The sequence below is a fragment of the Plecotus auritus genome (genome assembly GCF_963455305.1).
Source record: "Plecotus auritus genome assembly, chromosome: 3".
Lineage (NCBI taxonomy): Eukaryota > Metazoa > Chordata > Mammalia > Chiroptera > Vespertilionidae > Plecotus > Plecotus auritus.
The window spans coordinates 59989431-60133609 of NC_137772.1; the positions used below are offsets into that span (position 1 = coordinate 59989431).

A 144179-nucleotide genomic window follows, 5' to 3' on the forward strand; every position below is an offset into this window, starting at 1 on the left:
CCATACAATTGTCAGCTGATTTCTCAACAGAAACTATGCAGGCCAGACAGGAGTGGCAAGAAATATTCAAAGTGATGAATAGCAAGAACCTACAACCAAGACTACTCTACCCAGCAATGCTATTATTCAGAATGGAAGGTCAGATAAAGAGCTTCACAGACAAGAAAAAGCTAAAGGAGTTCATCACCACGAAACCAGTATTATATGAAATGCTGAAAGGTATTCTTTAAGAAGAGGAAGAAGAAAAAAGTAAAGATAAAAATTATGAACAACAAATACGTATCTATCAACAAGTGAACCTAAAAATCAAGTGAATTAAAAATCTGAGGAACAGAATAAACTGGTGAATATAATAGAATCAGGGGCATAGAAAGGGAGTGGAGTGATAATTCTCAGGGGGAAAGGGGTATGGGGGGTGCAGGAAGAGACTGGACAAAAATCGTACACCTATGGATGAAGACAGTGTGGGGGGAGATAAGGGCAAAGGGTGGGGTGGTAACCGGGTGGACGGGAGCTACGGGGGGAAAAAGGAGAAACAATTATAATAATCTGAACAATAAAGATTTATTAAATTAAAAAAAAAAAAGAATTCAGATATGGCCCAGATGTGGCTTAGTTAATGCTTGAGCGAAGACCTAGGAACCAGAAGGTCATGGTTTGATTCCCGGTCAGGGCATTGCCTGGGTTGTGTGCTCTATTCCCAGTGTGGGGTATACAGGAGGCAGCCAATCAATGTTTCTCTCTCATCATTGATGTTTCTATCTCTCTCCCTCTCCCTTCCTCTCTGAACCCAATAAAAATATATTTTTTAAAAAAGAATTCAGATGTGTAAAGAAACTTAACCAATGTCATGGCTCATCAAAGTGACAAGTCTGGTATTTGAGCCCGACTATTTGATTCCTAATCCAGACTCCAAGTTTCTAAACAATTATATATACCAGAGAATATAGCTTGGAAGAGGGCCTCCCCAACAGTTCTGTGCAAAATAGTAATATTGTAATGATGCTTGAAGCTAATAATTATTGAGGGGTAACCCTGTACTAAGCCCTGTTCTATGTACTTTTTTTAAAAAAATATATTTTATTGATTTTTTTTTTTTTTTTTTTGCAGAGTGGAAGATAGAGGGATAGAGAGTTAGAAACATCGATGAGAGAGAAACATCGATCAGCTGCCTCCTGCACACCTCCCACTGGAGATGTGCCCGCAACCAAGGTACATGCCCTTGACCGGAATCGAACCTGGGACCCCTCAGTCCGCAGGCCGATGCTCTATCCACTGAGCCAAACTGGTCAGGGCTCTATGCACTTTTGTTGCATTGTTTCAGTTCATCATTAACAGCGTCTTCCAGGAAGACACCATTTTATTCCCATTTTACAGATGACAAAAACTAAAGCACAGAGAAGCTAAGTAATTTGCCCAATTTCCCACTAGTAAGGCTAGAGAATACAATACATAAAGATTTATCTTGCCCTAACTGGATTGGCTCAGTGGATAGAAGGGTCCCAGGTTTGAATCCAGTCAAGGACATGCACTTTGGTTGCGGGCACATCCCCAGTAGAGGGTGTGCAGGAGGCAGCTGATTGATGTTTCTCTCTCATCGATGTTTCTAACTCTCTATCCCTCTCCCTTCCTCTCTGTAAAAAAATCAATAAAATATATATTTTTTAAGATGAAAAAAAAAGGGTATTAATTAGAGGAAATAATTTAATATTGCTATTTGCCCTTTCTCTATAATAGAAGTGTCAGAGATGAAAGAAAATTAGTAAAATGTATACGAAAACCTTCCTCCTGTCAGAGTCTGGGGCTCACCATGGGACCCAGAGTCAAGTCCCCGCCCACCCACATGCACCTCAAAATTGCATGAGACCCAGACCCAGCCGCCCTCCCCCCAACCATTGGGCTAGATCCAGACCCAACCAGTACAACCCTTGTCAAGCCCTGCCAGGCAGGGGGCATAGCCTCAGGTCCCCTGGCCCAGTGCCAGGACAGGGGGCGTGGCCTGAGGTCCCCCAGTCAAGACTGGGGCGGGGCCATGCCTTGAGGTCCTCCGTCAAGCCCCGCCAAGTGGGAGACACGGCCTGAGATCCTCTGTCAAGCCCCGCTGGGTGGGGGGCATGGCCTGAGGTCTCCTGTCAAGCCCCGCCAGGTGGGGGGGCGCAGCCTCAGATCCCCTGGCCCAACACTGGGAGGGGGTATGCAGCCTCAGGTCCCCCGTCAAGCCCCACTGGGTGGGGGCACGGCCTGAGTTCCCCCAACCCAGCACTGGGGGTGCACTTTGAGGTCCTCCATCAAGCCCTGCTGGGTGAGGGGCACGGCCTGAAGTCCCCTGTCATGCCCAGCCAGGCAGGGGGGTGCAGCCTCAGGTCCCCTGTCAAGCCCCGCCAGGTGGGGGGGCGCAGCTTCAGGTCCCCTGGCCCAACACTGAGAGGCAGGCGTGGCCTGAAGTCCCCCGGCCTAGTGCTGGGGTGGGGAGAGCAGCCTGAGGTCCCCTAGCCCAGCACCAGGACAGGAAGCGCACCTTGAGGTCACCTGTCAAACCCTGCCAGGTTGGGGGCATGGTCTGAGGTCCCCTGTCAAGCCCTGCCGGGTGGGGGACATGGCCTGAGGTCCCCTGTCTAGACCCACAGGGGAAGGGCAGGGTGTAGCCTCACGTCCCTGCTGATTGCTCGTTAAGGATCTTATGGGAACTTGGCCTCAGCTGTGGGTGCATCCATCTTTGTGACGGAGTGATGGTCAATTTGCATATTACCTCTTTATTATATAGGACTAGAGTCCCAGTGACCAGATTTGTGCACCAGTGGGGTCCCTTAGTCTGGCCTGCACCCTCTTGAAATCCAGGACCCCATGGGGGATGTCAGACTGCCGGTTTTGGCCTGATCCCCGCAGGCGAGGCAAGGATAGGGCCGAAACCGGCAGTCCGACATCCCCCAAGGGATGTAGCAGTGCAAAGCCGCAGGCGACTGGGGAGGAGCCTGAGCCCAGGCAGGGCGCTGTGCCACTCCTGCTCAATCCAGCCCGCTGTGCCTGCCACTGCCGCTGCTCTGTAGTGCTGCTGCGGATGCAGGAGAGGCTCGTGCCACCTCAGCTGCGCTCACCAGCTGTGAGCCCGGTGGCACTCCCGGGAGTGCACTAACCACCAGGGGGGCAGCTCCTGCATTGAACGTCTGCCCCCTGGTGGTCAGTGCACATCATAGCGACTGGTCGACTGGTAGTTCGGTTGACTGGTTGTAACAGTTGCTTAGGCTTTTATATATATAGATTATTGGTATAAATGGAGTGTCCATTTGCCCATCAAACTCTTTTTTACCAGAAGTACCTGATCTTATTAAGGGAAAATGAGTCTGTTCTCTGATCTCAGCTTACACTATTGGCTATTGCTGAAGTATTTCCTTTTGAATTACCTAAGGACTTACTTCATTACAGCAAGCATTACTTTTTTCTTTTAGTTATGTGTCTAGTCTCAAATGACAAAACTATAGTCCCTTTAAGATTCTCCTAATTCTACTTCTAGAGAACTAAAAACCTGGCATTTATTATGTTAAAGGTGATTTGTATTTCTTGTTTTTATATAAAAACCAGAGGCTTGGTGCACAGATTCATGCACCAGTGGGGTCCATCAGCCTGGCCTGTGGGAATCTGGCTCTCCAACATCCCCGGAGGGGTCCCAGATTGTGAGAGGGTGGTTCTCGGGTGACACACCCTGGAATTGGGCTCCCTCCTCTCGGTTCCGGATGTGTCACCCAAGAACCGCTCCTGCGTTGAGCATCTGCCCCCTGGTGGTCAGTGCTCATCATAGCTACCAGCCGGTCGGCTGGTCGTTAGGCTTTTATATATATAGATCCCAAAATTTTAAGCTTTTTCTTAAAAGAAGTACACGTGTGTTCATGTTTTCAATTAATCCTTACATACTGAAAACCTTTCATGACTGTGCATCATATATGAAATAAAAACTAGTTAAAAATTTTTAATATGGCCTCTGTTTGCCCAATTTAACCTAACTTCATACCCCTTGTCACTTTTTGAACTTCTTTAAGATCCCAGTGTGTTCTTCCCTCAGAACATCCCACAAGCTATTATGTTGGCCTGGAATGTTCTTGTCTCTTTCATTTCACGTGGCTAACTTCTACTTATTACTCACTCTTCTTAGTCATTTAAATATCATATCCTTAGAAAAGCCATGCTTGGACCTTTCTAAATTATTACAAAGATTCATATTTTCCTCTATTTTCTTTCATAATACCTGTAATTATACATTTTTCCCTATATGATTATTTGTTAAATGTCCTCCTTGTATATTATGCTATAAATTCCATGGCAGATATTATGTCTTTTTTTGTCTACCACTGTATTCTCAGCAAGTATGTCTGAAACAGAACAGACATTCAGTAAACATTTGTTGAACAATGAATTGGAAAGACTGAATAAAGTGCAGGAGTTGAAAATAGAAGACAAGGGAGTAACTATGAAAGGAGGCCATAGGGGATTAAATTCAGAGCATTAGATAGAAGATAAAGTGTATGTACATTAAAAAATAAAATGAGAGGTGATTACATCATAGCTATAGAAAGTCAAAGGCTTGTTAGAATGTATGTCTTTTTTTTTCTTTTTTAAAATAAATCTTTATTGTTCAGATTATTACAGGTGTTCCTCTTTTTTTTCCCCCATAGCTCCCCTCCACCTGATTCCCCAACCCACCCCATGCCCTTACCCCCCACCACTGTCTTCATCCACAGGTGTAAGATTTTTGTCCAATCTCTTCCTGCACCCCTCACACTCCCTTCCCCCTGAGAATTGTCAGTCCATTCCCTTTCTATGTCCCTGATTCTATTATATTCACCAGTCCATTCTGTTCTTCAGGTTTTTTATTCACTTGATTTTTAGATTCACTTGTTGGTAGGTATGTATTTGATGTCATTTTGTTGTTCATAATTTTTATCTTTACCTTTTTCTTCTTCTTCCTGTTCTTAAAGAATACCCTTCAGCATTTCATGTAATCCTGGCTTGGTGGTGATGAACTCCTTTAGCTTTTTCTTGTCTGTGAAGCTCTTTATCTGACCTTCAACTCTGAATGATAGCTTTGCTGGGTAGAGTAGTCTTGGTTGTAGGTTCTTGCTGTTCATCACTTTGAATATTTCTTGCCACTCCCTTCTGGCCTGCATAGTTTCTGCCGAGAAATCAGCTGACAGTCGTATGGGTGCTCCCTTGTAGGTAACTAACCATTTTTCTCTTGCTGCTTTCAAGATTCTCTCTTTGTCTTTTGCCCTTGGCATTTTAATTATGATGTGTCTTGGTGTGGTCCTCTTTGGATTCCTCTTGTATGGGGTTCTGTGTGCTTCCTGAACTTGTAAGTCTATTTCTTTCACCATGTAGGGAAAGTTTTCTGTCATTATTTCTTCTAATAGGTTTTCAATATTTTGCTCTCTCTCTCTCTTCTTCTGGCACCCCAAAAATTCAGATGTTGGTACGCTTAAAGTTGTCCCAGAGGCTCCTTACACTAGCTTCATATTTTTGGATTCTTTTTTCTTTTTGTTTTTCTGGTTGGGTGTTTTTTGTTTCCTCATATTTTAGATCTTTGGTTTGATTCTTGGGGTACGTTGATCTACAGGTGAGTTTCTGTATATTCTTTATTTCAGACAATGTATGCTTAATTTCTGACTGGTCCTTTTCCATTTTTTTGGCATTCTCATTAAGATCCTTAAAGGTCTCATTAAGTTCCTCAGCGGTTTTTAGAAGATTCTTGAGTAACCTTATAAATGTGGTTCTGAACTCTGTCGTCCAGTAGTTTGCTTTCCTCCATTTCTGTCATTCGTGACATGTTTCTTTGTCTCCGCATTTTGCTGCTTCCTTGTGTTGATGGAGTGGCTTTGTGTGGTAGGTGACCTATAGGGGCCAGTAGCTCAGCCTCCCCAATCACCTGAGGTGGACGCCTTTGGTACACCCCTTTGTGGGCTGAGTGCAAAGTCTTGGTGTAGTTAAGCCTTGTTTGCTGTTGGTACACTGGGAGGAATTGACCTCCAGGCCAATTGGCTGTGAGGACCCGCTGTGTCTATAATGGAAGAACTGCTGTGCTGGAGACATGCTTATGGTGCAGGACTTCTTTTAGTGGGGCTTTGGTGCTCACTGAGTCTGCCTCTTGAATGTGTCACTTATGGATGTGAGGAGTTGAAATCTGGTGTCTCACACTGACCACTAGGTACACTGGCTTCTGGATCTCCAATGGGGTGCAGGTCAGCTACTGTCTGAGGCCACCCAGCAAGCGCTACAGCGAGAACTACAGTTTTCTCCTCTTTGCTTGGGGTTTGGAGGTTTTGGAGCTGTCTGACCTGGGCTGCAAGTTTGCTAGGTTAAGCTGCGATAGGGCAGGCCATTCATATGCTAAAGCCGCTGCTTGGAGCTTGGGTGGGTTTGTAGATTGTGCGGGGCAGGGTCTCAGGGCGTGGCAAACAGCGATGGCTGCCAGTAAGCCAGCTCTGTGTCTCCAACTGTGTCCCTGCGTCCCGTGCCCAAGCACAGTAAACAATTATTCCTGCACGCAGCCCTGCAAGCAAGCCACCCTCACTTTCCGACCCCACGGCAGACAGTACAGCTTCTCCCCGTAGTAGTTTGGGTCCCCCATGTCTCCCCAGAAACTAGAGTTTGGAGTAATCGGGAGCTTGTCTCCCTTCGGGTTGAAAAAAGCAGCGCTCCCAGTCGCCCGTTGCCAGCCCAATTCGCGCGCCTCCGTACCTCAGCTTTTCAGCGCTTGTGCACCTCTCAATGCTGTTTGCTCTTTCCTTCTAGTTGTAGAACTTCCACTCAGCCAGCTTTCCTGTGGTTCTGGGTGATAGACGTTTTGTCTTTTAGTTGTAGTTTTTAAATTGTTGTGTGAGGCAGCAGTTTAGGTGTTTACCTACGCCTCCATCTTGGATCCTCGAATGTATGTCTTGAGAGTATATTAAATTGAGGTGGCTAAGAATGATTTCAAAGAAGTACAGTAATTGATGTGTGGCTGGTTAACTCAGTGGTTAGAGTGCTGGCCCATTGACCTAGGAGTCTTGGGTTCAATTCCTGGTCAAGGGCACGTACCTCAGTTGTGGGTTGCGGCTTTGATCTTGGCCCCAGTTGGGGCGAGTGCATTGATATTTCTCTCTCCCCCTCTACCCTCCCTTCCATTCTCTCTAAAAATGAATGGAAAAAATATCATTGGGTGAGGATTAAAATAATAAGTAATTGAGCCAGAAGGGATGGCTAAATTTTACTATTAACTATAATTTTTTAAATTCATAAAAATAGAAGGAATCATGATTTAACTTGTGCTATAGTGGGGTGCTCTGGGGAGCAGATGTTGAGATAGAATTAGAAGTACAAAAGATTTACTGGGGAGTAACACTGGTGAAAGGAAAAGGGAGAAAGAAGTATTGAGTAGGGGGAGCCATCAGTTTGCAGGTTTGACAAAGCTTCTATCATTCCAGTGTTAATTAGATCCTTATATCATTCCTTGCTCATTCTTGGCTGAGGAAGGATGCGGGGGCGGGGGGAGAAGGGGAAGAGATTGCCCTGAAAATAGGGTAACTTCAGCTTGAAAGCTGAGAGAGCCCAGAAGGAGTTTACAGCTAAAGGCTGTCAGCTAATGACATGCCTTGCAGTTGAGCAATGAGTTCTTTCTTGTAGGTATGTCTGAGCAGTGCACCTTGGTGACTGCCATACATTATAGGAACTTAATCCAAATTAATCTATAAATTTAATGAATGATTTTTTGACAAGCTCAACAAGCTTTTTCTAATTATTTGGATAACGAAAGTTTCACATTTAGCTAAGTCAAGGATTTGCTCTATTATATACTAGAGGCCTAGTGCACAAATTTGTGCACGAGTGGGGTCTGACAATCAGGGCCAATTGGGGCCGTCTCACCCAGTCCTGATCAGGGCCGGCCCGGCAAAGGAGGGATGAGGCGGGGGGAGACTGGCTGCCGGCCCGGGAGGGACCACGGGAGGGCTCCAGGGTATGTCCGGCCCTCTTGCCCAGTCCCAATCGGCCGGACCCCAGCAGCAAGCTAACCTACGGGTCGGAGCGTCTGTCCCCTGGAAGTCAGTGCGTGTCATAGTGACTGGTCAAGCGGTCAACCGATCGGTCGGATACTTAGCATATTACGCTTTTATTATATAGGATTAAGGTAGTCTATAAGATGATGGTATATAAAAACATGGCACTGGTGTAGTCATAGACAGAGACCAATTGAAGAGGTCAGAACTAGAGCCACATATAAATGGAAATATGAAGATATGATAATGGTGACATCCATCAAATACCAATGGGGGACAGAAGTAGAATTATAGAGAAAAATTAGTTTATCACTTGGAGAAAAAGTAAGCTAGATTCCCACCTTACACTATAAATATGAATGTATTCCAAAAAAAAAATAAAGACCTAAATGTGATTCTCTGGAAAGAGCAATAAACTGTAAAACAAAGAGAAGAAAACATAGAGTATCTTTGTGATGCTGAAATGCAAACTGAATTTTTAAACAAGACCCCCAAAGCACCATTGAGAGTAACCCATAAGGTTTGGCTCAGTGGATAGAGCATGAGCCTTCAGACTGATGGGTCCTGGGTTTGGCTTCCATTCTGGTCAAGGGCACATGCCCGGGTTGCGGGCTCAATCCCCAGTAGGGAGTGTGCAGTAGGCAGCCAATCTATGATTCTCCCTCATCATTGATGTTTCTATCTCTCCTCCCTTCCTCTCTGAAATCAATAAAAATATATTTAAAGGAGAGAGAGAGGGGGGGGAGGGAGGGAGGGAGGGAGGGAGGGAGAGAGAGGGAGAGGGAGAGAGAGAGAGAGAGAGAGAGAGAGAGAGAGAGAGAGAGAGAGAGAAACAAGATTGTATCCATCAGCTAGGAGAGATAAATGGAAGAACCTGAGGAATTAAGTACACTCTGAAGAATATTCCTAGGATCAGGGCAGCTAAGTAAACCATAAGGATATATATAGGTTTGTTAGGAGATATATCATTATGACTTACCTACCCAAAATATTTTCTCCTGTGTCTACTTCTCTTCATTTAAAATGAAGTACATATCCTTCAATAAACATTTTTTTTTAGTTCCAGACATTGTACTCAGTGAAGGAAGTACGAAGAGAAATAAGATTGGGTCCTGGTCTCTAAAGAGCTCATAATCTAGATAGGGAGACAGATGAGAAACTAAATAAAATGTTTTAATTCCTATTCTATAGGTAGTAACCAAGTGGCAACTACCTTCATTGCTCAGGTATTTGAGCAATGAAGAAAGTCATTCCAGGCCAAGGGAACAGCACTAACAAAGTCACAGGGCTTCAAAAGAGCATGGTGTGTTGGAAAATGTTAAGTCAGTAACCTAAAATGGGCCATTCTGAAATGTTTGTTACTGAATAGAGAAAGTTACTGAAATAACCTATTGGGGTTATTTCAGTCTTTCCTTAATAGCACAGATTATGTTAACTAATTATCACCCTTGAAGGCAAAATCAAAGAAGATGAAGCACTGAAATGATGAAGGATACATGTTAATGGTTAAGGAAGAGAAGTATGCTAGGCAGCACTGATGACTAACCCTGGAGTGATAACAAACACTGTATCATGGATTTAGAGTAAGAGATTGCAATCAGCTACATTGGTCAGGGAAGAGTTCATGGAAGTGGTAGGGCTTCATTTGATCATTCAAAAAATAGAGAACAGAGAACTGACTGTGCTTGGAGCAGGAGATTCAAAACTATTGTCTACTAAGGAACAGATAATTAGATAATTACAAAAATAAAGTAATGGATGCTATAATAGAAGCTAGCACAGGCTGATATGAGAAAACCTCAGAGAGGCTTTTGCTTTAGAGCAGGGAGGTCAGGGATGGACATCCAAAGGTACTGCACTGACTGATGGATTAGTAGGATTCTGTCAAGTGAAAAGGAGGGAAACACATTTTGCAATGCCTCAGTTTAAAGAGAACACACCTCTTTCAAGGAACATGAAATAGTTCAGGATGGCTGAATCCAAGGCTGGAAGGCACTGAAAGAAGTCTCTAAGGCAAATAGGAAGGGGTTTGATTGTGAAAAGCCTTTTACAGGATGTTAAAGAATTTGGATTTTTATCCTGAAGACAATGTGGAAGTTGATGAAGATTTTAAGCAGGGATGTGACATGATTTAGATTCAAGTTTCACAAAGATGTTAAAGGCAATGATGATGGCCCTGGCCGGTGTGACTCAGTTGGTTTAGCGCTGTTCCATGCACGCATTAAAAGGTCACCGGTTCAGCCTCCCGTATACAGCCCGACCAGATATGGAACCTGAAACCCTTTAGTGTAAGATGACGCTCCAACCAACTGAACCACCTGATGAGGTCACTCCCAATTTTTAATTGTAAACTATCTATAATAATAAAAGTGTAATATGCTAATTAGCCAGACGTCCTTCCGGATGACCTTCTGAATGAAAAGCTGGGGCTGCGAGGGAAGCCAGAAGAGGGAAGCCCGGGTCCCAGGTGCTGGAGGAAAGCCGGTGTCGGCAGCTGTGGGGAGGAAGGCCTACTCTTGCACGAATTTCGTGCATTGGGCCACTAGTAAAAATATAAAATAAAAGATCACCGGGTTCAATTCCCAGTCAGGATACATGCTAGGGTTGGTTCGGGTCCCTGGTCAGGATGCATACAGGAGGCAAATGAACGATGTTTCTCTCTCTCTCTCCCTCTCCCTTTATCTCTCTCTAAAATAAATGAAAACATATATTTTTTAAAAAGGCAATGATGATGAAGGTAATTGAATATGAACTGATATGGGTGCAACCTAAGAGGCAGAGAGATTAAAAGGCTGTTGCTATTGTTTAGAGAAAATAAGAGATTTCAAACCAACACTAGTAGTGGTATTAAGGGAGAAGTATGTGTAAGGGTTGAGCTACCAGAGAAAGAAGTAAAAACATTCCCTGTGGAAATGATGTGAATAAATATTTGGAAAAGTGGAGGATAAGCATATCTGTTTACCAGGAGTACACAGTATTTGACAGTGGAATGATTAGCTTTGGCTGTCTGGAATGAATGGGCAGAGTTACGGAACAGTGATGAGGTTGAAAACATTGGTGGACTCAGCCAATGACAATGCTATTAAACAAATAGGATATTACCTTTTCCCTAGTAACATTAAATTTATAAATTATTTTTATTGCAGTAAAATATACATATAAAATGTATCATTAACTATTTTTGTGTGCAGTTCAACATTAAGTACATTCATATTGTTGTGAACCATCAACATAGCCTATCTCCAGATTTTTTTCATTAACCCAAATTAAACTTTTTACCAATTAAAAAATAACTCCCCAATTCTTCCCCACCCCTTCCAGCCCTAGCAACTACAATTCTTTTTGTCTCTAGGAGTTTGGCTACTCTAGGTGGTACCTCACATTAAGTGGAGTCATACAATATTTGTTCTTTTGTGTTTGGCTTACTTCACTTAGCTAAATTGCTTTACTCAGCACCCTAGTTATTCCGTAGCTGGATTTTAATTTGTATCCTATACTATATGCTGTATTTGAAAACAAATATCTAGCTTTCCTTACTTGATAATTTTTTCCACTTCCTGCTTTAGGACACTTCACTCCAGGAAATTACAAACTTAGCATTCTTAACGACAATTTAGGGTCTGTCATAAATAACTTTTTATTGGTCTACTTACTCTAAGTGTCTGTATTGTGAATTGTTTTGTTTATGGGCACTTGACCTTTTGTAAAATTCCACCTAGCACATTAGCGGTAGTATGCAATAGCAGTAGAACAACTCGGGCAGAAATCAAACTTATTTGACCCCTCAGGAGAAGGGACGTTTATTCGGGATGCTGATATGAAGGCTCTCTCTTTTGAAGCTACGTAATTGGGACGGAATCGCTCTAAATGAAAAGAATTAAAAACACAAACACTTTTCTTATCGTCAGCTAGGGATAAGCCCTAAAGTTTCAGATGGTTGGAAACTATTTGAGAACTGTCAAGGTTTTCTCACCTTTCATTTGAAGCATCCCTAGGTTATTAGTGCTCTGCCAACAAGTCGAGTAATTGTGGACAAGACACTAATCCTCTGGAAGTCTCAGTGGGTTCATTTGACCGGCCTGTGCTTCCCAAACCACAGCACAGCACACAGAGAATGTGACAGTGCAGGGCACAAGTAACCCGGAGACACACAGCGCAGCACGGAGGGAACCCACTGGCGCACACCGGCGGGGAGGACGGAGGGAACCCACTGGCGCACACCGGCGGGGAGGCTCTCAAGGAGCGCTCCAGGCCCCAAGTTAGTTCCAGCTGACGCGCCACGGCCGTTTCAGAAGACGAGCTGGGGCTCCTGCTGTTTCTGAAATCACTGATCTTTTCCTCCTAGTAAAAAAAACAAGATCTTTATTCCCAAGAGGACTAAAGTATAAAAAGGCACAAAAGCCGCAAATACGCAAAAGCTCAAACTACTGCACTCCCTACAGTTTCGCTCTCCGCGAGTCCTACGTGTCTTCCCAGCAGGCTCCGGGTCATCGCGAGACTTTCTTAATTCTCGCGAGAGTTACCGGCAGCCATCTTCTTGGGGGTGCTGCGAGCCGGGAAGACCCCCTGAATCGTTCCCATTGAGCTGCTCTTCGTCTTCGCTTTCTTCATTTTGCCTCTTCTGCGTTTCTGACAAGCAACTGGTCCCGAGGCCGAGAGAAAGCCCGGGTCTAGGCGCGTGTCGCGCTCCCGGTTCCGAAAGATTAGCTGGGGTGGAGGGAAGGGGGAGGGCTCAGGCAAGCCGTTGCTGCCTCAGCCCGGGCCGGGGTCCGGGGAGGGGGAAGCTCCTGGCACCCCGTGGACTCGCGGTCTGCGGCGGTCCCCGCGGAGCTGTTCACCGATCCGGCTCGCGGGAACCTGCCACCGGCGCCTCCCACCGCGACCCACGCGGGCGGCGCGCGGAGGAGGGGGCGGGGGCAGCGGCGGCTGTAGCGGCCGCAACCTGGGCGGGCGGAGGAGAGTGACGGGCCTGGGGGCCGCTGTGGATGGTTTCTAAAATGATCATTGAAAACTTCGAGGCACTGAAGTCCTGGCTCAGCAAGACTCTCGAGCCCATGTGAGTATCCGGGGCTATCTCCTTGCAGGGAGGGAGGTGGGAGATTGGCGGGCACAGATCAATGCAGTTGCCCCAAATGCTTGCGGTGGAGGCCGAAGCGGTGAGCGGAGGTCTCAGGGCTCTTGTGTTTTTCTCCTCAGCTTCTGTCCTCGTTCCCAGGTTCTGCATATCCCGGAGAGCCTTTATCGTATCGCTAAGTTGGTCCTTGAACCGCTGTCTCCTGTTCTTGTCTTCACGTTATAGGTAGATGGATCCCCAACCTACACACATACACACTTTGTGTTTCCTGAAGGTCCCTAAATCGGCTGCTGATGCTTTTTTTTTTTTTAAGTGAATACGAGCATAATTTCCTGCCTATAGACTATCATGCTTATTTAAACGAATTGAATGGTCCTTATTAAAGATTTGGATAGTTCTAGCCTAAGCCACTTACATTTACCTAAATGCTATCCCTGAAAGAAAAGCCACGTCTCCCATGTGCCGGCTGGCTCATCGGCACCTCTTTTAGCTGGTTGAAGATGTAACAGGTGCTGAGATGCTCAGTAAAATTCCCTTTTCCCACCTACACGGTCGTTCGCTTGGAGAGGAGGAAGAAATGCAGTCTACCCATTTGGAATATTTAGCAGTTTTAAGTGGGGTGTTGTAGATGGACTGTGTTTTGGGGGAGGGGTTTCAGAGTGCTGCAATGCTTTGGATTGGAAAAATTAAGGAGTGTTTTAAGGATTTATCTTTGACTACATAAAAAACATATATGACGGGCCAAGTGCTTTATAAAATTGGTTGATATACAATAAACTTAAAATGCATTTGGGGAAAATTCACTTATTCAATAAATTTATTAAGCACCTACTTGGTACTATGGGAAGCGTTGGGGATGGAGCTTTCAAATTCCAAAGTTGACAAGGCATAGTAAGCAAATAAGATAACTTCAGGTAATAATAAGAATAGTGACGGTTGTAACAATAGAGGATCATGTAAAAGACTGAATAGAAGGCTTCTCAGGGGAGGTGACATTTGAGCAACATCTTGGAAGAAGGAACCATCTGTGTGAAAGTCTGAAAAAGAATGTTTCTTGTGGAAGGAACAGCAAGTACAATGGCTCTGTAGCAGAAATGATCATGGTGTGTTCTAGGAAGAGAAAGAAGGTAGTTATGGCTCCAAGGAACCTTGTGGTGGGGGAGAGAATGGAAGGACATGAAGTTGTAGAAATAGGGGCCAAGTCATGTAGCATCTTTGAGGACACGTTCAAGAGCTAGGATTTTATTTAATTATAATGGAATACGTTAGATGATTTAAAGCAAGCAAAGACTGATTTGATTTTGTTTTAACTTAGGCTGCTTTGTAGAGATTAAGGGGGCAAAAATGGAAGCAAGGAGACCATTGGAGGCAGAGATGTAGGTAATTTGCATTAGAGTGATAATGGAGACAGAACTAAATATATTTTATAAGTAGATTAGATAGGACTTGCTGATGGATTTCATGTGGGAGATGTGGGAAAGGAAAGTCAGGATGATGACTAAGAAGTTAGCCTAAGCAACTGGATGGGTGATGGTAGAGAAGGCTGGGAGAAAAAAGGTTGAGGGAAGGAGAGTAAGATGGTTGGTTACATCTAAGAGAGATGTCAAATAGGTAGTTGGGTATATGACTCTCTAGAGCTTAGGCCAGGACTAGAGAAATTTGGAGTCATGTAGATGATATTTAAAGCCATGGAATTGTGGGAGATTTCCTAGAAAAATGGGTAGATAAGCAAGAGAAGAGAGCCCAAGTCTGTGGTAGGAAGAAAATGGGATAAATGTCACTAAAGGAATATATGACAAGAGGCAAGTTGTGAACTTGATGGGATGCTGCAGAATGGGTGAAAAAGATGGCAGCAAATATGTGACCCTTTGATTTGGCAAGGTAGACGTCATTGGTGACCTTAGCAAAAATAGGAGTGGGGTGGTACAGATTGAAACCCTATTTCAGGGATTTGGAAGGAGCATGAGCATCAGTGTTGTATTGTGGTTGAGAGGGAGAACTGTGGAGCTAGAATAGCTGGATTTGAGTTCTGCCTCTGACACTTACCAGCTGTATAAAATTGAGTAAGTTGCTTAACTCAATGCCTCTGTTTCCTCATCTCTGAATTGGAGAAAATAATGAATATGTGTTAAGCAAATCTTTGAATGCTGCCTGGTTTATAATTAACACTGTTTTAGGTGAACAGAAAACTTTAAAAAATGTTAAATGAGTCAAAATAGTATTCTTTTTAAGCCTCCAGTTTTTTTTTTTTTTTTAAATATATTTTATTGGTATTTTACAGAGAGGAAAGGAGAGGGATAGAAAGCTAGAAACATCGATGAGAGAGAAACATCGATCAGCTGCCTCCTGCACACCTCCCACTGGGGATGTGCCCGCAACCAAGGTACATGCCCTTGACCGGAATCAAACCCGGGACCCTTCAGTCCGCAGGCCAACGCTCTATCCACTGAGCCAAACCGGTTTCGGCAAGCCCCCAGTTTTTGAATTACTTAACAACTTTACTGCCATTTCCCTTTTCCCCCCACTAAGCTAAAATTAGTTATAGTTACTTACTGTTTATGCTTATAATTTTTCTTTTTTTTTTAAAATATATTTTTATTGATTTCAGAGAGAAAGGGAGAGGGAGAGATAGAAACATTAATGATGAGAGAATAATTGATAGGCTGCCTCCTGCACGCCCGCTACTGGGGATGTGCCCTTGACGGGAATTGAACCTGGGACCCTTCAGTCCACAGTCCGACGCTCTGTCCACTGAGCCATACCAGCCAAGGCTATAATTTTTCTTTAGTTTTAACAAAGTGTATTCCAGGTATCATGTAGCCTACTCAGATGACTAGCACTGCAGTCGTTACTTTTGGAATAAATAAGGCACTGCAGTAGTAGGAATTGGGATCAGTCCTTCTATAATGTACATTGGTGTGGTAAAATTAAGTCCTTATCCAAGTTTCTGTCCCTTTAATTGTATTTCAGGTGAATTCTTTTAGATGATGAGCTTTAAAGCTCCAATTATTTAAGACCTGTGGTTTCTAACCTTGGTTTTGTGAAACTTTAGAATGGGTTCATGATCTGGAGGGATTTTTTGCTTTACTTTAAAGTTGTATAATTGCTAAATAGCATCTGTTTGAGGGAGGAACATCTGAAGAAGAGCTAAGTGTAAGATGTAACTCAAATTTGTATAGAACTTTTTAGGTACTTGTACTAGTAAGGCATCTCATGGTTTTGGACTTTGGCTCCCATTTTGAATGTATTCATCCAGGAAACTTATTGATTATTTAATCTCCTCTGTGTTAATGTGTTAGATATTGAGGAAAATAGTAGGAAACAAGACGTGAAATGACCATGTTCATATTGTTTACCAGTTAGCAGAGAAGACAAGTGTTGAACAAGTAATTACAAGTGTTGTGAAGTCCAGAATGTTGTCAAAATATATGTCTGGGAGGTCAGGAAAGGGTTTCCTGTCATGATAACATTTGATCTCAGCCTTCAAGAATGAAAGGCAGTTTGCTTAGGTCAAAAGGATGGGAATGGAGATCTATGAGAGCATTCTAGGTTTTAGAGAGCAGTTTGAATGAAGCCCTAAAGTGAAAGAAAATGTGTCTTGGAGGAAATTGGAAAAAGAGCAAGGGGAAGAATACCATTGGATAGCACCAGAAAGAGGAGCCAGATCACATGACTTTGTTGAGTCATGTTAAGGATTTTGGATGTCACTGAAGGATAATAGGAAACCAGTGGCGGGTTTTAAGGCAGGAGAGTTTTCATATTGATATTTAAAACAAAAATAGCCTGGTTGCAGTTTCAGCATGAAATAAAATTCAGTAAATCTCTATTTTTTTGATTATAGTTCTGTAGGTGTATCAGAATTCCAAGTTTTCTTTTTCATTATTGAAAGTGTAGGTGTTAAAATTGACATCTTGAAATACTTAAGATTGATGTTTTGTTCTCTCAAACATTTGCTTAATCATACTTGCTATTAATAAAATAAAATTAGATACTAGTTTTTCCTTTGATAATGTGAAGAAAAGTCTGTTTTTTTATGTTCAAGTTTTCTGTTTTTGTTTTTAAACAAAAAAGGTTTTCTGCTGTTTTATAACATTTTGTGAGTTTACATATCACTAAATGTGGCACTTTTATAAAATCATGAACTTTTTTGCTGAAGAGAAACCTCAAGATCTAATCAAACTCAATTTAATTGAAAGGCAGACATTTAATTATGTACCCAGATTTTGTGAGTTTAGTAGTAAAGAACAGAATGCCTAAATTTGTGCTCCTGCTGCTAATGCTAAGTACTCCTCTGAAGATAGTGTGTTGTGTGGTGAAAAGAAAGGAAGTTTTGCGTCAACATATACCAGTGTTCAAATCTTAGTTTTGCCACTTACTAACTGATTTCCTTATTAGTATAATAGGGAGAATTATACTTGTTTCTTTCTGTAGTTGAAAGGATTGAATGTGGTACATTTTTTTAGAGCCTACTCCTTTCCTCCTTCCTTAAATACTGGTTGATTAAACACAAATAGGTTACATTTCTATTGCTACTGTTACTATTATCACTATCATTGCTACTGCCACTACCACCTAACATTTGTATTCATTGATATGTTTTCTATTACTACCGAGTTCTATGAGGTAAGCATTGTTACCTCCATTTGAGGCCCTGAAGCACAAAGTCAAGATAACTTGCCTAGAGTCAACAGAGTTAGCTATAGCATGTGACTAAATGATTTAAACTAAAGCTTTTAGACCCGAGTCATGTTTTTAATTTACTACTATACTGTACTTTCCTATTAACTGTTTTCTATTTTTTATTATAACATTTTCATAGTGATAGCTGCTATTGTAAGGGAACAAGTTCTGAGACGTCATGGTTATCAGTGCTTTACAGTTTTAAGAAATAAGCCTTTTAGGAATTTTTGTAGTCTTTCCCCCTTCACCCACACTTGTTACGGTACCTTTCTCACCACATTAAAATATATTTTTGTTCCTGTTTTACAGGAAGAACTGAAAGGTGATCATTTTACTCATGAACTTTAACCCTGTTTCCTTCCTTTGATCTTTCCCTTTCTACAGACTCCTTTTGGCATAGAAAATCAATTTTTCATTCTTTAAGGAAGAAAAACTCAGCAACAATAGCAGCAAAAACAAAACAAAAAATAAATCATACTTTTCCTCTAGTCACTTGCATCCTCGATTTCTTTTCTTTTCAGAGGTGAACCATGAGAAATAGTAGTCTTTAATTTTTCACTCATTTGCCTCCAACCATTTATTTCTTGATGCTTTTCAATATAGCTTCTTTCTATTTATATTCAACCAGAATTGCTAACCTCAATGTTACCAATGGTTTATATTGACTAAATGTAAAGATTTTATATAAACTTTATGTTCTTTGACCTGTATTTATAACATTAGAAAATGTTGATGCTGCCGTTTTTTGTTTTTGTTTTGTTTTGTTTTTTTAGCTTTTGAGGTATTGATTCCCTAATACTTTGGTTCTTTTTTTTCTCAAATCAGTTCTAGTCCCTTTAGTTCTTTTCTTGCCTTTTATTTGTATTTTGCAAGTTCTGTTTTCATGACTTTTTTTTTTCTCAACCATTTCTGCTCCTGCTACCTCATTCACATTCATTCCATGGATGGTTTCTATTATAATTTGTGGCAGTTCTTAAAATTTTTTGTGTGTATTGTACATTCTTTGAAAGTTTAATTAAAGAGTTCCTTCTTAGGATGTTGCATATATTTCATATGCATTTACCTTGAATTTCTGAGCTTTTCCAAGAGAGCCTCTACTTTATGCAATTATTTCTCATATTTATGATTGACTTAACCACTGATCACTCTTCAAAGCCTTAAGCTCTTATTTCCAATTTTAGCTGCTTATCTACCTGGTTCTCTTATCTGAACTTCAAACTATATTTCTGAAAATAAACGTTATCTGAATTAAATTATTTTCATTTCATTTTTCCAAATTATTCAGGTGTTGACATAAGGAAGGTCCAAACCTCTAGGTAATTTTTAGTTTTAAAAGAGTTTGAGTCAAGCCAATGACAGTGCCAGGAAGCAAGATCTGAAATGCTCTGAGGATAAGTTTTGCAGTTTCTTTTATACATTAGGAATTAGAGAATGGAAGGAAGATAACATAAAAGTGGGCGAAAGAAAGGTGTGAGGTAGTACAGATTCTATGCTCCCTTGAGGGTGGTTTTACAGGAGCCTGGAAAAGAGGATTAAGGTGTGTTAACCTAGATGCACAAGAATAATGAACAGGGCTTGCTTAAAAACCTTTTACTAATGAAGTTCTATGTTCAGATGTGACTACCCACCATGACCTGCCCAGTTAGGAATTTATGACTAGATAAATCTGTGAATTTACTTTTCATCACTGAACTTGTCCGTTTTATTTTAGAACCCTCCTTTTGTCCACAGTTTCCCCATTTAGTTATCAGTCCAAAGGATGCGTTGATGACCAGCCTTTTGGTCAGATTGTGTAGTTTCACAGTACTAGGAAGGCTCATTCCTAGAGAAGTCTCAGTATCTATGTCGTCTTATTGAAATGGTGAATCCTTGGGGATGGGGCAATACTCTAAGCATGGGATGTGAGTTGAGGCTGAATTTTCTCAAAAGAGAAGGGCAGGTAAATGGAAGGCAGTCAGGTCTTATGGCCTTTGTTGTGAAAAACACCCTGCAGTATTTCTGTCCTGTGTAATAACATGATCTGAATTTTTGCCATCTGTATCATTTTTCTGTATTTTGCATCTAGTATAACATTTACATAAGCCATAAAAAGACTATTAAAATTATCTTCTACATCTTTGGTAATCATGAACAGTTGGAGTATATAGAAAAACCTAAAGGATAACTATAACTATTATTATTATTAATGTTATTAGCAGACAGGTAAAGGCAATCAAACAAAATGGTTTCAGAGTTCAACATCAGTCTGTAGGTATACATGCTTGTTGATAGCTGTCTACCTCTAATGTCAGTGGCTTGCATCTTAGAGGAGTTTTTGATATTCATTGTAGGCAGAGATGAGTGTTAGAGACAGGGGTAGATGTCCATTCATGATTAGGTCCTTGATAAGGTCCCATCCAAAGGTTAGAGAGTCTTTGATGTCGTTTCCAATAAACAAAATCTTCAGGTGGTAGAAAATGACTTTGTGTGTGTGTGTGTGTGTGTGTGTGTGTGTGTGTGTGTTAATCCTAATCTATTGATTTTTAGAAAGAGTGGAAGGGAGAGACAGAGACAGAGAGAGAAACATTGATGTGAGAGAGACACATCAATTGGTTGCCTCCCACATGCGCCCTCGACCAGGGCCAGGGATTGAACCTGCAATCAAGGTATGTGCCCTTTATCAAAATCAAACTTGTGACCCTTTGGTTTGTGGGCTGACACTCTAAGCACTGAGCAAAACTGGCCAGGGCTCGGATAGGTTTTTGATTACAGCACTCCTATGATGCAAATGTTGGTACCCTTGAAATTGGTACCAAGAGGCTCCTTACTCTACCTTCATATTTTTAGATTCTTTTTTCTTGCTGCTGTTCTGATTGGATTTTTTTTACTTCCTTATATTCCAAATTCTTAATTTGGTTCTCCATGTCCTCTATTCTAATGTTAAGCCCCTGTAAATTATTATTTATTTCAGTTAGTATATGTTTCATTTCTGACTGGTCCTTTTTTATGTTGATGTTAGCACTAAGTTCTCATTAAGTTCCTTGAGCATCCTTTGAACCATTGTTTTGAACTCTTTATCTGGTAGTTTTCTTGCATCTTTCATTTATTTCTTTTTCTAGAGATTTTTCCTGTTCTTTCATTTGTGACATGTGTCTTTGTCTCTGCATTTTAGTTGCTTCCCAGCATTTGTTTCTGTGTATTAGGTAGATTTGCTATGTCTCCTGGACTTGGTAGAGTTGCCTTGTGTAGTAGGTGTCCTGTAGGGCCCATTGCTCAGCCTCCCCAGTCACCTGAGCTGGGCATTCCAGGTGTGCCCCTGTAAGAGCTGTGTCCACTGTCCTATTGTAGTTGAGCCTTGATTTATGTTGGTGTCATTGGGAGGGATTAACCCCCAAGTCAGTTGGTTGCTAGGATCAGCTGCAGCTATAACTGAAGAGCAGGAGCCCACCCTATGGAGCAGGGCTTGCTTCAGTGGGGCTTTGGTGCTCAACGAGTCCTCCTCGTAAGTGTGTCACTCATGGAGGTGCTAGTGTTGTGATCCAACGTGATTGAAGTTGACCACCTGGTACACTGGGTCTGAGGCCTCCCGGGAGGTGCAAAGTCAGCCTTTGCCTGTGCCCTGCCTGGGACTACCCAGCATGAGCTACAAGCAATCTGCACATGGCTGCTACTTGTGTTGAGCTTGAAGGTACCCAGGAGAGGCCAACCTGGGAACCAAGGCTGGCTGCTGCTAGTGCCGGGCCTGGGGCCACTTATTGAGAGGTATGGGGTATGCACATACTAGCTGTTGCTTGTTTGAGAGATTGTAGTGTTTTTATCTGCTCTTGGAATCAGGATAATGCTGGCTTCATAAAATGAGCTTGGGAGTGTTCTCTGCTCTTAGGGCTTTTTGGAGAAGTTTAGAATAGGTGTTCTTTGAATGTTTGGTAAAATTCACCTCTGAAGCCATCCAGGTCAGGACTTCTGTTTTTTGGGGGTAGTTTTTTAAAATACTGCTTTAATTATATTAGTTGTAATCTGTCTATTCAGGTTTTCTGATTCTTCCTGATTCAATTCTGGAAGATTGTATGGTTTCTAGGAATTTATTTAATCCAGATTGTCTAATTTGTTGGCATTAGTTGGTTGTAATATTTTTAATCCTCCCCTGAAGATATTTTTCCATTGATTTTTTTTTTTTTTTAGAGAGAGTGGAAGAGAGAGGGAGAGACAGCGAGAAACATCGATGTGAGAGAAACACAGATTGGTTGTCTCCTGCATGTGCCCTGACCAGGGCCCAGGCCGGGAGGAGCCTGCAACCGAAGTACATGCCTTTAACCAGAATCAAACCCAGAACCCTTTGGTCTGCAGGCCAATGCTCTATCCACTGAGCAAAACCAAGTAGGGCTATACTCTGTTTCAATTATTTCTGCTGTGATCTTTATTATTTCCTTTCTTCTATTCACTTTGAGCTTGGTTTTTAGTTCTTTTTCTTGTTTTAAGTATAAAGTTAGATTCTTTGAGTGTTTTGTAGTTGTTTTTTTTTTGAGATAGGCCTGTAATGCTATGAATTTCCCTCTTAGGACTGCTTTTGCTATGTCCCATAGATTATGGGTTGTTGTGTTCTCATTTCTATTAGTTTCAGGGTATCTTTTCTTTCTTCCTTGATCTCATTGTTAACTCTTTCAGTGTTTACTAACATTTATTTACTTCCATGTCTTGTGTGTTTTTCAGTTTTTTTTCTTGTGATTGATTTTTAGTTTCATACCATTATAGTCAGAGAAGATGTATGCTTGATATGATTTCATTCTTGTTTCTGTTGAGAAATCAGCTGTTGGTCTTATGGTAGTTCCCTTGTAGGTAACTGTCTCTTGCTGCTTTTACGATTCTCTATCTTTAACTTGTGCCATTTTAATTATGGTATTGGCCTCTTTGAGTTCTTCTTTGGGGCTTTCTATGGTTTCTGAACTTGTGTAACTTTTTCCTTCACTAGGTTAGGGAAGTTTTCAGTCATTATTTCTTCAAATGGGTGGTTGATCCCTTGTTCTTGCTCTTCCCCTATGTTGAGGATGTTGTTACGCTTTATGTTGTCCCAAAGGTCCCTTAAACTATCCTCACTTATTTAAATAATTTTTAATTTTTGTTGCTCTGATTAGGTGTTTTCTGCTACCATTTCTTCTAAATTGCTGATATGATTTTCTTCTTCATCCAACCTACTGTGTATTCCTTCTAGTCTATTCTTCATTTCAGATGTTGTATTCTTGATTTCTGAATGGTTCTTTTTTATTATTCCCATGTGTAGGTTTTTTTGTTTTTGTTTTTTCATTCTGTTGTTCTAAGTTCCTTGAGCATCCTTATAACCATATTTTTGAATTTTGTATCTCATAAATTGCTTGCTTTCATTTCATTTCTTTTTCTAGAGATTTTTTTCTCTTTTTTCATTAGGCATGTTTCTTTGTCTTCCCATTTTGGCTGCCTCTTAGTGTTTTATTCTATACTAGTGGCCCGGTGCACGAAATTTGTGCACATTAAAAGGGAATTAATTAGAGGAAATATTTTAATATTGCTATTGCCCTTTCTCTATAATAGAAGTGTCAGAGATGAAAGAAAATTAGTGAAATGTATATGAAAATCTCTCTCCTGTCAGAGTCTGGGGTGCGCCATGGGACCTAGGGTCAAGTCCCCGCCCACCACCCGCACGCGCTTCCAAAACGCAGGAGACCCAGACCCGGCTGGCCCCACCCCCATTGGGCCTCACCCCTGACAGCCCCACCCGCGTCAAGCCCCTCCAGGTGGGGGGGTGCAGCCTCAGGTCCCCTGGCCCGGTGCCGGGGCAGTGGGCACGGCCTGAGGTCCCCGTCAAGCCCCGCCAGTGGGGGCCATGGCCTGAGGTCCCCTGTCAAGCCCCGTGGGGCGGGGGGCGTGGCCTGAGGCCCCTCGCCCCAGCCAGGCGCCATGCAGCCTCAGGTCCCTGCTGTTCCGTTGTGATGTTACTGTGTCCCGACTAATTTGCATATTCCTCTATTATAGCGATAGATATTAGATGGATCTGCTGTGACTCCCAGTTTTGGTAGCGTGTCCTTATGTAGTAGGTGTACTACAGGATGCAGTGGCACAGTCTCTGATTACCTGAATTAGGTGCTCTCCCCCTTTCATATATTTTTTTTTTAATATATTTTATTGATTTTTTACAGAGAGGAAGGGAGAGGGATAGAGAGCTAGAAACATCGATGAGAGAGAAACATCGATCAGCTGCCTCCTGCACACTCCCCACTGGGGATATGCCTGCAACCAAGGTACATGCCCTTGACCGGAATCGAACCCGGGACCCTTCAGTCCGCAGGCCGACGCTCTATCCACTGAGCCAAACTGGTTTCGGCCTTTCATATTTTTGATGTCACAAAATACTGTGATTTTGTTACTAAGTTGTAGTAGCTGTAGCTGTTTTGTTTTGTTTTGTTAATCCTCACCTGAGGATATCTTTCCATTTACTTATTTATTTATGTATTTATTTAATAAATCTTTATTGTTCATATTATTACAATTGTTCCTCTTTTTTCCACCATACCTCCCCTCCACCCGGTTCCCACCCCACCCTCTGCCCTTACCCCCCACCCCACTGTCCTCATCAATAGGTGTATGATTTTTGTCCAGTCGCTTCCCACACCCCCACACCCCTTTCTCCCTGAGAATTGTCCCTTTCTATGCCCCTGATTCTATTATATTCACCAGTTTATTCTGTTTATCAGATTTTTTTATTCACTTGATTTTTAGATTCACTTGTTGATATGTATTTGTTGTTCATAATTTTTATCTTTACCTTTTTCTTCTTCTTCTTCTTAAAGAATACTTTTCAGCATTTCATATAATACTGGTTTGGTGGTGATGAACTCCTTTAGTTTTTTCTTATCTGTGAAGCTCTTTATCTGCCCTTCACTTCTGAATGATAGCTTTGCTGGGTAGAGTAGTCTTGGTTGTAGGTTCTTGCTATTCATCACTTTGAATATTTCTTGCCACTCCCTTCTGGCCTGCATAGTTTCTGTTGAGAAATCAGCTGCCATTCGTATGGGTGCTCCCTTGTAGGTAACTAACTGTTTTTCTCTTGCTGCTTTTAATATTCTCTCTTTGTCTTTTGCTCTTGGCATTTTAATTATGATGTGTCTTGGTGTGGTCCTCTTTGGATTCCTTTTGTTTGGGGTTCTGTGCGCTTCCTGGACTTGTAAGTCTTTCTTTCACCAGGTGGGCGAAGTTTTCGGTCATTATTTCTTCCAATAGGTTTTCAGTATCTTGCTCTCTCTCTTCTTCTGGCACCCCATAATTTGGATGTTGGTATGCCTAAAGTTGTCCCAGAGGCTTCTTACACTATCTTCATATTTTTGGATTCTTTTTTCTTTTTGCTTTTCCAGTTGATTGTTTTTTGCTTCTTTGTATTTCAGATCTTTGACTTGATTCTTGCGATCCTCTAGTCTGCTGTTAGATCTCTGTATAATATTTTTTATTTCAGTCAGTGCATGCTTAATTTCTAGTTGGTCCTTTTTCATATCCTCGAGGGTCTCGCTAAATTTATCGGCCTTTTCTAGAAAATTCTTGAAAAACCTTATAACCGTGGTTTCGAACTCTATATTCAGTCGTTTGCTTTCCTCCATTTCTTTCATTTGTGACCTGTTTCTTTGTCTCCACATTTTGGCTGCTTCCCTGTGTTGATAGAGTGGCTTTGTGTGGGCTAGGTGTCCTATAGGGCCCAGTGGCTCAGCCTCCCAGTTACCTGAGGTGGACACTCTTGGTGCACACCTTTGTGGGCTGTGTGCACAGTCTTGTTGTAGTTAAGCCTTGATTGTTGTTGGTATCACTGGGAGGAATTGACCTCCAGGCCAATTCGCTGTGAGGATCAGCTGTGTCTACACTGGGAAAACTTCTGTGTTGGAGACACCCTTATGAGACAAGACTTGCAAAAGCCTCTGTGCTCAGCTTGGATGGGGCGGAGTCTCAGTGTGGAGCAGACAGCATTGGTTTCCCGTCAGCCCTGCCCTAATAGGTCCCTGGGTCTCAGTGTCCCGTGGTAATCGCTGCAAGCACCTCTGAGAGAAAGCCACCCTCGAGTTCCACCCGCTGCCAGACAGTCCAGTTTCTCCCCGAATGAGTCTGGGTCCCCAGAGTCTCGCCCGGAACTGGAGTTCAGCGCATTTGGGAGCTTTTGTCTCCCGCTTGAGAAAGCCAGCCGCGCACTCAGTTGCCAGTCCTCTCCGCGCGCGCGCGTGTCTGTACCTCTGTCTTCTGCAGCTTCTCGGTGTCTCAGTGTGCTTTTCTCTTTCCTTCTAGTTGTAGAATTTCCACTCAGCCATCCTTCCTGTGGTTCTGGATGATGTCCGTTTTGTCTTTTAGTTGTAGTTTTGAAATTGTGGGAGGCAGCAGTTTAGGTGTTTACCTGTGCCACCATCTTGGTTTCTCTTTCCATTTATTTTTAGAGAGTGGGAGAGAGGGAGAGACAGAAACTTCTATGTGAGAGAGACACACGGATTGGTTGTCTTCCGCGTGCAACCCCGACCTGGGCCAGGGATAGAGCCTGTACCGAGGTATGTGCCCTTGACTGGAGTCAAACCTGGAACCCTTCAGTCCACAGGCCAATGTTTTTTTTGTGTTTTTTTAAAAATATATTTTATCAATTTTTTTTTTTTTTTTTTTTTTTTTTTTTTTTTTTTTTACAGAGAGGAAGGGAGAGGGAGAGAGTCAGAAACATCGATGAGAGAGAAACATCAATCAGCTGCCTCCTGCACATCCCCTATTGGAGATGTGCCTGCAACCAAGGTACATGCCCTTGACCGGAATCGAACCTGGGACCCTTGAATCCGCAGGCCGATGCTGTATCCATTGAGCCAAACCGGTCAGGGCCACAGGCCAATGTTTTTTATCCACTGAGCCAAACTGGCTAGGGCAGCTGTAACTGTTTTTACTACTCTTTAACCTTTATGTTATAGTTAATAGATTAATATGTTATTTTAAACAATGACCATATTCTTATTCTGTTAATCAGAGTTATGTGTACTGTTGTCTTTTTATTTCAGCTTGAAGATCTTTTATCATTTTTTTGTAAGGCATTTCTAGTGGTGGTGAACTCCCTCAGCTCTTGTTTGTCTACAAAAGCCTTTATTTCTCCTTCAAATCGAAAGGATAACTTTGTGAGATAGCATATTGGAGGATGGAAGTTTTATCTTTCAATAATTTCATTACAGTCACGTGTGCTTAATGATGGAGATAATGTTCTAGAAATGCATCACTAAGATTTTGTCATCATGTGGACATCATAAGAGTACACTTATACAAACCTATATGGTATAGCCTTCTATACAACTTGACTCATGGTATAGCCTTTACTCTTTGGCTACAGCTTGTTACTGTACTGAATACTATAGGCAATTATGACAATGATATTTGTGTGTCTAAACATATCTAAATAAATACAAAAAAGGTACAATAAAAATACACTATAAAAGGTAAAAAATGGTAAACTTTATAGGGCCCTTATCATGAATAGAGCTTGCAGGACTGGAAGTTGCCGTGTGTGAGTGAGTGAGTGGTGAAGTGAATGTGAAGGCCTAGGACAGTGGTCGGCAAACTGCGGCTTGCGAGCCACATGTGGCTCGCGAGCCATGGTTTGCCACTCTGTTGACTAATGAGTTTGCCGACCACTTGCCTAGGATAATACTATACATTACTGTAGACTTCATAAACATTGTACACTTAGCTACATTAAATTCATAAAAAACATTTTTTTCTTTGATATATCTTACCTTACTGTATCTTTTTCACTATATAAACTTCAATTTTTTTTAACTCATTGGCTTCTATCTAATAATACTTAGCATAAAACACAAATACATTGTATAGAACTCTTTATATCTATGTTATTATTATTACTACATTTTAAGCTTTTTGGTTAAAAACTAAGACACGGATACACACATTAGCCCATCCTACACAGGGTTAAGATCATCAGTACCACTGTCTTCCACCTCTACTTATTAACCCACTGAAAGGTCTTCAGGGGAAATAATGATGGTGCTGTCATCTCTATGATAGCATGCCTTTTTCTGGAATACCTCCTGAAGGACTTGCCTGAATTTTGTTGAGGAGGTGTTACTGTTTTCAGAAATGTTTGTGATGGTTTGCTTGCTTTTTGTTGTTATTTTCGATCATAGATTTGCTTGTAAGCAAATAATGTGCCATGAACATTCTTCTCTATTAATGATAACCTTTCACTGTTGGGGTCCCATAAGGAGCTTGTAGAAGTCTGGAAAAACTTAGCTAAACCCTTCACTGAATTTTCTTGAGGGTTCATCTTTTTATTTTTCTGAAGTTTTTCTATTCTCTTGCCTCTTTTTTATGCATTTCTGTTCAATTTCCAATAATTCCTCATTAGTCAGTTCCTCAGGAACCACTTCTAGGAGCTCCTTAATGCCATCCTCATTCACATCCAAGTTAAAGTTGTTTGCCATCTCAACAACAGCCTTGTTGAATTTTGCAAACTTTTTCTTTTTTAACTAGAGGCCCAATGCACGAAATCCATGCAAGGAGCTTGGCCCTCGCAGCCCCTTGCAGCCCTGGCTGGCCCTTGCAGCTCCTCGCAGCCCCAGCTTTGTCCAGACAGTCGTCTGGCTGTTCGGTCTAATTAGCATATTAGCTCTTTATTACATAGGATAATAGAAAGCTTATTTAGAAAGTTACAGAAGTAGAAGTGAGCTATTGAAGAAATGGGCTCAAGAAACAAGTGACAGAGGCAAAAGAAGGAGCCCTTGGAGTTTAACAGAAGAGAGGGATGAGGAAAGGAGCTGGCATGCTTCCAAAAGGGAGAGCTGAATTTTGCAACCTTTGTCCTTTGATGTTATAGCTACAGTGTCACTAGGCAATAGACATTTTTCAGCTCTGTTACAATCTTATGGGACCACCATTGTATATGTAGTCCATCACTGACCAAACATTATTATGGTGGCTGACTGTGTGTCTTTCTACCCTCTCCTGGCCTGTAGAGTTTATGCTTAGAAATCTGCTAATAGCCTAGTTGTAATGCCTTTGTAGGTTTATTATCTTTTTTCCCCTGACTGCCTTTAAAATTCATTTGTATCATTGGCTTTTGACAGTTTTAATATGATGTGCCTTGCAGAAGTTCTTTTTGTGTTGAGATAATAAGGTGTTCTTTTACTTTCGTGGACTTGTATATCCAATGTTTTCCTCGGGTTTGGAAGTTCTCAGTTATTTTTTCTTTTTTTCTCTTCATTATTATTTCATTAAGTATACTCTGCTCCCTTCTCCTGGGATACCTATTCATCTTATGTTGGCTTTTCTAATGGAGTGATACTTCTCATAGGGTTTCTTTGCTTAAAAAAAAATTGTTAGTTCTTTCTCCTCTTTCACCTGAATCCTTTCTATATTTCTATCCTCCAGCTTACTAATTCTCTTTTCCATATGATATGTCCTGTTTCCAGTGCATTCTAATGTATTTTTAAATCTCATTCATTTATTGAATTCTTCAGATCCAGAATTTCTGTTTGTTTCTCAGAATTTCAATCTTTTGTTAAAGTACTTCTTCTGTGCATTACTTTTATTCCTGAGATCGTTGTATTGCCTTTTGGAGTTTTCTTTTAGCTAGTTGAATTTCTTCAAACAGCTAATTTCTTTCTTTTTATTTTTTTTGTAGCAGCTTTTTTTTTTTTTTTTTTTTTTTATCAGTTAGATTGCTGTATTTCATGTCTCTGGGTTTGCTTGCTGGAAAAATATTTTCTTTATGTGAATACTGTATTACCGTGATTCATGGTGTTTGATGAGAAGCACCTTTTGTTTAGTGAACACTTTTCTTGTTTAGGCAAGACCTGTGTAGTTTGATTGTAACAGTTCAACAAGTTGGTGCTTAGGAGCCTTCTTTTTGTTTTCTAGAGAGTGGTGCTTTAAGAAGTTAATGTTCTTTTCTCACTGGAGCTGACTTGCTTCTAAGTTTGGGAGTGGGTACATTAAAAAAAAAAAAAAAGGTAAAGCATGGTGGCAAACCCCAGGGAAGGAGTGTACTTAGCACTTGGGGCTTCTAATGTGCCCACAACTCAGTAGGGGGATCATCAAGTGGAGGGGTCCCAGAGATCCGTGAATGGTTCTCTTGCTTTTAGGGGCAGATAATGGGGAGACAGTTTCCTTCAGTTCTCTTTGTCTGCCTACTTCCCTTTCCCTTCCCCTGTCATTGCAGTCCTCCTTCAGGGAGACCAGCTGTAATGCTCATGGCCATGCAGACCCTCACTCACAGCCTTTACCCTCCACTTCTCTGCCAGAAAGGTTATTGTGGCTCACAACTGTACTGGCCAACACCTTCCCTCCCATCAGTTATGGGATTCCTGCTTGTTTGCAGTCCAGTCCACCCCACTTCCAGGTGCACAGATGATTGGATTTTCGGATATCCTGATATGTTGTGCAGAGGTTTTTTTACTTTTCTTTTTCAGTTATCTATGTCTTACTAGTTGTAAATCAAAGGGAGAGTAAAAGGGAATAACTCATCCTGCTGTGGTGCTGATGTTTGTAATATAGCTTTAAATGCAACAAGTACTTTTAGCCCAATAACTTAGGCCCTTTTGGGGGCATTTTGTAAGGAATTGTCAACGTGACTGTTGTTATATGTTTATATTATTTTCCTTAATGGTATCTTGAGTATTTATTTACCTTTTTAAAAAGTTTAATTGTTTATAACAGGCAGACTGTGAAAAAGATAGATTCAATTTTGAAGACTATTTAATAAACTTTCAGTGACCAGTCTCTGAAGTTTTTCCTGCACTCTGTCAAATGTGTTACACGTTTTGAAGCTTCTGATGACATTAAATAGCCAACATTGGAAGAATAGTTAAGTTCTCTGAGAAATTATGACTTCACTAGAGGCCCGGTGCATGAAATTCGTGCACTTGGTTGAGGGGGAGGTTCCCTCAGCCCGGCCTGCACCTTTTGCAGCCTGGGACCCCTTGGGGGATGTCCGCCTAAGCCGTCAGTCAGACATCCCGCTCGCAATCCGCGTCGCTTGCAGTCAGGGACCATTTGCTCCTTATTGCCCGCTTGCAGTGGAGGAGGGAGAGGCTCCTGCCACTGCCACTGTGCTTGCCACCCGTGAGCCCGGCTTCTGGCTGAGTGGTGCTTCCCCTGTGGGAGCACACTGATCACAGGGGGCAGCTCCTGCATTTAGTATCTGCCCCCTGGTGGTCAGCGCGCATCATAGCGACCGGTCATTCCACCGTTTGGTCGATTTGCATATTAGTGTGTTGTTTTTTTTTTACAGAGAGGAAGGGAGAGGGATAGAGAGTTAGAATCATCGATGAGAGAGAAACATCGATCAGCTGCCTCCTGCACACTCCCTCCTGGGAATGTGCCCGAAACCAAGGTACATGCCCTTGACCGGAATTGAACCTGGGACCCTTCAGGCTGTAGGCCAAACACTCTATCCACTGAGCCAAAACAAGTTAGGGCCATATTAGGGTTTTATTATATAGGATGGGATTATGGTTAGGAAGAGAATTTTGAATCCGGCCAGCTTTTGTTGGTATTACGACGTTAAATAGAGGTTTTATTGTCATGCTGTAGTATTTGGACATTTTGTGGAATAAGTTATGGACAGTGGGGAAGATTATTAAAGCAAGGCAGCAACTTGATCATATCTCTAAGGATGATACTATGGTATGCAGAGGTTTGATTAGATAGCATTTTGGAGACAAGATTAGTGGTTTTTGTTTGTTTATTTTAACCCTAGTTTTTTTTGTGTGTTTTTTTCAAAGGATGCTTTTGTTTTTAATTTTTGTTAATCCTAATGGATATTTTTCCATGTATTTTCAGAGAGAGTGGAAGGGAGAGGGTGAGGGAGAATGAGGGGGACGGAGAAAGAGAAACATCAATGTGAGAGAGACACATCGATTGGTTGCCTCCCACATGCATCCTGACCAGGGCCGGGGGTCAAGCCTGCAACCGAGGCATGTGCTGTTGACTGAAATTAAACCTGGGACCCTTCAGTCTGCTGGCCGATGCTCTATCCACTGAGCCCAACTGGCTAGGTCTTAATCCTAGTTTTAAGAATGAGTTATGTAATGCCTGAATTTGGACATTGTTAGGAAGGTAATATTCTTGGGACATATGTACCAAATATACATGAGGGCCATCTCTCAGTCAGGATATAGGAGGAAAGAACAACTACGAAGAACTTGTTAAAATGCTGGACACATTTTTATTGACTTGTGTTTGTATCTTAGATCTTTGAACTTGAACTCTTATTTTTTTCATAATTGGGTTAGACATAAACTGAGAGCTATTTATTGTAAGTTTTGGTTGATAGGCCCTATGATTTAGTATTCCCTTATACAGTATATTGTGTTAATTAGTAGGTACTTTGTAACACCTTGCGGTTGGGTCTTGGGATGTAGACAGACATGCACCAATAGTAATCGTTTAACAGTGATAGAAATAAGGTGCAGCCGAAACTGGTTTGGCTCAGTGGATAGAGCGTCGGCCTGCGGACTGAAGGGTCCCGGGTTCGATTCCGGTCAAGGGCATGTACCTTGGTTGCGGGCACATCCCCAGTGGGAGGTGTGCAGGAGGCAGCTGATCGATGTTTCTCTCTCATCGATGTTTCTAGCTCTCTATCCCTCTCCCTTCCTCTCTGTAAAATATCAATAAAATATATTAAAAAAAAAAAAAGAAATAAGGTGCAGATCTTAAGGTCTGGCAATTCCTAAAAAGTATATAAAATGTTTCTTCTTTGCAGTATTTAGTTGTTATTTAATTTTCCCAAAGGTTTAAGATTTGCTCATGAGTGTTCAGAAAAGGGAATTCTGTGGCTCTTGGAAAAGACCTAGAGGAAAAATGATTTTTATTATATACTTAATTATTTTAAAGTTTAGTTAACTAAAAGTTCCTGGAAATGAGATGAGGGAAGGGAGTGCAATGATGGTGAAAGCTTACCATTTTATTCTTAAAAATGACCCACTTTTTTAGATCATATGGTTCAGTACCTTTGTTTTAAAAATGAGAAAGCTAAAGCTTAGAGAAATAAAATGCTAACCCAGGATTACATAACTAATTAATGAAGTAAGATAATACTAGACTAGAACTCTGAAAACCCCTGGGTTTTTGAAATTCAGTCCAGTTTTTTTTTGTTTTTTGTTTTTTGTTTTTTTTTTTTACATTAATAGACTTCTTCAAGGAAAGGCTGACAGTTTGCTTTAGAGGACACAACAGATTTGAAAGGGAATAGTACTTAAAATATAGTAACCAGATTTTTTAAAAAATATATATTTTATTGATTTTTTTACAGAGAAGAAGGGAGAGGGATAGAGAGTTAGAAACATTGATGAGAGAGAAACATCGATCAGCTGCCTTCTGCACACCCCCTACTGGGGATGTGCCCGCAACCAAGGTACATGCCCTTGACCGGAATCGAACCTGGGACCCTCCAGTCCACAGGCCGATGCTCTATCCACTGAGCCATACTGGTTAGGGTAGTAACCAGATTTTAACACCTATTGTAAAGGGGGAGTAAGGTTTAGTTATTGTATAAATTTAAAATTTTATTGTATTTCATTCTTTAGTTATTTGTTTTCTAACTAAGTAGAATGTGAATCACATGAGTAACTGAAGGGGTGGCCTTTGGAAGGCAGAGCTCTTTGTCAGAACTCAACTCTTCCTCAATATGAATTGGAATGTAAAACATACACTAAATATGGGGTTTTGTTGTGACTTGCTATATCAGCATTTCATTTGCAGTCTCACTTTTCTTTTAAGAGTTCTGTGGCATGATGCTATAATCACACCTACCTGCTCAGTTTGTCATTTTGGTTACACTCTTAGCACTGAATAACAGAGTTTTATGATCTAACTAGAGGCCCGATGCACGAAAATTGTGCAAGGGGATCGGCCCTCGCAGCCCTGGCTCTCTTGGCCCTTGTAGCCCCAGCTTCGTCCAGAAGGCTGTCCGGACGGTCGTTCTGCTGTTCGGTCTAAATAGCATATTAGCTCTTTATTATATAGGATTATTTGGTCTTTGAGAAGATGAAGATTGATTTTGAATTAGATACTTAATAAATACCTTCTAAATAATTTTTAAATCGGTGGTTCTTAGATATGGTGTAAGGTCTCCTGGGCTTTCCTGAGACCCTGTCATAATTTGTCAAGTGTGTGAATTCCCCACTTTTGTTTATCTGTGTGAGACCAGATTTCTTCAAATATATCAGCCAAAACAGCATTTTACAATATTTGAATGTAAAAGCTGATATTAGAATCGGTCTGTCTTCTTCTAAGCCAGATATTAATGGTATTAGCAAAAAATGTGAAAAATTTGTGGTCTTGTCACTAAAATTTTATTTTGTTGTAAAAATATAATTTTTTAAAATTAAAAAATAGGGTATTTAGTTTCAGGTAAGGTTATTAGTCATGGAGCTATGCCCATCCTTGCCCTGCAATGGGCATGTGGCCGGTGCTGTGGAAGGTGAGTCATTTTCAAGACCAATATGGGGGGGGTGGTGGGGGTGGGGTGGGGAGGGAGAACAGGCCCTTTTCTTGGGCTTTACTATCTGTCAGAATAATATAAGCCTGGAACTGCTCTTGATCAACTTTATTGCCACACAGTGAGGGCCTGTCTGAAAATGAATCAAGGGAAAGCAGAATGCAAAGAAGAGGGGCCTGATGCTATTATTGTTATTATTTTTTGGGAGGCTGTGGTGTGGTAAGGTTTATTTGGGTGGAAATAGAAGGCTGCCCCTAGGTTCCCAATGCCTCATCTCTGTTGGTCCTGCTTTGAAGGAAGTTAGTTCAGCATTGTCTTCATCAGGCCCCCAAATATGGCCAATGTCCAGAAATTTTGCACCATTGGTTCAGTCTGTGTCTCTGTCTGTGTTCCTAGGTGTGCTCAGGTTGGTATTATACCCAGGCCTGCGTTGTCTGCTCAGGGCCCCAGGCAGCTGCTAGGCCCACATGGCTGTGGAGAGGAAGTACGAGAGCAAGTGGGGCAATTGCACGTTACCAGGTGAAAGAGAGAGCAAGTGATGGAGCCCAAGTGCTTTGTTAAGTTTGAGTTATATCATCTTGGACTTGGGAGGGACCAGGTGCTCTTTTAAAAAATATATGTTTTTATTGATTTTTAGAGAGGAAGTGAGAAGAGTAGAGAGATAGAAACATCGACGAGAAAAACATCATTGATTGGCTGCACGCCCCCTACTGGGGCTCAAGCCCGCAACCCAGGCATGTGCCCTGACCGGGGGTTGAACCATTGTGACCTCTTGATTCATGGGTCTGTGCTCAACCATTGAGCCATACCAGCCAGGCCCAGGTGCCCTTTTAAACTAACCAATTAACTTCCCAATTCTCCCCCTAATCAATTTATTTTCTACATCTTCTGGGGTTCTGTGTTCCTTATCCATTCTGATCCTTTTCAAAGGCTAGACAGGCGGGCCTCTATGGTCACCATCTTGGCTTCTACTGTGCATGTCTCAGAGTAGAAGCACCTTTCTCTGCATCATCTTGACTTATACTGCACATGTGCTTACCTCCCCTTTCTTGTTCTCTCTCTTCTCCCAGTAATTTGTGGGGAAAGACTGGTGGTTCCTTGGGGAGTGTGTGAAGCTATAACTTCCTAGTGAAGTAAGCAGGCCTACTAGATTCAGCTCCCTGGTTTATTAGGCTTAACAATATCTGATTCCCTTTGCTCCCTTCCTTTATCAATATCTTGCTACCTGTGCTAATGTGTTTCTCCCCTGAAGAACTTTCGGCTTTATAATCTCACTAGAGGCCCGGTGCACGAAATTCATGCACAGGGCAGGTGGGGTCTCCCTCAGCCCAGCCTGCACCCTCTCCAATCTATGACCCCTCTCACAATCCAGGACTGCTGGCTCCCAACTGCTTGCCTGCCTACCTGCCTGATTGCCCCTAACTGCTTCTGCCTGCCAGCCTGATCACCTCCTAACCACTCCCCTGCCAGCCTGACCGACACCTAACTGCTGCCCTGCCAGCCCGATTGCCCCCAACTGCCTTCCCCTGCTGGCCCAGTCACCCCTAACTGCCCTCCCTTGCCAGCCTGGTTGCCCCTAACTGCCCTCCCCTGCTGGCCTGGTCTCCCCCAACAGCCCTCCCCTGCAGGCCTGGGTCCCCCCAACTGTCCTCCCCTGCCGGCCCAGTCACCCCTAACTGCCCTCCCCTGCTGGCCATCTTGTGGCTGCCATCTTGTGTCCACATGGGGGCAACCATCTTTGACCACATGGGGGTGGCCATCTTGTGTGTTGGAGTGATGGTCAATTGGCATATTACTCTTTTATTAGATAGGACAAGGGTAAATGAATGAAGGTCTCATCTCCTGTAGCTTCTTCTTGCTGTCAAGTGGCATAGTCCTTCCTATGCCCAGGCCAAGAAATTCTTCCTATCTGGCAAAGGAATAAAGGAGTTAAAGGGAAGGGGGAATCTTCTCGCAGGGAAAAGGGATTTTGCAAAGTCCAGGTCAGTCTGGTGCTGTCCTAGGGAGGTGGCATGTGCGATGGTGAATTGATGGTGATGCTGGATAAGCTGGCATTCTTGTATTCTATAGGTGACAAATTTGACAAGAAAGTTAAAAATGAGAATTATAGCAAGTAAAGTTCTGGTGAGAGGCAAAAATAAAGTGATAGAGGGAGGACTAACTTTCAGTGTCCCAGATTAGATTGGAGAGGGGCTTCTGTAGAGTAAGGTATGTCACACCTATCTGAAGCCTCTTGTTTACTTAATTCAAATTAGGCTGAGGGGACCATTCTAAGATTTCTCCCCTGAATATCCTTGGGCTCTTTATGTCTGAGTTACTTGGGCAGAAAAGGAAAAGCAGTTTTAAGTGAAGCCTATAGATCGCTCCATACTTCACCAATTCAACCATCTAGTTCTGACAACAACTCAATCCAGCCAGACTGCTGAATTTCATTTTCGGCGGGGGTGATGCAGATGGGCTTCTAATGTAAGGCCTGTACTGTATAAACAAGCAATCAGGTAAATAAGGTCATAGGTATACAATACACCCTATGAAAACCAAAGGAAAAATCTCCACAAAGGTTAATGAACACAGCAGATCATAAACCAGTTTCTGAGTCTATAAGACTATCAGTTGAGAAGACTTCCAAATGCAAGGCTTTTCCTGGAATGAAAGTAAGCAGTTACAATGTGATAGATCCTCTTTGCAGTTTCAACATTTCTAGTGATGCCATCAGGTGTTCAGGTGGCTAATGTGTTTCATACACAGCCTTTGGAAAAAAGTTTAGTTCTCTAATTCTTAGAGTAAAGATGGTTGGGGGGAAAAAATGAAACATTAGCTTAGAGGGTTGAAGAAAACAAGAATAATTCCGGAACCAGTTCAGTTTATAGGTAAACAAAATTTTGAAGACAATTAACTGCACTAGAGTCAAATATCCACAACTGGGCATTGTGATTTCTATTGAAACATATATATTTTTTAAAATTTATTTTTATTGATTCCAGAGAGGAAGGGAGAGGGAGAGAGAGAGATAGAAACATCAATGATGAGAGAGAATCATTGATTGGCTGCCTCCTGCATGCTCCACACTGGGGATCAAGCTCACAACCTGGGCATGTGCCCTGACCGAGAATCGAGAATCGAACCCTGACCTTCTCCTGGTTCATAGGTTGCTGCTCAACCACTGAGCTATGCCGGCTGCTATTGAAACACATTTTTTCTTCCTAAAGTTTCCCTCACTTTTATTAAAGAGACTGCATTAAGTCTAGTCTTAATTTGGCTTGATTATTTGCGTAAACACAACAAGAATAGCAATTGGTCACACGGCTTTTTAAATCTGCTTTGCTGAAATTTGATAAGAAATGTTCAGACTGAGCTTTAATCAGCCCCTCAGGGTGAAGGAGCCAATCGACAGTTTCCATCAGGCTTTGCCTGCCATACCTATAAGTTTGGGTAAATTCCTCAAATTCTTAAGGTCCTCAAAAATATCTTGAGGTTCCTTTCTTGCCATCTTCTCAGGAAAGCAACCTTTGTTCCTTACCTGGAAAAACCACATGAATAAGCAAGGTACCGGGCTATTTCTTTAATGGATTTTTATTAGCTTCTAAAGTCAATCTTAATTCCTTAAGGCTTTCTGGTGACATCCAGAGTCCAGGCATGTCTCTCAGACATGACATTCCAGTCAAAGTCTTGGTTAATAAAACCACAATTAGAAACTGGTCTTATGGATCCATGCAAAGAAGTGTATTGAGGACCCAACTTCAACTTTGTATTAGACAGTTAAAAAGTAAGCAATTAGCATTTAGATTGGCAAATACATTTTATAGCTTCTAGAAATATAGGCTCCTTTATTGGCAAACACACACTTTTAAGATACATACTTTTCTGAGACAGGTATTATAAAGCAAACTCACTGATCTAGAAAGGAACAGTTGAAATTAAATTGATTTGCTGAAATGACTAAGGTTTTTCTCTCCTTAAGCTTTACCTCCCAGGAATTTGCATTTTAAAAAATGGTGCAGATAAGAGTTCTTAGAGACCAGATATTTGCATCTCAGAGGTACATACTTCGGTTTTATAATGCCAACTATATATGTAAGCCCTTTCCTTGAGGGACTCAGATTTAAATTTCTGCCAGTTGGTGAGTATGTATCCTAAAAGTGGTCTTTTGGGGGCACTGTGGATGGAAGTGGTACATCCTATTTTCTTTGGGGAGAGACATTTTCTTCCTTTAAAAGAGGAAGAAATTGTTTATCCAAGGGGGGTATGAGTGACCTTGGTGCTTCCTAGCCCCATGTCACATGATCAAGGCCCTTGCCTCACCTCTCACCTGAAGAGGAGGAGACCTTCTCGAAGATTTTCAGGTGTGGAGCATTAACAACACTCACAGTGGTGACCAGGCACTGTTGGTTGTGTTTATTTAACTCCACAAGGTGTTTTTGATGGCCTCTGGCCTTAACTAGCCTTACTGGACATCCTCACCCTCAAGGAATCTCTTTATATAAAAACCCTGGGTGTAACACGGTCACGGCAGAAGTTCGACCAACCGGAAGGAAGTCAGTCTCGCAGGGATCACCTTGGCAGTGGCTGCGCCCTCCCCAAGCTGTTCCTGCGAAGGGCGAGGTTTGAGGCAGGAACCAGCCCTTGGAGCATGGAGGCACTGGGTGCGCCCTCCCCGAGCTGTTTCCCTCGAGGCCTGAGAGAAGAACCCACCCTCGGAGCGCCAGGAGCACCCAGCGACATCAGTCCTGGGTTGCCAAGGTGGAGGCCATGGCGTGGTAGAACTCTGGGTCTGGCCCAACAGGGGGCGTGGCAGGCCTTCAAACCAGACCCTGACAGGAGGGAGGAGGGAGCCCCATTCCTCACGGAATCGACAGGTGGCCAGCTTGCTGTCAGGGGCCTGCCAGCTAGGAATCCTATTCACCTGCATATCTATGTGCTGCGCCTGCATGGCCAAGGGTGACCCTGAGTGGGGGTGGTGAAAGGCTTAGAAAAAACAGACAAGAAAATGAAAGCTGGGTCTCGGTGGGACGCTGCTTCTCTGAGAGACAGCGACCGCGTCCACAAGCTGTGTCTTTATTTTATAGCAGATGCCACGAGGCAAAGTAAGGGCATGATCAAGATATTTACAATATTCTCGTCTATATATAAAAGGCTAATATTCAAAGTGTCCCCTTGGGAGTCAACCGAGAGACTGGAAGTTCCATCGCTCACTGTGACGTGCGCTAACCACCAGGAGGCGATGTGGAATATGGGAGCTACCAGTGGTGACAGCGGAGCACTGAGGGAGTAAGGGAAGGAGGAAGTGGGGAGGTGGCGGGGGGAACGCGTGGTGGCTGTGTGCTAGTGGCGAGGGAAGGGGAAGGCCGCTGGCCAGGCCTAGGGACCCTACCATGCACAGATTTCGTGCACTGGGCCTCTAGTGTTTAATAACTTCACTGCCTTGGGCTTACCACTCTGAGAATAGCGGGACCAGCTAGGCAGAGATAGCAGTTGTCCTTTAGGAAGATCATAAATTGTTGGGCACCCGGGGTATGAGAAGGCCAAAAGTTTTGGGAGAGATTAACAAACATTCAGTCAATTTTCAGATTAGTCTAATACAAAATTTCCCATATTTGTGTTTGCATCTGAGGCTTTTTACTTGTATACCTGTGGGAACATTAATGAGGATTGGGATCTGGGAATTTTCAGCTTTGGATGCATGATTTCCCATGTTTACCTGGTACTATGGACATGAATGCAGCATCTGTGCCCACAATCGAACAGGAAGCTCTGGCTGGCAGCTTCTGTACCCAGGCTGTGCAAGCTGCGCTGCATGCTGCATGTGCAAGACTAGCAACTTCCAGCAGGAGCACCACTTACCCATAGTGATGGACCTCAGGTTGCACTGAGGCAGGTCACTGGGCTAGTGGCCTGGTACATCAGCTCAGTGAATGGGTGCATTGCTAGGGTGGAGGCGAAGGGGAGTAAGGGGCCCAGGGTGTGGGGCTGCTGAGAACTACAGAACAGTCTGTGTGGGAATGGAGTGACAGGTGAGGCTGCGAGGTGCTCGCTTTCAGTAGTCTGCTGGGCTACTAGTGGAGCCCTAAGCCCAGAGGGGGCTAACGATTGCGACTGCTGAAAGGGAAATTCCCAAACCGTGTTCTGAGCTGCTGGGGTGTCGAGACGGGGAGGTGGGCACACGTGGTCTGAGACCAACAGCAGGGAGGGAACAAGATAAACCAGAGAGACACTGATAGGCAGTGGCTGGGAGGGGGAGAGACAGTAAAATGAGGATCTCTGAGCAGTTTTTTTCTTACCACAAGCCATGACTTCTCCCCTCCTGGCTTGCCATATATCGCCAGTAGAAATGGAGTCCTGTTAGAAATAAGGTGAGCCCCCAAATTCAGGGGTCCCAATAGAACACAAAGCATACTCGGGAGCCAGACCACAAGGCAAATGTCTTCACTCCTGTAGGAGGGTGCGCAGCACATGGTCTGGGAGCACACGCACACTGAGCAGGTGGTCAGCTTGGCTTGACACACGTGACCTGTCCCTCCTCACTCTTGATTGGAGCTCAAGCTCACAGTCTTTTGCGATTGGCTAATTCAAAGGAAGGGGTTGATCTTTGCTGTTTCAAGATGGCGGCCCCCAGGGAGCTGCAAGTCATGCGGCCAAAATGGCGGCTAAACTTTGTTCTTTGACAGAAAAAATTACTTGTTTATTCTCACAGTTCTTTCACAGAGTCATAAGGAAAGCATTCCAGTGATCTGCCTATGGGAGAGTGTGGTGCGATCAATTGAGGAGCCCTGGCTGGGTGGGTGGTAAGGTTTGTTTGGGTGGAAATAGAAGGCTGCCCCCAGGTTCCCAGTCTCATCTCTGACCCTCAGCCTTGTCTTCATCATGACCCAGAATAGGGCTAATGTGCAGATATTTTGTGCCATAGGTTCAGTCCGTTCTCTGTCTGAATTCCTGGCTTCACTCTGGCTGGCTCTGGGCCCAGGCGGAGGCTGTCTGCTGGGGCCTCCAGGCAGCTGCTAGGCCTGTATAGCTTTCTGGAGGCTGAGGAGCCCAAGACCAAGGCGCCCAACAATTAGATTTCTGGTGATGACTTTCTTCACGGCTTGCAGAATGGCGGCCTTCTGGAGTTGTGCTCACAAGGCCTTTTCTCCTTGCATGTGGTGCCATTATTTGAACTCTTGGACCCAGGTATACGTAAAGTTAGCCCCACCATTGAACTTCACATTTATTTGTACCAGTAAATTCCTCGTTTTTGAAAATATATTTTTATTGATTTCAGAGAGGAAGGGAGAAGGGGGGAGAGAGAGAAACATCAATGATTAGGGAGAATCATTGATCGGCTGCCTCCTGCACGCCCCCTACTGGGGACAGCCTGCAACCCTGGGCATGTGCCCTTGAACGGAATCGAACCCAGGACCCTTCAGTCTGCAGGCCGACGCTCTATCCTCTGAGCCAAACCGGCTAGGGCTCCTCTTTTTTATTATTCTCTCTCCAAAGTGGGGATATTTATGTTAAGTTGTAACATATTTGTTATTTTAAATTAATTTTGAAGTTTTCCAGTTTTAAAGCTTAATATGGTAAACACTGATAGATGTAATCTATGTGTATAAAAGGCTAATATGCGAAGTGTCCCCTTGGGAGTACAACCAGGAGACCTGGAGTTTGATTGCTCGCTGTGACATGTGCTGACCACCAGGGGGTGGCTCAGAACATGGTGGGTGACCAGCAGTGGCAGCAGCTGGGCGCTGAGGGAGCAAGGGAAGGAGAAGGCGGTGAGGCAAGGAACCTGATTGGTCCTGATCACTGGCCAGTCCTAAGGACCCTACCCATGCACGAATTTTGTGCACTGGGCCTCTAGTTCTTTAAATAAAAGCTCCTTGTAGTTCCCTATAATTGTTAATGTGTAAAGGCTTCCTGAGACCAAAGAATTTGTGAACCACTGTTCTCATGTTAGGAAAGAAGTGCTGTTATTTCTTGGGGTAATATAGAGAAATGAAGGAACTGACTGAATAGTTTTCAGTGTTATACTAGAGGCCCAGTGCATGAAATACGTGCACGGGGGGGGGGGGGTAGAGGGAGGGTGTCCCTCAGCCCGGCCTGCGCCCTCTCGCAATCCGGGATCCCTTGGGTAGGGTCCCTAGGCCTGGCCGGCAATCAGGTCCTATTGGGGCTTTCCTTCCCCTGGCTGCCGGCAGCTGGCCCTGCTGCTGCCACTGTTTGCCATCTGTGCCACACTGTCCCCACCCCCCTGCCACCGGTCGCCTCCCTCTGAGGGCAACAGGCATGGGGTGCTATTGCTTGGCTGGCCTGGGCCTCCCTCTGTGGGGCAATCATTGGCCAGCCCCACACACCCGCCACAGTGTCGCTGGCTGTTGGCCTGGCTGTCCCTCTGTGGGGTGATTGATAGCGGGGCCTCCAGATCTATCGCCCTGCAGAGGGAGGCCCCACCCACCCAGCCAGGGCTCCTCAATTGATCGCAGCGCATAGGGAGGCCCTGCTCACCTGCTGCAGCGCTGCTGGCCAGGTAGCCTGGGCCTCCCTTTTTGGAGTGATTGATCGAGGGACTCCAGGATCAATCGCACAGCAGAGGGAGGCCTGGGCCCTCTCTTTGGGGTGATCATGGAACTCCCCACCCCCCAATCCATCGCCCTGCCAGCTGGTGTCCTGGGCCTCCCTCTGCGGGACGATTGTGGGGCAATGGCGGGCCCCCCAACCAGTCACATTGCACCTGCCTTGACTGGCCTGGTGCCAGTGCGTGCCATAGCATGGTTGTCCGGAAGGTCATCCAGATGGTCATTCTGTTGTTTGGTCATTTGGTCGATTTCCATACTATGCTTTTATTATTATAGATGTATTGTGATAACTTTTTCAGTGATAAGAACTGGTTTGTGTGATTCTCATGGATTGATATGCTTATTTTGTGGTGGTGATTTTATTTTGTGAAATTAAGTGGGTGTGATTATTCTCAATGAGTAACCTCTGCTGTAACTAACTGCTACATACAAATAATGTATTTTTGCCTCCTAATTTGAATTGAATGAAGTTATAATAAACTATGGCAAGCATTTTTGTATATGTTATATTTGTTGCAATGAAATTTAGATTTTTAAAAGAGTAGTTTAAGTACAGAATAATAGAACTATGGCTGATGCAAATGAGATATTTTTCCTGAATATAAAGTGAAAATTTTGTTGGAACAGACGTGGGTGTATTCATGTTCTAAAGTTACTGAGTTAACATATTTAAATTTAATTTTAAATTCCCACTGCCACCTCCAGCTCCTTCTCTCAAGATTACTGAAAATAGAAGCTTGGGTTAAATTTTAACTGTTATCTTCCACTGAATTTCTAAAGCCTCTAAGAAACTTGAGCAAAACAAAATAGCTTTTTGAAATATTGTACTGGAGTGTTAGCTTTTTAATTTTTTTTTTTTTACTTTACTGTTTTATTACTATTTTGAAAGTTCTAAATTAAAAAGTAAAAATCAATATGAGTGTTAGGAGTAATTATAACATTTATATTAGGGCTTATTTGATTTGTGTTATTTAAAGTATTAAGAAAATTTATTTTGGGGGAGAGACAACATTTAATTTTTGCATTGGCTTCTCAACTTATTTAGTGTGTGTACCAGCAACTGGAAGAGAATGACCCTCTTAGATGGTCACCCCTATGCATTTCAAGGCCATTATTATTAGTTGTATCTTTAACACAGTATATTCAGAGATTGATAAAATTTTATATTTATGCCTTCAAAATCATTGATTTGAATGACTTAATAGCAATCTGGTCATTAAATTTGTCAAAACTCATTGAAGCCATTAATTTTTAATCCTTACAGAGAAGAGAAATTAGAAATTCAAATGTTTATGAATGCCCACTTTGCCCAATCCCACTGAACTCTTGTTCCTCATGTATCAAGTAGGCACATCAAGCCTTTTCTGTAGGGTGCCTTGGCCTAGGTTACCCTTGCACTCCATTTGATCCCTATTTAAATGTCATTTCATCAGGCACCTTTATTGATGATCTTACCTAAGACATATTCACTCATTTATTCTCCTTTTCTTCCTCCTTCCTTCCCTTCATTCTTTTTCTTCTATACTCTGTCCCTTTACATTGTATTATTTTTCTTCAGAGCACTTGTCTACATGACATTACATTCATTATATGTATGTGTGCATTGTCTGTCTCCTCCTTATACCCCCAATGTAAATTCCTTTAGGACAGGAACTTTATTTTTTTCAAAGTTGTATCCTCAGGATCTAAAACAGTGTCTGATTAAATACTTTTGAAAGATAAATGTGCTATTTAGAAGATAATAAATTTATTTTATTATCAGAACTTTATGAAGACGGAGAAAAAAGGGTCCCTGACAAAAGTGAACTGTATTGATCTAGTGAGATAGATTTTTACATAGAGTACTCTTTAATATTCTATCTCAGGTACTACTGTGTTAGGCCCAGAGGCTACACTCATGAGTAAGAAGTTCTGTTTCTAGATTTTGATATTTTTGATAAAACTATCTTACATAATACATACTTTATCTCTATAGTGTTGTGGAACTTTAAACATTTTATTACTAATATTTATAGATTAGTGATTACTAGGTGTACCAGTTAATAATGCAAGGTTCTTTTCAATAGATGGAGTTACACATATGTTGATATATATGCGATTTGATATGTATGCTATTTTGTTGCATTGACAACAAGCTTCAAAACTTCGTATGTCAAATTTTCTGAAGGTGTTAACATCATAGATATTTTTACACTTAAAAATATCAAATTTCATGCCAAAAAAAGAGCATTTGCGGGATGTTTTAATTTATACTTTATTTTGAAGAAAAGTGCTGCTGAATACTTCGGGAAGCTTATGGTGAACATGCTCCATCTTAAGATACCTGTGGCGCTGGTTTAAATGTTTTAAAAGTGATGATTTTGATGTGAAAGACAAAGAATGTCTAGGTCAACAGAAAAAGTTTGAAGACCAACAGTTACAAGCATTATTGGATGAAGATGCATGTCAAACTCGAAAACAACTTGCAGAAAGATTAAATGTTGCTGAGCAAACAATTTCCAATAGTTTACAAGCAATGGGAAAGATTTTAAAGGAAGGAAAACGGGTGGCACATCAACTGAACGAAAGACAAATGGAAAACCGAAAAGTCATCAGTAAAATGTTGCTTCAGTGGCACGAAAGAAAGTCTGTTTTGCATCTAATTGTGACTGGCGATGAAAAGTGGATTTATTTTGAGAATCCCAAATGTACAAAATCATGGGTTGATCCAGGTCAACCATCAACATCGACTGCAAGGGCAAATCGCTTTGGAAAGAAGACAATGCTCTACTTTTGGTGGGATCAAGAAGGTGTGGTGTATTATGAGCTTCTAAAACCAGGTGAAACCGTTAATACTGATCGCTACTGAGAACAAATAATTAATTTGAACCACGCTTTGATCGTGAAACGACCAGAATGTGCCAGAAGACACGGCAAAGTAATTTTGCTTCATGATGACGCACCATCACACACTTCAAAACCAGTTAAAAACACGTTAAAAGATCTTGCCTGGGAAGTATTAACCCACCCGCTATATTCACCAGACCTTGCTCCTTCAGATTACCACTTGTTCTGATCAGTGGCACACGCACTTTCTGAACAGCACTTCAAAATGTACGGAGATCGCGAAGGCCTGCTGCGGGTGTTGACGCGATGTGATTTCTGCCCAGTGCTCTGAATGTCAAAGTGAAGAAATTCAATGAAGCTCGGGTAAAAGGCGGGAGTAACTATGACTCTCTTAAGGTAGCCAAATGCCTCGTCATCTAATTAGTGACGCGCATGAATGGATGAACGAGATTCCCACTGTCACTACCTACTATCCAGCGAAACCACAGCCAAGGGAACAGGCTTGGCGGAATCAGCGGGGAAAGAAGACCCCGTTGAACTTGACTCTAGTCTGGCAAGGTGAAGAGACATGAGAGGTGTAGAATAAGTGGGAGGCCCCCAGTGCCCCTTCCCTGAGTCCCCGCAAGGGGGCGGGGAGGGGGACACGCCAGCCTTGCGGGCCGCCGGTGAAATACCACTACTCTGATTGTTTTTTTCACTGACCCGGTGAGGCGGGGGGGGGCTCTCGCTTCTGGTGCCAAGCTGCCCGGCCGAGCGCTAGGGCAACGGAAACCAAAGAGAAAATAAACAAATGGTACTACATCAAAATAAAAAGCTTTTGTACAGCAAAAGAAACCATCAACAAAACAACAAGAAAGCCCACTGTATGGGAGAACATATTTGCAAATGTTATCACTGATAAAGGTTTAATCTCCAACATCTACAGGCAGCTTATACAACTTAATAAAAGGAAGATAAGTGATCCAATAAAAAAATGGGCAACGGACCTAAATAGAATCTTTTCGAAAGAAGACAGAAGGAAGGCCAAGAGAATATGAAAACCTGCTCAAAGTCACTAATTATCCGAGAGATGCAAATCAAAACGAAAATTCGATACCATCTCACACCTGTCAGAATGGCTATCATCAACAAATCAACAAACGACAAGTGTTGGTGAGGATGCAGAGAAAAAGGAACCCTCGTGCACTGCTGGTGGGAATGCAGACTGGTGCAGCCACTGTGGAGAACAGTATGGAGTTTCCTCAAAAAACTGAAAATGGAAATCTCATTTGACCCAGTAATCCCACTCCTAGGAATATATCCTAAGAAACCAGAAACACCAATCAGAAAGGATATATGCACCCCTATGTTCATAGCAGCACAATTTACAATAGCTAAGATTTGGAAACAGCCTAGGTGCCCGTCAGCAGATGACTGGATCAGAAAACTATGGTACATCTACACAATGGAATACTATGCTGCCATAAAAAAGAAGGAATTATTACCATTTGTAGGCACCTGGATGGAATTAGAGAACATTATGCTGAGTGAAATAAGCCAGTCAATGAAAGAAAAATACCACATGATCTCACTCATTTGGGGATAATGAAAAACAGTATAAACTGATGAACAAAAAGATAGATACAGAGGCAGTAAAGCATCAAACAGACTGTCAAATTACAGCGGGAAGGTTAGGGAGAGGTGGGGGAAATACGAGATCAACTGAAGGACTTGTATGCATGCATATAAGAGTAACCAACGGATGCAAAACATTGGGGGGGGGGTGAGGTCATGTATGGGAGTGGGGTGGGGGGGCAATGGTAAGATGTACACATATAATACCTTAATAAAAAAAAAGTTAAAAAAAAAAGTACGTAGAAGTGGAAAATTTGGTCTGAATGGTTTGCCTCAAAACAAGAAAAGTTCTCAATGTTCTATTTTATTGCATCTTTATGATTTAAGTTTTCTCCCAACCGTTTCACACCTGTTTCACTTGACTTACTATTAACTAAAACACTTGTAGTTGCTCAACCTTCCACCCCACCTGTCACAAATGCTTTTGGTAGGTCATGTATAATGCTTGCCTTATTTTGTAGTTTCTGGTTTTCTTTGTGTTTTCCCCATCTCCCCTCACTTCCATTCCCCCATCCCCAAATACACACACATACACAAAATTACTCTGAGTTAGACACATGCTTTATTGGCAGATTATGTTTTTGCTGGGCTAAGTGCTTATGGAATATAGAATCAGAGGGTATTTGGCATGCTTTCTGAGGTGGTGGGGATGCAGTTTGCCATTCTTTCAGTATTCCTTTGTCCTTACGCATTTTCAAAATCTGATTTTTTTGGTCTCTTTCTCTGATCTGAAAGAAGAATTCAGCTCCCCTTTTCTTTCACACGTTTCCAGAATGCTAGCAGTGTAGAAGAGGGTAAAGTCTAGCTCTGACAAGATAAGTATCATTCAAATCGCAAACTTATTATCAGTAGCAGCTAGTTTAGTAAAGTACTTAATGAAAAATCAATCTTGCTTGCCATGGAGACAGCTTTTAAAAGTAACTAACTCATTATGTGAATGTGATTCTTTTGATTAGGTTATTTAGACTTTTTTTTTTTTTTTTTTTTTACATCATTGATTTTGTATAGCAGGTTATCATTGCTAGATGTTGATAGGATGCAGCATTGGCACTTTTAATTAAGACAGATAGAGAAGAGAACACATTTTGCATATTCCTGATACATACCATTTTGGTGTATTATTAAATGTTTATAGTTCAGATTATTTTTTACTAGGCTATAATTTGCAAGCACATACCTTTTTTTTGGTCAACAGTAAAGACAAAAAAAAACAAAATAATTGAAATACAAATAAAATGTTTTCTTATAGGACTTAAGAAAAATTGCCTATCGAATGCAGATTTACCTATTTTGTTGTTAAATGTGAAATTACAAATCTTCTAGTTTATAATTTTCGATCTAACAAATTTTAAAAAGTAGTCTGCCTTTCAGACTATCTCAGGTACTTAAATTTTTTGTGTATAATTGATTTGTTGTGGTTGTGACTTTTATTGGTTCTTGATTTTATTCAAAGTTGTTGAGCAAAGATTGTTTGGGAATTTTGTCTTACTGTTTTATAAAACTGTAGTCTATAGACCATAATAATTATAAAAATCACAAAGGTCTTTCTCCAGATTTTTAGCTGTTGACATATTAATCCACTTTGAAAATGAACAGGGTGGGAATGGAATAGAATTGGTGTTCAGTTTAGAGAAATGTAAACTGACAGTTACGTTATTAGAAAGGCATTATTAAATTGAAAATTCACAAACCAGTTTTGAATCAAATTATAGCATTTAGATTCAATGTAGAGACTGAATTTTTTATTAACAGCAACTGCAATAAAACCAATACAACACTGTGATATAGTATTAGTGATTTCTAGTAAACTGAAGTATGTTTAGCTTGATGTCTAGTTAGGTTAATGCTTAGTTGATTGTGTTTAGTCAAGTTACCTAACATGCATAAGTATTGTTTCATGGTTTCTCCTGCAGTAATAGCAGATTGCCAGATATAAGTAAATCTGTAAATACATCATGAGGTTATTGTCCCATTTCTTCATGCTTATTTCATCACAGATCTAAGTTTTTCGTGCTCATTATAATTAAATGGGAAAATATTAATTTACCATAAATTATTTTGTCTGCATTTAAAAAACGTTGGTATAAGTAACTATATTGAAGTAAATTACGAAGAAAAAGTTTTTTTAAGTTTCTTATGTACCATTGAAATAAGATTTTTTCCCCCTGTTTTTTGTTTAGATTATAACCCACTTCAAGTCTTTGCAAATAAATAGTAGTAGATCTATGAGAGAAGTTGACTTATAAGTAACAAATTACCCTGAAAATGAACTTAGTAGCCCTGCAGACATTTATCATCTCATAACATTTACCATTCCTTTAGGTCAGGCATTTAGGTACAGGTAGCCTCGTTCATCTCATTTTTATTGATTTTAATGCCACCATTATAAAATCTAAAATTCTATATATGTTTGGGTCTGTTTCTAGACTTTCTTGTCGTTAAGATAATATATTGAGTAATATATATTTAAGTTTTTCTTTATTGTACTTACTCTTCCAGTGTTTTCTTAGCTATTACTTATCTACTTCTGAGGGGGAAAGCCTTTTGATATTTTTATCATACCATACTAATTATATTAGTTTTTGATGTCTTGAAATTATTTTTACTTTGTTATAATTTATCTTTTTTGATAGTAATAAAGCCTACTGAGTTTTCAATACATATATTAGTATATATTTGGAAGGATACTGAATAATGACTGTACAAATTATGTAAAGAATATTACTGTAAAGCAGAACTTATATGTCTTTATTGCCTTCCACTAGCCAGGTGCTTTTTACATATGTTAATTCATGTCACTATTAATTATGCTGACTAAGTCCATTTGTAACTGGAATTTGTAGAATATGCAATTACTTATGGCTAAATTTCCTTCATCACTGTTTTTTCCTTCAGCTGTGATGCAGATCCATCAGCCCTAGCAAAATATGTTCTTGCTTTGGTAAAAAAAGACAAAAGTGAAAAAGAATTAAAGGCATTATGTATTGACCAACTGGATGTATTTCTTCAAAAAGGTAAGATCTTTATTTTAAAAATACTACTTTATTTTAATGTTATTTAAAAGATTATCTAGCTGTTCTTGAAAGAAGTCTGAGATGACCTCTGAAAATGGTTCACTATTCACTTGACCAGAGGACCTCACAAAATCATGCAAATTAAGAGGTTCAGATCCTCATGTTCACTTTAAGAAGACTTGTGAAACTGTCCAGGTCAGGGGTCCTCAAACGTTTTAAAAAGGGGGCCAGTTCACTGTCCCTCAGCCCGTTGGAGGGCCGGACTATAGTTTAAAAAAAAAACTATGAACAAATTCCTATGCGCACTGCGGGCCCGGGATGAGTCAGCTGCTAAGCAGGACAGGCAGTGGCATCCGACGGGCCGGATAAATGTCCTCGGCGGGCCGCAGTTTGAGGACCCCTGGTCCAGGTCATCAAGGGTATACATATCTGAAAAGCCACCGGGTATCTGAAGGGTGTCACTTTACAGAAGCAATGTGTGCCATTTCGTTGTTATAGTATTGGAATTGGTACGTGTGCCCAGGCCAAACAGTGGGCTGGACACAGGGTCAGTGGCCCAAAAAGAGTGCTGAATTTTGCTGCACATGCTTAAAAATGCAGAGTAATGCTGAACTTAAGGGTTTAGATGTAATGTAGATTCTCTGGCCATTGAGCACATCCAAGTGAACAAAGCTTCCAAGATGTGGTGCAGAATTTACAGAGCTCATGGGCAGATTAACCAATACATTAGCTTTCCCTGCCACACTGAGATGATCCTTACTGAAAAAGAGCAGATTATTCCATCCCAGCCAGTGTGGCTCAGTGGTTGAGCATCGATACATGAACCAAGAGGTCACCAGTTTGATTCCATATTAGAGCACATGTCTGGTTGCTGTCTAGATCCCCAGTAGGGTGTGTGCATGAGACAGCTTATTGATGTCTCTCTCTCATTGATGTTTCTCTCTATCCCTCTCCCTTCCTTTCTCTCTAAAAAATTTCTCTCTAAATTTACTCCTATGGCCTAGGAGTAAAATGAACATAAAATAAACACTAATAAACACTGAAGTATCCACAGTATTAAAGGAACTCAGTAAGAGACAGGTTCTAATTGTAACGAAGATGAACAAACAATATTATTGCTGATTTATATCCATAGCTTATTACTGATTATATCCATAGCTTATTTATAAAGAAAGTATTTTTTTCCTTATTACCATTCTTATGCTTTTTCTTAAATCATGCTGATATTTTTTCTTTGGAGATTAAGAAACTGACTGGATGCTTGTTTATTTAAAGACTAGAGGCCTGGTGCACAAAATTTGTGCATGGCGGGGGGGTCCCCTCAGCCCAGCCTGCACCACTCTCCAGTTCGGGACCCCTTGGGGGATGTCTGACTGCCGGTTTAGGTCGATCCCGGAGATCAGGCCTAAACCGGCAGTCGGACATCCCTCTCACAATCCTGGACCGCTGGCTCCTAATAGCTCACCTGCCAGCCTGGTCGCCCCTAACTGTCTCTGTGAGCCGGCCTGATCACCCCTAACTGCCCACCCCCCGCCAGCCTGGTTACCCCTTACTGATCCCCCCAGCCGGCCTGGTCGCCCCCAACTGCCACCCCCTCTGCCAGCCTGGTTGTCCCTAACTGCCCCCCACCGCCCCGCTGCCGGCCAGGTTGTCCTCAACTGCCCCATCCTTGCCGGCCTGGTCACTCCTAACTGCCCCCCCACCAGCCTGGTTACCCCTTACTGACCCTCCCCCCCCCCAGCCGGCCTGGTCGCACCCAACTGCTCCCCCACCCCGCCAGCCTGGTCACCCCCAACTGCCCCCCCTGCCAACCTGGTCGCCCCTCACGCGCCTCCACCCCCCCCACACGCGCCTCCACCCCCCCCCACACCAGTCTGGTCGCCCCATGCAGCCTGCTTGTTCAGTCATTTGGTCTTCCCTCACTAACCACCCTGCCAGCCTGGTTGCCCCACGCAGCCTGCTGTTCATTCGTTTGGTCGTTCCTCACTAACCCGCCGGCCTGGTCGTAGGCAGCCATCTTGTGAGGGTGTGAGGGTTAATTTGCATATTATCTCTTTATTATATAGGATAGTACTTCTTAGGGATCTACTTTGAATGTTGTCTAGTGCAGTGCTGTTTAGCTTTTTCACTTGCCAACAATCTAGATGATGGTAGTATTTGTGTTTGCGCACTGGTAGGGTACATGGAGACTAGAATGGCTGGAAGTGACTGGCCCAGAAACTCTGGCCGTTCCAGCCCTCATCACCCTGAAAACTGAATATATTGGTGTTACCATGGGACTGTGCCATGGCACAGTGGTTAGGGAGGTTTTAAGTGGAGAATAATATCTTAGCAAATGGCTTTTAATATTTGGGATTTTTTTGGTTTGTTTTATTTTTAGAGACACAGATATTTGTGGAAAAACTTTTTGATGCTGTGAATACAAAGAGTTACCTACCTCCTCCAGAGCAGCCATCATCAGGAAGCTTAAAGGTGGAATTTTTTCAGCACCAAGAAAAAGATATAAAAAAAGACGAGGTAAGGATTTGTGTTAAACCATATATTTTCTTTGAAAACATATAAGGGATAATTAAACTGAGTTGTATTTTCTGTATCTGTGTTAGGAGTTTTTAAGACCACCCCCAAGTTCAATGATTTCACTAGGAGTACTCACAGGACTTGGCATATAATCATGCTCACAGTTATGATTTCTTACAGTGAAAGAATACAAAACAAAATCAGCAAAGGGAAAACAGTGTATGGTACAAAGTCTAGGGGGAAGCAAGGTGCAAGCTTTCAGAGTTCTCTCCCAGTGGAGTCACCTAAGATGTGCTTAAGGAGTAGTGATAGTATATGTGAACCAGGGAAGCTTGTTAAAGACTCAGTGTCCAGGACTGTTACTTAGGTTTGGCCACCTGGGTACTTTCTGCCTAGTATGTTCTAGATTCCCATGAGGAAAGCAGGTGTTTGCCATAAACCATATTGCATACACAGACAATTCAGGCATAAATGAGCTGTTATTATCAGGCAATGATGGGAACCCTCCAGAAATCAAAGTTCACAGGTGCCAGCCAAGGATCTATCTTACAAGCAGTCCTTTAACTCTTCTGCATAGTATCTTATAGCTATGGACATTTATTACCTATGTTCTGTGAAAATAATTAGATTGACAGTTTCTGTTCCACAAGCATTTTGTAGGGAACTATTTTTAAGATAGTTAAATAAAATGACCTTCACAGGGCAATAGAAATGACCTCATAATTTAAGAGGTTTTATGGAAAAACTCCAGAGCAGCCATCTTTTATACACAATTACCATTCTTTAATAATCATATAATAATTCAGATCTCCTCAATTTGATATTTAAGGATTGTAATTCCAGCAAAAAAAAAAAAAAAAATGACGATTAAAAGTTGCCTTAAACAGTCATTGTTTTGTGACCTTGAAAACATTACTTTTTCAAGCCATAGTTTACTCAGCTGTGAAATGGAAATATTATGAGGTTGTTGTGAGGACTAGTTAAATAATATCTAGAAAGCACCCAGTATATATGTGGCACATAGTAGGTTTTTTAGTAAATGGTAATTCTATTAGTATTGAGAGATTGTGTGAAAGATGTGGTTGTGACCTTCGGGTTTTTTACCCCTCATAAACCTTTTTTTTTCTCTTCAGATTATATAACTAAAACATGCTTATGCAATAATATATATACATATACAGTGTTACATAATAATTCTTAAATATATTTTTATGCCTCTATACCTAAACATATTTATACACATGTATTTGTACATAATTACACAGACAGGAACACATAAAACACCCTGTTAAAGATATTTATCCCTTTCAGAACTGTCAGAATGTCAGGTGGCAATCTAGATAAAAAATGCTGAGGGTGTAGTAAAAGTTCACTGTTGATCATGTACTATGGGATATGACGATCTGTCAACACAAATTACTCGCAAGTGTGCATTGAGGCAAATAAAAAGGAAAAAGTGCCCCAGGAGAGTTTTATTTGTACCCAGTATTTTTGGCAGGGAAGGGTTGATATGAGTGGCAAGAGAATAAAAGTGTTAATAAGGGGGGAAAAAAGGACAGACTGTTACCAAATTTTTAAGCAGTGTCAGAGTTTGGTCTGTTGATAGAATATCCATATTTAACTTATCATCCAACTAGAGGCCCAGTGCATGAAAACTGTGCACTCGGGAGGGGGTGAGGGTATCCCTCAGCCCAGCCTGCGCCCTCTTGCAGTCCGGGAGCCCTCGGGGAATGTCCAACTGATACTCCCTGTGGGGAGTGGGCCTAAGCCGGCAGTGGGACATCCTTAGTGCTGCCACGGAGGCGGGAGAGGCTCCCGCTACCACCGCTGGGCTCACCAGCCATGAGCCTGGCTTCTGGCTTAGCAGTGCTCCCCCAGTGGGAGCGCACTGACCACCAGGGGGCAGCTCCTGAGTTGATCATCTGCCCCATGGTGGTCAGTGCATGTCATAATGACAGGTCATTCTGCCGTTTGGTCGATTTGCGTATTGCCCTTCTATTATATAGGATGGGAACACTTTTTGACAGTGAGCAGCTTTCACCCAAAGGGATGCTGTAGCAACTGGCATAAACTAGAACATGTTTATATTATCTATAGACTACCTACATCAGAATATCTTAGGGTTCTTGTAAAAAATGCAAATCTTAATGCCTATCATATTTCTAGAAGCCACATGTTCAGTATTTTCTGAATTTATTTATCCTCTAAATCCTTTTCTTTCTAGTAACACCTATTAATGTGCTATGAAAACAGTGTTCTCGGCAGTACAGCATGGAAAATTCTAGCTTAAACAAAGTAGCATTGAACAAGGGAATGTTTTTCAGGGCTGCTTTCTATTAATTATATAATGTGAATGAAGGTCTTTTGTAGGAAAGAGGAATATATTGCTGCCATACTACCATGAGAAACTGAAGCACTATTTTATTTTATATGTTATTTTCTCATATGTTCTATTTTTTTATGACTTGGTTAGTTCTAATGCACGCTCATATATTCCCTAATGTGTTCAGTGCCAAACCAAATCCATGAACCAAAACATGAATGTATGTTGGACTTTTGAAAGAGGAATAAAGTTGGATTTTCACTGATAATTTTTAAATGAGGACACTTGCTTAAAATGTTTTCTCTTCACTAATTATTATCTAAGATAAGCATTTATGAGTTTCTTTAGGTTCACTTTAACTTTCAGCATGCCTGTCTTCAGTGATTAAACTAAATGTATTTTGTTTAAGTGGCAATTTTGCTTTTATGTTTTAATATCAGTTAAGTCAGTGGTCGGCAAACTCATTAGTCAACAGAGCAGCAAACCGTGGCTCGCAAGCCGCATGTGGCTCACGAGCCGCAGTTTGCCGACCACCGAGTTAAGTCATTGAAATAGTAACATGGTAAGGAATGACTGTTGCTAAATCTTCTACACCTTTATTTTTATTTTTTGTATGTCAGATTATAAAAGAGGAAGAACGAGAGAAGAAGTTTTCCAGAAGGCTAAATCACAGTCCTCCCCAGTCAAGCTCCCGATACAGAGAAAATAGGTGATTAATTCATTGAACCATGTTTGGTGATTAGACATTGGTTATCTTTTACACAGCTGTTTAGACTTGATTATCTTTTACACGGGGGCAAGTAATGTCTATTTTGTTACTGGTTTAAGAAAGTGTAACTCAGTCTTTTTCTACCATTTATTAGTTATTCTTATTTTTATTCTTAACTTCAAATTCCAGTGAAATCTTAATGAGACCTTTTCTTGCCTGAAGTTTCCCTTTAATAAGAATTTATGATTTTTTTTCATTAAGGCTTCAAAGGCATTTAGAATACAGTGCATGTGATACATGCCTATGAGATAAGATATAAGTGTTCATATGTATAAATACATATATGTACAGATAATATGTACTGTAAGACATATGTATAGATACCTAAATGTATATATGCCTTTTTGTGTAAGACTAAGAATTAAGACTTTAAGAGATTTTTCCTTAAAGGAGTTTTAGAGTACTTGTTCTGCAGATCATGTTCAATTTTTATTGTTCGAGTTATTGTTTCATTTTCCTGTTTGTATTCTGATGGTACAATAAAGAATCATGATATTATAAGAATTAAATATGACTTTTGCATTTAGAGTTTTCCCTGTATCTACTTAAAAGTTATTTACATGAAAGTGATCATATATTTCTTTAGAAGTCGTGATGAGAGGAAAAAGGATGATCGTTCTCGTAAAAGAGATTATGATCGAAACCCTCCTCGAAGAGATTCATACAGAGACCGGTACAATAGAAGACGAGGGCGAAGTCGCAGTTACAGCAGGAGTCGGAGTCGAAGTTGGAGTAAAGAGAGGCTTCGTGACAGGGATAGGGATAGAAGCAGGACCAGAAGCAGGAGCAGAACACGAAGCAGGGGTAAATCATATATGCGTATATTTTCGTTGGCATTCTCTTACTGGGAAATACTTCTTATTTAAGGGCCATAAAACTTGTTTTAATTATATATCAGTTATACTTCAAAACTATGAAAACAGTTAAAAGTTTTCATTTCAGATGTGTGTAATTGCAAGACCATGTCATTTCCAACATGTATAATTTTTCTTGCAATGTGCATTAAAAGGGAGATATTATGACCAATAAAACAAATATCTTTGAGGAAAACACCTTTACTTAAGCTTTGATATTAGCTACCCTTGCAAACTTTATTGTACAGCCGTCTATTAAGTCTAGGAAATGATTTTGTAGCCTTTGTATAAACCCTGCACTTCTCTGTTACTCTTCTTTTAGAGTTTTCCCCCCTTTGATCTACATATACTAGGCCTCTCTGCACATTGCTTCGCTTAACGAATCTCCTTAATACCTTTTCTTTTTCCTTGGGACCATAAACAGCCCAGTTAATTTCTTTGTTTATGTTTAATATGAACTCCATTTTCTTCCTCTGCTCATTCATTCTCATCGTCAAGTGGTGTTCACTGTAAAAAGGCATGCTAAGATTTTTAGAAGGGTGACAAATATTCATTGCAGAAAAAATAACCATAGTTTTTTTTTTTTGGGGGGGGGGGCCTGAAATTATGCATACTAAGATTACAGTGAAGAAAAATTAAAAATCTATTTTCTGTAAATAGAACTTCAAGAAATTTTAAACTCATTAAGTACAGCGAATTTATGTGTGGTTTTATAGTTTAGGTCACATTGAAAAGAAATAGTTTTTCTTGGGACATGGTGTATTTATTGTTAGTTTTCAAAAGAAAAAGAGGGTTATCTAAAATTGGAACATTTTCTGTTTAGTGAAAATAGAACTATTTCTGCATCTGGGACATGGTTTTTTAAAAAAATAGTTTTATAAGTCATTTATATTTTGTTGCAGAAAGAGATCTGGTAAAACCTAAATATGACCTGGATAGAGCAGATCCACTAGAAAACAATTATACTCCAGTTTCTTCGGTACCTAACATTTCATCTGGTCACTACCCTGTACCTACTTTGAGCAGCACCATAACAGTAATTGCTCCTACACATCATGGTAATAACACTACCGAAAGTTGGTCTGAATTTCATGAAGACCAAGTGGACCATAACTCATATGTCAGACCACCAATGCCAAAAAAACGGTGTAGAGACTATGATGGTAAGTAAGCCTTACAACTGTTTTATGACATACTGAATTAATATATCCTGCTGACTAAATTCTGTAAGTTTAGGTTACACACAATTATTTAAAGACTTAACCTATTGGAAATAGTGGAAAATTAATCTTAAGCACTCATGAATTTCTCAATATTATTGAAAACCTCATTAATCACTGCTGACTATTGAATACCAATTTAAATATATTGTTTATTTGCATGTCTTAAGATATATTTGAAATTTATCAAACAAGACAATATTTATAGAATTACTTGTGAGGGAATCTGCTACTGAAACATTTTCTTCAAAGTTTGCGTTTTTAAAAATGAATGGTTATTGTCATGTAAGTAGAACCAGAAATGTGAATATCACCTATTTAAGAATTTATAAATGAAGATTCTTAAGGTTTTATTGTAAAAGTTTTATAAACTTATGAAAGCTATAGTTGAAGTGTTTATAAAGTTTTTTGTGAGATTTAAATACAGGAAGTATTTCTAATGACATATAAGTTTTATACCATCTTACTAGTTAGGTATACTCACTTTAATTTGGTGATATATTTTCTAGTGTATGTGTTATCTTTATTATGACTTGATAAATATTTTTAAATTACTGGAATTAGTAGGGTAGCTCTTGTGATATGGTTAATTACACTTGCCCTATATTAAGAAATACTTCGGTTTTTAAATACCTTACATTTATTGATTGATTGATTGATTGATTGATTGTATTGTTTGAAGTATTACAAATAGTAGTATGTATGTCTCCTTTTTTTTCCCCCATTGACCTCCCCGCTGGCCTCCCCTACCCCCCAGTACATGCCTTTACCTGCCCGCCCCACCTCCCCCCCCAGTGTCTTGTATCCATTGGTTATGCTTATATACATGCTTACAAGTCCGGTTGATCTCTTACAGCCTCCCCCCCCCCGCCAACCTCCCCTGCCTTCCCGCTGTAGTTTGACAGTCTGTTCAATGCTTCTTTGCCTCTGTATCTATTTTTTTCCCCCATTTCTTTTCTTTAAAAAATCTCGCCTCTGCAGACTCTTTTGTTAACTCATATGTCAGACCACCAAGGCCAGCACTTTTCATATTTCTCTTTTTCCTCACAGAAAAGGGTTTCTGTATGAGAGGAGACATGTGCCCTTTTGATCATGGAAGTGACCCAGTAGTTGTAGAAGATGTGAATCTTCCTGGTATGCTGCCTTTCCCAGCACAGCCTCCGGTTGTTGAAGGACCACCTCCTCCTGGACTCCCCCCACCCCCACCAATTCTTACACCCCCACCTGTGAATCTGAGACCCCCAGTGCCACCACCAGGCCCATTACCACCCAGTCTACCACCTGTCACAGGTAAGTAAATATGTTTGTTTGCCTGTATTTATTATCTGTCCATTTGTAATCTTTTTAAAAAGTTAATAGTTTGATGCTTGCTTTTATTAAAAGTATCTAAAGTAATTTTGTAGATGCTGGGAAACTAAGAGCAAGATATCCCCATTTAGACTATACACCTACTTTGCTTGACTATGCCAAACCTGTGATTTACTATGGTTTGGAGTAGCTCTGAATTATGCACAACCCCTGATAAATCCCAGCTGCCTGTAATATTTTATAGCTTAAGAGAAACCTGTTTTAGAAAACATTAAAAGGCTATTTACCCTAGAAAACTAAATTAGTTGTAAGAGCTTGATGTTTGTAGATATTATAGTTTGATAAATGAGAATATCATGTTTGGATATACAAATAACTTATTTTATTTGTTTGCTTTCAGATGATATTTCTTATTCTTTGGTTTTGACAGGACCACCACCTCCACTTCCTCCTTTGCAGCCATCTGGCATGGATGCTCCCCCAAACTCTGCAACCAGTTCTGTTCCTACTGTAGTAACAACTGGCATTCATCACCAGCCTCCTCCTGCTCCACCCTCTCTTTTTACTGCAGGTGCAGTTTTGGCCCTCTCTATATTTATGAATATAACTTTAGATGAGGAATTTTTAAATGTTTAGAGAGTGAATTACTCTAGCAGGTCTATTTTTCTCACTATAATTATATAGAATAAAAATGTAGACATGTTGAATTTACATTAAATGTAAGTCTTCAGTTATGTTTTTAAAAACTTACATTTTCTTTTAAATAACATTTTTATTTTTATAAAACTAAATTTTCTTTTTAATACATATGAAATATGTTAGCTTTGTATTAGTAACATATTACAGTTTACTTTTTCTGTTATCAATATAGAAATATTACAAAATGGAGTTTTACAATTGTTTTTTAATTACAGTTTTTGTATTACCAGATACATATGACACAGATGGCTATAATCCTGAGGCCCCAAGCATAACAAACACTTCCAGACCTATGTATAGACACAGAGTGCATGCACAAAGGCCTAACTTGATAGGACTGACATCAGGGGATATGGATTTGCCACCCAGAGGTACTATGATTAATCTTTCCTTATAATTTTTGTAATATCAAGCGTGACAAACATTTATAAAGAACAATTGGTCCTGTATTTATAGGTTGAGTAAAGGATAATGTTTGTTTCTTTCCTCAATCCTTTGGTCTCCCATGAGAGAAAAGGTAACAATGTATTTCTCTATTTATGGTGTTTCCAAGAGGAAAGAAATTTTACAAAAGTACGTATTTTCTAATGTAGCTTTTGTTGGGTATTTTTTTTATCATTTGCAGTCTTAATAGGTTTATTTAAACTCTTTAGAGTAATGCTTTAATTCTTAAAGATAGATTCTGTCACAGTTAATAATGAAATTAGCTGTACAAATTGTGCTTGATGTGTTTTTTACTTTTGATGTTAGAATTTGAAATTGGTTTGATTATAATGTTTTAAGCAAAAGGAATTATGTTTTAGGAAGTGACTAATTAGCTTTTAAAATTTTTCTTAGAGGAGACATTTTTTGATAAAATTTCTAAATGAGAGAAGATAGAGTTTAGACTGACACAGTCACAAGCTGAGGCAGCATGACTCCTATTCTAGAGGTACACATGGATATGGAGAGTCAGAGGAGGTGTAGAGCTTACATTAATTTGAAAGATTTGCTACAGATAATTGATACAGGGAAGTGAAGGATTGTTAGACATAATAGAAAATATTATGTACGCCAATCAAAGTGTCTTTTTCCCTATTTCAAATAGTTTTTAAATGCCATTTTCTTTCCAGCTTTTCTCCAATATCTTTTTTTTTCTAGTATGTCATGCCTCATCAAGCGTGAATAAACCCCAACTTAATTAACAGTCAATAACTATTGTGGTTTAGTAAACTTGTGATTATTTATACTTCGATTTATTTTGTTGTTGTTGTTTATTGAAAACTCTCAGATCCTGAGCATCTAGATACCTTGAGTATTCAAAGACCTTTTTGTGATGAAGATCATTTTAATATTTATCCAATTTAATTTGAGATCACAGGACAACATTTCATATGGATGCCAACCTTTTAAATTCTTCTTGCAGCATTCCAATAACTTATTAACAACAACAGCAGAAAGAAAGATTATTTTAGTTTGCAAAAAAATTTTTTTAACCGTTTCTTGTAATTGAAAAGTAGCCACTTGTGGCTGTTTATCCCCTAAGTCTCTTCTACCTGGCCAGTTCAGAGAAAACTTCTTTAGGTCACTATTTAGTACTTATTTTCTTTTTATCATGTACATACTCCTTGCTCTTGCTAGAACTCCAACATCAGGTCATCTCTTACCTTGCTCTTTTGGAATGGCATAACTATACGCTGCTACAGATCAGTATTTATTAGACCCATTCCAATGCCAGGTCAATTTTTTGTTGGTGATGAGAGAAGGAAGAGGGATCAAACCTCTTACATATAAATCTTAACCATGTAGAAGTTGGAGTGGTGGCAGTTTCAGCTCCACATGCATGTAAGTTACAGAAATGGACCTATTGAGAGATAAATGTCTGGTGTGCCTAGAAATTTGAACGCCTTTTCTCATGGAATCATACATAGTGATTGCTTTAATACTGTTCTTTAGAAACATCATGTACTATTTCTGTGAGCTGGTTTAGGGATATATTCTTTATTAATAACATTGTTTTTATGCATCACAAAACTGATTTAGCAACCCATTTATATTGAGTATTACCAGTACTTCTATTTCCTTTCTTTGGTCCCCCACCCTTCAAAATCTTTTCATCTGTTGCCTGTTTGGTTTAAAACTTAATGTCCTGGATTGTGATAGATAATTAAAAGCCTATGATATTGTTTATTATATAATTATTATATATTTCTAATAGCCTATAGATGGCCTTAATTTAAATTTGTCTAAGATTATTATATGATAATCATATTTTTATGCTTCATACTTTAAATTTACAAATAAAAAAATGTAGGTCCTTTGATGCCTTAGAATTCCGAATATTAATGTAACTTGGAGGCCTTGATAATTGTCCTTTCCATATTTCTAAGGAGGTGGGAAATTTAATAGATGCTACTTTATTGAATATAGGTAGGAAGAAGGGCTAAGTTTCCATTTGCTGTCAACAAAACCAATGCTGAAAATTTTAAGCAGAAAAATCATTTATTAAAATGAATATTGGGGGAAAAACACAGTACATATAGGTAATATGCACATTTGGTAATTGTATACCCAGAGGAACTTGCTTCTTTTTTTTTTTAACTCTTTTTAAAATAAATAACAAAAATATGAGTGAGAGGATACAGATGAATTGGAGCAAACACATCACAAATACCGAGGAAAAACACATCATTGCCTCTTAGTGAACCTTTAGGTAAATAACATATTAAAGGAAAAGAAGTATTGGATAGCTCAAAGACCTTTCCAAAAGAGCCAGTGAACCAGGCTTGTGAGGCAGGAATAAGGCCAAAAAGCCCATTGCAGGACTGATCCTGTGAAGATGCACTGGCCAAAGAAACTGCAGCTTGCACTGTGAACATCACCCATGCTAGATACTGGATATTTCTACCTAATCTGCTGTAGACATGTAGGTTGAGTCAAAGGTAGCCAGTGAAAGGGTCTAGATAAAGTGTATACACCCTAAAATACTTTTTAGAACCTGGAAGAATTTTGTGACTGGGAGAGAAGAGAGTAAGGGATATGGAGGGATGTAAGAGGCCAATTCAAGGCATTTGAAGAATTCTAGAGAAGAGATGAGAGTAGCTGGACTAGGGTAGTAACAGCAGGAAGTGAAAGATTTAAGGTTAGTGGAAAGGGTTGACAACACATCTAACTTACTGGACTTAGAATGGGTTTAATGGAGAAGGTGAAATTAAAGACACCAGGTTTCTGCTCTGGAAATTGGGCAGATGAAAAAAGCATGTAGAACAGTCTTTTCTTCTGTGTCATTAGTAATAGTGAGAAGCAAAGAAAGATGGAAGGAGGTGTACCCAAGTCTGAGAGCCTGACTGACATAGTTTCCAAATACACACCCCTTCCTTCTTGAGAATCACTACATTGATGAATGAAGCCATGGCAATAGATAAGATGTTTTAGGGAGGTTGTGTAGAGTGAGATTAGGAAGTCCCAGTAACTAACCTGGAGGATGCCTACACTGAAACAGTGGACAAAGAAAAAGGAGCTTACATAAGGCACTGAGAAAATCAATCCAAAAAGGCAGAGAAGAAAGCAGAAAGTATGGAGACATGAAAATCAAGGGAGAAGAATAAGAAGGAGGGGAAGATGATCAGCAGCATTAAATGCTCTCAAGAGGTCAAGTAAGAGAAAGATTGGAATGTATTTATAAGCTTAAGTAACAAGTGAGGACATCAGTAATTTTAGCAAGAGCAAGTTAAGTGCAATAGTGGAAGCAGCTGCCAGTTTTCAGAGAATTAGTGAATGTCTGGGTTGTAAGAAAGCAAAGTTAGCAAGTGTAGACATCTCTTAGGAAATAGCTGTTAGGATAAGGAGAGAGAGAATGCTGGAGCTGGAGGGAAAAGTGGTTTCAAGAGGTTTCTTTTTAAAATGGAATAATGTTGATGGGAGACATCAGCATGGAGTTTCCTCAAAAGATTAAATATGGATCTGCCTTCTGACACAGTGATTCTACTTCTGGGGATTTATCTGGAGAAATCCCAAAACACTAATTCAAAAGAATATATGCACCCTTATGTTCATTGCAGTATTATTTACAATGGCCAAATTATGGAAGCAACCCAAGTGCCATCAGTAGACAACTGGATAAAAAAGCTGTGGTTGATATATACAATGGAATATTAAAAAAGAATGCAATATTAATCATTTGCAACAGCATGGATGGACCTAGCAGTTATTATGCTCAGTAAAATATGTCAGAGAAAGGCAAATACCATATGATTTCACTTATATGTGAAATCTGAAGAACAAAATAAATGAACAAACAAAACTGAAACAGACTCAGATAGAACTGGTGGTTTCCAGGGGAAGGCAGGTTGGAACACTGGTTGAAAGAGGTGAAGGGACTAAGAAGCACAAATTGGTGGCTACAAAATAGTCAACAGGAAGTTAGTATATCATAGGAAATATAGTCAATAATATTGTGATAACAATGTATGTTGCCAGTTGGGGTACTGGAAATATCGAGGGGAACACTATGTAAAGAATATGGTTGTCTAACCGCTAAGCTACACCCAAAATCAATATATAATTAAAAAATGTTTATGGGAAGTGTCAGTTTAGAGGGAGAGGTTGGAGATGGAGGAAAGCAGCAGCGTTCTGGATACATATTGGTAGCTCTATATAGGATAAGTCAATGGCAGGAGAATCTAGAAGCAGAAGCTCAGGACAGTAGACTAGATGAAAAGTAATGCAAATTTGTATCAAGGTTTTCTCAGTGGGAATTGAGAGGAGATGTATGCAAGGTGAATTGAAGGGATGTGGGCAGAGTTAGAAACCAAATATGATTGGGGATATGGTAGTTTCATTAATTTAAATGTTTGATATTTAAAAACTACATTGATATGAAGATAATTTGTATTTTGTACATAATTTTAGTATACCCATGGGATTTCCAGATGAAGATGGCCAGAGAAAACCCAGAAGTTAGAAATTTAGGACTGGTCCTCAGAGCAGAGTTCACGAGTGATAGATTGATATGATCTACTGCATAGAGATTAGAGAGAGATGTAGCCATGAGAGAGATTGTGCTGAAACAGATCCCAAGTTCTTTTGGTTAGTTATGTGTTTAGAAATACTAAGAATAGAATTTCTACAACCACTTTTTATTCTATCTTTATATATTTTATAGGGATTAAGGTTTGCATGTTTTAAACTTTGGTGTCATTTGGGAATAATAGCTTAAAAAAACTGTATCAAAACCTAAGTAAATGTAGAGTGTTGATAGTAGATATTCAGTAGCTCTTTGGCATTGCATTTCAATCTTGAATATTTACCTTTTAAAATCATGTATGTTCTAATTATATTAATATGCTGGCGTTTAAATAAGCAACTCACTTCAATCACAACTCTTAAGTTATTAATTCTTAAAGGTCATATTTGTGGTAAGGGTGATGGTAAAGGGGAACGGTGACATATATTTCCACCATCCTCACCCACCATAGAGGTTGTCCACAGAGTCATATTTTATTTATTTATTTTCAATAAAGCCTTTGTTTTTTTTAAAAAAATCTTCATCTCAGGATATATTTATTGATTTTTAGAGAGGAAGAGAGAGGCAGACAAAGAGACAGAGAAACATTGATTGGTTGCCTCTCGTATGCACCCTGACTGGGGATTGAATCTGCAACTTATGTATGTATCCTGACCAGGAATCAACCTGAAACCTTTTGGTCTACTGGATGATGCTCCAACCAACTGAACCACCTGGCCAGGGCCAGAGTCATATTTTAATTTGACATGTGAGAATTACTAATTCTTCTTTAGTTAGGTTGAAGTGAATTAGAAATAAATTAAAATCTCTTAGATTACTACTATATTTGAATGTACGTTTATTTCTGTTTCTTCTAAAATATATATTTGGACAAAGTGCCAGAACTTTGTTTTTAATATGAATTTAAGGAAGTGTAGCTATGATAAGCAGAAAATATTAATCTGTTTTCTTTTATTTTCTTTTCAAACAGAAAAACCTCCTAATAAAAGCAGTATGAGGATAGTAGTGGATTCAGAGTCAAGGAAAAGAACGATTGGTTCTGGGGATCCTGGAGTTACTACAAAGAAGACTTGGTTTGATAAGTAAGCTGTCAGGGGAAATTGAGGAATTTTTGTACACAGTAATTTTTAGGGTAATTGGAGTATTATGACAGTATAGTATTATTTTTCAAAATAAATTTATATAATTTTGTTCTGTAGGCATTACCCCAGTAAAATGTAAATTTTCTAAAAATTTGTTAATTAGTTGTCTGGTACGTGGAAGGCATTTTCATATAGAAATGGTGTAGTGGTTAAGGACACAATTTTTCCACCTCCCCACCTATAAAATACTCCTTATATTAGAGATATCATTGAATATCCTATATAATAAAAGGATAATATGCAAATTGACCATCACTCCAACACACAAGATGGCTGCCCCCATGTGGTCAAAGATGACTGCCCCCATGTGGACACAAGATGGCCGCCACAAGATGGCCAGTAGGGGAGGGCAGTTGGGAGGGACCATGCCTGCAAGGGAGGGCAGTTGTGGGCAATCAGGGCAGTTGGGGGCAATCAAGCCTGCAGGGGAGGACAGTTAGGGGTGACCAGGCCAGCAGAGGAGGCAAGTTGGGGGCGACCGGGCCTGCAGGGAAGGGCAGTTGGGGGGGACCCAGGTCTGCAGGGGAAAGCAGTTGAGGGGGGACCAGGTCTGCAGGGGAGGGCAGTTAGGGGTGACCAGGCTGGCAGGGGAGCAGTTAGGCATCAATCAGGCTGGCAGGGGAGTGGTTAGGGGGTGATCAGGCTGGCAGGCAGAAGCAGTTATGGGCAATCAGGAAGGCAGGCAGGCAAGCAGTTGGGAGCCAGCAGTCCTGGATTGTGAGAGAGATGTCTGACTGCCCGTTTAGGCCCAATCCTACCTGGATTGGGCCTACCTGGATCGGGCCTAAATGGGCAGTCGGACATCCCTCGAGGGGTCCCAGATTGGAGAGAGTGAAGGCTGGACTGAGAGACACACACCCCCGTGCACGAATTTCGTGCACCGGGCCTCTAGTTACCCATATAAAGGATAGTCATGAGCTTGTTATTAGGGAAGAAAGTGTGGGTCATGTCTGAGAAGAGGCATTAGCCTGGGAGCAGTTAAGAACTAGAAAGGGATTTTAGGCGGGGGCTTGGCAGTGGGGACTAAGGGGAAGGCTAGATAGGGACTGAAGTTGTAAAGGAAGGGCTTCAGTGAAAGAGGTAAGGAATCAGAATGTTGGGGTGTTTATGATGATTCATTTATAAACTTTCATGTTTGAGGAGAGACTAGGATCACACATTTTTAGAGCTTTGTAACATCACTTAAAGGTAGATAATTTCTAGTTCTGGCTCTGGCTTTAATTCTGTGATTTGAGGCAAGCATTGTAACAACCTCTCAGGGCCATAGTTTTATCCTTTTTTCCAGGTGTCAAATGTGTGGCCTACAGTTCTGAATTTTTTTTTTTTTTAAGTTGAGAAGCAGTTGAGACAGTCATCCCTACCTTTTAATCAAGGTTTTAAAATAGGATACATTTCAGTAAGCTAGCTTTTGCAGAAATGGAACAAAGGTTATATATGCAAATTGACTGAAATAGGGTGCTAGGACCTTTCCTTATAAGAATTTTACGTTGGAGTAGATTGAAAGTGCCAAATACAAGTGATATGAAAGAGCCCTTCTCAGTTGGCTTTCATGAAAGATGTGAACATTTACTAATTTGGAGACTTTATTTTTTTTAAAAGAAAATTTAAATGTCCATGATCAACCAGTAATTTCAATTTTAAAAAATAGAACTTAAATAGTAAAATGTCATTTCTTTGTACTTGATAATGGGATAGGATATATAAATGAATGTATTAATTAACTTGATTTTTGTTACAGACCAAATTTTAATAGAACAAACAGCCCAGGCTTCCAGAAAAAGGTTCAGTTTGGAAATGAAAACACCAAACTTGAACTTAGAAAAGTTCCACCAGAATTAAATAATATCAGCAAACTTAATGAGCATTTTAGTCGATTTGGAACTTTGGTTAACTTACAGGTAAGAGCTATGAAGTGATTCTGTTGTCTTTGCTTAATTATTTAGGGAGATAACAAGTCATTAGTTAGATTATTTTTGCTGCCTCTGTGATGGGATACATTTAACAGGTGGGGCCCAGATACCATGTAATCCATAATTAGCTGAAACATTTGCTTTTTCCTGTACCATTTTTGAATATTTTTCAAGATAAATATCAGTGTAGTTTGTATTTGACTTCACCTAAAGTTAGACCTTGGCTTTGGTGGATATAACTTGTAAGGTTATTTAGTATTGAGCTTACATTGTGTAATATGTAAAAGTGTTGAAATAATATTGGGCTTTCTTTTTTCAGTTCTTTTCAATCAAAATTATTTGTCATCGCCTCATAAAAATAATAAATTTTAGAGAGTACAGCTTAAGTTGATTAATTTGGAAAATTTTGTTTTATTGCCATTTAAAATAATATAAAAGTAATAGATGAAAATTGCATGCTTGGTTGTGGCAGGGCAATAGAAATTTATATAGAATTTTTAAAAAATGCTTCTACGTCAACTCTTTGTGTCCCTTACATTTCTCTTCCCATATATCCCCATAATATAGTTACATTGTTAACAATTTACCATGCATTATTCTAGATTTTTTTGTTTTGTATTTCTGTATCTATCGGCTTATCAGTCAATCAACACGCACCCTTAAAAATGTATATATTTGAAAGATATGGACCCATCTTATACACATTACCCTGTAGTTATTTGTGAATATCTTATATGGCTATTTAATTGATCTATCACATTTAGATTTAGACAAAAAAGTTTCTGGAATATTTTTTCTCACACAATTAACTACACTGGTAATATTAAATTTAAGAGAATTTTCAAAACCAAAAGAACAAAAATTTGAAATGAAAAGCCTTGTATGTACTACTTACTAATATGAGTCTGCAGAATCATATGCTTTTTGAATTCAGTTTACTTATGTGTAAAATTTATTTTTTTCTTAAATTTTCTTGCACTCTTTTTTTGCTTTGGTAATCCTCACCCGAGATATTTTTCCATTGATTTTTAGAGAGAGTGGAAGAGAGGGGGAAAGACAGAGAGAGAAAAACATTGATGTGAGAGAGACACATTGATTGGTTGCCTCCTGCACTCTTCTGGAGTGCAAGTAGGTTATGGTAATAGTTTAGATTTAAGGAAGTATAAAGATAGAATCTTACATAGGAGGACCAATATTTTATTTGTTGAGGAATTTTACTATATGAAACAACAGATTCATTTGGAAATTCACTGTTCTTAATATTTGACACCTTAGGTTGCCTATAATGGTGATCCTGAAGGTGCCCTTATCCAATTTGCAACATATGAAGAAGCAAAGAAAGCAATATCAAGTACAGAAGCAGTTCTAAACAATCGCTTTATTAAGGTATATTGGCACAGAGAAGGAGGCACCCAGCAATTACAAACTACTTCTCCAAAGGTAAGAGAAATTTATGTGAAATTAAATGCTCATAGAGAGCGCTTAGCATAGTATTTAAGAGCAGAGGCATTGCAGTCAGGTAGACTTTTTGAGTTTAGATCCTGCCTCAACCATTTTTAAATATATAGACTTGAGGGAGTTATTTAATCTCTCTTCTTTCATTTTATTGTGAAGTTAAGCCCTAGTTTATTAGACAATTAAAAGATATGTGTAAAGTATATAGAAAAAAGTCCCAGGTATATCAGAGACACTCAGTACATGATAGCTTTACTTATTCCACAAAGTCACACTATGGGTTCATTTTGGAAATCCTCTCCCTTCTTCCTCTCTTCTTTCCCTCCCTCCCTCCCTTTCTCCTTTCCTCTATCTCACTTTCAATCAGTGAATCAGTCAATATGTAATGTTAGATTAATTGCTCATAGAGGTGTCTTACAGCAGTTTATTTCTTTAACTTTCTATCTACTGTTCATTAAAATAAAAGAAAGAAGGTAGTGAAGTGTAGGTTTTAATTTTTTCTCTACTTTATAAATAAGTTTTTATGTGCAAAGGAAAGGGTAAAGAAATTTGGAAGATGGCTAGGTTTTGATTACAAGCTGCACTCTTAAGACTTTCTCTGCATGGGCAATTTGGTAACAAAATAACAAAGGTTATTTTCGATGCTTATGAACATTTAACATTTTTTTTCTTTTTCTGAGGTAATGCAGCCTTTAGTCCAGCAGCCCATTTTGCCTGTTGTGAAGCAGTCCGTCAAAGAGCGGTTGGGTCCAGTACCTACAAGTACTATTGAACCAACAGAAGCCCAGAGTGCCAGTTCAGACCTTCCTCAGGTAAATGAAAAGTCGTCTTATTGTGTCTGCTGCATAGTAGGTTCTGAGTAAATTAGTTTCCCTTGGTGATTTGAATTATAGTTAATTGTATGTATTTTATACAGAAATGGGATAGTTTATACATATTTTTGTTACTATTATCATAACATTTTCACATTCTACTTTTTCTATACTATTTGAATATTAAATTCTTCTCTCTAGTTAATACTTATTTATAAGAAAGAACTCTCACTTCGTGGAGGAGGTATTTTCCAGCAAATCTGCCTGAAAAGTGAAGTTCAGTATACTAAATCTTATTTTTCCCATCATCTTTGACTTAACTAGAATTCTATGTTAGAAATAATTATGCAGTAGCCTGAACTGAAAGCTATTGGGACAGGAAGGCTTAAACCATCAGGTTGTAACATGCTTAATATACTGATTCAAGTTACTTATGACTCTCTCAGAACTTTGCATCACTTATTCCTGACTCTTGGATTTTCTTTTCCATATGTCATTCCCTTCCCACTCCCTTCCATACTTGAGTGGCAATTTCTTATTTCTATACCTTCAGTCTCTAAAACTTAGCTTTTCTTTGTCTCCGGATGTTTCAGCATTTGCATAAAATAAAGTTAGGATATACTATCCTACTTAGCTAATGGATGATGACACCTTATTCCAGTAGTCTTCCTGAAAAGTAATATATTGAGATACTATCAAAAAAGTAATAGATTGAGATTCTGTTTAAATAAACATGCAGAATGTAAATTGGTAAATTATTAGTTACTTAAAATCCCCCACCCTATCCTATTATTCCAAATCATCAGCAAATGCATTGTATTTAGCTATAAAATAAAACTTACTTTAGGAAAGAATGACTTTTATTTATAAGCTCAAGAAGCAGGCACATCTTTATGTACTCAAACCTAATATTTACAATGTTCAGACTTTCTATTGGTTGACATAGGATTTTAAGAATTTATGGTTCTGTATCAATGGAGGGGACTTTAGCAACCACCTGGCTTAGACATCTTATTTTACATCATAGTTTTTCATGATTAATATTACATACTGTTTGTTTTTCCATACACATTTTCTTTCTGTCTCTCTTTGAAAAAAGATCCAGGTTTTGTGATTAACATCAGTATACTTACAAAGTCAGTATATGCTAGTAGAATCAGAATGTTCGTAATCCCATCAGACATATATGTTTAGGGAAACACTGAATATGTCCGTTTTAATTTTTTTAGAATATAACTAAATTATCTGTGAAGGACAGGTTGGGTTTTGTATCAAAGCCATCTGTTTCAGCAACTGAAAAGGTAAGAAGAAGCATGATGTGTTTGTCTTGGCTTCATAAATGTTTTCAGATGGCATCTTAATTTTTTAATTTTTTCATAGTTTCAAACTTTTGCTTCTTAATAGTAATCTGTATCTCTTATTCCTACCATTTTGCTTTCCATTTGCTGAAAAGAAAAATATTTGCTTACCCTTTTTTACTTTTTGCATCAGCATTTTAATACTTGCTGCTCGCTATAGTTTCCATGTGCTTCATTCTTTCTTTTTCTTTGTATTTACTATATTTTCTTTAGAGATATTTTTTACATTTTATTTTGAAAACTCTGGCAATCTAAAAAGAAAGGGCCAAGAACTAGGAATTGTACTTGAGTGTGAGCTTTGACTCTCTATTTACTAACTGCATGATATTGGGCAGTGCTGTTAATCTTTATGAACCTTTTTCTTCATCATAAAATGGTGATGGTAATACTTACATTGCTCATAAAGTTTTGTGAGGGATTAAATAAATTTTACTTTAAAAGTATTTTATAAACTGGAAAAGATGATGTAAATGTAGTATTTTTATTTATAATTAGTAGCTATTGTATATAGCCTGACAATACATCTAGCCATTTTTTTTTTAAATAAAAGAGACAAATGCTGATTAAATTAAGATCATTTATGGACTAATCTTCTAGTTTTCTGTAGTTGTGGCTTTTTGTCCCCTTTCTGGTTAGGTATGAGTGAATGTCCTGATCTTTAGTCTTTTTTTTTTTTTTTGAGGTATATGGAAACATAGTATATTAGAATTAGATAATGTTTCCCATTTCTATACCTTCACCTTAAAGGAAGATAAGGCCCAAATAGTGTTTTGGCTGACCTATACACTTGAGTTACTTGTATCTGGATCTCCTATTTTAGTCCATTATGAAGATTAAATGAGTAATTGACTTCATGAACACCCCATGAGATAGCTGACCTGCTTTCTTTACTGCTTCTTCAGTATATTGTTTTCCTTATTTCCTGTGTAAAACTTTGGCAGTTCTAGATATTTGAATATGAATTTCATTCGCTAAATCAGATTTCCCTTTTGGACACCTCAGCATTACTTCAGGCATAACATGCCTAACATGATTCATTATTTCCCACAGAAATTAATTTCTCCTAGCCTTACCTCTGAAAGTGATACCACCAATTTCCAGTTTGTATAGTCTAAAAGCCTTTAGAGTCAGTCAGTGCTTGTGTTTGCAGTCCACATCTCTTTTTCTACCACCTTCAGGCCCCTGGCCTATGGATGCAGTTCAGAGCTGCCATACCTTTATCTAGTGTACTCTGCCACCATCCTACTTTTAGACTTATTTTAATGTTAGTTGCTTAAAGTAACCTTCATTTCCTCAGCTAAATGACTTAGCTTGGTTCACAGGTTATCATACCTCAATACTGGTTTTGTTACTACGTCTGCATTAGACCTTTCTTTTCTAAGGAATCTTTTTCTGCTATTTCCTGCCTCTTTTTAATTTTTTGGTGGTGATTTTTCTGGAGTGCATTTCCCTCTGCCTAACTGAATTCTAGTCATTCTTTTAAAGATTGAAAAAAATCACTAACCTCTTCTATGAAACCTCCACATTTTTTCATATGATACCCCCCTTTTCTCTAAATTTGTGTCCCTTAGTCTATGCTACTAAATTTAGCAGTATGTAAATATTTACTTTGATTAGATTTATTTTTCTTGATAAGTAGCTGAGGAATAAATGAACAATGTAAGTCTTTTATGCTTAGCAGTTCTGGGGGAGGTATACAAAACTGATGATGTTAGGATCTGTTTATGTCGACATTTGGACTTGTACAAATTTGAAGTGTACTAATTAAAGCTTTTACAAAACTTTTCTAGTATTTTTTTTGCTACTGTTTTCATTTCTTTAGTGTGTTTTATATAGCTTTAGGATAAAAGGGGGATATTCTTGGAAATGATAGTATAATTTATTAATATAGTTACCACTAATTTAATTTATGAAAAATCACTAATGGCAGTGGGCTATTTATGGAGGAAATTACTTGTAAAGAATATTTTCTGGAAAGCATTTATTTCCAAAATATAACTTTCAGTCAACTTCAGTGAACCTGTTTAAAGAATAGCATTTTAGTTTTGTTCTCTCTCCCTAGTTCATAATGATTTTTGCTGCAGAATCCTTAGTGATTCAGACAAGTCTTAGGAAAAATAGCAGATTGTTTATCATCAAATATTACTAAAAAAATTTTTTTTATTGTGGGCAGGGAAAATCTCAATACTACTATCCATCTACTATCTTCTGTCATTTTTAAAGCAAATAAATACATAAATGTAAAATTTTATCTCTTTCTTGTAAATAACATTGAGTAAACCCTTTAGTGATTCTTCTTCTAAGTTTTCATTTTTGTGAGAGGACTAATAGAGAGGAAACTTAAAACCTGATTGATACAGCTAAATATTAAGATACTGCAATAGCTATTAAATAGGTATTATTTGAGTAGAGTGATCTGTTAGATGATGTTTGAGTGTTTCTGCTCACCTTAGGGAGATTTATGAAGAATAAAGGCATCTGCATATGCCATCCTGGTTAGTTTTTAAAAAGATTTAGGCTGTTCATATTATCTCCTTAAAACTCTTGTGAATTCTTTATATATATATATATATATATATATAATCGAGTGGCCAGATTATTATGATCTCTGAATGCATAGTAATCTGGCTACTCTCTCTCTCTCTCTCTCTATATATATATATTAGATGCCTGATGAATGAATTTGTGCATGGGTGGGGTCCAGCCAGCCTGGCCATGGGGTGGGGACATGGGCGGTTGGCCGACCTGCCTGCTGGTTGAACTCCTGGTCGAGGGGACAATTTGCATATTAGTGTTTTATTATATAGGACAGAGTCGGCAAACTGCGGCTTGCTTTGCCGCTCTGTTGACTAATGAGTTTGCCAACCACTGGGATAGGGGCTTAATCACAAGGAACAACAACAGCCTATAATTATTGGAATCGAGAGTCTAGGTCAGTGGTCAGCAAACTCATTAGTCAACAGAGCTGCAAACTGCGGCTCGTGAGCTGCATGTGGCTCGCGAGCCACAGTGTGCCTACCACTGATATAGGATATACACTGAGTGGCCAGATTATTATGATCTCTGAACGCATATATGCTATATAAAAAAGAGATACATGTAAATTGACTGTACCTCTGCTACACTCACCAGCCAATCACCAGTGAGTATGCAAGTTAACCCGACAAAGATGGTGGGTTGATTTGCATACACAGGTGCTGAGTGGCCTGGGTCCTGGGAACATCCTTGGGACCCAGGCTGCTCCTAGCCTGTAGGCCTGCGCGTAGGCCCTGAGTGGCTGGGGTCCCAGAACACCGCTGGCCAGTCCAGGACTATGGGCGCAGGTGCCAAGCGGATGTTCCCGCCCCGTGGCCATGTGCGCCGGTGCCAAGCGGCGGCTCAGGTCCACGCCCCCCAGCCTGGCGCCCACAACGCAGGGCTGCTGGACACGCTCCTAGCCCAGTGGACACAACACTGGGGGTCCTCTGCGCATGAGCTGCAGAGGAAACACCTTTTATTTTTTTTTAATATATTGATTTTTTTTACAGAGAAGAGGGGAGAGGGACAGATAGTCGGAAACATTGATGAGAGAGAAACATTGATCAGCTGCCTTTTGCACATTCCCCACTGGGATGTGCCCCCAACCAAGGTACATGCCCTTAACAGTAATCATACCTGGGACCCTTCAGTCTGTAGGCCGATGCTCTATCCACTGAGCCAAACCAGTTCGAGAGGAAACACCTTTTCTGACCGCTCATTGGCTAAGCTCCCTGTATGCCACCACTTGCAGTGTTCTTGGTAACTTGGGTAATAAGAATCCAAGAAGGTGATCTAGGGTTTTTCCACCACGCTCCTGGAGGAAAAAATGAAGGTCTGTTGCTGGAGGGCTAAGAAATGTCATATCCTGCGCTAGCCGGTTTGGATCAGTTGATAGAGCCTTGGCCTGCCAACTGCAGGGTCCAGGTTTGATTCTGATCAAGGGCATGTACCTAGGTTACAGGCTCCTCCCTGGCCAGGGCCTAGGTCAGGGCTCATGCAGGTGGCAACCAATCAAAGTGTCTCTCTCACATTGATGTTTCTCTCTGTCTCTTCCACACTCTAAAAATCAATGGAAACATATCCTCAGGTGAGGATTAAAAAAAAAAAGAAAGAAAGAAATGTCATATCCTATGAAAGACACATCTTGAAAATGCCTAAAGAAAGTTGTCATTTTTTCATGGTGAAGGGACTGGAGTCCGTGTTGATGAAAACACCTTGGCGGCTGCGGTGGCTGGCAGTGGCTGCAGCAGTGGGGTAATGGGACTGGTGCCTTCCCCTGATCAGCCTGGTCACCTCCTACAGAGGGAGGCCAGACTGCAGCTTAGGCCCGCTCCCCTAAGCCGTCAGTAGGACATCCCCTGAGGGCTCCCAGTCTGCGAGAGGGGTCAGGATGGCCTGAGGGGACCCCCCCCCCCACTGCACAAATGTCGTGACCAGGCCCCTAGTATGTATGTATGTGTATATATACAGAAACACACACACACACACACATAAAAGGGTAATATGCTAATTAGACCGGGAGACCTTCCGGACGTCCTTTTGGACAAAGCCATGGTGGCGTGGCCAAGGCAGAGGCGTTAGAGGGGTACCCAGGCCAGGAGGGGAGGGCAGTTGGAGGTGATCAGGCCGGAGGGGGGGAGTGCAGTTGGGGGCAATCAGGCTGGCATGGGGGGGCCAGTTGGGGGTGAGCAGGCCAGCAGACGGGGGGTGGTTGGGGGCGAGCAGGCTGGCATGGGTGGCAGTTGGGGGCGAGCAGGCTGGGGGGGGGGGCAGTTGGGGGCAAGCAGGCTGGCAGGGAGGGCAGTTGGGGGCGATCAGGTCGGCAGGTGGGGGCAGTTAGGGGCGATCAGGCCAGCGGGGGGGGGCAGTTGGGGGCAAGAAGGCTGGCAAGTGGGGGGCAGTTGGGGGCGATCAGGCAGGCAGGTAGGTGAGCAGTTAGGAGCCAGCGGTCCTGGATTGTGAGAGGGATGTCCCAGATTGGAAAGGGTGCAGGCCGAGCTGAGGGACCACCCCCCCACCCCGTGCATGAATTTCGTGCACCAGGCCACTAGTGTGTGTGTGTGTGTGTGTGTGTGTGTGTGTGTGTGTGTGTATGTATAGTTAAGTTATTTTATTTAGAAGTTAGCATTCTTGAATAATAGGCATAGTGATGAGTCATCTAAACTTTGTGATGTCCCCTAATCTGGTTCATGATAAAAGATTATAATGCAGTGTCCAGATTGCTACTTCTCTGGTATCCAGATATTTACATTTTAGTAGCTAGAAAGTAGGGTTTTTTTACTCATTTATACTCTCCTATTTATATACACTGAGTGGCCAGATTATTATGATCTCTGAACGCATAATAACCTGGCCACTCAGAGAGAGAGAGAGAGAGAGAGAGAGAGAGAGAGAGTGTGTGTGTGTGTGTGTGTGTGTGTGTGTGTGTGTGTGTGTATTAGAGGCCCGGTGCATGAATTCGTGCATGGGTGGGGTCCGGCCAGCCTGGCCAGGAGGAGGGGACATGGGCGGTTGACTGGCCTGCCTACTGGTCGAACTCCTAGTCAAGGGGACAATTTGCATAATTGCCTTTTATTATATAGGATATACACTGAGTGGCCAGATTATTATGCGTTCAGAGATCATAATAATCTGGCCACTCAGTGTAGTTTTTAAATGTCTTTTTAGATCATGAACTCCTTTAAGACTTGGGAAGCTATGTTTTTTCCTCTGGAAAGTTATATTCTTCATATATATGGTTTAATGTTTTGTTTTTATATAGCAGTCACAGATCTCTCTGAAGGGATTCCTAGACTCCTTTCCAAGACCCAGTAATGAACCACTCCAAGGAACTTGCAACATTTTGCTTTTGAGGGATAAAAACGTAGCCCATACACTTTTCTTAACTTGACTTTTGTGTAGAAAAGGTTGTCCACTTGGATTTATCATCATTTCAGTTTAATTTAGTGCAAAGTGTTTATTGAATATTTAGAATGTGTGCTGGAACTGTTCTTGGCACTGAAGATATAGCAGTGAAGCAAGCCAAAAAATCTCTACTCTCCTGGGTTGGTTAAGGACATTAGATATCATCAAGATGAACGTCCTCTATCATCAAGATGAACGTCCTCATTTTATAGAAAAACAAATTGAAGCCTGAAAAGTACTTGAACTTACCCAGGGTCTTATAATTAACTAGAGGCCCAGTGCACGAATTGGTGCATGGGTGGGGTGCAGCCAGCCTGCCCCATCAGGGGCGGTTGGCTGGCTGGCCCTACCCCCTGGGTGAATCCCCGGTTGAGGGGACAATTTGCATATTAGCCTTTTATTATATAGGATTATTAGCAAGGATTGGGTATTTGGAAGAGCAAAGAAGAGAAAGACATGCTTTTTGTTTCAAGGCCCTTACAGCATACACAGGGTGAGAAACAATATGTCATCAGATCATTTTACTAAATAATTTAATAGCTGTAGGATTAAATTTCATAGAAGGACCTGGGTAAAAAAAAAAAAAAATTATTAGGACTTTGTGGAGGTCTTGGCTGGTTGTGTTGAACTTGAGCTGGGTTTAAAAGTATATGGTCACTCAAAGCAGAAGGAGCAATGCCAGCAAAGGGATGGAGAAAGAAAGCAACAAAGTTAATTCCAAACTGTAAATTGCAAATGATCTTAAGGGACAAACAATTGCAAATTGTTTGAAGGACAACATCCATTTCTTTCCTGTGCCATGCTCTTATGTACATATTGTTTTAGTTAGTAGGAATACTAGCACAGATATTCAGCAACTAATATTTTCTCAGTGATATAGTATTGACAGTGTTTTTTCTTGAAGTTTTTATGTTTGTTTTTACTTTTTTCCTATAGATATATTAATTTTTTTACTTCATAGTTTATTCATTATTCATTCCCTTCTTTCAAATCAATACATTTAGTTCACTGTACTAAATTTTAACGGAAGTGCTTTAATGTTATTTTATAAGAAAACGGGACTCAAAATCATGAATGCCTGATACATTTTTTTTACAAAATTGAATTTTTATTGGTAGGTGTTATCTACATCTACTGGCCTAACAAAAACAGTGTATAATCCAGCTGCTTTGAAGGCTGCACAAAAAACCTTACTTGTTTCCCCCTCTGCAGTTGATAATAATGAAGCACAGAAAAAAAAACAGGTAAGTACAACTATTATTGTACAAAATTTGCATGTAGAAAAGCTCTTCATGTATCTGTTTTTTCAGTGCTCATAACAAAATGAAATTTAAAAGGAGTATGTTGGCTGCCACTGAACTTTTGTTTTCCATAGTGTAGCAGTAAATATTAATACTTTTCTTGGAATGAAAGGTTCTCCTGATCTTTTAAAACTTGCATACATATTTCAGTGTGACATAGGAAACGTTTGCATTTAATTATTGTTGCCAAGCTTCCGCAGTTACAACCATTTCTGTCCTCTTAAATCATTTTGTTTCTAATAAACCATCAATATTCTAATGATATTTTTGGTTCCTTCCTCTAGGAGGCACTGAAACTTCAGCAGGATGTAAGGAAAAGAAAACAAGAAATTTTAGAAAAGCACATTGAAACACAGAAGGTAAAATATTAACTAGATTTAGCAAAATATATTTGTTACAGCTTTGAGTGAAATTAATCTTACACTACATATATATTACTGAGAAACATAATTACTGTAATTGATATGGTAAAACTAAGATATCAGTGATAAAGTATATTATCAATTGATAGTACTAGTATATTGGACATGAAGAGTATACTTTGAATTGTGGACTGGGAATTGGAGTAGTTTGAATGGAACTGTGGTCATCAAATTTGAAATGAAAATAAGGAGTATTTATCCAAGTATATTGCTGCGTAATCCTTTATTCAAATGATAGTGAAATGGAACCTTTTTCTCAATATTGAGATGGACCTTTATTTAATTGCCACATCTGACTATTACTTACTTGAAATGTGTCTAGTCCAAGTTGAGATGTGCTGAGTGTAAAAAATATTTCACCAAAAAAAAAAAAATATTTCACCAGATTTCAAAGCTGTAGTATGAAGAAAAAAAGCAAAAAACTTGCAATAATTTTTGTTGAAATGTAGTATTTTGAATATTTTTTGTTAAATAGAATATATTATTAAATTAATGTTACTACATCTATTTTATCTTTTTAAAGTGACTGCTAGAAAATTAAAAATTACTTATATGGCTTACAGTATTTCTTTATGTCTCTAGTTTATAACATTAATTTAGTGTAAGTTCTTAAATCATATCTGGTAATAAAGGTTATGACATTTCCAAATATTGAAAATACAATAAGTAAACATTTTGGTCTGAAATGTATGTCTTTTATAATTGAAATTTGGATATGCTTGATAAAGAGAAATCATGGTGCTTTATACCAAAAACTGAAACCATCTTGCCTCAGAGAACCTATAATGTTGTGTGGTATCTTCTATCCAGTAATACCCTGTTTCTCTTCTTGTTCCCTGTCCATGATGGTGATATCATTCCTAGGCTAGCCAGGTAGTTTCCTCATAATAAAGAAAGTAATTACACTTTTCATTTTCCTAAACCTCATTATATGAAGGGAAAGCAGAATTTTTCCTGTGATTCATTCTGGGTTACAGATTCCATTTGGATCAGGAGTACTGAGAGGCAGTAATATTAACAAATGGATTAGAAAGTAAAATTGTTAATACTACTTCAAATTGACAGCTTTTCAGGGATTGAATTGAATTTCTTGTGTTCTAAGAGACAGACCCAAAGAGTAATACTCTAGTTCTTCACAAAGTAAACCAAGAGTAAGGCTTGAATTGAGATAGTTAGCACAGTGGTTGGCAAACTCATTAGTCAACAGAGCAGCAAACCGTGGCTCGCGAGCCGCATGTGGCTCACGAGCCGCAGTTTGCCGACCACTGAGTTAGCATCATCAATCTGGTATTTTAGTGGTTATAATCCTTGTTATGAAGACATAAACTAAAAGTAGTAGATACTTATTTTTATATTTAGTTTGCTATGTTTGTTTTGTTAATAATAGTAGGAATAAGTATCTTCTATTTTTCTCTTTTAAAAAATGTGGCAGATGTTAATTTCAAAACTGGAGAAAAACAAAGCAATGAAGTCTGAAGATAAAGCAGAAATAATGAAAACTTTAGAGGTTTTGACAAAAAATATTACCAAGTTGAAAGATGAGGTCAAAGCTACTTCTCCTGGATGCTGTCTTCCAAAAAGTATAAAAACCAAGACTCAGGTATTCTGTGTTGTTTTTTATATTCTTTTAGAAAACATTAAAACACATTGTTTAAAGGTTCATTTTCCTTTTAGGTTATATCCTTTGCTCAAAATCTGACCATTGTATGCTACGATTCTCCTCTTCCTCCATTAATTAATCCTATCTAATAAGAGGGAATATGCTAATTGACCATCACCCCATTACAAAGATGGCTGCACCTACAGCTGAGGCCAAGTTCCCTTAAGGAGCAATCAGCAGGGACCTGAGGCTACGCCAGGGGTGGGCAAACTTTTTGACTTGAGGACCACAATGGGTTCTTAAACTGGACCGGAGGGCCGGAACAAAAGCATGGATGGAGTGTTTGTGTGAACTAATATAAATTCAAAGTAAAGGAGCGGAGGGGAGAGCAAGAGAACCGGATAGAACAGCCGGATCCGGCCCGCGGGCCGTAGTTTGCCCAAGGCTGGGCTACGCCCTACCCTGCCCCCGTGGGGGCATGACAGGGGACCTCAAGGCACGCTCCCCGCCCCATCTGGGGGACCTCAGGCCACGGCCCCCGTCCTGGCACCGGTCCAGGGGACCTGAGGCTATGCCCCCTGCCCGGTGGGGCTTGACAAGGGTGGGACTGGCCAGGTCTGGATCTAGCCCTATGGGAAGGGGCAGCGGGGTCTGGGTATCATGCAATTTTGAGGCGCATGTGGGTGGGCAGGGACTTGACTCTGGGTCCCCCTTTTAATGTGCACGAATTTCGTGCACCGGGCCACTAGTAAGTAAATAAACACAAACAAGCAAACTCTACTAATCTTTTGAATTCTGTGGATTACAGTGGGAAAGTTAGTAATTAGGAAAATAGTTATGGATAATCCTGAAAAGGTAACTTGAAGACAAAAGGATAATAGGTACTTAAATGCTTGACTGAGGAGTTTGAGCTTTATTTTATAAGGTGTTTGTGTTATAAAACATTAACCAACAGAGAAGTAACATTCTGACCGCACTCTACAGAATGTATTTATTGAACCAGGAGAAAATTTATTAGATAACAAATAAGTGAGCAAGTTAATTTCAGTTGATAATAAGTGCTTAAGAAAAAAACAACAGTGTTATATACAATATTTATACTTGGTGTGTGTATACATGTATAAAATCATTAGTTCCTATTGAAATTTCTGATTCTAATCCAGCATAATAGGGTTCTTCCTTTCTTCATTTCTTTATTTTATCTCACTGTTCCCATAATGACAACTTGGTTTCCACTAACGTCAACACAGCACTCATATTTGCTCAGTCCTGTAATACATTCCAAATAGTCTCAGAATTGTTACAACAATACCACTTCCAACAACTAACTAAACATAAAATTTAGAATTTATTTACATTCTTTATAACCTCACAATATATTCCACTAAAAGTATAAAATCAGAACTGTGGCGTAGGATTACTTTTTCTTTTTGCGTGGTTATATTATTAATTTGATAAAGTTGGGTGTATTTCTGTATGTATTCAGTTTTGGATCCCCCTCATTTTTGCTGATTTAATTTTATTTTTTGAATATGTGAAACATTAACATGATTCAAAAGTTAAACTATGAAAAGGTATATATAGAAAGCCTTTCCCCTTTGATTCCTAACACTATTTCCTACTCTTCCCTCCTTGGTGTGTGTGTGTATATGGGGTCTTTCCTACATGAAAGCATACTATATATTGCTTGTTAATACTTGGGTATTTCGCTTTTCTTCCAGTTATTTCCTGAAAATTACTTAATATCACTCCATTAAAATCCCAGGGTTTTTATAGAAAGTGAATTATAGGGAAATCAGTGGAAATAGGAACAAGTTAGAAAGCTAGCAGTATTGTAGACTAGAGGTGATTGATGGCTTGAACTAAGTTGGTAGGACTGGTGATAGAAAAGAAATGTACAGATTAAATGGGAATGTGTACAGGTTCTTTGTAAAATGTTTTGTTTGCAGGATATTAATTTTCACCCAAAATATTAATTACTATTTTGTAGATGCAGAAAGAATTACTTGACACAGAGCTCGATTTGTATAAGAAGATGCAAGCTGGAGAAGAAGTCACTGAACTTAGGAGAAAGTATACAGAATTACAGCTGGAAGTATGTTTCATTATAGCTACACAGTGTGCTAAAGAGGAGCGGATGTAGTTATGGTGGTTAATTTGAAAACACAATTCCCTCATTCTAGTCAACAATTGTGGGCTTTCTCTGGCATACATATTAGGAGTTGATATAGGAAAGAGGGAAAAGGTTAACAAAATTTTCAGAGCTAGTAGAGAAATCTGTTACATAATAAGTGAGGGGTGAACATAATCAGTTCTACCTATGTACCTGAGTCCTTCCACTTCTATTGAATTTTATTACTTTTCTATTTTTGGTTTTCAGGCATTCTTTCATAGATATCCTATGCATAAATAGATTTATAATATTAAGTTCTATACAGATTAGACTTCTAGTGGTCGAACTATATCAAAGAACATGCTTATTTAAGTTTTGCCTATAGATGGTGCTGTGGATGTTTATAAAAGAGAAAGTAAACTACTTTCTTAATATTCATATGATTATATAAAGAAAATAAAGTGAAATTGATTTCTGTGTATGAGAATTTTTAACATTTAGCAAAATGATGTTTAAAAATCAGAATTACATTTTAAGTATGGAGACGTTAATGTCATTAATTGGTACTTGTCTATATTGTTTAATGTCACAATTTAATTTTATGTTTTTGATTATTACTTTTGCTCAATCTGAGAATAATACTTTTTCCCAAATTTGTTAGCAATTTGATCATCTTTTTCTGACACAGTACAAATCTGTGTTGAGTACTGGCATCCAGGTATTAAAGACTTAATATTTAGCAGCCACTGTGTTTGTCTTAAGGTGCTGTCTTATCTAACAGTCATAGGAAGCCATAAGATGGTGTCCTAAACTTGCACACTTTTCATTCTCTGGAAACTTGATATGGTTACCTGTGTGTCCTGCCCAAAGTAACAGGTTTTGGAGAAGATAGATTTCTTTATGTTAATATAGAAATTGTGTTTTCTCCATTCTAGAGATTTGATGCCTGCGTTGGTGGGATTTTAAAAACCAAATTATCATTTCAAAAGTTTTGGCTCATAATTTTAGTAAATAAACAGTAGTATTATCAGTATTTTCTAGATATGTTTTTATTGATTTCAGAGAGAGGAAGGGAGAGGGAGAGCTAGAAACATCAATGATGAGATATGTGCCTCTTGCACACCCCCTGCTGGGGATCGAGCCTGAAACCCAGGAATGTGCCCTCACTGGGCATTGAACCTCGACCTCATTGAACCTCTACCTCCTGGTTCATGGGTTGATGCTCAACCATTGAGCCACACCGGCCAGGCATATTTTCAGTATTTTTAAAAACTATTGTTGAAAGTATTACATATGTCCCCTTTCCTCCCCCATTGACCCCTTCTAGGCCACCCCCCGCTGCCCAGGCCTTCAGCACTATTGTTTGTGTCCATGGGTTATGCATATATGCATACAAATTCTTTGGTTAATCTCTTCCTACCCACCCCCACCTTTCCTCTGAGATTAGACAGTCTGTTCAATGCTTCTATGTCTCTGTATGTATTTTTTTTATCAGTTTATTTTCTTCATTGGATTTCAAATATGAGTGAGATCATGTGATACTTGTATCAGTATTTTTATTAGTCTATGTTTTAGTTCGTATGCTGACATAGCTAAATACTGAATAATGTTTTCTGTGTTTTTTGTTTTGTTTCTTATAACGGCTAAACTTTAGTTTGCAGTTAGTATATGCAGTAATGCAGTGTTTCTGAGAGTGTGGTCATTCGCTGCACCAATTCCATTTTTGTTAACAGATATTAATGAAAAAAGCTCCAAGGCCAAATAAATTTGGAAAAGTTTATATTAAACATGATTTTTAGCTATTGGGTTTTTTTAGAGGATATTTTAATTTGTAAATCTCCAAAAATATATTAAATATTCAGTATTGGTTAAATTTATTTGTCCAAGGGACTCACTTTTTCAGGGAGCACTTTGTTCTTCAGAATATACTTTTGTATATGCTGTTCTATTATTAACATTAATCCTTGATCTTTGAAAATTATTTGGATTTTGGATTATTTTAGCTAATGTTAAGATTTACTGTCTTAAGGTGAAAAACTGAAATATTTATACTTGCAGAGATTTGGCAATGGTCCCTTCTTGACATTTTTATTTGAATGTTTTACATCCTCAGACTCAACAAGTTCAAAATTGTGCTTATTTTGCCCCTAAACTCCATCTGCATAATTACCCAAACCAAAAATCTGAGTGTCTTCATTGACTCCTTCCTTTCTTTCAGTATTCATATCCAATTAATTACCATGTTTTATATATTACATCCAAATATATCTTAAATCTGTTTACTTCTTTATCTCCATTGCCACCCCTGTACACCAGCTGTCTTCAGTAGCTGGGATTACTGTAATAGACTACCGACTGGTATCCGAGCTTGTTCTCTTCTTCCTTCTCTGTTCTTAAGACTCTAGCCAGAATAACATTTTGCACCCTTATTTGATTACATCACTCTACTGCTCTGCTTTAAATATATATTTTTAAAGATAATTCTTGTGTTTTAAAAACAACATGTTTTCATTGATTTTTAGACAGAGGGGAGGGTGGAGAGAGAAAGAGAGAGCGAGAAAGAGAAACATTGATCGGCTGCCTTCTGCACGCTCCCTATCAGGGATCAAGCCCCCAACCTGGGCATGTGCCCCAACTAGGAATTGAACCAGTGACCTCTTGGTGCATAGGTGCATAGGATGATGCTCAACCAACTGAGCCACACCTGCCAGGACTCTGTTTTAAATATTTTAATTGATTTTCATGGCTCTTGGGATAAAATTCAAAATCCTTAATGTGGTCCTTTAAAGTTATTCATGATCTGGCTCTGCTTAGTTCCCTAGCCTCATCTCTCCATCTCATGGGGTCCAGCTGCACTAGATTTTATTTGTTCTTTGAAGTAAGATGTTCCTTTAAGCTGTGGTTCCTTTGTTCATGCTATAACCCCCACCCCTTACTCTTGTCTTGCTTGTTCTTTGTTCTTTCTTTGATTCATTGAATAAATATTAAGTATCTATAACCTGCCAGCTACTAATATACATGCAGGGGATAAAGTAGAGAATAAAACTCTTGAAACTTGAAACTTTCTGTTCTTTTTTTTTTTTTTAAGTTCATTAATACATAATATAAACTTAGTTGCTTAATATCCTTTTACCCCTCTATGATTTGAGTTTCATGAGGGTAAGGACTTGTACATAGGAAGTATTCATTAAATATTTGTGGAATGAAAAAATGGTGTGCTGTTCATATAGAGTGATATGGTGGAATATAAGTTACTATGCAACATTGGTTGTATAATGTTACTGTAAGTGGTTAAAGTGATGAATTTGAGATAACTACCTACTGAAGTCAACAGGGAAACAAATAGAAACACTGTATTTGAAAGTCACAAGTAGGAAAATACATTTATTGTATATGTAGGTATTTTATATCTGTGTATTAAACTGGCTTCTAAATTAACACTTGACACTATTACTTGGAAGTCAGAATTAATAGTCTTTTTGTGATGTCTTGGAGAGTAAGAACTTAGAAAAAAGCACATTCAATAATTTCAAAACATTGCTTAAATTAATGTTACTTTGTTTTCTAAATTTATTAGCTACATAAATTTGCTTTCACTTTAAAAACTAAAATCTCAACTTAAAATTATGAGAGCTTTTCTTAGGGCATTATTTGAATAAGATATCAAATTGTATAAAAGTTTGACTCACCTGACAAAGTATAACACTTGGCTTGTGTTAGTTATTGTGATCTTTAACTTGTGTGTCTAATTTCCTCTAGGCTGCCAAACGAGGGATTCTTTCATCTGGTCGGGGCAGAGGAATTCATTCAAGAGGTCGAGGTGCAGCTCATTGCAGAGGCAGGGGTCGGGGTCGAGGCCGAGGCCGAGGTCGAGGTCGAGGTGTACCTGGTCATGCTGTGGTGGATCACCGTCCCAGGGCATTGGAGATTTCTGCATTTACAGAGAGTGATAGAGAAGATCTTCTTCCTCATTTTGCGGTACTTTCTTACTGAACAACAAAACAAATATTGATAATCATTGTTGGGGATTAATAAATATATAAAGGGGAAATTATGAAAATGACATGAGTAATTTAAACCCATTAATTTGACCAAAGAGTTTGATTACTTTATAATTGTCTTATTAATTATTTAAAAAAATAAGCTGTAGGGTTTTTTTTGTTTATTTAATTATTCTTAGACTTAGTGAGCCTTGAAGTATTGTGATTTAAACTATTGCTTTAGAGAGGGAAGTCCTGTAGTTTACTTTTGATACTTTTAAGGAAAAATTTAACATGTTGCATGAGTCATCCAGATTTTTAAAATTAAGATGGAATTTTATTTGTTAATATTGTATTCTAGGTCTAGCCAACCTAGAAAGGAAACTGCTACTGGTCCCAGTGGATAAAAATTATAGCTTAAAACTTATAAGCACTTTTTTTGGGGGAAGTGTTATTCTGAGTGCCTTATATAACTCACTATATTTTGAATTATCTTGACAACTCTTAAGAGGTAGGTACCTTTATTGTACCTCATTTTAGAGATGAGGAAAATGAAGCATGAAGAAATTAAGTAACTTAATCAAATTTACACAGCTTTTAACTGACAGAGCTTGGATCTGACTGATTTTAAGGTTCATTCTCTTTACAGAATTTTTCTGTATGGCGTGTGTGCATTTAATGAAATTGTGTTTATAATTTTATTTTTGTGTAAAAAAGAAGGAAGATATTAGTAATGATATATAAAGGACTAGAATTTTTTTAAAATCCTTACTCAAGGATATTTTTTCCATTGATTTTTAGAGTAGAAGGGAGATAGAGTAAGGAGGGAAAGAGAAAGGGAGAGAGAGGGGGAGACAGAAACGTCAGTGTGTGAGAGGGAGACATATCAATCGATTGCCTCCTGCACATGCCCCAACTAGGGCTGGGGATTGAACCTGCAACCCAGGTATGTGCTCTTGACCATGAGTTAAACCTGCAACCTTCAGTGCATGGGCCAACACTTTAATCACTGAGCAACACCGGCCGGACCATGGACTAGAATCTTATATGATAAAAGTTGCTGTTTGTAGAAAAATCTTCCTTCACATGTAAAAAATAAAACACAACATATGAAACAAGCATAATTTCATATGTTTAGCTTTTAAATGCCTGAAAAGATAGTGTGTGTGGTCTACAGGAGTCGTAGTAAGAGTGAAAGCAGGATCAAAAGAGTTGGACTCTTATCCTGGTAATTAATTACTTTGGCGGTGGGGGGAATTACTTAAGTTTTCTTAGTCTTTTTCACCCCATCTTTAAATTGGGTGAAACTAAAAACAAACAAACACACACTAAGAATATTCTGAGGATTAAATATTCTGTTTTAGAAAGAATTTAGCATATTCTGGGATGAAAATAACTATGAAAGGAAAGACAATAAGGAAGCTCAATTTTGGTCATTGTTTCCTTTATTTAAAGAATAGTTCAATGACTATTTAGAAAGTGTAAAATTATAAATTGTATTTGGAAAATAGGACCACTCTCTATCTTACAATATTAAGTACTAAAATGAATTATTCACCATTTTTTCTGTCAATCACCATGAATTGTTATGTATTCTGGGTTATATTTTGATAGTTTAACATTTTACAAAACCACTAGGATTTTGGATATTTCAAAATATTTATTTGGAGGAAATACTTGTTTTTAATTTAAAGCAATATGGTGAAATTGAAGATTGTCAGATTGATGACTCTTCACTTCATGCAGTAATTACATTCAAGACAAGAGCAGAAGCTGAAGCAGTAAGTATTATAAATAATCTGATTTACTGAAGATTCAGATTTAAATATTTTATAAATCTCGCTTTTAAGTTTTAATATAAATGAATTTTTAAAACTTACTACATAACTACACTTTGATAATAGATAGAATATATCAGTAGAATTCAAGGCCACAAAAAATGTCATCTATATATATAAAAGGCTAATATGCAAAGTGTCTCCTCAGGAGTTCAACCAGGAGACTGGGAGTTCAATTACTTGCTATGACGTGTGCTGACCACCAGGAGGTGGCGCAGAACGAAGGAAGGCCCCAGATGGCAGCCAGAATGCCCTGATGGGCCCTGATCGCTGGCCAGGCCTAAAGACCCTACCTGTGCAGAAATTTCGTGCACCAGGCCTCTAATATGTAACATGTTTATAATTAGAATGTATAGTCACCAAGTTGAATGTCAAGTTATATTCTTTTGAGACATCAGTAATTGTGTTTCTTTTCTCTTTCACTTCACTTTCCATTATCCTTTTTCTCAGATGGCCTAGAACAGTGGTCGGCAAACTCATTAGTCAGCAGAGCCAAATATCAACAGTACAACGATTGAAATTTCTTTTGAGAGCCAAATTTTTTAAACTTCTAACGCCACTTCTTCAAAATAGACTTGCCCAGGCCGTGGTATTTTGTGGAAGAGCCACACTCAAGGGGCCAAAGAGCCACATGTGGCTCGTGAGCCGCAGTTTGCCGACCACGGGCCTAGGACAAAGTCTTCTTGGGCAGACTGAGATATAATTCTCATGGCTGCCTGTCTTAATCATCCTTCATCTGCTGCTTCCTAGTACCTTTTGACTGAACCCTAAAGAAGTTTCCATAATCAGTATATGCCCAACTAGACCTCTACAACTCTTTGCCCAAGACATGATATAAAGTTCTAGCTTTTAGGGTCTTTTTAGTACAGTTGCCTTAAATTATTTTGAATTGTCTTTCCAATGAATAATCAGAAGTTTATGCAACCTTGTCTTTCTTATGGGTTTAAAAGATTAAAAAAGAAAAAAGGGTATGAGATGTGGGGGATTTATAGGAACCTTGTGTGCTCTTTGTTCAGACTTGTAAAGAAATAGATGCACCATTTTGTCCTTAGGAAAAATGCATTAAATGTTCTAAACAGTTAATTTAATGTGAATGAATTATTGGATGGTTTCCAGACTTTTAAGTTGATTGTGGTCTAAAAAGTTTTGAAATAGCTTCTAAATATTGATTTATCATTTTTGTAGTAAATATTCCCTGCCAGCAAAATGGTACATTGTTGGGGCTTACCTGGTAGGGTTGCTCTTGGGGCATTGTACCCAATAAGAGACTGTGGGTCTGATAAGTAGCAAAAAAGTATTCAGCTGAGCCCTGCAATAACCTAGTTTCTAGGTTCGTGGGGTGGGGATTCCTTATCATAGAGTTCTATTTTTGTAAATCTAGTTTTGAGCTATTGTTTATTTAATGATCTTCCATTAAAAATGGCTTCAGTGATAATTTTTAATGTACTGTTAGATAAGTAGCTGAGTTCTATTTGCTTTCCAGGAAGTGGTCACAGGTAGTTATTGTACAGATAATTACAATACTGTATTACCAAGTTTGTGGATTTAGTAACAATTTAAAACATATGTACTACTTTTTTCTGCTTACTTATGTGGCTGAGTGGGGAAAAAGACCTAAGTTTTAGAAGTTTTGCCCTTGCTAAGACTTTTGACATCTGCCTTCTTTCTTGAGTCTTGATTTTTCCATCTCGGATATGTGTGTGTGTGTTTGTGTGTGTGTGTGTGTATCCCCTCCCCCCAAATGAATAGTGGTGAATTCAAAAGATCAGGGATTAATGTGTAAGAAAGACTGTAGCACTGAATAAGTGACAAAATAACTTAGGTCAAGTTAGATGTAATGAGAGTTACCTTTTCAGGGTAAATACTTGCTGTGATAAACATTTAGAATTAAGATATAGAAGTTGTTAAACCATAAACTATTCCTTAAGCCATAAAATTTCTTTAAATTTTGTAACATTCTATTTTAGAAGAGACTTGAAAATTAAGTTGAAGTTTTATCTTATACAGGCAGAGTATAGGCTAAAGCAGTGGTTTTTTAAACATCTGGATTTCAGTATACATTAAGCTTAGTAATTTAAAAATTAGTGTGTTTGACATAAAGATGCTAATTTTTAATTTTGTCAAGGAAGAATGCTTAAAAAGTACAAGAGATTGCATTTATCATCATCATCATTGTGTAAAACAAGGAAATTTTAATACCAAAATATAGATAAAGTCAAGATAGGCTTTCTCAAGAAATTTGTTAACCTTTGCTAATGTTTATTCATTTTTCTTATTTTCTGAACTCTTGTCATAGATTTATGAATGTCTTTTTATTTCCTATAATCAATAGATGCATAGTATTTCAAAGTGAAAGTACAGGAATAAGGTAATTGAGACATCTATATATATAAAAGCCTAAGCGACTGGAACGACCAGTCGCTTTGACATGCACTGACCACCAGGAGCAGACTCTCAATGCAGGAGCTGCCCCCTGGTGGTCAGTGTGTGCCCACAGCCAACTTCCCCCAGCTGGCCAACCTCCCATGGTCCCGTCCCCGGGCTGGGACAGGAAACCAGGGGTGGGTGGCAGTGGACACGGCCCCTTTCCCAGGGGGTCCGAGAGCCGGCTCCCTCAGGGCCAGTGGCCAACCTCCTGTGCCCCATCCCTCCCCCCGGCTGGCAGGCCCTGATCAGGCTGCCGCCCGCCGTGCCAGGGAAGGAGGAGGGTGGAAGGTGGGGAACCGCGCAGTGGCAGGGTGACGATGATGGCAGTGCCAGCATCCGTTCCTTCCACACCTGGCCCGGCGACCGTCACCTCCTCTCCAGCCCTGCCCTGATCAGCCTAGCCCCAATCAGCTCTGATCGCTGGCCAGGCCTAGGGACCCCACCTGTGTAGGAATTTTGTGCACTGTGCCTCTAGTTCAAATAACAACTGAAAAGGGAGAAATTTTCCCTAGGAAAAAACATCAAAATATTTTATGGAATAATGATATAAATAGAACACTTTTAGCTTTAGGCTAAGATGATTATGATTTGATTTAGTTAGTTAGAAGATGGTTCCTACTGCTTTATTTTCTATTTTCCTATCACCACCCTATGTACTAAAGTTGGATAAGTACCCAAACAGGACAGAAAAACATAGTCTCTTCTCAGGACTGATCAGAATGTTATTTTTCCTACTCTGAATTATTCCTATGCCTCTGTAAGATACGAGGATCCAATTTTAATAAAGGAACAGTTAAGTTCCTATTTTATAATAATCAGTTTTAAACACAAAGAGGTGTATAACTTTTTATATCAAAAGGAAAGTGAATCTTGTTCTGCGAGCGCATTTTTTACACCCATGCCTCAAACTATTTTCAACAGATTATCTTGTGTTTCTCTCCTTAAAGTTTCACTCTTTATTTAATCATACAGTTTGGCATTGTGTGGTTTGGTAAGATAGCATCAAAGAAATTTTTCTCTAGAGAATGGTGAGGATTTACTAATTCGAAACTTACAGAGTACCTAGAACAATGCCTGGGAACATAGTAAACCTTCTTAATTCTGGCTATAATGTTAGCTATTATTAATATCATTGTGGGTGTTTTTTGTTTTTTGTTTTTTTTTCAGAATGAGAAATGATTGGAAACTGAATAGGGACAAGAAAGAGTAAATTACTTCAAAATTCTCATTCTTTAGACCTGAAGGTAGAAATATAAAATTGAGTTCATAGACGATAATGCAACGTAAGCAGTTAGTAGTTGATGAAGCTGACTGAATAAATACTAAATTAATATCAAGAACAATATATGTAAGTGGATTCAATTAAGAGAAATAAAATCATGTGTATAGAAGAATCTTTTGTGTATGTTTTTACTTATTTACTAACCATTAGTAAATCTAAGTCTAAAACTTGTTGGAAAGTGGCCATGCAGCCTGAACTCGAGAGTTAAAGGAATGAAAGAATTCTTTCCCTGTAAGTTCTAAAAATTAGAATTTACTTTCTTTTTAAATTTGTGGTCCTTTAATGTAACTCCTGCATAAACATTGTATACTGTGGTTATTACAAACATTAATAAACTTGGTTTTAGCCTTCTTTTAAAAATTAGCTTTAATCATTATAGTATGTAAGGTACGCTAGGATAGGATTGCAGCTTTAACTCTTATGACCTTAGGTCAGTTTTCCCACACTGTGTTTACAGAACACTGATTCTACAAGAGCTCCCCTAACAAAGAATTCTTTTGTCAGATACGTTTGTGAAAAGCTGCATTTTGTATATTTTATTTAGATTCACAATCTAAAGTGACTTGTAAACGCAGAAGGTAAATACTTCTCTTTAATTTTGTTTAACCCCATTTTTTCAAAATGTTAATTATTTCCAGAACCATTTTCCAGGTAAGATATTGAACCCATCACATAACTACTTTCCATGCTTTTTTCTTCCTCCATCATTTGTCAGGTCTTCAGCCTTTTTTCCTTCTGTTCTGTGTATGACTGCAAACTTTGAATAATGACGTGCAGGAATAAATAGGCAAAGGGCTAGAGCAAACCTATGAATAAAATGCTTGAGCTTTTAAATATAGTTTTTCTTTACATTTCATAATGTGAAAATTAGACTTGTGAAATGAACCCCCATATACTCATCATACACCTTTAGCAAGTACCCACTTGCAGCCCATCTTATTTTGTCTATATCTCACCCACTACAATCCTCCCTGTCTTTATTTTGGTCCCACTCTCAGTCATCATATCATTTCACCTGTAAACATTTTAGTGTGTGTCTCGCAATGTTAGAGTCTTAAAAAAATAAAACACAATACTCTTATTAGACCTAAAAAATGATTGATTTTTCTTAGGCATTATTAAATACCCAGTTAAGGTTTATATTTCCCCCATTTTCATAAAATTTTTTTTACTCGTTTAAGGATCCAAAATAAGATTTGTATTTTGAGATAGCTTGATTGGTATTATACAATCATAACTTATAGATTGAAACATATTATGGGTACCGATCCATTGTTCTCAGTTATTTACTAGTGTGTATTATCCCATTTTTGTGGCTAGTATACAAGTTTGTTAACAGTCGTTTTGACAGGATCCTAATAGGTTACGATAGTGTCTTTGCTTTCTGGTATGAAAAGTGTTCAGGGTTCATCTTAATATATTTTCTCTTCAGGACCTGAAAGTTGGCCATTTCTCTAAGGAGCTCTGATTGTTTTTACAGAGCAAAGGTTTTTTGAGACCACGGTATGAGTACTGGTGATGCTTATTACTATTGCGTATGTTACAGTCACTAATTCTTTTCAGTGATCATAGCTGGGAGTGAAAAAAATATACATACATTCATACACACATGTACATATATACTTATACACATATTCACATATACCCTGTATAAATAAAATAAATTCAAAGCAACTACTGATATGTTCCATTTAATTCCGAACTATAGGAGTTTTATACACACATGCATATGCTCACATATATGTGTACATAGAGAGGTAGGTAGGTAGGTATGAAGAAAGAGCCTTTACTAATACTTGTAAATTAATTCTGGATTATAAGGGTTTTACTTAATCTCAGGGGTCTTCATAGCTCTACTTCTTTTTTTCATGCTGAAAACTCAACATTTCACTGACACCAACATAATTAGTTATGTGCTCTATATGTAAGTCTGAAAATAAAAATACCACCTTTACCATAAATAATATAATTTCTGGGAATAAAAGTTTAATATTCTGAGTTCTTTTTTCCTGATAGTATACTAGAGGCCTGGTGCATGAAATTAATGCATTCAGGAGGTGGTGGGGTTCCTCAACCCAGCCTGCACCCTCTCACAGTCCGGGAGCCCTCAGGGGATGTCTGACTAAGTGGGCCTAAGCCAGCAGTTGGACATCCTTAGCGCTGCCACGGAAGTGGTAGAGGCTCCTGCCACCACCCCTGCGCTTGCCAGCTGTGAGCCTGGCTTCTGGCTGAAGGGGAGTGCACTGACCACCAGGGGGCAGCTCCTGCATTGAGTGTCTGCCCCCTGGTGGTCAGTGTGCCTCATAGCGACTGGTTGTTCCGCTGTTCGGTCGATTTGCATATTAGCCTTTTTATATTGGATGTAATAGCTACAGCTTGAAAAATTACAAATTGTTTCTGGACTTAAATCTCATGTATACTAGGTGTACCAGTTAATGCTGATTTTTTTCAATAGATGGAGTTACACATATGTTGATATCTATACAATTTGATATGTATGCTATTTTGTTGTATTGACAGCAAGCTTCAAAAACTTCACATGTCAAATTTGCTGAAGGTCATAACATCATAGATATTTTTACGCTTAAAAATGTCAAATTTCATGCCAAAAAAGGAGGGGAAGTGTTAATTCATTACTTTATTTTGAAGAAAAGTACTGCTGAAAGTTATCGTATACTTCAGGAAGCTTATGGTGAACATTCTGCATCTCAAGATACTTATGGACGCTGGTTTAAATGCTTTAAAAGTGATGATTTCTATGTGAAAGACAAAGAATGTCCAGGTCAACCGAAAAAGTTTGAAGACCAACAGTTACAAGCATTATTGGATGAAGATGCGTGTCAAACTCAAAAACAACTTGCAGAAAGATTAAATGTTGCTCAGCAAACAATTTCCGATCATTTACAAGCAATGAGAGATTTTAAAGGAAGGAAAATCTTCGTTCAGTTGATGGGTGCCACATCAACTGAACGAAAGACAAATGGAAAACCAGAAAGTCATCAGTAAAATGTTGCTTCAATGGCAAGAAAGAAAGTCTTTTTTGCATCTAATTGTGACTGGCGATGAAAAGTGGATTTATTTTGAGAATCCCAAATGTACAAAATCATGGGTTGATCCAGGTCAACCATCAACATCGACTGCAAGGCCAAATCGCTTTAGAAAGAAGACAATGCTCTGAGTTTGGTGGTATCAGGAAGGTGTGGTGTATTATGAGATTCTAAAACCAGGTGAACCGTTAATACTGATTGCTACGGACAACAAATAATCAGTTTGAACTACACTTTGATCGTGAAATGACCAGAATGTGCCAGAAGACACGGCAAAGTAATTTTGCTTCATGATGACGCACCATCATACACTTCAAAACCAGTTAAAGACACATTAAAAGATCTTGCCTGGGAAGTATTAACCCACCCGGTGTATTCATTAGACCTTGCTCCTCCAGATTACCACTTGTTCTGATCGATGGCACACGCACTTTCTGAGCAGCACTTCAAAACGTACGAAGAAGTGGAAAATTGGGTCTCTGAGTGGTTTGCCTCAAAACAAGAAAAGTTCTATTGGGACGATATCCACAAATAACATGAAAGATGGGGGAAATGTGTAGCTAGTGATGGACATTACTTTGAATAAAGCACTTTTGATGTTTCTCTTGAAATTATTGTGTTTTCTTTGATTACAAAATCTTCCATTATTAACCGGTACACCTAGTAGGTACTTTAAAAGTTTTTAGTTATATGACATTGTGAGGAGGCCATGGACTAAAAACTTCTGAGCTGCATTTTATTAGGCATGGAATCCTTTAGATTTGTCACAAATTTATATGTGCAGATTTAAAATTTATACCTGGAGACTTTTAATGTCACACAACTCATGGTCAGATATCATTGAACATGTAATTGTTTCTACATTTCACATTGTACTGTACTTTGAGATTGTGCTATAAATCTTTTGTGACTATGAGTTATTTTGGTATGTTTCTTAACATTGATTTATGTTAGTTCATGTTACTTTAATTTGAATCCACTATTTCCAAAGCAGCCACTTAATGCAGCAAGTATTTAGACTTTACTATTTACTAAATTTGTTTTATATGCAATTCTGGAAGCTTTGTAGAAAGTACTTTGTAATAGAAAAGTTCAGTACTTTTCCTTTATTGAAATATTTATATTTTATAATTGTTATATATCAATTTGTGATCATGTGATATAAAAATAATGTGATACTTTATGCATGCAAAATTCTAATTCCATTAAAAATTTCTAGTTTATAGTTACTATATATGTCATTTGTAAATTAGAAAGAATTAAAATGCAGAAAAATACATTTAGCCTGTTAATTCTAACTTAGACTTTGATTCAGGATCTTGAAGTATTTTGAGACTATTGCCTTAAATGGTAAACATAATTCAGTCAAATAATGGCCAGTACTGGATTAGCTCTAATCAATTGTGAGAAATTGTTCGTGTTTTCTTTTTAAAGGAATTTCCAATCCCTAGGCTAATTTTAGAAATAACCATATAAAACAAATTATTATAAGTAGTAAATAGTTATAATGAAATAACCACAAATCAGATTAATAGACAGCTGTCTTCACTGTGTTTAGGTGATTTAATTTAAATATTAGGTGCTATATTTTTTTCTTCAGAAATTATTAATGTTCTATATTCCAATGTTCTTAATTATTTTAGGCTGCAGTTCATGGAGCTCGTTTCAAAGGGCAGGATCTAAAACTGGCGTGGAATAAACCAATAACTAATATTTCAGCTGTTGAAACAGAAGAAGTTGAACCTGATGAAGAGGAAGTATGTTTGTTTTTTTCACTTGGTTTTGCCCTTAAATGTTCACATTTTTATATAAATTGTGATTTTATGGCTATGATTTTTAACATAAAATTTTTATTCCTGAGCCATATTTTAGGCAGGGGATATCAGATAAATGCAGGCAACTTTAAATTTTCTGGATTAATGAAATCTGTGGATTGCTAATCCAAAAAGAATATATGCAAATCACAAACACACACACACACACACACACACACACACACACACACACACACACTCAGTTTTCATTTACTCTTAAAAGAATCATTATTTGTTAGATTTTTTTTTTATCCATAGGAAATCTTGTAATATTTCAAGTTTTAAAGTATATATTCTCAATTGCTTTATTAACATTTCAGGTACCTTTTATTTTAATTCATATTGTTTTAGTTCATTAGAATGAATGCCTGGTATATGGTAGACATTGTGATAGGCATAAAAATGAATAAGACACGGTCCCTATTATCAAGGAGCTTATAATCTGGAAAGGGGGGTGGTGCTAACAGACACATAAGAAACAAATTATAATAAAAGACTGATACGCTGAATAAAGATTTGAACAATATGCTGTCGGAATCCAAAGGAAGGAGTGATTATTTCTGTCCATGAGAATCTTGAAGGAGTTGGTGACAGTGGAACTGAACCCTAAGTAATAATAAAGCTTTCCATAAACCAAGAGCTTGGACGGGGAATATAGTTGAGAGGCATATTTGAGCAGAGGGATAATTGTGGAGATTACATATTTCTTGGGTAACAGCAGTTAGTCTGAGAGTTGTGAGCATAAAGACCAGTGAGCCCTTTGAACAACCCCAAACTTAAAATTAATCAACTCTATTTTGTTTAATCATGAAATAAGCTGTAGGAAAAAGTTAAGGAAGTTAAAAAATAAAGGTAAGGTAGGGACACTAAACAAACCCATGTTTTACCTCTGTTAGATTATCAGTGTCACTTCATTTTGTTTGAAGAGCGTTCAAGGCTGTTAACACATATCCATAGTCAAATGCAAGAATAAATTGTGTGTTTTGAAACTCATATACATGATTTGTCATTTTATATTTTAGATTATACCTTTGTCCTTCCATGAGTTTGAATTGAATGGGGAGAAAAGCAGGAGAGCTCCTGGTATTAGGTATTTTGAAAAGCTTGAAAAGCAGTCTGAGAAGCTTTTATGAAAGGAATGGAGAAAAGAAATGCTATAAAGAAAATGTTTGTTTACATACAGTAGAAAATCTGGATAGACTTTTATACAACTTATTGGTTGATTTAGTGTCCAGCATTAGGGTAAGTCAGAGAAGACTGACTGATGTTTTCTTTAAAAAAAAAAAAAAAAAAAAAAGATACTAAACAATGTTTTGTAGATATAGAGAAGATATCATTATTTTGTAAAGAGAGGCAGGAGAACGGCATGTAGAAAAGCTTACTTTGATAATTCTTTAGTGCCTGTTTGATGCAAGCAATAGAATAGATACTGTAGAGAAACCACTGAGTCAGTAAAGGTTTGCTTTTTGTTTCTTTAATGTTCTAGCTATAGCAATACCTTTTGTATTCGACTCTGTTGAGAGAAATCAGTATTTAAAAGTGTCACCTTTTTTCTTTTCTTTTTTTTTGGGTAAATTCCTAAATGCATTTTAACCTAAAGTTTCAGGAAGAGTCTATGGTGGATGACTCATTACTTCAAGATGATGATGAAGAAGAAGAGGACAATGAATCTCGTTCTTGGAGAAGATGATTTGACTGATCATTGATCTGCACATGCTAGAACTCTACCTGTGTTTCATTAGTATTATCTAATGTACTTTTACATATTTGTAAAAACAATTTTTGGTAAATGTGATGAAGATGGATTTCACAAATAGAAGAAAAGAAAACTACCTTCTGATCCTGTATTTTGAAAGATTGATGTTTGCATTTTATTTCAGTAAACAATTGCTAAAGACATCACACTAGAAACATGAAATGTTTTTATTACATACTTCTACTGAACAATACAGAATTCTTTGGGTTCTTTGTAATTTAATGAATAGGTCTGAAAACCTATGACCAATACTTGTAATAACTTAGAGGAATTTGTTTTACTCCAAATAAGGAATGAATTTGCATTTAAAATCTTAATGAATGTTTTCAAAAATGAATAGATAACATAGTACTCTAACTAAAGTCTCCAAGTATGTATTCATAATATTACATAGTAGTATGCTTAGGCTTTACTATGTATTAGCCTTTTGTTGGACTTGTGTATGTATTTTACCATATGGGTTTCAATGATAATGGTGTATGACTGCTTTGCATATGACTCTCCTTATGCATTCAGATGTTTAAAATAAAGTGGAATGGTCTTTTAAAAAGAAAAGAAAAGAAAAAAAAGGCAATGGCAGAAAAAAAAACACAACCAAGACGATGTTCTTTGATTAAAAAAAAAAAAAAAAAGATAAAAAGAAAGAAAAAAAAGTTAAAATAGACCATTCCTGATGGTGATCTACCCTTTCCCCCAATTATCACAAAAGGAGCTATAATCACTAACTTATTCTTAGTAATAATGGTTACTGATACCTTTATAATAATGTACAATCCAATGTTTAAAATTTACACCACTTCAGTTTGGTTTGATCCTATAAATTTTCAACAGATGTCTTAAAATTTAAAAGCAGGATGATTAGTTTGGAACCAGACTTCAAGTAGAGCTAACATTTGGTGAATAAGAAAACCATCACATTACATTTTGGATGTGTGAAAGAAAACTTGACCATTTGAAGATGTATGAATAAAGAAATGTACTATAGATACTACTTTAGGAAAACACTGTTTGGTAAGTGTTTCAGTCTGATATTTTAAGTGTGTGTTTCCTATACTTGTATAAAAATATTTGACATTTGCAACATACTGTGATTTTTAAGTGGATTTCTCTGGCAAGTGAACATGATCACTTAAAGTTGATACAGGAAATAAATGCATTCTTTGTAGAATGAGGGGGTGGGAGGATACATATTTATATTTTTAAATTCATCATTTTGTTTACAAGTGTTTCTGCTCCTCCTGAGATTATAGTGATTATATTAAAAGTCACATCAAAAGCATCACTTTCTTTCCATACTGTGGTCCTCACAATCACAAACTAATTCCACCATCTACACTCTTCTACCAGTGGAGTGACTAGTGGATTTTTTCCACACTTAGGGTTAAAGATACATAATGTTCTTGATGGTAATACTATTTCATAGGAATGTTTTGACTTGCAATTAGTTCATATGTTTATATTTAAAATTTCAAAATAATTTCTTTTGTCCAAATAGTGACTTTACTCAAAAACTTCTTTATTATACCTAGATCTAAGATTTTTATGTAGTCTCTTGTATGTTGACTATATACTATTCTGATTTGTTAGGTAAGTTTGTTTTCTTTTCTTTTTAGTAGTCGTGAAAGGTGCCAAATTGGCAGAGGCTCACGTTTCTTCTCTTTACACCAAACAGGTATTATAAAGAAAAAAAAATCTTTCAAAGGCCAGTTAAATCTCCATCTGATTTTTGGCTTTATAATTTGATTAGTAAGTTTTAGCCTGATATTTTGAAAATTAGTGTAAAACCCCTTATGTAACTGAAATTACCTATTATTTAAATTCACAAATAGGTAATTACTCTTCCTAGTTTTACATTCTCTAGTAACCTAAAATTAAAATGTTTTAAGCCATTTTTCTGTGAATGAATCAGAAGGCAAGTATATATCAGTTTGGTCCAGAAGTATGGGGATTAAATATTAGCAACATTGATTAGATTCCAAGTATATTTTTAGCAATGATTTCAATTGTAAATATTATTTAGATTTTCATTGCTATTGAGTTTTTAAAATTAATATGTTTATAAGTACTAGTAGTCTACATGGTACTTGCATCTATTCTCATTCAAAACTTAAGCTATCCCTTTAAATCAGTTGTTAAATTTCCATTTTACAGATAAGGAAATTTGGGATAATAGAGATTGAATGACTTGCCCAAAGTCACTGCTAGTCATGTGACTAGAATTGAATGCACTCATTCTGATTTCAGTGCCAGCTATAGTTTTCTAAAAACTATATTGCTGCCTCCTTTCTTATGATTGAGCATGAGATTGTGTGCAATAAATGTGTAGTTCTTGCACAATATTAGTGGACTTCTTGGTCATTAGCCAGTCATAACTTTACCCTCCCTTTTAATTCAGCGCTTTGGTCATATCTCTGTTACAAGTACTTATATTGCAATATAATTTATCTGGTTTATATGTCTGTCTTCCCCATTAGATTACAAGCTCCTCTAGGAAGGGGACCATGTCTTATTCATCTTTTTATCTCTAGTAATTATCACAAAGCCTGGCTCATAGTGGGCTTGAGATGTTTGGTGGATGAATTAATGAATGAATGCACATTTGAATCTCCAATAATGGAGTGACAATTACCTCCCTTGTTAATTCTTATCAATTTTTCAAAAATATCTCCTGAAGCTCTTCTCAGTCATTGGGACCGTTTTGCTAAAAAATTGCTACAGTTAGGTATTGCACCACTGGGGTTACAAATGCTGATGGAGGCAATACACAGGTAGTCTTAGTGGAATTTTCATAAACTAAGCCATTAATATTTTTAGAGAATTAAATGTTGTGGTCAGTTTCAGGAGTAAAAAGGCTCTTTGGTTTCTATTAGTGTATAAGAATAGAAATGGCAAGGGTCACTAATCTAGTCCATCCCACTATTTTTTATATCTAGTCCATTCCCTAGTATAGAGTACTGGAAAAGGGTTAAGAGATTCAGCTTTTGGTCCCAGCTCTATAACTCACTCTGTGGCCTTAGATAAGTCTCTTAAACTTATCGAGGGCAGTTTCCTTGTCTGTAAAATGAAAGTGGTTGGACTAGATGATCTCTAAATTTCCTTTCACATTTATAGCTTCCCTGGTGTATATTAGCATTTAATTTAAAACAATTTAATATATACCAATTCTACATACTTGTTGCTACTGTTTCTGTCTTATCAATTGAAACAATTTCAATTTGGTTATGATAATTCATTCTATGTGTCTTAGTACAGTTTTATATATAGTGTTCTCAAATGCTTGCCATTGCTGGCACAAATTTCATTCAGCCTATGAAGTACAGATTAACTTTTGTATTCATTAGCACTTTTCCTTTCTGCTTATAACTCTTCCATTTACTTCTCAATTCAATGTTTAAAACTCTTTCCTATTACAATATGCTACCTAAAACTTGAAACACATTTTTAAATACAGTTGTCATATTAAGTATAGATCTGGGCTGAATTGGGAGTGAAAAAAGCGTTGAGAACAATGTAGTTAACTACTGCTTACAGGAAAAAAATTAAGGAAAATTATGTATTATTAGATAAAAGATTGATTAGGATTACTTCAAGGGATGGTTCAATTGTCATTTTACATATTTCAGTATTTTATGTCTCTACCTAAGCAGTGTTGTTTTTAATGTAATAGGATAATTGTAACATTTTAAAATTTAATTTTAATATTTAACCAATGCCCAAGCATTTATTGAAATCATGTTGTAGGAATGGGAGAGTATTCTATAATGCTTGTTTTATTGCAATATGATCAAATGTATCAGTTGGTAGTTTACTATGAAGACAAGATTTCACTGTTTTAGCTGATTATCTGTAGAAAGAATGGCTGAGTTTAATTGAAGGAAATTTCCTGTTACTAGAACTGTTTTATGAAGAGTGTATTTCCAGTTTTAATTGGAACACTAATCATTGATTCTAAAGGTTATAGAAAGGAAGCAAACAGTTGCTTGTTTGGTATGTTAAAATATCAATGGCTATCTTACAGTATTATACAAACCTTATCTATATTTTCATTTTCCCCTTACCTACAATGTGAACTAATTATAGAAAATTATTTTTACTTCTTCTAGAATTTATATAAAAATAATAAGCTTTTTATTTTTAAATCTCACAAAAGTATTTTAGCCTTTTAAAACAAAAATCCTGCATGAAATTCTGGGTAATTAAATAATTTCACTTTTTGGTCTTTTAGGGTTTTTCTTACTCTTCTAAAACCCTATAAATTAAAAATGGAAGTTTAACCTAGTATTAAATCATGAGTGTATAACATTTGTAGGCAGAAAGAAAAGTGTCCTTACCCCAGACTCAGGAACTACCTTGTTCTTGTTAACTTCTTGAACTGGCTAGTTGTCTAAGGTATGTATGCAGGCTTTTAGAGAAGAGTAGTTTTTTCTCTCTCTGATTATTATATACCTGTTAGATGACAGCAGGTAATTTCCAAAATAGCTGCCTAGAAGTCCCCAGAAACAAATTTTGGTGAACATGACTGCCATGCTCAGTAATTTCTAATGAAAACATTGTTTAGTTGAAAAATTTCTAATCTGGTAAATTTCTTTCAGTTTATAAGTATTGTGTTATTCATTACTTAGTGTAATTGAAAGCATTTTTTATTTTACTTTTCTGGTATCAGTTTATTATACTTGTTCCTATCCCTGCTTCCTTGTTACTTCATTTTATCTGCCTACTCATCTCCCCATCATACAAAATTAGCCTTCTTGTGTATACCAAGCACTGCCTCATTTTGACGTGTGCCTTTTATTTATTTTTGTTAATCATTGTGCTTAGTATAGAATTTTATGTCATATGGTGTGACTAAAGAATGACATTATTATGTGGAGTTTAAGGTAATTAGATATACTATGCAACTACTATGAAATTTTGGGGAAACTTAAGATAATAGCTTTTGCTTTCATTTTTATATGTAATATCTTGGAATTTGCTCATGATTTTTTCAAATTACTTTGCCTACCTATACCTCTATAAAATTTTCTATCTGGTCAGTTACTACATTTCCTAACCATAATTTTTAGATGATAGACATGTTGTAGAGCTGGTATCTTTGCAGCTTAATATTTTAAGGAAGCATGATGCACAGAGGTTTCATTAAAAAATCAAGCTTTTTAAAATAGATTTGTCTACAACTTTGATTTTGATCCTTTCTCAAGTAGACCTTTTTTATGTTTAGAAAAATTGGAGATCAATTTATGGTGTGATTCAATGTTTATATTCATTTACAATTTTCAGAGTTTTTTTTAATAGTCTTCTCTTTTTCCAGCAGAGAGAGATCATCATTGCCTGAATTTAGCTTTGTGACTACAACAGCAAGATCTGTTCCTGTCTGGAGACGACTGTTATAATAACTCTATCATTTTATGTTTGCCTTTTATCAATTTGAATAGATGTTTACATGTACTATAATTAGCATTTTATCTTTTCAGTTCTCTAAGGGTACATCTGAGTCCAGAAGTATATCTGATGTGTACTTATTCTTGTGTCTGGCCTTATTCTTAAATGTTTTCTCTTCTTTATTTTCTTTTTTTCTTTTACACCATAAGAAGACAAAAGACCTCTTGGTTTCCTAAATGACATAAGTTCAGTCTCAGTCAGGTTCAGAATTGTGTCTAGGAAATCTATAAAGCCATGATGCTGTGTTAATGAACACGAACAATTTAGAATGAAGAAAATGATTGAAAAGTTAAGCATGGGTTTACTTTTAAATTTTCTGGGTTTTAAAAGGGTATATTTCTGGGGTTAGAATAGTCACTTAAATAATTTTGGACAGATGGTAAAATACTTTTTTTACACACACTTGCCTATTTCTTCTAAATATATTTACTCAAGTTGTTCCCAAGACCACTTATCTGAATAATTTTAAAGTTTTTAGCTCTTTAAAACCAACAAGGAGACTTCCTTTCTTTTCAAGTATTGCAGGATGACCTATGGAGTATAAATATTGAAAAGTATCTATTAAATATCTAGTTTACAAAGTTTTTCCATATTTTCATCACAGTCAAGACATCAAAGACAATGTTGAAAGCAAGGGGGAAAGAATGTTATGTGTCTTACATTGTTAAAGACTACTATAATTTTCCTATTTTAAAAGGTATATGCCCATATTATTTATTAGTAAGCAATTATTATTACTACTAATAATGTTAATAATATGGCTTAGAATTATTTCTAGAACATGATTTAATTTAACCCAGGTATTTACCAAAAACACTCCTTTTATAATGGGTGCCATTAAAAAAGTTTTCAGAAAATCAGTTTTTGAATATTCAAATTCTCATTAGGCATTTGAGAAAGAAGTTATTCTTGGTACAAACTCTTTATTAGGAAAGTCCAAACTACACTTTGATTCTGTTCACCCTTGTCCATGCTATATTTTCCCTTTTTTTGCATACGAAGTTGACCATTCTGTAAACACTTTATTAGAGTGTGCATTGCATTTGTCTTCATGAAAAAATAAAAAGAATGAACATATCTATCATAATGTAAATGATCTATTTTAATCCACATTAGTTGGAGACAGCATGGTTAATATTAGGCTTGGTTTGAAGGAAAAGTGTAGACTGGAAGGAATTCAAACATAATTATGACCTACTAGTATACAAGGCCTTTTTAAAATTAAACTTTAGTTTATGTTTGCAAACTATCATATAGTGAGTTTGTAAATATTTTTTCAGATTAATTCAGTATTTTTTCAAGGAAAGATCCTCTTCCCATCTAATAGTGGTTTCTGTGATAGGTTAGAAACCTAAAGAACGTTTTCTGAGACCATATTTGCTGTTAACAGTTTTAGTTGGTTAATGGATGTGGACCACATACTACTGCCCTCAACTTGATTTTGTCATCTTCCTGTTTTTCCTTTGCCTTTAAATTAAAAACAAAATAAAGCAAATACAAAATGAACTACCATTTGAATCAGAGTCAAGGTGATTTGATTCTCATTAAGATCATTGCACTTTTTGGAAATTGCTGAGATCTAGTAGATCAGTTAAGTAGTTAAATTCCCATATGTTGATGAATTAAAGATAAGGATTTTTCATTTTCCTGAATAAGGTTCTCATGAAGCTATGTGTAGATAACTGTACAGAATCACTTGTGTAATTAAATGATGCAGTTTACCTCTGCATGATTGCATTATGGAAGTCTTTTATATATCTATATTTTTAATATACTTGGATTTTACACTATTAGCTGCTCTAGTCAAGCTATATTTGTTTTTTAAATAGAGTTTATAAATATTTATGCTCAAAATACAGATTGATTGAATATTTTGGTCTTGTTTACAAGATAAGTGATGCAGCCCCAAAGTGTCTTAGGAAAAAGTCATTGGTGCTATAAAACCTTTCAATATCATTTTTGAATCTGTTGTTTGGACTGTTAGGCTTTCATCTATGATTGCTTCTGATTTATTTTATTCTAACAGCATAAGTAGAAAAGTGGTCTGTGGTGAGTAAAGAGCGCAGACCATTAGAAAACACCCCATAATTTAAAGATAAGCAGAATGACGTACTTATTTTTGCCCAGCTTCCCCAAAAGAAACAGCTTCTTCAGTTTATCATTGGCTCTTTTGGTAAGAGGAACTGTGTTAACCTGGCTAGAATTAAAAAATGAAATATTTAGCATGACTCAGTTTTCCTATATTTCAAATAGAAAACTTTTCTAGTCTGAAAATATGGTATAATCCTGTTCTGCTTTAAATTCCCATTTGTCTTTTACTCAACAGGAGGCAGGGTAATTCTTAAATATTTATAGAACATTTGATGAGTTGGAAAGAGATGTATTATTTACATTGTACAAGTTTTGTGTTAACGCGTAGATTGTTTTCTACAACTACAAAACTTTATTCCAGCACCTTAGTGAATGTTCTTAAGATACAATTTTTTAAGTATCAGCAAAGCATTCGTAGATGTTTATTTTTGATTCTCAGAATCCTGAACCTGTTCTGGGTGTGATAGAACATGTCTGGCACAAGATTTCCTTTAATAAGTGGTTTAATTTAACCCAACTTCTGTGGATTGTTGAACTCAAAACACCAAAGGAATCTTTTCTTGTCTGGAGACTGGATTGTTCCAGTTTTTAATACCTGTGCCCATAAGTATCCATTTCATGAATGCGTGTTGGCATGGGGGAAAATTCCCTGCTCTTTGAATGGAGCGAAAGAAATTGGTTAAGCTGTAGCAGCTTTTTTTTTTTTTTTTTAAGTCTGAAAACTTGAACTGAAAAAAGTAAAACTTGAACTAGAAAACTACTCTTGTATGCTTAGATTGTTTATAGTATTACATGTTTATGTGAGGTTGTCAACATTTTTATTTATAGTTGAATTATGTTTTGTTAATATCCATAATGTTTATTATTTTTATATTTTGAAAAAATTTTAAATAAAATAGTCTTACTTAAAAGCAGTTGTTAACTTTTTAAAATTGTCCTTCATGTTGCATCAATAGAAAGAAAAATGTGCAGCCCTCAGGCATTGCACAATTGAGAATTCTGGAAATGTTTAAATAAAGAAATGGCTTCACATTGCCTCTTTCCCTCTTTGTCCTCCATTCTCACTTTAAATTGTTCTAAGTCAACTTTGGTACCAATGTGTTCTTTGGCCTAATGACTTTTTTCTCATACATATACAAATCTTCTCTACCCTTATTCTCCCTAATTCCTGCCTCTACTGCCAGAAATTAGCTCTTTATTCTATTTGGGGACCAAAATAAGCATGAAAATATATCAAAGAAGGACTCCATAGATTCTAAAGTGGAATTTGATGTAAAGTACTTAGACTGTCAACCTTTGCAAGTTTGTAGAACTTCCATAATTTTTAGTTTTTATTTGAAACATTCTGATTTAATTTACTTTTCCAGCACTCAGCGTGTTCATTTCATATTTTATTTTATCAAATGATAAAATATTTTTTCATTGCAGATATTCCTTCTATTATCTATAATCTGGGTTAAAAAAGCGTGATGATAAACTTTTCCACTAGTGGCACTGCTTTTATGAGAATACATTATCTCCAAGTGCATAAGTATTGATAAAAATCTAGTTAGATCTAGTGAAATAGGAGAGGACTTTGGGTAATAATGACAAACTTGGTAAAGTTATTTAAAATAATTCTATATTTTAAATTTAAAATAATTATATTGCCAGCCCCCATGGAATATTTGCAGATTGAGCATGTTGTCAGCTTTCACTTAACCTGAAAAAAATGTTTCTGTATAATGTATGAATGTATTTGGTCTTTTTAAATCCTTCTTCAAAATCACATATGTTATAGCTAGACATTGAAAATAAAAAGATAAAGGTAGGATGATAGAAAGCCTGTCATCTATAAATGATCACTAGACATTTTTAAGTGGGGTTATATAATATATATTATTCTGTTGTCTTTTCATTTATAACAGATTCATACCATTTTCAAAGCTCCTCCATTTGTAGATGAATCTTAATGTATTGAATCCTTATTTTGGGCACTTAAGGCCTTCCCATTTTTTAATTTCAATATAAATGGTGCTGTATCCCTGAACATCTTTGATTATTCTTTCAAGGTATATTCTCAGAACTGCTGGGTCGAAGTACACTTGTTTTTAAAATCTGTGATGCATTTTGAATTTGATATTTTACAAAGCACATCTACACTAATAATAGAGAAACATGCAAATTGACCATACCTCCACTACGCCCACAAGCCAATCAGGAGCAAGTATGCAAATTAGCCCAACCAAGATGGCTACGGCCACAGAGTGAGCACAAGGCTTGGGTTTCCCCGGCAATGGAGGAAGCCAAGCTTCCTGGCCGGCCCAGGCCTCCGCTCAAGGCTACAAAGTTTCAATTATAGAAGATAAGTCCCAACAAAAATGGTGGTGGCCACAGAGCTGAAGGAAGCAGGAGGCTTGAGTTGCCCCTGGCGATGGAGGAAGCCAAGCTTCCTGGCCAGCCCTGGCCTCCGCTCAAGGCTGCAAAGTTTCAATTATAGAAGATAAATCCCAGGGCCTTCGCTTGGGTTGCTGGGGGGTGTGGCCGGCCTGCAAACTACCACAGGCCCTTCGCCCAGGCCGCCCTATGCCCCAAGGGAACCCCCATCCTGATCCAGGACACCCTTCAGGGCAAACCAGCTGGCCCCACCTGTGCACCAGGCCTCTATCCTATCTAATGAGTACTATGCAAATTGACAGTCACTTGAACACAAGATGGCTGCCTCCATGTGGACATAAGATGGCCGCCACAAGATGGCCAGCAGCGGAGGGCAGTTAGGAGGGATCAGGCCTGCAGGGGAGGGCAGTAGGGGGGGACTAGGCCTGCAAGGGAGGGCAGTTGGGGGCGATTAAGCCTGCAGGGGAGGGCAGTTAGGGGTGACCAGGCCGGCAGAGGAGAGAAGTTGGGGGCAACTGGGCCTGCAGGGGAGGGAAGTTGGGGGGGACCCAGGCCTGCAGGGGAGAGCAGTTGGGGGGACCAGGCCTGCAGGGTGGGCAGTTGGGGGGGACCAGGCCTGCAGGGGGGCAGTTGGAGGTAAGCAGGCTGGCGGGGGGGGGGGGGTGCAATTAGGGGTGATCAGGCTGGAAGGGGGGGGCAGTTGGGGGTGATCAGGCCGGCAGGCAGAGTGGTTAGGGGCGATCAGGCAGGCAGGGGAATGGTTAGGAGCCAGCAGTCCTGGATTGCTGTGGGATCGGGCCTAAACTGGCAGTTGGACATCCCCCAAGGGGTCCCAGATTGGAGAGGGTTTAGGCCAAGCTGAAGGACAATCCCTCGTGCTTGAATTTTATGCACCGGGCCACTAGTTCTATATATAAAAGGTTAATATGCAAATCGACCAACTGGCAGAACCATCAGTCGCTATGATATGCACTGACCACCAAGGGGCAGACAATGCAGGAGCTGCCCCCTGGTGGTCAGTTCACTCCCACAGGGGGAGCACCGCTCAGCCAGAAACCAGGTTAACTGCTGGTGAGTGCAGCAGCGCTGAGGATGTCCTTCAGTCGGACATCCCCCGAGGGGCCCCGGGCTGTGAGAGGGCAAAGGCTGGGCTGAGGGACTCCCCCCGCCTCCAGTGCATGAATTTTGTGCACTGAGCCTCTAGATTATCTTTGTAAAGTTAAAATGGAAGGATCAGGGTATGAATGTTCATTTCTTAATACCATATCTACTACAAGAATACACAAAGTTGCCAAATAATTTATAGCAACAACATATCCCCCCATATTTTGCTTCTGAACTCTCCAAACTGCTTTTCCTCAGCAAAATATATTTTCCCCATGAAGTTCATGAACATTTGTTACTGAAATTTATGAAGCATGAAATAAATTATGAAAGAAGAATATAGGTATGGGAAGATAGTGAATTCCATGTATTTTCCTTCTATGTTATAAATAGAAAAGTCCACTTTTGAAAAGATAATCCATTTTATTGGGAAGAATAAAGTCGCAAACTAAACATTTTCCTGAGCTATCCATGGAATGATCATGTTGTATCTAATTAACACAATAGTGTATTACATTAATTCCAGTATTTGAGGGTTTGCAGTGTTATGTCCATTTTCTTCCATTGTCAACCTTAGATTCACTTTTATAGATTTAAACTAGAAGCCTGGTGCATGAAATTTGTGCACAGGGGGGTGTGTCCCTCAGCCCAGCCTGCACCCTCTCCAATCTGGGACCCCTCGAGGGATGTCCAACTGCCCGTTTAGGCCCGATCCAGGTAGGATTGGGCTAAATGGGCAGTCGGACATCCCTCTCACAATCCAGGATTGCTGGCTCACAACTGCTCTTCTGCCTGCCTTCCTGATTGCCCCTAACTGCTTCTGCCTGCCAGCCTGATCACCCCCTAACCACTCCCCTGCCAGCCTGATTGATGCCTAACTGCTCCCCTGCCAGCCTGTTTACCCCTAACTGCCCTCCCCTTCAGGCCTGGTCACCCCTAACTGCCCTCCCTGCAGGCCTTGTCGCCCCCAACTTCCCTCCTCTGCTGGCCTGGTCACCCCTAACTGCCCTCCCCTGCAGGCTTGATCAACCCCAACTGCCCTCCCTTGCAGACCTGGTCCCCCCAACTGCTCTTCCCTGCTGGCCATCTTGTGGTGGCCATCTTGTGTCCACATGGGGGCAGTCATCTTTGACCACATGGGGGCAGCCATCTTGTGTGTTGGAGTGATGGTCAATTTGCATATTATTCTTTTATTAGATAGGATTAGATAGAATAGAGGCCTGGTGCATGGGTCGGGGCCGGCTGGTTTGCCCTGAATGGTGTCCCGGATCAGGGTGGGGGTTCCCTTTGGGTGTGGGGCGGCCTGGGTGAGGGGCCTGTTGTGGTTTGCAGGCTGGCCACGCCCCCTGGCGACCCAAGCGGAGGCCCTGGTATCTGGGATTTATTTATCTTCTATAATTGAAACTTTGTAGCCTTGAGTGGAGGCCAAAGCAGGCCAGGGCTGCGGAAGCTTGGCTTCCTCCATCGCCGGGGGCAACCCTAGCCTCCTGCTCTCTCCAGCTCCGTGGCTGCTGCCATTTTTGTTGGGGTTTACTTATCATTTTTAATTGAACCTTTGTAGCCTTGAGCGGAGGTCTGGGCCAGCCAGGGCAGGCGGAAAGCTTGGCTTCCTCCATTGCTGGGGAAACCCAAGCCTTCTGCTCTCTCCATGGCTGCAGCCATCTTGGTTGGGTTAATTTGCATACTTGCTCCTGATTGGCGGGTGGGCATGGCTTGTGAGTGTAGCAGAGGTATGGTCAATTTGCATATTACTCTTTTATTAGATAGGATATGTATTGAAGTATGCAAGAATACATTTTGTGTTCAGTGATATGAGTATCATGCTTTTGATTGATATATAGTACTCAGTGTGATTTTTGAATTTAGGACTTGGAGTTAATGAAAAGACCAAATTTCTACTTCTGATTTCAAGGATGAGAATATAAATTACATACCAGAAAAGTAAGCCTTTGAAGTCTTTAACATTCTTGAAACATTAATGTTAAAATGTTATTTATCCCAAAGCTCTCATTTAAATAAAAACTTTCAGTGACATTACCAACCTATTTTTTAAAAAAGGAGTATCTATGACAAGACTTCAGGACTTTATTAGAAGTCAGTGTTAGGAAGAAATATGTAGAAGTTATATAAATGTTTTCAGTTTTGGAGTTAGAAATGGATAGCTGTCAAATCTGTACTAAGTTTATTGCAGTATTTAAGTGTGTGTGTGTGTGTGTTTTTTAAGTATAGTACGTAATATCCTAGTTTTACATTTTTATTTTTATTTTTTTGTCAAGTCAATATTCACAGAAAATTAAAGAATGATAAGAGGCTCTCTGGCATTTAGCAGTTACCATGTATGAATGAGCTGAGAATTTAAAAACTAAATAGGTACTTTGACAAAAATATTCTTTGAGCACTGCTCAGATTATTAGTTATGATAACCCTCACACATTTCATACTTATAATACTACATAGATGAAAACTACATATGTTAAAAATATAATCCTAACCACCATTCTTTGGTTTTTCTAAAGGAGTGAATTTTTAAATTTTAAGATCTGCAGTGAAAAAGGGGAGAATCTCCAAAGAAGAGTGCTCACAAAAGAAGAGTCATCTAAGATGACAAGGCTGGGAAGAGAAAGATGGATTACAGACTTAGTCCTGCACTTGTGAAAGTTCAGAAGGAAAGCAGCCTCAAAGCAAGAACATCTCTCCCCCTCCCCCACCCCCGCCCCCACCCCAACTGCTAAGCTTTATCAAACATCACAGGACATGAAAATTTTATAGAAATGCTTGCAGCCAAGGGTTCATTTATTCAGGGAGTCCTTGTGTTTCTCATGGGAAACACTCAAGGTAGGGATGATGATAGCAACCTTAACCCCCCCCCCCGCCCCCCCCAGAGAACACCCATTTGTCACAAGGGCACCTCAGCACAATTTATATTATCGCATGAAGCCACCACATCATTGAGAATTCAATGTCCAGGTTCATTGTTTCAAGATAATTGCTTTGTTAAACTTAGGAAACTGCCTCTGACTTCTCTTGCCCAGTGGGACTTGAGAATTTTCCAGATGTGAACCCTTAGGTCCTCCCATGTGCATTTCTAGCTACGGCTTACCACAAACATACAATAATCATATTTCTATATACTATCATTGAACACTTGGAGACTGAAATTAAAGACAATGCCAATTAGAAGCACTCATGGGGAAAAAAAATGACAGGTGTAAATCTAACAATGTACAGGACTTGTACGCTGAAAACTACAAAGTGCTATTAAAGAAAACTAAGGAAGACTTAAATAATTGGAGAGAGATGTTCATGGGCTGGAAAATCCAACATAGTATATGTATTAAAATCAGACTTTTTTGTAGATACAGACAAAATTATCCTAAAATCATTATGGAAAGGCAAAATAACTAGAATAAAATAATTTTGAAGAAAGACTAAAGTGAGAAAAACTAGTCTATCCAATTTCAAGACATTTTATAGCTACAGTAAAAACTGTTCTTAATGAAGGGATCTTAAGAGGGACTGACACATAGATTAGTGGAACAGAATACAGATCTCACACAAATATGCCCAACTGATTTTAAAAAATATATTTTATTGATTTTTTACAGAGAGGGAGAGGGATAGAGAGTTAAAAACATAGATGAGAGAGAAACATCGATCAGCTGCCTCTTGCACAGCTCCTACCGGGGATGTGCCCACAACCAAGGTACATACCCTTGACTGGAATCGAACCTGGGACCCTTGAGTTCACAGGCCGACGCTCTGTCCACTGAACCAAACCGGTTAGGGCTGCCCAACTGATTTTTGATAAGTGCAAAAGCAATTGAATGCAGGAAATACAGCCTTTTCCACAAATGATCCTGGAATAATTGGACATTATTTAAAGACAAAAAAGACAAAAGAACTCTACTCAACAACAATGAACTAAAACATGAATCATAGACAGATGTAGGACTACAACACTTTTAGAAAAAAAAATCTTTGGGATCTAGGGCTAGGCAAGAAGTTCTTAGATTTAACACCAAAAACATGATCCATAAAAGCTTGATATATTGGATTTCCTCAAAATTTAAAATTTTTGTTCTTCAAAAGAATCTGTTATCAACCTTTCTAATGCCGCGACCCTTTAATACAGTTCCTCATGTTGTGGTGACCCCCAATCATAAAATTATTTTCGTTGCTACTTCATAACTGTAATTTTGCTACTGTTAATGAATCGTAATGTAAATATCTGTGTTTTCCGATGGTCTTAGGCTCTACAGCAGCGGTTCTCAACCTGTGGGTTGCGACCCACAGGTTGAGAACCACTAGCAGGGTTGCCTAAGACCATCGGAAAACACAGATATTTACATTACGATTCATAACAATAGCAAAATTACAGTTATGAAGTAGCAACGAAAATAATTTTATGATTGGGGGTCACCACAACATGAGGAACTGTATTAAAGGGTCGCGGCATTAGAAAGGTTGAGAACCACTGTGTTAGAGGATGAAAAGATAAGCTAGAAAGTTGGAGAAAAGAATGGTAAAGCACACTAAAGTGTGTCAGCACTGGTATCTAGAATATATACATAACTCAAAGCTCAATGATGGAAAAGCAATCAATCTAATTAGAACATGGGTGAGAGACAGGAATTTTATCAAAGATAATATTTGGATGGCAAATAAGCACATGAATGAAAATATTCAACCTCCTTCACCACTAGGGAAATGAAAATTAAAACGACAATGAGATATCACCACATGCCTATCAGAAATGGCCAAAGAACAAATAGGGACACTAAATGCTGGCAAGGATGTGGAGAAAGGATCACTCATACATTGCTGGTGAAACTGTTATTCTGGAAAACTGATAGTTGTATAACAATGGGCTGGTTTCTTAAATAGCTAACTAAGCAAATGCCATATGAACCAGCAATTATACTCCGAGTATTTAATTTATTTTCACACAAATACTACTGTACACACAAATGCTCATAGAAGCTTTATTCATAATGGTAAAAATCTTGAAATAACCTGTATGTCTTTCAATGGGTGAATGGTTAAACATTCATTTCATGAAAGATTAGCAGTAAAGAAACTGAATTGCCAGAAATTATAAGTGAAAAAAGCCAATCCTAAAAGGCAACTGTGGTTCCACTTACATAACATTCTTGAAATAACAAAATTATAAAGATGAGGAAGAGCACAGTTGTTGCCAGGGGTTTTGGAGGAGGTGGGGTGAGTGTAACTGTAAAAGGGCAACATATGAGGAATGAAATAAAATGGTGATGAAAATGTGTATCTTGACTGTCAATATCAGTAGGCTGGTTGTGATATTGTACTACAGTTTTGCAAAGTATTACCACTGGGGGAAATTTGGTAAAGGGTACATGGAATCTTTCTCATTTTTTACAACTGCATGTGAATTTAAATGATCTCCAAATAAAAAGTTTAATGTAAAAAATAAAGGCAGAGTAACAGCTGCCTAATTCCATCCAAGGGCCCAGTCTTGGGAAATGTCTCAGAAGAATGTGTGCTCACCAAAAACAGTGAGGTCTTGAAAGCAAGTATGTGATGTACATAAAAGGAGTAAATTGAGTTTGCATGCTTGAGAATTTCTGGAAGTACTACAGACTTATTTCTTCCACTGGTTACACCACAACCAGTGACAGTAGTCCTACATACATGGTGACTCTCATTTTTCCCATCAGCATTGCTGCCTGAAAGGGACTTCAGACTGAGAAATGGCACAATTTACCTACCTATGAGAAGGTAGGTGAGGGTTAAAACAACTGATGCTTACCTTTGTCTCCCTGCCCAGGATTGAAATCATGCAAAAGGGGAAGGAATCACAGAACGAAAACAGAATTATAAATTAAATGCTCTGAAGCCAAAGAACAGTTATATGAAAATATAAAAGCTATGATGTCAAGAAAGGTTCCCCATAAAAAGTGATCTTCAGTTGGGCTCTGAAAGCTAAGCAGGAGTTTGCTAATGAGGAGCACTTTCTTTTTTCTAAAAAATATAGTTTTATTTATTTCAGAGAGGAAAGAGAGAGAGAGAGAGAGAGAGAGAGAGAGAGAGAGAGAGATTTCAATGATAAGAGAGAATCATTGATCAGCTGCCTCCTGCATGCCCCCTATTGGGGCATGTGCTCTGACCTGGAATTGAACCATGACCTCCTGGTTCATAGGCCAATGGTCAACCCCTGAGCACACCAGTCAGGTGGGGAGCATTTTCTTGAGGGAATCGACAGTCTTATGCAAAACCTATATAGGGGTACGCATATGGCACATTTGAAGAATAGAAAGAATCCCAGTGTGGTTGCCATGTGGAGATACACAATTTTAGAATTAGTACAGAAGTTTTCATCTATGTGTGAGGATGAGATTCCTAGAGATCAAGTTCAGAATGAGGAAATCTACATTGAGTCCAGGTAATGTAGGCAGTTTCTGCAAAGGAGGATTAGAAGGGACTGTTGAAGGAAAAACGGGGATAAGAGTTATAAGTAGAGGCCAAAGTGAAAAAAAAAATGTTTTAGGAAGAAGGGAGTGATAAATAATATCAAATACTGCAAGATACAGTAAAGATGAAATGTGAAAATGTCCACTGGATTTTAGGTTAAGGAAGTAATTGATGACCCTGGAATGTGTTTTTGGTTTTTTTTGTTTGTTTTAAGGAGGGATATGGGAGCCAAATGAATAGGCTAAGGAGTAAAAGGAAGGTAAGGATATAGAGACAGAGTATAGGCTGCAGGTTTTGTTGAGAAGAATTTTAAGGTAGAATGGAGATACATTAGTACTTTGCAAGGCAGGTGGGATATAGGGAAGCCAGACACTTAATCATGTTTAAATCTGTACAGAAAGGAGTTCTAACAAGAAGGTGGAAATACTGACAGCTGCCTTTAGGTAGTAATAGAGATACCTCCTCCCTGTAACTGGAGGCAAGGAGAGGGAGAAAAGCTCATTATGCTTTTAGGTTTGCTAGTGGAATTCAAAGAATTCCCATCAGATGGCTTTAGTTTTCTCTGCAACTAGTAGGAAAATCATTTGCTGCATAGCCCCCACCTGTATAACTGCTAATTAGCACCTACCCCTCCACTTTCCCATCTTTCCCAATTGTTCCTGAGAACCCTTAAATATCTACTCTTAATCAGTCCTCTCACATTCTTCCATACCAGACTCACCTGGACCCTTCACCACAGCCTCTACTGCCAGCCATAGTAGCCTCTATTAAAACACTGCTTCCCTCTTCCCTACCCATGCCACACCTTCAGGGCACCAAAGCTGCACTGTGGTCTGAGCAATGAGTCTGCCAGTCATTGTACCTGGGATGCAATGCATAGCATCTGCTCAGAGCCTGTCTTTTTGGAACACAACTCCCACTTCCTTTCCCTAAACTTCTCAAGCCAGTAAACAAACAAACAAACATCTTGCCATTCCTTCCATAATTCTTTTCTACTCTATCCATTCTCTTTCCTGATACCTAACTTGGAGGGTAAAGGTTCCCATATAAATATCAGTTAATGAAAACAAGTACTCAGACAAGTGGCAAGGAGCATGGAATAATTAGAATGTAAAGAGTTTTAGGAAAAATAGAAGCTAGATAGGAGTCTGGAAGAAACAAAGTTCAGAAAATGTTAAGAACTTTGAACTTCATTCTAAGGTGTTGGGAAGCCACTGAAAGTTTTGAAAGTTTGGAAGAAAAAAGGAGATGGAATGGAAGGAAGATAATGATGAGGGTAGGGGAGTGTGAAATGATTATAATTTTATTTTTGATTATAGATTATTTTTGCAATGGTGAGGATGATGAATTAGAGGCAGGGAGGACATCCTATATAATAAAAGGCTAATATGGAAATAGACGAAACTGCAGAACAACCGAATAACCAAACAACCAGTTGCTATGACATGCACTGACCACCAGGGGGCGTACGCGGGACATGGTGGGTGTCGGTCACAACGGGATGGTGGAGCAGGTGAGCGGGGGCGCCAGACCAAGGCGGGGTGCCAGTCACTGTCATAGGGGCAAGCCTCTGGTGGTTACTGAAAATTCTTGGCTCTCACGTGCTGTGGACCCACCTGGTGCTCACACCTGCTGCTGGCACCAGCCCTACTCGCATTCGTAGCTGGTGCTGGAGCTGCCACTCACACCTGCTGCCGGCACCCGGCACCGGTCCTGATTGCTCAGCGCCGTCAGCGGGTGCAAGTGGCGGCTGCCAGCCCCAATTGCCCCTGAGGGTTTCTCCACCTCCCCTGCTGCTCCTGAGGGGCAATCAGGGCAGCAGTCACCACTTGCACCTGCTGCTGGTGCCGGCCCCAATCGCTCTGCACTGTCAGCGGGCGCGAGCGGGGCTAGTGCTGTCAATGCGTGGGAGCAGTGGTGGCAGGAGCAGGGCTGCCAGCAGACAGGGGACGGGGGTGGGGGGTGAACTGCAGTGGGAGGGGCTGGGCAGGGCGTGGAGGATGGGCCAAGACCCGCCCCTGTTTCCACCACAGCCTCATGGCCCACAGTTCCTTTCAAGGTGCACGAATTTGTGCACGGGGCCCCTAATTGGATATAAGGGTAAAGAGACCTCATGTCATAGCCTGAAATGGGATGTGTGAGATTGGGAGCAGGGACAAGAAAAGAAGCTGAATTCATTTCTGACATATTCTGTAGGCAGATGTCTGCTATCTGAAGCACATGAGAGAAGTCTGCAGTGCCAATATAGGCCTTGAAACCACATACATGAGTGAGATTCCCCAGTAAGGACACCAGCATGCAACAAGGGAAGACTAAAGATGGTGAGCCCCAATATTTGCAAAGGCTGGGGATGAAGGTACCCATAATAATATAAATAACTCTAGGCAGTCATTGCTGTAGATCATTCTTCTTTTTAAAATATATTTTTATTGATTTCAGAGAGGAAGGAAGAGGGAGATAGATATAAACATCCATGATGAGAGAGAATCATGGATCGGCTGCCTCCTGCAAGTCCCCCACTGGGGGTTGAGCCCACAACCTGAGCATGTGCTCTTGACTGGAATCGAACCTGGGACCTTTCAGTTCACAGGCCAACGCTCTATCCACTGAACCAAACCAGCTAGGGCTAGATCATTCTTATGTACATGAATTTTAGTTACCACTGGTCCCACAACACCATGATTCAAAATCAATTACCACGGTATATCAACTGTGATTGTTTCAAATGCAAACTTCGCCACTAGCTCTTAAGTCCACAAGTCACTCTGTAAATAAGAGATGTGCATGATGATCAGTGATCAATCACGTTGCTTCTTTCAAATTCTGTTGTGATCGGTCACTGTGCACCTTTCATTCAGTTTACACATACATAGCAATGCGTGTAGTTGTATTGCCTTCTTGTTTCTCAGTGATAAATTCATGTAACATCTTACAAAAATAGGTAATGAAGTGTTAGTTAACAACAGATTTAAAGAGATGGAGGTGATCGCTGTTCTCTCCAGAACAAAGACTAGAAGGGAACAGATATTATGGAGGAGGAACCAACTCTCAGGGCCTATCTGGACTTTTGAGGGAATCACACAGCTAATTCTGAAAGTAATAAAAGATGCTGGAAGGATGCACACAAGAGCTGGAAGTGATCTAGGAATATATCCCAAGAAATCAGAAACACCAATCAGAAAGGACATATGCACCCCTATGCTCATAGCAGCACAATTTACAATAGCTAAGATTTGGAAACTGTCTAAGTGCCCAACAGTAGATGAGTGGATTAAAAAACAGTGGTACATCTACACAATGGAATACTACACTGCGGTAAAAAAGAAAGAACTCTTACCATTCGCAATGGCATGGATGGACCTGGAGAGCATTATGCAAAGTGAAATAAGCGAGTCGCCCAGTCGGAGAAAAATATCACATGATCTCACTCATATGTGAAATATAATGAACAACATAAACTGATGAACAAAAATAGATCCAGAGACAGAGAACCATCGAACAGACCATCAAACTTCAGAGGGAAGGCAGGGGAGGGTGGGAGTAGGGGGTAAGAGATCAACCAAAGGACTTGTATGCATGCATATAAGCATAACCAATGGACACAGACACCAGGGAGGGGTGAGGTCATGTGCTGGGGGGTGGGGGTGGCTGGGGAGAGGTCAATGGGGAAAAAAGGAGACATTTGTAATACTTTAAACAATAAAGAATTTTAAAAAAAGAGCTGGAAGTGGGAGCATCTTTTCACCCTTTGTTTCCCCTTGTAGTCTCCCAACAGTGCCTCCCACTAGCAGTTATTCTGGGAAATGTAGTTTGCAGACACCCAGTGTTGCAGAACCAAATATAGAAGGGTTGGATTGGGTCTGAGAGGCAGTAGCTACCATCACCATTTCTCCCAGAATTGTCAGAAAAAGAGGATTGTTAATGCCTTGCTTTCGTACCCCAGGTCTCCAAAGAGGTGTGTCTACAGGATCACTGTCATAAATCTGCTACTCATGCATTGAAGTAAATGGACACATGTTGCTCAATATCAACCAGAGGTCAGTTACAACTACTTTTTCTTGGTCAGCGAAAATCAGACATTTCCCCCCTCAAAGGTTATCATTGTTATTTGCTAACAGTTTATTTCATTTCTTATCCTCAAATGGCAAACCTTTGTGTGATTCCATGCCCAAGAACTAGGTTTGCCTTCTTTTATCTATTTTCAGGCTGTGGGCTTGCTTTTTCTTCCCCCCCTTTCTCATTTGCCTCCCTATTTCTGGTAATGAGGTATCTTGGGTGTTGATTCTTTGAGAGTATTTTTCAGTTTGCTACTCAAAGAAAAAGAGGCTGAGGAATCTGAGATTTTAATTTATTTCAACTTTCTCTCTTTCTTCATCTGTGGGCCCACTGGGAAGAAACAAATCCATCCTTTTGGAGAATTTTAAGTTTATGCACTGGAAAAGAAAACACTTTTTGCACTTCTTAATATATTTCTTGTTTTCTTTCACATGCATTCTTTTACACATCAGCATTTGTGTGTAATAAAGATAGAGACCACAGCATTTGTACTATAAGACCATTCTGGGGGTCCTCTCAGACACCCACTTGTACTGTGGCAAATGGAAGAGGACAATGAGAATATACAGAAAAATTTAACAAATATTACTAACTGAACACCCAATTGAAAATATAATATATATGATCAGTCTTGCTTATATTCTAATTTCCATAGCTATTTTTTTCAAATACATTTTTGATATGCTAAGAAACTAGTCATAAGATACCAAACAGTTAAACTGACCAGTACTTTTTGCTTCCATTGCATTTTTTTTGTGTTTTACTACTTTTTATGGCAAATTTAGAGGCATCTCACTTTGATTTGACTTAATTTTTTAAAATATGTTTTTATGGATTTTTAGAATGAGAGGAAGGGAGAGGGATGGAGAGATAGAAACATCGATGAGAGAGAAACATCATCAATTGGCTGCCTTATGCATGCCCCCTTCTGGGGATTGAGCCCACAACCTGGGCATGTGCCCTGACCAGGAATTGAACAGGTGACTTCTTGGTTCATGGGGTTGACACTCAACCACTGAACAACACTGGTAGTGCTCACTTTGATTTAAAAAATATTGGCATGTTTGTTCCAGAATGCTGGGCCAAGCTGCAGTCAGTTTTGAAAAATTATGTCTATATGGCTTTAAGGGAAAATTGGCTTGGAATGACAAAGCAATGAGGTCTTTATGATACATTGGTCTGCTGACACATTGGTTGAGACATAGTAAGTGAAGTTTCCAAATTATTATCCTAATATATAAAAACCCTGGGTCAGTCACATCCGCAACGACCAGGAGGCTCGACTGTTTGCCAGGCTGCATGTGCAGCAGGCGAGTAGGCTGAACTGCTGACCTCTCAGAGAGAGAGAGAGAGAGAGAGAGAGAGAGAGAGAGAGAGAGAGGCAGGGCAGATCAGCAGTGGCAGTGGCTGCTGGCGAGGCTGGGAGAGAGAAGCAGGGTGATTAGACCCTGCTTCTCTCTCCCTCGCCAGCAGCCAAGCCTCTCTCTCTCTCCCAGAGGTCAGCAGTTCAGCTGCTCGCCAGCAGCCTGGGGTGGCTGCTGATCAGCCCTGCCTCTATGATCAGGCCCAGAAATAGGCCCATAAATGCTGACTGGCATAGAAACTGACAAATCAGAACCAAATTTGCTGGCAGAGGAGGGCGTTGGGGGCGAAATCAGGCCTGCAGGGGAGGACAGTTAGGGATGATCAGGAAGGCAGAGGCAGTTAGGGGTGATCAGGCTGGCAGGGAAGGGCAGTTGGGGGTGAGATCAGGCTGGCAGGGGAGGGCAGTTGAAGGTGATCAGGCCAGCAGGGTAGCAGTTAGGTGTTAATCAGGCCAGCAGGAGAGTGGTTAGAGCAGGGGTGGGCAAACTTTTTGACTCGAGGGCCACAATGGGTTCTTAAACTGGACCGGAGGACCGGAACAAAAGCATGGATGGAGTGTTTGTGTGAACTAATATAAATTCAAAGTAAAGGAGTGGAGGGGAGAGCAAGAGAACCCTCTGCTCTTTCGGCTCCACGGGCCGGATAGAACAGCCGAACGGGCTGGATCTGGCCCGCGGGCCGTAGTTTGCCCACGGCTGGGTTAGAGGGTGATCAGGCTGCAGGCAGAAGTGGTTAGGGGCAATCAGGCAGGCAGGCAGGCAAGCAGTTAGGATCCAGCAGTCCTGGATTGTGAGAGGGATGTCTGACTTCCAGTTTTGGCCTGATCCCCGCAGACTAGGCTGAGGGACCCCGCCTGCCAGAGGGATCCCGCTTACTCCGTAGACGCCCTTTGAGCCCCAGCACTGCCCCAGGTGTGGCCAGCCAGGGAGGGGCCACGGGAGGTTGGCTCCAGGGCATGTCCAGCCTGTCTCGTCCAGTACTGCCCTGCCAGCCACTTTCTAATTAATTTCCTTTCAATGTGCACGAATCTGTGCACTGGGCCTCTAGTCAGTATTTAAAAGATAAAATAAGGCTATAGTAATTACTAATAATATAAGACAAGTAATGCAAATAAATAAGATAATAATGAATTAATAAATAATAAAGCAATAATAAACTGTTTCAAGTACTCATAACTGTAAACCTACTTTTGGTCACCCTGAACAAAACTAACATGTTCTATGATGTATTCATTTCTGTTAATCAGCTATAAAAAAAAAAGTGTATTCTAGAAAAAAGAGCCTTAGGTGACCAGGGTTCTAATTCAGGCTCTACTACTCATTAGCTCTATGACCTAGGCAAAACTATTCATCCTCTCTGGACCTCACTTTGTTTATCTGTAATAAGATAAAGTAAACTAGACCAGGAGTGACAAGCAGGATTCATCTTGACCACCAACTCCAGAAACAGCCTGTTAAGTGCTGAGTTAAGATTTCTAAGGTTGAATCTGAGAAGCAGTGCCATGATCGATTAGTGCTGTCTGTCATGGGTGCAGGAGGTGAAGATCAGCAACCAAGAGCGCTGTATATTAGCTGTCTCCTTAGACTAGTACAGTGGTCGGCAAACTCATTAGTCAACAGAGCCAAATATCAACAGTACAACGATTGAAATTTATTTTGAGAGCCAAATTTTTTAAACCTAAAGTTCTTCTAACGCCACTTCTTCAAAATAGACTCGCCCAGGCCATGGTATTTTGTGGAAGAGCCACATTCAAGGGGCCAAAGAACCGCATGTGGCTCGCGAGCCACAGTTTGCCGACCACGGGACTAGTAGATTACATCTGAGGTCATTGTGCTATGCCATATAACTCAAGTTAATCATGATTTAAATTTATAAATATAAAGCAAACTGAAAAAATAAACATGAGGCTCCCTGATTTAAGTACGAATTTTGGGAAAACTCACTTTCCCCCCCTCCCCTTTGGACATAGGAATGGAAAAAGAAATTTCTGCCTGAACTTTTTTGAAGGAGTTTTAAATTAATGTAGGTTTAATCTCCTTTTATCTTTCATTCTTTCATGAAATATTTATTAACTACCATTGAAATTGACACAATTCTGGGTGTTAAATATTTGCTGATTTGAATTGAAATGGGGGGATGCAAAGATGAAATAGTCACAGCCTTTGCTCTTGTGGAGTTCATGGTCCAGTGGGGAAGGCAGGCATTCTAGCAGATAATTTCAATATTACATGTTAAACACTAGAATGGTCTTGTGAAGCTTAAAAAATGAAATGACTAACTTTGTCTAAAGGAGTTGCTGCAGGTAACACAGAGATGACATTGGAGCCGAGTGTTAAAGGATGAATAAAAATTTGTCTGGTGGAGAAAGATGGTTTAGGTATGTGTTACACAAAATGATTCCTGGTACTTACTGTGACCAACACCATCCTTCTAAGCCAGCTGACCTCCAGTCATCACAGGAAAGGCTGCCTCTATCACCTGTAGGGAATGTTTGTGTGTAGAAAAGTGGGCCCGTTAAGTTGTTTTGTGCTTGTGTTCTACAGCTCTTAACAAGCACATGCCATGTGGCTAGAAGTCCCCTGTGTTAGCACAGGCTGCTTAGCTACATACTTATGAAGCTTCTGTCCCTTTTCACTGGAGAGATTGACTGTCCTGCTGCCTCTAAAGCCTGTTTGTACATTCCCTGAATAAACTCTTGATGTGATTCTGGAGTTATCAGCCTCTTTCCTTGGTCTCTAGGCCCCAGGAAATTTCCCCAACAATTGGCATGCCAGCCAGGAGACCAGATAAATGGGAGAGGGAAAAGGAGTTTCTGTGGGGCAAATCCTGAGTTGGCCATCAATCTCTATGTAGGAAGGGGTGGCCCATCTGTTAGATGCTTGTGGCCCACTCTGTGAGCGTTTGTTTGCTGAGTACTGTCTTGTCCATTATGTAAGGAAGAGTGCGAATGGTCACTACAGTGGGCTGGCCACTTTTATGGGTAGTTTGGTTTGCCAATGACATCCCTTTGATGGCTGATGTGAAGGTTGGGAAACTAGGAGGGGAACTCCAAACAAAAAATGATGTACGTTTGCTTATGTACCTCCCTCTTGGCTACTGGCTTAGCCAAGAAGGTTGAATAATAAGATACCAAAATATAAACCTTATCTTGCTGCTTTATAAAATTGGGAGGAAAAAAATTACAGAGGCACAGGATATGGGCAATAGTCATGAAGCCAGAATGGGATGCAAACCTTGGAACCCATAGAACAAAGACAAAGAGAATGAAGACACAGAGGTTGTGGAAGACCGGTCCTTGCCTTGGGATGAACATTATGACACCCGGCCATTAATGCAGACAAAGGCTAAGGCACCAAAAATGCAAGCGGGCCAACGGGGTTGGGGTAGTCAGTGAACAAGGGGAGTCAGTCATCAGAAGAAAGCTTATGTGGAACCCAGGGAGGGACAAGCGGACTGTGTACCAGTGGGTGAAGACTTTGTTTTTAATATGTGACACCCCCCCCCCCAAAAAAAAGGAAAAAAAAAACACACTCTGTGGACCCTGATGGTTTCTGGGGAAAGGTGGGAGAAATTATCAGACCAGGAGCCTTCTTGGAGGGAAAGATCCAGATCTCAACTCCTTCTCCCCATGAGCTACTTAAAACTGTGAGGGAGAGGTGAGCGTGGAGCTGGCTGCACATTTCCCAACAGACTGTGTAGTTTGGAGGTTTGGTTGCTGATGTCTGAGTTGTGTAGGCATGCCTGGTAGATGGAGTTAACAAATGGATGTACCTCTTCAGCTGCATGTAGCCATTTGGGCTGAAGATGAGCCTTATTGGTATGATGATTGGCTAATAGTGTTGTCCAGGCCCTCACTGATATGAGACTAGCTGTGAGGCTGAACAGTGAGGTCTCTCCATTTACCTGCTGAAAAAGCACATTGAGAGCCTAAAAGTACAATAGGCCTTTTGTTGTTCTAAAAGGATAAAATCAGATGTGTTAGATAAATAAAAACATGGTTCATGTTCTTTTTTTAAAAATATATTTTATTGATTTTTTACAGAGAGGAAGGGAGAGGGATAGAGAGTTAGAAATATCAACGAGAAACATCGATCATCTGCCTCCTTCACCCCCCCCACTGGGGATGTGCTCACAACCAAAGTACATGCCCTTGACTGGAATCGAACCTGGGACCCTTCAGTTCGCAGGCCAATGCTCTATCCACTGAGCCAAACCGGCCATGGCCATGGTTCATGTTTTGAGTAATATGGAATGGGTCCTGTGTCTGCCACAGAGCACTGGGATTTGTGGGCAGATGTATCTGACTTTAGTCAGCACACTTTTGGAGAAGTCACTCAATGAACTGATCATTCTCCAGTACATTTAATGAACTCCTTAAGTATTAGAGTTGGCAGGATTAGGAGAAATCAACATTCAGGTTTCAATTTAGGCACATTATTTTGTGGCTGAGAATTGTATGTGTGGTGTGTGTATTAGATTTTGGTTAACTTTATTTTTGTAACCTAAAACAAAATTTCATAGGTATAGTGAAATTTCCTTAATATATAAAAAGTGCTTTGTTGCCCTGGCCTGTGTTGCTCAGTAGTGAGAGCGTCAGCCCGCTCACCATAGGGTCACAGGTTCAATCTCCAGTCAAGGGCATGTGTTCAGTTGCAGGTTCCATCCTGGCCCCCGCTGTGGAGCATGTGGGAGGCAACCAATCGATGTGTCTCTCTCACACTGACGTTTCTCTCTCTCAACCTCTCTCTCCTCTCTTCTTCCCTCCCTCCTTTCCACTCTCTCTAAAAATCAGTGGGAAAAATATCCTTGAATGAGGTTTAACAAAAAAATAAAAAGTGCTTTGTTCCACTTTAGAAAACTATTAGGCAGAATTTACTAAAGCTATATATTCATATGAAAATATATGTGTACACTCAATAATCCAGCAATCCCACCCCAGGTATATACTCCATAGAAATGAAAATATATGCACCAGAGTTAATATACAAGAATATTCGTAGCAGCAAAGCAAGTGTTCACCAATGGCAGAATATTCTATATATACAATGGAATATTATACAACAAAAAAGCACAAACCACTGTTACACAATACAAATAAATGTCACAAACAGGATATTGAGTAAAAAAGCCAGGCACTGCCACTTTCCCCAAAAGAAGTCAGACAACAAAAAGTAGATTTTGAATGATTCAATTTGTATGAATTTAAAAAATAGGCAAAATCAAGCTGTGCTGACAGAATTTCTAAGAGTGGTTACATTTGGCCTGGCTGGCGTGGCTCAGTGAATGAGCATTGACCTATGAACCAGGAGGTCAAGGTTAGATTCCTTGTCAAGGCACATGCCCAGGTTGGGGAAATCAATCCCCAGTGGGCCGATTGATGATTCTGTCTCATCATTGACGTTTCTGTCTCTCTCTCCCTCTCCCTTCCTCTCCAAAATCAATAAAAGTATATATTTTTAAAAGGTGGTTACATTTGAGGGGTTAATGACTGAAAAGGGGCATTCAGGGGCTGCTGTGGTATCTATCGGGAGTGCTCCATTTCTTGGTAGAGATGGTGGTTACTTTTTAAAATGTCTTTGATATATGTATTTATGACTTGTGCACATCTATTTTTACTTCTAAAAAATTAAGAAGGGGTTTGTCTAGTAACAGACATTTTAATTTATGATATTATTTATAGTCTTATGAAGGTGAGTTTAATTTTTCTTATTAGTATAGTATCTTTTGCACAGAAATTGATATTTTTATTTTAAGTACATTTTTGTCCTATTAATATTTTCTGACACTATAATAGTTAATCCTGTGATAAACGATAATGAATTTTAAGAGATGGACTAAGGTAACAAATTATGTCAAAGTTTACTACAGAGCAGAAAATTTTCTATTAGCTTATAGCATCAATTGATTGGGACAAATTATACTTTAACATTTTTGTGCTTGCATATGAGTATTCTCTAGCTCATTTAAACATGGTTTGCCTTTGTTACCATCTTTATTCTCTGCATCTCTTTATATTGTATGCATCTGCTTGATATTCTCCCTTTTTATAAAAAGAATTTAAGATCACATTCTCCCTTTATGTATATGTATTCATCCATAAAATACATGTGTGGGATTTTTCCATCTTTTTGTCTAGAATTATTGATGTCTTCCCAGAAAGATGTGTGTGTGTGTGTGTGTGTGTGTGTGTGTGTGTGTGTGTAATGATAAAAGAGAAATTGTAGAGTCAGGTGTTGAAAGGAACTGAGGACAATGGTTCATATCCCTGTTTTCAGATGGAAGATTCTACCCTCTGAAAAATTTAATGTAAAACATTCCATTAAGAACATGTTAGAGACAATAAAATTAGAAGACCAGGTAGAGCAAGCTAGATAACAAGCCCTAGTGTTCTTTCATCCTTTGGCTCGATAGAATCACAGACTGTTAGTGCCGGTTGGGACAGAGTACAGACACCCCAAAATTCATGGAAATGGTCCCTCAGTCTCCTAGGTACTGGTGCTGGTGCTCCAATGCCCCAGATGCATAGGAGGGGCCACCTGAACCCAAACCTCTTGGCAGAGATACATTTGAAGATGAACTGACTGTGCCAACTTTGCAGAGGGGCCTTTCCTTGCTGGGGACGGAAGCCCTTTAAGAAGAAAGCTGCGATGTCTTGGATTTCTAGACATTGCGCTTCACTTAAAAATGTTTAAACTTTGCTTCAGTCTCAAGGCGTCTGGTCTAAGAACACAGCTTTCCAATCTTATCTATTTTTCAATGTAGGATAAACATGTGGGGTTTAGTTAAATTATGAATGCTGATAATATTCATTTGGTACAATTTATATTCTTCTGTTATCTTTTTATTTTTGACAGTTTAGGCTGGGGCATAAAGCATAATTATATTCTTGGCATCCTCCCTCAGAAGTTTTAAATCAGTTCATGAGGCTTTCAGCGCCACTCCTGTCATTTATCCATCAGCATTCAGTCCATTTAATCCCGGCCTCTCAGCCCAGCAGCCCTAGCCCCTGTTGTGAGTGATTGGCCTGCTCCAGTGCTCCCAGCTTCTCCTGTCACATCGCATTTGCATAAAAGAGGACAGATAACCAAATTTGAGCACACAAATGAAAATGCTAAGCGCTAAACCTGTCACAGTTGTTGTTCAACTAATTGTGAAAAATTTGATTTGCTCGCCTTTCACTGTTTGTCATGTGGACCCCCTTCTCAAATGTGCCGTGGCTTCTGCCTCTGTGTGGGGAGCTTTTAAACTCCTGAGCACAAGCAGCCCACCCTGGGGATTACTTACCTCTCCGACCAGCTTTTAATGTTGGCTCATCTTCTTGAATAAATTAGGCCGCCATGGCAAACAAACACATAATTAAAAACCCAGGAAAGACAACTGCAGTTGCACTTCTTAAATCGATTTTTACAATGCTGGTGTAAGCCTCTATGCGCACTTCCATTTGGTAATTTTATTGCTTTATATAACCTTTTTGGTAGGAGAAAATTAAAGATGGGCATAGTAGCAAGCTTTATGTTATTTTAAAACCTATGTGTGCTTTTTACTTTCTGTCCCTCAAATAATAAAAACTATATAATGGGTCTTAAGAAGCACATTTCTATTTCCCAATACTTTACCTGACATACCAGTATACATTTTTAATCAAGTTTTCAAAATGAATCCATTTGAAATAGTATTAGAAACAATGGATAAAATTCCTCTGTTTATAGCACTCAACCTCATGAGCTCTGTTTAACTGGCATATAATATTGGTGTTTTGAAAATTTGTATGTGTACGATGTACAACCTGGTTCAGTATTTGTTATGAAGAGGCTTTAACTGTTCTTTATTTTTACAGGGAGTAGGTTGGTAATTTCTTGATGCCCATTAAAACAATGCATATGGTGAGTCTTTAAAGTAAAAAAACAAAAAAACCCGTTTTCCAGGAGATGCACAGGAAAATCTCTCTCTTGTTTATAACAATGCCTCTGCTTGCTTTACTGCATTAATTTGTCCCTAATATTTTAGGTATGTAATGTTTAAGCAACAAGGATGGTGGCAACTAAAGTTGAAACCTTTAAGGTTGAATACAGTTTAAATTACCTTAGAGATTTGGGAGGTTATAATTTTGAAATTTGGTTGAAATGAAATGTGCCTTTACAGTGACAGTTTGTGGTTTGCAAAAGTTGGATGTAACATCATTCATTGCAGTATTCTTTGGGGATTTAATTTTAGTAGATCATATGAAATGGATTAATTGAAGAAATAGTTGAATTTATATAATTTTATACAGTAATATAAAACAGTTTATATGGATAAAGAGTATTACTGAAGAGCAATTAGCACTCCTTGAAAGTAGACAATAGATCAGATTAGACATTAATTTATTTATCTAAAGTAATATTCTAAAGAAACAATCTCATTCTCTTTGCCACAGATTGCTAAAATGCTGACGGATTAAATCTAACTTAAAAAATGTGGTGTACACTAATCTCTTTACAATGTTTAATAACATTTTAGTTCAAAGAAGTTAGATTGGGATATGAAATGTTCATTACTTTAAAAGTGTAATATATTTAAGAGTTGAACTTTTTTTTTGACAGAGGAATACTTTTTTTCCTATTATATTTTGTTTAGACTTTACTATTTTCATGTTATTATAATTTCTTATTTTGTGGATGAAAGTCTCTGTGAGCCTGTATATATAAATTTCAAATCAATATGGCTAGTTACATATGAACAATATTAATTATGAGATATTTTAATGTCTCTAAATTGAAAATCTGAGAAGAAGCACAAAAAATAATTTAACACTCCAGAAAGAATTGAATGAAGCCATTATCAGAGACATCTTTTATTACAACAATTAGTACAAGGCCTAGATAGAGTAGGAACAAAATAAATTAATGTCTGATCTACTGTCTACTTTCAAGGAGTGCTAATTGCTCTTCAGTAATACTCTTTATCCATATAAACTGTTTCATTTTTGCAGTGGCTTAATTATGGATCATATAATTATGGAGCCACCATTAACACTGGTCAATAATTTGGGCTTTAGGGCCAGACTACATTGGTTGGAAACCTGTCTCATGCTCTCAGTAGCTGTGTGATCTTGGGTGTATCTCATTGTTAACCTCAGATTTCTCTTCTATGTAATGGAGATGATGATAACACCTTCCTCATAGAGTAGTTATTAGGATAAATGAATTAATACCTGTGATGCTTTTAGATCAGAATATAGTGAGTGCTCTAAAATAATAGCTATTATAGTGCATACAAGATTAATGCTTTATTTTGGCCTTTAACCTATTTTTAATACTTTTGTAAGGTCTCTAAGCAATACTTAATATTTTAATGGGTTTATATGGTCTTCCATAGTTTACCCATTATTTCTCCAACTACTGGATATTTGTATTATTTATTAATTTTTTAAAAAATATGCTTTTATTGATTTCAGAGAGAGGAAAGGAGAGGGAGAGAGTTAGAAACATCAATGATGAGAGAGAATTGATTGACTGCCTCCTTCATGCCCCCCTACTGGGGATCTAGCTGCAACCCAGGCATGTTCCCTGACCAGGAATTGAACCAGGAACCTCTTGGTTCATGAGTTGATGCTCAACCACTGAGCCACACCGGCAGGGCAAATATTCATATTTTTATTAGTAGTTTTCTTTCTTTTATAAATAAACACAGCTATCTGTATCTCTGTTCATTCAGCCTCCTCTTCCCGCTGCCCCTGATTTTTGTATTATTTCAAGTTTCCAGAGGTGAGATTCCTGTTTCATATGGTATGAACATTTTGTGGATATTGAACTGAATTGCAAAATTGTCATCCAAAAAGTCTGAACCCCTTTACAATGTCAACTGCAATCTCTGCCTTCAGCAGTGTTGGTCCTGCTAACATCTCCTGTCTTTGAATGTCCCTCACCTCAAGGTCACAGCCCAGGTCAAGTCTTCTCCAAACTACTGCCATGGTCTTTTCTTGCAATGCTTTGCCTGCCGCCCCTTCTTCATTTCACATTAGAATAATTCTTCTTAACCATTGTTTATCTTCTGGCACTAGTAGAGTTATTCTTCTGTGGCTTCATTTTGAATAAAGTTAAAAGTTTTTATTAGTTAAAAATAAACTATTGAACCAATTGTCATCTATTTAGCCTACTATTTCTATTTCATTCTGTTAGTAGACTGTGCAGCCTAGCTCCACAAATGTAGGCTTTGAGTCAGATAGATCCTGGTTTGAATCCTGATGCCAACCTCAGGTAAATCTTATGAACTTTAATTCCTCATTTAGGATAAAAAACACATAACCAACCTCATGTGGTTTCTGTGATATCAGGCATGTGAAATCTTGGCTGGCATTATTAGGCATTCAATAAGTATTGACTTTTTCAATCACTACCCTGTTCCTGCTCTTGTTATTTTCTCAAAATACAGTAATTCCTGCAAATATTTTTCCTCTTCCATTTTCAAATTATTATAAACACTGAAATTTTGTTTTCATCTTCTCTGCCAAATTCTGATATTCTTTTTCTTTGAAGTCATTTTTACTCATTTTTCCATATTGGACCTACCTGCTTCATACTACTTTTTTAATTTGGAACTTGAAGAGCTCTCAAATGTATGCTTTTAATTTTTTTTTCTTTTTTAACAGTCTTTAGTGAAAGTTGTATATAAGATTACTTTATTCATGCATCTTTCAATTGTTACTTTCTTGTATTTGCCCTTTTCCTTTCCTACTTGGCAAGATTTGCTTTACGTTCAATTATCTTTTTGCAGTCTTTGTCCAGCTTTAGTCTAATGATAGCACCTTGCTGGATTGAGTGCCTGCATGGACAGTTGTACCATTAGCTTTCTCCCACTGCACCCATTCAGTGTGGATGACATGTTTCTTTCTGTAAACCTGGACTGCTCTGCAATTTGCAGTCCTTTGTAATGTCCTCGCACAACTTGAACTTCATCATCCTTTCGGTGGGCATGGATGGAACACTGTATTTCAGTCTCAGCTCTTTGGAAAGAGGAGAAGACAAAACTTTCCCAGCAAATGTGGGAAGGTGCATCGAAATGCCTTTTACGGTTCTTGCTCCTATCAGAAGTCACAAAGGGCCAGACCTTCATTTTGACCATCTATGTTTCAGCAATGGCTGCCAAAGGGCAGAGTCCAAATAGATGCTTTTTACATAGTTTGTAAGTTTTTTCTTAAATATTAACTTAAATTGGGATAAAATGTGGAAAAAATCAATGAATTAATAAGAAAATAAAAGTTGTCAATTGGGTAGGGCAGGAGGAAAAGAGGAGGAAAGATATTTATGAAATCATTTATCTTCCCCACTAAGTAAAGCCATGTTGGTTCCTGAATGGCTCAAGATATCCTCTTGGTCTTGCTACTGTAGGGCTTATGATAAAAGAGACATAGCACTCAATAATGTTTAAGCTAATTATGTTTAAAAAGTGCTTTTTACTCATCTTGCCCTATTTAAATTTCTAATTGTATAAAAGCATTTCCCTAACCGTATGAAACATACACATTAGTTGGAAAATTAAACAAAGCATGTTTTTAAAATCACATATTAAGATTATGAAATAAATAATGCCACCAGCATGACAAGTCATGGAATAAGGGATTTCAGACTCAAGTGCTAAGACAATTGAAGAGTGATGTGATCCATCAAGGTATTAAAACCTAGTTTAACAATAGCAACAACACCATGTTGACCAAACAAAATTCATCTGAGTGGCACTTTGTGATAGGCTGCTTTCTGATTATTTGTTCACAACTTATGTTGCATTTACAGAGCCAACCACGGTTCAAAAGAGTTTATGAAGGCATTTATTTCAGGTTATAAATGACAAGAGGGATTTGGGGATGGGAGGCCACATGCTAGGTAGAAGAGATGGATGGGAAAAGGCAGAGAAAGAAAGTAGATGATCTTTCCTAAGGTCAGTGAGTGTTTTTTATTTTATTTGGTAGAAAATTTATGCTTAAGACAAAAGCTCCAATCAGGAAAAGGAGTTGGTGTTTAATGCTGTATGCAGTGGCAAATTATGGAAGGATCCTCTTCCCTTCCCTCTGGAGATTAACCTAAAAGAGGTAATGTTTTAGGATGATTGTGCAGGCTGATGCTTAAGTCGGGAGACAGAAAAGCATGGAGAAAAGGGGAGGAGTTAGAAGATGATTTCTCTGGTCCAGGTGTGAGGTACCAAGTATACTGGTGGTGAAAACTGGAAAGGGAAACAAAGATTTCATAAAAAGAATTAATAAGCCTTGAGACCAGATAAAATTTGGGGGCTGAGAAAGATAAAGAAATCAGAGTTCATTGACATCCCAAACTTGGACAGAAAGTTAACTAAAATAATGCAACAGAGATGACAGGCTTTGGGGGATATTCTGAGTGTGTTTCTAGATTTGTGAAGTAAGATATTCAAGTGATGTAGTGTGTATGTAGCTGGGGTGATCAAGATTGTGGGTGCAGATTTAGTGATGAAGTCCATGGAAGGAGAAAATGGAAAATAATGAACAGAAACTCGTGATGAAGTCCATGGAAGGAGAAAATGGAAAATAATGAACAGAAACTCGGGATATAATTTGTTTCAGTAGTTTGACAGTGAGAGAAAAAAGCAAACTAGGGAGCTAGTTGAGCAAGTAGAATTACAAAAGTTTTTATTTTACAAGAAAAGGGAGGGAAATTGGAAGGAATTGATAAAGTAGGGACACCCCTTTCCCATGGGGAAGTGATTTTCTGTAGATTGTTCCCCTGCCTAAAACAAGCAATATGATTATATTAGGGGCCCGGTGCACAAAATTCGTGCACTGGGGAGGAGTCCCTCAGTCCAGCCTGCCCCCTCTCACATACTGGGAGCCCTCAGAGGATGTCCTACTGATGGATTAGGCCCGCTCCCAACGGGCCTAAGCTGCAGTGTGGCCTCTCTTTGCGGGAGGAGACCAGGCTGATAAGGGGAAGGTGCCAGCCCCATCACCCTGCTGCTGTAGCTGCCAAGGTATTTTCATCAACACAGACTCCAGTCCCTTCACCATGAAAAAATGACAACTTTCTTTAGGCATTTTCAAGATGTGTCTTTCATAGGATATGACATTTCTTCCTTTATTTTTCTTTTTATCATCACCTGAGGATATGTTTCCATTGATTTTTTCCCCTTCCCTCCGATCCCAGGCTCGGCCCCTGCCCAAGCCTAAAGCCTCTGCCCCAGGCTTTAGGCTTGGGAAGGGGAACCCCCTCTCCCCCTCTGATGGTCGGCTGGGAGTGACCTGGGTGCCGAGGAGGTTCCTGGGACCCAGGTATATATGCAAATTAACCACCATCTTTATTGGGTTAATTTGCATACTCACTCTGATTGGCTGTGGGCGTAGCGAAGGTACAGTCAATTTACATGTTTCTCTATTATTAGGTAAGATTGATCAAAGTCCAAACCCCATGTTGGATTGCTCATGGGACAGCAAAGAAAGGCAACTCCCTTTCTTCTAGAATAAAATACCATCAAAGTTTAGAGTGGGAAAAGAAGCTACCATAAATCCCTGAAATTGTGTGTGAATTAAAAATGTTTTATTAGGATTCTTCTCTCATGACCCTTAATATCTGCTTAGGAATTTTGTTGTGTTGCAACAATAGCTTTTTATTAAGAGTTTTGAGGATTGTAATTGCCAGGACCCAGTCCCTGGATGAGTGATTATTAGGATCACTCACAATCCTGGCAGGCATTACCACTCCTCTTCAGTGTCTGGTTCTTCTTCATCTTCGGGCAGGTGGGTGGGTGGCCTTTCCCCACCAGCTGCCCTGAGTATGGGTATGCTATGCAATTTGCTTTTGGCCAAAGCATTTGCGTGGAAGTACTTCTTTAGAATGACTGAGTTTGCAGTCTTCTTGTTCCTCCCACTGCGATTGATCATGGACATGCATATTGATAAAGAGATGCCCTAAAACTCAAGCTTCTGGGGATGAACTGCCCTGGGGTGTTGTCTGTCATGGGGAGAGTGAGAGAAAAACTTTTGTTGGACTTTTAAACAAACAAACAAACAAACAACCCAGCTAATTTATCCTGGTTAATGAAACAACTGAATTGAAAAAATAAAATATATTAAAAAAGCAGTTATAGGATGCCTAAAGTCTCTATTCAGTTACCTGAAATGTTATAGCAATTCAGAGCTTGAATCCTTATACTTAGAATGTAAAGTTTTATAATCACAATAATCAAGTGCACAAAGGAGAATAATAACAGCTAACTTTTTAAAAAATATTTTTAAATTGATTTTTAGAGGGAGAGGGAGAGAGAGAAACATTGATGTCTCCTGCATGCCCCCTACAGGGGATCAAGCCCACAATACAGGCATGTGATGTGCCCTGATTAGGAATTGAACTAGTGACTTCTTGGTGCAAGAGACGACACTCAACCAACTAAGCCACACTGGCTAGGGCATCATAGCTAACATTTAATAAGCTCTTGCTGTGTGTCAGGAACTATTCTAACCCCATCTAAGCTCTGTGCATTCTCTCGATTAACCCTTTTGACAATTCTAAGAGGAGAGTGCTGTTAATAGGGCCATAATATAGATGAGGACACTAAGAACAGAGAGGTTTAGCAACTTGTCCACAGTGGATTCAAGGTTCAAACCCGACGTGCCTCTAATTTTAGATTCTGTATGCTTAACCACTACAAAATGGCTTCCTGGCATGTCCCTGAAAAGTGAACAGTAATTAACATTCCAAATGTCTGAATGTCCTTGGATTTGTAAAACCCAGCTTTTGCTTCTATTATAATTATACTAGAGGCTCGGTGCACGAAATTCGTGCACGGGGGGGGGGTGTCCCTCAGCCCAGCCTGCACCCTCTCCAATCTGGGACCCCTCGAGGGATGTCCGACTGCCCGTTTAGGGATCGGGCCTAAACGGGCAGTCGGACATCCCTCTCACAAACCAGGACTGATGGCTCCCAACTGCTTGCCTGTCTGCCAGCCTGTTTGCCCCTAACTGCCCTCTCCTGCAGGCCTGGTCACCCCTAACTGCCCTCCCCTGCAGGCCTGGTCACCCCTAACTGCCCTCTCTTGCAGGCCTGATCCCCCCAACTGCTCTCCCCTGCAGGCCTGGGTCCCCCCCAACTGCCCTTCCCTGCAGGCCTGGTCATTCCCAACTTCCCTCCTCTGCCGGCCTGGTCACCCCTAACTGCCCTCCCCTGCAGGCTTGATCGCCCCCAACTGTCCTCCCTTGCAGGCCTGGTCTCTCCCAACTACCCTCCCCTGCTGGCCATCCTGTGGTGGGCATCTTGTGTCCACATGGGGGCAGCCATCTTGTGTGTTGGAGTGATGTCAATTTGGATATTACTCTTTTATTAGATAGGATGCCTCCAACTTTCAAACCTCAGATCCTTTCTGCTACTAATTAATAAATTTTCTAACTATAAGACAGATACAGATTATTTTGAAGAATGATAATTTGTAAAGATAAGAACCCCTAATTGGCCTATGGGTGGGAATTAGGCAAAGTCTGGCCAAAATAATTTATAGTCACACCCTGAGAAGTAATTCAACTGATTGGTTAATTCTATGCATGAAGGGATGGAAAACGGATATCACAGATAAGGGGAAAAAACTTTGGTTTTTCATGTCAGTTGATTTATTTAGCACCTCTGATGTGCATAAAACACCAGTATGTGTTATGAGGATTCAGAGATGAATGAACATGATACCTTAAGGAAGTCATAATCTAGAAATTATGTGACATCAAAAATAATAATAATATTTAATATTTCTGAGCATGAAAAATGTGCCTGTATACTAACAACAATTGAATTGAATACTGAAAATATGTGCCAGGCATTTCACATACATTTCTTATTTTATCTTCAAATTAATCTTTTTTAAATTTAATAAATCTTTATTGTTCAGATTATTACAATTGTTTCTCCTTTTTCCCCCCATAGCTCCCCTCCACCCGGTTCCCACCCCACCCTCTGCCCTTACCTCCCCCTCACTGTCCTCATCCATAGGTGTACGATTTTTGTCCAGTCTTTTCCTGCACCCCCCATACCATTTCTCCCTGAGAATTATCAGTCCACTCCCTTTCTATGCCCCTAATTCTATTATATTCACCAGTTTATTTTGTTCCTCAGATTTTTAATTCACTTGATTTTTAGGTTCACTTGTTGATAGATATGTATTTGTTGTTCATAATTTTTATCTTTACTTTTTTCTTCTTCTTCTTCTTCTTAAAGAATACCTTTCAGCATTTCATATAATACTGGTTTGGTGGTGATGAACTCCTTTAGCTTTTTCTTATCTGTGAAGCTCTTTATCTGCCCTTCAGTTCTGAATGATAACTTTGCTGGGTAGAGTAATCTTGGTTGTAGGTTCTTGCTATTCATCACTTTGAATATTTCTTGCTACTCCCATCTGGCCTGCATAGTTTTTTTGAGAAATCAGCTGACAATCGTATGGGTGCTCCCTTGTAGGTAATTAACTGTTTTTCTCTTGCTGCTTTTAATATTCTCTCTTTGTCTTTTGCCCTTGGCATTTTAATTATGATGTGTCTTGGTGTGGTCCTCTTTGGATTCCTTTTGTTTGGGGTTCTGTGCGCTTCCTGGACTTGTAAGTCTATTTCTTTTACCAGGTAGGGGAAGTTTTCAGTCATTATTTCTTCAAATAGGTTTTCAGTATCTTGCTCTCTGTCTTCTTCTGGCACTCCCATAATTCTGATGTTGGTACGCTTGAAGTTGTCCCAGAGGCTTCTTACACTATCTTCAACTTTTTGGATTATTTTTTCCGTTTGCTTTTCCAGTTGAGTGTTTTTTGCTTCTTTGTTTTTCAAATCTTTGACTTGATTCTTGCCTTCCTCTAGTCTGCTGTTGGGTCTCTGTATAATATTTTTTATTTCAGTCAGTGTATGCTTAATTTCTAGTTGGTCCTTTTTCATATCCTCGAGGGTCTTGCTAAATTTATCGGCCTTTTCTAGGATATTCTTGAAAAGCCTTATAACCATGGTTTTGAATTCTATATCCAGTCATTTGTTTTCCTCCATTTCTTTTGTTTGTGATCTGTTTCTTTGCCTCCACATTTTCATTGCTTCCCTGAGTTGGTAGGGTAGCTTTGTGTGCTAGGTTTCCTATATGGCCCAGTGGGTCGGCCTCCCCAGTTAACCTGAGGTGGACACTCTTGGTGCACCCTTTTGTGGACTGTGTGTACAGCCTTGTTGTAATTAAGTCTTGATTGTTGTTAGTATCACTGGGAGGAATAGACCTCCAGGCCAGCTGGCTGTAAGGATCAGCTGTGTCTACGCTGGGAGAAGTTCGGTGCTGGAGACAGCCTTATAGGATTAGACTTGCCAAATTGCAAAAGCCTCTGTGCTCAGCTTGGAAGGGGTGGAGTCTCAGGGCGGAGCAGACAGTCTTGGCTTCCTGTCAGCCCTGCCCTTGCACATGCACCTCTAGACCTCTGCCTTCCACGATTCCCCTGAGTTTCTGCCTGACAGTCCAGATCCCCCCTGTAAGAGCATGGGTCCCCAGGGGCTCGCCCAGAAATGGGGTTCAGTGCAGTCAGAACTAGGGTTCAGTGCAGTCAGGAGCTTCCGACTCCCTTCCACTAGCGAATGCCTGCGGCCATCTCCGCATTCAGCTTTCTCTGCGAGCACTCGTGTGCGCGCGTGTCTCCAGACCCGCCGTGGCTTCCCTGGGTCTCCAAGTTTCCGAGTCTCCGGGTGCCTTTCTCTCTACCTGACAGTCCAGACTCCCCCTGTATGAGCCTGGGTCCACGGGGTTTCGCCCGGAACTGGGTTTCAGTGCAGTCGGAACTGGGGTTCAGTGCAGTCGGGGGCTTCCTTCCCCCTCCCGCCAGAGAAAGTCAGCCAGGCACTCAGTCACCTTTCCTCTCTGCTCACGTCTCCATACTTCAGCCCTCCTTTGCCACTCCTCTGATTCTCCGTGAGCTTTCCTCTTTCCTTCTAGTTGTAGAATTTCCACTCAGCCAGCCTTGCTGTGGTTCTGGATGATGTCCGTTCTGTCTTTTAGTTGTAGTTTTGAAATTGTTGTGTGAGGCAGCAGTTTAGGTGCTTACCTATGCCGCCATCTTGGTTTCTCTCCTCCAAATTAATCTTATGTAATAGTTTTTTATCTTATAGAATATGAGGCTTAGAGAGATCAGGTAACTTACCTGAGGACACACAGTAGGTGGTGGAGCTGGGATTCAAATGTGATTTTGTTGAACACTAAGGCTTATGCCTTTCTTTTCTTTACTAGTATTTCTAAAGGGCTATTAGGTTTATACTGGTGGTACATCAGGTTTTAATGTGGAACATAAATAAATACCTTCTTTAGAGAGGTATCGTTTTTTGCAGTTCTACTTACTAGAAGTGATACTGATTTTCTACTTACAATAGTGATAATATAGTTTTATTTATTTATTTTTTATTGATTTTAGAGAGAGGAAGGGAGGGGAGAGATAGAAACATTAATGATGAGAGAGAATCAAATGATGAGAGAGAATCATTGATTGGCTGCCTCCTGCACGCCCCCTACTGGGGATGGAACCACGATCTCCTGGTTCATGGGTCGACACTCAACCACTGAGCCACATCTGCCAGGCTGCAGTTTTATTTTTAAACTAGAAGTTTTAGGTAGATAAAATTAAATTGGTTTAAATAAATATAGTATTTAGATATGCCAAAAATTATGAAGATAGCACGAGTGCTTAAGTGTGGAAAACATTGTTCTAGGCCACACTGGACTGTGGCTGTCAGAGGGCTAAGGGCAAGGAGAGGCTATGCTGCTCTAACAACCCCTGAATTCAGGAGCTTAAGAAAAATGTTTTATTTATTTATGGCTCATATTATATATCCAACGTGACTGGAGGGAACAGTGGTGAGGGTGGAAGTGTCTCTGTTCCATGTAGTCACTCAGGAACCCAGGCTGTCAGAGGTCCCACTATTTTATGTCACTCAGTGGGAGGCTGGAGGATTTAACCATGAAAGGTTAAAGAGTTTGGACCTTATCCTGAAGGCAAGAGGGATTAGTGCTTCTAATGCCTTTCGTTCTATTCATTGCAAGCACAGTATCAAGGCCTAAAGAAGATAATACAATGGATTGCCTGGGGACCTATCACTAAGATTTTTGAGATTCAAACCTAACATATGAAAATCCAGGCTTATACTGCAAATAAACATGGGGATTGTTCAAGTCGAAACAGGGTCCTTTACTTCAATAAAGGATTAATTGCAGGGAGCTCTTTAAGAATAAGTATCCTTCAGTATGGGCTATGTGAAATGATTATTTATTTAATTCTGTGTAAATAAAACTTTTTAGAAACTCTTCTGGGATGTGGAGTTTCACCTGGTTCACAATGAAGGTAACAAGTGTAACTATTTAAAATGTGAAGATTGCTTCCATTAATATAAAAAGCAAAATGGAATATTTCCCCCATGTGAATGCAATGAAAGCAAGTGTAATTTAGATTCTAAGCGTCGCAACAGACCGAATTTTCAGAGGCAGGAATATTTCTTCAGTGATTATTTGGGCTCCCAAACTAGTGGTGTGTTTCTGTCACAGCCCTCGCGGGCTTTCACGGCTGTCTTCTTCACCAGCTCCTCGAGGGCAGGAACTGTCCATTTGTCTTTCCAGCACCTGACACAGGTCCCGCTCCAAGTAGGTGCTCAATAAATATTCGCTGAGTGACTAAATAAACACCTACTTTCATTTATCAAATCAAATTCTAATGTAGAAGGCTTTCCCAGTCAGTCTCACCTCTGCCAACTATGACTCTCTTTTTAATTCATCAGTCCTTACCTTTCTTCAGAGTGTACTCTTGCTAGAGATAACAGCTCAATCTTTAAGTAATCCAAGATAAATAAGAAATACACTTTAAGAAAGCCAGTGCTTTCTTAAAACTGTTGATTCCTGTGACTGAGTGAGAAAAATGAGTGCATCTGCGTAGTTAAGAAATAAATTCTACGCACCTTACCGTAGTTGTGTAATGTTGAAACATTAAGGCCAATTTATCAGCCATTTCACTCTAGTTAAGTGCTAATCAAGTTTATGTTTACCCTCCGAGCTAAGTAATAGAGGAGAACTCTGATTGCAGGGGAACACTAAAACAACTATTATGCGGTCTTGAAATGCTTGTGGCTTTAATTTCTGCGAAGAGCATATGCTTATTGTGCTTAAATGTCATTTTCACAAAGGCCATGCATCTCAGGTGGGACAGTCAAGTCACTGAGACATGATTTGCAAAAAATTGAGTTCTTGCTTTGTCACCTCCCCCTTTGCAAGCATTTATTTCCCTCTTTTAGGCAAATTTCTAATCCGTCTCATGTCCCGAAGTGTACGTATTGAAGCGGATTCCAAATTCTGTACCACTTGTGCCTTCGAGAGCTCTAGTTCTCAGATGGTCTCCATTCGATCTCTCAAGCTTAAGCATCATTTGTTATCCTTGAAATTTATGTGACAAGCCAGAACCGTGGCCACGTATGCATGTGCTGCTGAGAGTGCCAAACTTACAAAGAGTAGAGGTAGAAAGCAGATGCGCTCAAGGCTCAGATTAGCACTTGAGCTCAGTAATAAAGGACCTGCCAGTAATTAAACCACCTCGGAATAATGAAATGATTGTACACAGGACCGAGGGAGGCCCGCCATCCGAATGCCCGCCATAGCTGAAGGAAAGAAAGGAGGACCTGGGCTTAAAGGATGAAGTATTGACCTGCAGATATTTCCTTTTGCTACTAGTATATGTGAAACATGACGTTGTTCAGAGTCCTTAAATCTGCACCTTTGTTCAGAAGAAATACAATGCGGGGCTCACAATATAGTTGTACTTTCTTTATGTTTTAGAGCTTCTATGTCTGGGGACCAAAAATTTTGGAGTCATTAATCAGAGAGGCAATATGTATGTAAACGGGAACACATTTCCTAGGGGCGGGGACCAGCCATTGTCTACAGCAGGCAGAGTGAGTCTCCTCGCTCACATCATTGTAGTTTCAGTTCAGGAGGCAACACTTACAGCTATTTAGATGGAGGAGAGTGAATAGGGATGAAGAGACCAATTAACCAATTTTTCTTGGCCTTTTCTCACACATAGACACATTCTGTACAACACCCCAGTTTTGATGTATTATTTTAATTAATCCCACTCTTTTGATTCCTGCGGAAAGAAGGTTAGCAAATGTAACAATGCTCGGGAGTTTCTTTATCGTAAAAGACACATAATTTCAAGCATTTAATAAGGTAGATTTATTCTGGGTAGTTTAGCTTGCACATTCACTCAAACAGCCCTCCCCAAAGACAACATTAAAAATGTGATTAGTTAGCTGCCATCAATAACACAAAATAGGAAAATGCTCTCTGAAGGGACAGCTTTGTGGAGGGCACTGCACAGTGTGTAGTAAAAATATATGGCCTAATAAGTTTACATTTGCAGGCTCATTTGTTAAAACTCTTGAATTTCTAATTTGTGTCGGAAAGATAAATGGATGGAGCCACAGTAAAGTGTGAGATTAATACTGATGGATGGGGATTCAGTTTTTTGCTAGCCTCTTACTTCCTCACAACCCAGTAGGCAGTTTATAGGAAAACCGTATGTAAGTAAAAAGAAAAACGTTATTGACTCTAGTTGAGACCACTTTACCAGGTTTTTTTTTTTTTGTTTTGTTCCTTTCAGCCCTATAGTTAAGGAAATTCCTGTATAATTTAATTATTATATTTCAGTAATCAAAAGGCCTACAATTTATAATCTGATGTTTCTAAGATTGACCCCTAGAAGATCTACTACGTAAGGAGCAGTTGGGGATAATCTTTCTCATTGCACCACACAAAGTATTTCCTCAGTCAGATTGCCCCTAAAAAAATTTCTAGGTACAACATGGGAATAAGACGTGGGCTCTGAAGAAAAGCAGAAAAACAGTGGGCTTTTTTATAGTTGAAGATTTAGTAAAACAAAAGGTGATTAGTAGCAAAGGAAATTGGTAGCAGAAGGTAAACTTAATGCCTCTTTTTGCCATCTTAACCTCCCTCCCCCAGAGCACATCACCCAAAGCCCTACTCAGCCCCTGGCATGGAGTTTCCTAAAGCCTCAGGAATTCCCTGCCTCTCTGTCACTGATGGCCATCAGATCAGAAATGGCAGCGGTGGTCGATGGCAGACAGAAAGGGAATTAATGCCCAAAACACGTAATTTGTCAAAAGTCGCTCTAAAATCATGAACGTGTGCTCAACACATTTG

General features: G+C 39.2%; 1 protein-coding gene across 14 annotated transcripts; it reads left to right on the forward strand.

The window, feature by feature from the left end:
* The first annotated feature begins 12550 nt into the window (after positions 1 to 12550).
* RBM26 (RNA binding motif protein 26) lies at positions 12551 to 105613 on the forward strand. Of its 14 annotated transcripts, none has more exons than XM_080659453.1 (24): positions 12551 to 13077; positions 50128 to 50246; positions 52627 to 52763; positions 55707 to 55795; positions 56442 to 56659; positions 57612 to 57872; positions 58980 to 59219; positions 59638 to 59808; positions 60152 to 60307; positions 65912 to 66023; positions 67822 to 67981; positions 69269 to 69433; positions 70129 to 70260; positions 71490 to 71561; positions 78659 to 78784; positions 79126 to 79200; positions 80696 to 80863; positions 82854 to 82958; positions 86736 to 86954; positions 88651 to 88737; positions 97194 to 97307; positions 98965 to 100131; positions 100734 to 100792; positions 104429 to 104638. In XM_080659453.1, exons 1-22 carry the CDS (start codon positions 13007 to 13009, stop codon positions 99052 to 99054), a joined length of 3087 nt encoding a protein of 1028 aa, XP_080515579.1. In that variant the 5' UTR covers positions 12551 to 13006; the 3' UTR covers positions 99055 to 100131; positions 100734 to 100792; positions 104429 to 104638. The 14 variants fall into 14 exon arrangements, with proteins under 14 accessions (XP_080515579.1, XP_080515586.1, XP_080515587.1 ...); XM_080659460.1 differs by having other exon boundaries at positions 70138 to 70260; XM_080659461.1 differs by having other exon boundaries at positions 60167 to 60307.
* Positions 105614 to 144179: the final 38566 nt, after the last annotated feature.

What these genes read in the sequence shown, in the direction of transcription:
- RBM26 (XM_080659453.1), top strand. Translation starts at nt 13,007, where the DNA reads ATGGTTTCTAAAATGATCATTGAAAACTTCGAGGCACTGAAGTCCTGG. An exon ending in AGCAAGACTCTCGAGCCCAT is followed by an intron (nt 13,078 to 50,127) that starts GTGAGTATCCGG and finishes TTTTTCCTTCAG; the next exon opens with CTGTGATGCAGATCCATCAG. An exon ending in TATGGATTTGCCACCCAGAG is followed by an intron (nt 60,308 to 65,911) that starts GTACTATGATTA and finishes CTTTTCAAACAG; the next exon opens with AAAAACCTCCTAATAAAAGC.